The sequence below is a fragment of the Anas platyrhynchos genome, chromosome 1 (genome assembly GCF_047663525.1).
Source record: "Anas platyrhynchos isolate ZD024472 breed Pekin duck chromosome 1, IASCAAS_PekinDuck_T2T, whole genome shotgun sequence".
Classification (NCBI taxonomy): Eukaryota; Metazoa; Chordata; class Aves; order Anseriformes; family Anatidae; genus Anas; species Anas platyrhynchos.
Window position 1 is genome coordinate 22828391 of NC_092587.1, and position 144179 is coordinate 22972569.

At 36.8% G+C, this 144179-nt stretch overlaps 2 protein-coding genes across 3 annotated transcripts; both read left to right on the top strand.

The window, feature by feature from the left end:
- Positions 1 to 8074: 8074 nt before the first annotated feature.
- POT1 (protection of telomeres 1) lies at positions 8075 to 82621 on the top strand. 2 transcript variants are annotated; one of them, XM_027458175.3, is made up of 20 exons: positions 8075 to 8194; positions 17013 to 17146; positions 20533 to 20605; positions 22029 to 22114; positions 27409 to 27519; positions 28319 to 28363; positions 29537 to 29651; positions 41637 to 41767; positions 51912 to 52202; positions 56059 to 56214; positions 63161 to 63321; positions 64036 to 64124; positions 65202 to 65240; positions 65629 to 65785; positions 69965 to 70170; positions 72981 to 73116; positions 74816 to 74910; positions 76403 to 76494; positions 79875 to 79980; positions 80976 to 82621. In XM_027458175.3, exons 2-20 carry the CDS (start codon positions 17024 to 17026, stop codon positions 81086 to 81088), a joined length of 2325 nt encoding a protein of 774 aa, XP_027313976.3. In that variant the 5' UTR covers positions 8075 to 8194; positions 17013 to 17023; the 3' UTR covers positions 81089 to 82621. The 2 variants fall into 2 exon arrangements, with proteins under 2 accessions (XP_027313976.3, XP_071889291.1); XM_072033190.1 differs by lacking the exons at positions 79875 to 79980; positions 80976 to 82621 and adding an exon at positions 79420 to 79585.
- Positions 82622 to 126200: 43579 nt separating this feature from the next.
- On the top strand, positions 126201 to 140050 carry GPR37 (G protein-coupled receptor 37). The gene is made up of 2 exons (XM_027458166.3): positions 126201 to 127506; positions 138693 to 140050. The coding sequence occupies exons 1-2, from the start codon at positions 126853 to 126855 to the stop codon at positions 139509 to 139511; spliced, it is 1473 nt and encodes a 490-aa protein (XP_027313967.1). The 5' UTR covers positions 126201 to 126852; the 3' UTR covers positions 139512 to 140050.
- The last annotated feature ends 4129 nt before the right edge of the window (positions 140051 to 144179 follow it).

Consider the following 144179-nt stretch of genomic DNA (forward strand, 5'->3'; position numbering starts at 1 on the left):
AGGAAAAGAGTATTTATGTTGGCAAGGGTTGCAAGCCCCAAATTTAGTGTACTATTATGCTCCTTCAGGCTTGACTGCTTCCTTAAAGATGTAGAAATCAGTATCACCAACACTTGTCCATATTCAGTGCAAATGCAGCATCCAACTGTAATTTTTCAAAATAATTAGATGCTTGGTTGAGCACCTAGTTTTAGTCAATTCATATGAACACAGGTGTAATTATGATATATCAAAAACACTGTTTACAATAGTTATTTCTTTTTGCTACAAATTCAATTATCAAATAAATTTGAAAATTTATTTTTGAAACCACTTAGCATTTCTTTCTAGATTTTTATGGAATACAGAAAGACAACAATTAAACCAATAACATTTCACAAGCCGTGAAACTGAATGACACTGTCAATATACAAAAAAAGAACAAAGAACCAATGTGGCATGAAAATGTGGCAATGAACAATCATGCAAGATTGTGTTAAATAAAGCTAAATGACAGCTTTTAAACATTTATTAACCACATCCAAACAAATGCAATGAACACATACTAAGCCTCAACAGGCAACTAATTCTAAATATTTATTTCACAGTCTGCATAGGAAAAGACTTCTGACCTTTTCTTCTTTGGGTTCACGCAAACATCTTAGAATAAAGATATCTGAGAAAAATACAGATTTAAAAAGTGAATAAATTTCAAAAGTTTCATATCACATCTTAGAGAACCATAAAAAAGTAGAGTTGAAGTGACCTTAAGAAAATATCTTATCCATACATCTACTCTGAGACTGATCAGCTATTCAAACTAAGTATTTTATTAACCTGGTCCAAAAAAATCCATCATTAATGCAGATTTTGGGAAAACTATTCCATGCCTCAACACTTTTTTCTTTTTTTTTTGTCAGAAAGTCTACCCGACTATTTAATATAGATCATTCGTTTTGGAATTTAAACTAATTACTTCCTCTCCTATGTACCATGGATGCACAGAAACAATTATTTCTTCTGTTTCTATTTTTTGTATACCACATAACTCCACATGAGAAAAAAACGTTCCCTTGACTAAGCTGAGCAACCCCAGGTCTTTCCATCCATCTTTGGAGGTCATGTTTTCTAAGCCTTTCATCATTCTCGCTGGGGTCCTCTAAACTTTCTCCAACTGACCTATGTTTTTCTTGAAGTTTTATGACAGAAATTGAACACATTACTTCAGCTTATCAGAGGTCTGGAACAGAAAGGTTACTTTATGTCTCTTACAGGTTGTTTATGTCATTTGTTATTTTTCAGAACAGAATGACATGGCTGACTCACTCTCAGCTTGTGATTCATTCTTTTTTTTTTCTCTAAAGACCTGCCACTTAGCTGGCTGTTTACCCACATGTATTTATGCAGTTGACTATTTTTGCTTAAGTGCACTATCTTTTACTTGCCTCTGTTGACTGCATCTTATTTTTTCAAATCATTTTCTTCAATTTGACAAAATGCTTTTGTACTACAAGGAATCAACACCCTCAAGATATGATATTATTTGGGAGTCTTTCTTCAGCTTACCATGCTTCTCAGGTGTGTTGTATTTTGGAGAGCACAGCAACAACTCTATTGCCAAACCTGTCAGAACATACCAATGTGTTCTCAGAATTCTAGACATCCTGAATATCTGTCTGACACTGTTATGGAAATTGAGCTGATGCAGTACCTCTTAACCTTCAGTAGTCTGGTAAATAAGATCTTAACAACTGAAGAATATTTATTTCCACAAAATTCCAGGTAGATTTAAATCTTACTAAGTGCATAGTAAACACTGAGGACCACACAGGCTTACTTAAAAAAAATGTGGCCCGTAATGGATGAAATCACAAACACTCCTAAGTTAAGCAAACTCTGGAAGTACAGATGAGTGCAAGATTATCCCTAAACTGCTATATTATGTCTATGTTATCATAGAGGTCAGAAGTCCTTCCTGTACTTCTTTATTCCATTGTTGAGGAGCATTTTTTTCATTTCAATGAAAGTCAAAGACCACAAAGACCAAAAGGCCTCAGTTTGAATACTTTGGCTATTTCATAATATATTAAAAAATAATAATAATAAAAAAATGTCTTTACCATGTTTTGGAAAATGCTGTTTCTGTTTTTCAGTAACTCAGAAGCTTCAAAAATTAGCCTAAGAAAATAATATAATTTGAGAGATAAGACAACATCTTTAAAGTTACAAAAAATGTAAAATAAGGGCCATCATTCATCATAGAACAACTTCAGTTTTCCACAGAACACTGAAAATAAAAAGGTCACCAACACTGGATGCTCTAGTTTAAGGCTGCCCATAACCACTTAAGGCTGTTTGAGTTACATTGTCCACTTAATTAAGGATATCTTAGAAAGTATACCTAAGCAAAGGAGGTATATGTGACTAGTGATATTCTAAATTATTAAACAGATTAAACAGATATTCATTCTGTTTAAACTACAAAGATTTTTTCTCCTTTATTTACTTCATTTTGATTTTACTTTTACTTTTATTATTTTTCTTACTTAAAGCCAAAAAAAACAAATTTTTTAAAAACATGTATGCAAAGTCAAAGTAAGAATTAAACATGAAAAAAGTAGGAAAAAAAATGGGATATATATTTTGAATAATCCCAGTATAATCCATGAAGTTAGAAGATTCAGAATTGAGCCCCCAGAGCTAATGATTTTTGAAGAAAAGGTATCTTTTTGGACTTTTGGGTTATTTGATATATATGAGTTTTCTTAAATGACAATTCATTTATATTCAAGATTTTATATATATATATATATATATATTATATATATATATATATATATATTTTTTTTTTTTTCTAGGCTGGAGAATGTAGTTATGTCTAGAAAATCAGCACCAGCATCACACCTGTGAAAGCTAATCTACTTAATAGGAATAGGCTTCCCAGCAACATCTCTTGCTGTCTCCTCTTCCTTCCTGTTGTATAATTTCATTTTAAAATAAGTATCTCAATACATTATAAATTAACTCCAGTTCTAATGGTCTCATTTTATTTTGACAGTAAACCTATTGAGGTGGAGACTGGCTTTTTTGTTCTCTGTTGCATTGCTAAACACGAAAGTATTCTACTTCACAGATTTTCACAGTGAAGACAATGATGCCTGCATAATAACCATAGTTAGACATTCATTCCTGAAACTGAAGAACTTGGATTTAAAAAAAAAAAAAAAAAGTTCATAAAGAATTCTACTTCAGAAAATAATTCTCAGGGTTTAGTGTATATCATAGGAAAGCAATTGCATCAGTTAATGAAAATAACAGAGCAAGAAACACTTTACTATTTTACAGGCAATACTTAAATAGCTCTTGTAGAAATAATTCTATTTATCTGTGCTCACACAACTGCACCTTTTAATAAGCTCTTTTAATGACTTTCTTGAAAATATATGCCTAGGTTCCCATCTGCTGTTGTCTACATCTGAAGCACACTTAACAAAATTCACACACAATAAACGTACACAGAAAAAATGCTGTGATATTAAGTACAAGCATGTAAAAATTTTTAACACTTCAGTTATGCCATCTTCATTACCTTGTATGTACGAACATTGCATTTTTTGGTTTTATTCTGTTATACAGATATTCCTATCTTTATTCCTGCGTTTGTAATAAAAAAGATCCCATGCTTCTAAAATGTTGGGGTTTCCTTTCGTTATCTCAGTCCAAGGATATGTGTTATACTAATACATCAACTCAGTAGGAAAATATATAAGTTAAATTACTTTTGCAGTAGCCTTCTTAGCCAGCCTAAACCTTTAAGCATCAGTGAAGAACGCACAAACCTCTAGAGCTAGTCAGACAGGTGAGATGTTAAAATAAAAAATTCCAACATTCTTTGAGCTATGGAACATTTAATTTAAAATATAGAACAACTACTATGCAAAGAGATAACAAATATCCATTACTGTTCATTTCTACAGAAAGTTGCCTCATTAGAAAATAAAATCCTATTGCTAAGCAAATTAGCTAAGAACACAGCCACAGTGCAAACATACTTAATGAGTGTATTAAATTTAGAAAAGAAAAATGCGTAATTTCAAGGCAAGAAGCAGATTTAATACTGGCAAACAAAAGTCTAATTTGCAGTATCTCTAATGATTCAATGGATAGAAAAACTTTGAAATCAATAGAAAGGCTAACATTAACTTCAAACAGCTTTGGGTCAGGTTCCAAAATTTACACCAACTACAATAACTCTTCATATGCTATTACCGTCTGTCTTCTTAATGCTCAAAACCTCCTTAAGTTTTGAAGTAGCCAGGAGGCACAAGAACCATTCCTTTCTGAGAGAGTCCATATATCATATATCATATCAACACCTTCTTTACAGGAAAACTTGGAGATTTTCAGAGTTTTTTAGAATTGCTGAACCATGGAATTGCCACAAGCAGAGATGTCTCCAGAATCACAATAACGGAGGCCTTCCTCACGCCCCTGCTCATATTCAGTCTTTTGCTGTTTCCTGGATCATCTCCCATTTCTTTCTCCTACCCTGTCAATATAGGAGAAAACTGTCTCCTGCCCAGAATGAGTTTCTTCACCCACTACTTCATCAATGAGATATTTGAAGCTGGCTTCTTCAAGTCAGTTGTGATTCTGCACTGTGAGACAGCTGCTGAAATACCAGCTGTAATATCTGAAAGTGTTTCATTGCTATCTAATGACATATCAATCCCTACCCTATAGCATTTGGTTTAATAAAAGCAACTATCTTTTCTCTTCAAATCTTATTTCTTAAATTACCATAACATAACCATTAAATACCCATTATACGTATGTTTATTATTATTATTATTATTTCCACATAAAATACGTGAGCTTAAATTATACAGAACAGTAATATAATACAAAGAATGAAGAATTACTTATCTTAATACTTCTCATATACTTATTTCAACACACTCTCTAATTCTGGCCTTTGCATTTCAGGCTTGCCAGCAGTGATAATAAAAACTCATGGATCTGACTGGCCTTTAGACAAGGAAAATCATTAAAACACAGCACTTTGTAATGAGAATCATGATTCCTTATTGATTCATCGCACATGAACAATGTTTATAAAGACGCGATTAGTCAAAATGCTTTCTTGGAAATCACTAGAAATTATTAAATACTTATACAGTCATCAGCTTAGTCATTTTAATAAATCTGAATTTTTAACCTCTATTAGCCTATTAACTCTAACTTTTAACATATAATTTCAGATGTACTACAAATGATCTGTGGCCCATAACTGTCAGAATTTGGCTTATGTCCATAAAAATCTACTGCAAAATCAAGTGCTGCTGTCAAAAGCAAGAGTAAAAGGAGCAGAAACGGGCTCTAGCTATGGAAGCATATAGAAACAGTTTTGATTATTCTGCTCTTTTACAGTAGATCTCAAACAAAATGAAAGCTGACCCTTTTTGAGAGCTGCATTATTTATAATCTGAGTATATACTTCACATTTAACATTGTATCAGCAGCCTATGAAATGTCTCATGCTTAACTTCACAAACATACAGAAACCACTTCTATGATTGCGAGAGCCTGATTGTAGCACAATCTTCCTGCTATTGTATTACAAGACATTGGAACAAAGTAAAGTTGGACAGGTAGCATTTTCAATATTGCCTATGGACTTAACTATTATTGCAACAGACGTGTTTAAAAACACATTTGAAAACATTGCCCAGCATTTTCAACTGGCTCCAAAAATTTGAAAGAAAAAAAATAAAAAATAAAAATAATAATAAAAAAGCTTGAGGCCAGTTTTCTAAAGGAAAGGCGAAGTTCTGATCTTTCTGAATTGAATGGAAAGTTTTCATTATTTGTGGTTGGATTAGCATTTCAGTTGTTTTGGGGGCTTTCAAGAATTCCTGAACTTGTTATGAGCAAGGGCACCAGTTACCTGTAGATTCTTAGCAATCCTACCTTTCAATACATGAGATCAAGAATGATAAGGCTGCCATGCTGTTATTTATGAATTTTCATTTAATAGTGAAAGCTTTGAACATGATTTACTGAAAGTCATACCATGAGCAGAATTCTTACTTTACTTTTTCCTCTGCAGAGATATTTATTTGCTACTATGATACATATAAATTGAAGCACATTTCATGATTACCTCAAGTAACACAAGAACATACTGTATATACTTACTAGAACATTAAAATCACATTCTGATTTAATGTAATTAAATATAGTGTTCATCTAGCTTCTCAATTGACTGTAATATTCTACTGCAGAAACTGGATAATTTCTTGAAGACAAATGAGTAACTGAAGAGTAAGATGCTTATCACTGACAAAACAGTATTAGAAATCACATTTCAGGATAACCTTATGACAGACCCAGAAACTATTTTGTTGACACATACTGTTGGGATCTAACTTATTTCATCAAAATTCTGGTTATGTACAGCTTCATTTTTCTCCTTTGATTGTGTGCAGGACAGCACACACAAAACTCAGATTCTTCAGGTTTGAGGTGACAATTAAAAAAGTAATAGCAAATGTAGAAAAGGTAGCTAGGAACAGAAGCAGTAAAAGATGAAAGAATTAAAATAAGAAGATAAATAATGATTTAAATGACTCAGGAATACAACTCAATGCTTTCAAATTATTTTAGTTTATCTATAATATATACACTTTCGACTCTTTCACTTCACAAGGATTGTAATTGCAAAGCAGATCTTTAACAGACATGAAAACAGAAGCAACAGCAATGAGAAGCACAACAGCAGGTTAAAACAGAATTCCCTCACTTTGCATTTTCTGTTTCTAGATGTTTTTTTGTCTTACCAATAAGGAGCTTTAAAAATGTTCTATTCTTGATTGTATCCTTCAGTGCTTTAGCAAGTTTTTGGTTTTTTTTGTTAATGCATTTTTAATTATGATCAAAAGTGTTGTTTTGAATATGTAGATTTCAAAATAAACATTATAAGACATAAAATATTCCACCAGAAATGCTTGCTTGACAGAACTTAATAGTCTAAAGAACAGAGTTGATTTCTCCAAAACTTTTGATAGAAACAAGAGACTTGAGCAAGTGACACTAATTTCAGCCTATCAACTCTGCTGCGACTGGCTTTTCAGACAGCCAGATCATTTATCCTCCAGGCAATCGGTCATGCTTAAATTTCTGTCTCCACCTTAGCTCTGATTGCTTTCGCCACTGTTTGCAAGGTACCAGTTTAGTTCACCAGACAAAGAGATGGAAAACCTATTTTGTTTGCTTTGCACCAAAACACATATAAAAAAGTTGGGAGTTTTTGGCTGTCTGTAAGTGAATTGGCACATCAAAAGTTATTAAGGAAATTCTTCATTCAGTCAGCTCCAATATGCCATATGTAGTCAGCAGGAAGTGTTTTCATTTTAGAAGTAACTGGGTAAAATCAGAGGACTATAAGTAGCCAGGAAAGACTTAGCACCATTAAGTACACCATTCACTATTTTTTTCCATATAACAAAAATAATCAATGAAAATAATAAATCCTGTAATGGCAAGGTCCAAATAGTATTTTTGCTTATTACCAAGCGCATTATATTAATGTCCAGTGGAAGGTATAGGATTAAAATTTATGGAGAACAGTGATGACCTAAAGGAAAAATGTTTCAGAAAAGGTTGTCAGCAATAAAAATGAGTATGAAACATAAACATTAGTGAATCCCCCTGCAGAAATTATTGAATATGGATGGACTTAAGCTCCAATTTTTGAATCATCTTTTAAAGTGTAACTGTAATGCTTCAGGTGACTTGACTAACGCAGATCCAAAAGGTGAGGATGTTGTGGAGGAAAAGTTTCAAACGTATGGAGAGGATAAAATGGTTTATTGTGGGGCTTCCTGAGTCACTGCGTGAGGAGAAACAACCGAAGGACAGCGGGGGGACGCGCAGACCCGCCCGGTGCAGAGGCAGAAGGGAGGGAGCCGACTCAGCTCCCTCACCATGGAGAAAGACCAAACCCCCCGCCAGCCTTCCCGCCCTGCCCGCCCCCTCGCGGGCAGCAGCTGAGGGCAACGCCTTCACTCCTGCACACAGCGCATGCTCGCAGCGGTTCGCAGCGCTACCAGCGCGCATGCGTCATGCTCTAGGCATGCGCTCAGTGCGAGCAGGCGAGAAAGCCGGGCGGAAGTGTTGCTGGCGGCGGACGGTGGCGCGCCGCGCCGGCGGGCAGGTACGGGAGGGGCGCGGAGCGGGGCTCCGCGGGAGCAAGGGGAGGGCGGCGCCAGGAGGGCTCCGCGGGGGCTCCGCTGCCCGGTGCGGCACCGGCCGGCACCGTGCGCAGCTTCCCTCCCTGCATACCCGCTCCCTGTCTCTCCTGCGGGAATTCAGCCCCCGCTTTGGCAAACCTAATGCTTTAGGGCTTCACAGTGCGTATATATATATATATATATATGCATATACACACGTGTACTGTGTATACATATATATATATACACTGTTATATATATGCCCTATATACAGTAAATATACTCTGTTTTATCTTCTCCTAGTTCTACTTTAACTTCTTACACACAAAGTACATAGAAAACAAAGTTTTACTTCGTAACACATCTAATCTAACACTAAGTTCTTGCTTTTATACATCCTGGCTTCTTGCACTTGCTGGATCGCCTCTGGAATAGTTACAGGTCGCATCAGGAATGGGCCTGCTGCCCTGTTGTCTTAAGCTCTGTTCATATTGCAGCCGGTGGCTGCTTTCTAGAGCTGCAGTGTTTTTAGGTAAATGGCAGCATAACAATCCATTTTCCTCAGGTTGCATTTGTTCGTTGCTATTTTTAAACAATCTGATTGGTACTTTGTAATCTGAAGTGAATAAAGTAAAGGAGTTGGTGTTTATTTATTTTTAAGAACTCTAGTTGTGTGCTAGTGATGGCAAACACCAGCTCTGTTTGAGTAAAAATGGCCTAGGACTTATTTCCAGAGACTTGCACCTGAAAACCTGTACCAGCATCAGGCTGAAGTCTGATGGTCAAGGGGATAAAGCGTGTCACACTTCTGACTTGTTTTTCCTTTTGTTTTAGATAGCTGTTGTATTTTTTCCCTCAAGGAATGCTCAATGACATTACAAGTTACTAGACTGTGTTAAAGAATGTCCAAGCTACATATTTTTGTCTTCTTGAGTGCTTACAGCGGCATTTTAACTGACCACATCAATTAGATCCTGGTGTTCATGGTTGTTCATTCTTTATGACATTTTGGTGAGATTTCCTCCACAGATCTGCACAACCACGTGTTTATTCTCTGATTTGGAGAATGACTTCCAGTAGCTCACTGCAAGTAGCATCTGCTTTAATAAATAACAAATCTCCTCATGCCTTTGCTGCAGCTTCCTTATCCCAAAACTTATCTCTTTATCCCAAAATATATCTCTTTTTGGCATTTTCATATGTCAGTGAAATATTTCTTGGTTATAGAGAAAGAAATAATCTTTCTAAGTTACTTCTTGCTTCTTGGGATTTCTTTTTTTTTTTGCTCCAGAGCTGATCTCTTACTAGTTCTGGAAGAAAAATTGTGTACATAGGAACAATCCCTAAGTTGCAGCAGTTGCCAAAGTTAAGAGCCAGTAGTGCATATGTTTGGCTTGAACAAAGGTTAAATATTGGGTGTATCTGTGTAATCCAGGAAAAAAGTAATTGTGTTCTATCTGCTGCACTGGATTGATGTACTACTATGTATGGTAAAACAGATCCGGCTTCAATTTCCTCCCCCAAGAAAGTTAATTCTGGAGTCAAGGTGGAGAATACTAATGTATTTAATTTTCAGTCTTGTTCTTTTCAGGATTAATGACAACTGAATTATTAGACTTGCTGTGGTTAGAGTGTAGTTGTATCATCTCTAGTATGTCATTTTTATTATGAATTTTGTACTTGAGGTACTTGAAAGTATGCTAAGTAAGTTTGCAGGTGACACTAAATCGGGAGGAGCTGTTGACTCCAAAGTTGAAACTGAGCCATGAGTGTGCCCTGGCAGCCAGGAGGAACAGACATACCCTGGGGTGCATCAGGCCCAGCACTGCCAGCAGGGCAAGGGAAGGGCTTGTCCTGCTCTGCTCTGTGCTGGTGTGGGCTCACCTCCAGCACCGTGTGCAGTTCTGGGCACCTCAATATAAGAAGAACATAAAACTATTAGAGTGCCTAAAGTAGGGCTACAAAGATGGTGAAGGGTCAGGAGGGGAAGACGTATGAGGATCGGTTGAGGTCCCTGGGTTTGTTCAGCCCAGAGCAGAGCAGGCTGAGGGGAGGCCTCATGGCCGCCTGCAGCTCCCTCACGAGGGGAGCGGAGGGGCAGGCGCTGAGCTCTGCTCTCTGGGGACAGCGACAGGACCCGAGGGAACGGCATGGAGCTGGGACAGGGGAGGGTCAGGCTGGGGGTTAGGGAAAGGTTCTGCACTCAGAGGGTGGTCGGGCACTGGGACAGGCTCCCCAGGGCAGTGGTCATGGCACCGAGCTGCTGGAGTTCGAGAAACGTTTGGACAGTGCTCTCAGACACAGCTGGTCCTGTGTGGAGCCAGGAGTTGGACTCAGTGATCCTTGGAGGTCCCTTCCAGCTCAACATATTCTATGGTTTATGACTTGTCAGTATGAAGAAAAAGTGATAAAGATTGGCTTACATCATTTTATTTATAATTTAGGATCCTGTTAGGGGCTTAGTTTTTCTGTTTGTTTGTTCATTTTTAAGTTTGTGTTTTGATTCACTTTTTGGAGAGAATAACAGAATTGTGATATTTCAGAGAACTAGATATGAAAGACAAATATGTTGGACCAATTCAGCAAATAAATGCAATGGGGAGAAGTCTTGCTTTGTGATCACTTTGTCTTCTCTTCCAGGAAATGCTTGTTTCTCTTGATCTGGGGTGAAGAAAACAGGACATTAACTGTGACTGTCTTTGTGCTATTTTCTTTATATTACTTGTTACATTATGTGTTCCTTGTATTTACTTAGAGACATGAGGTCAGTGGGTCATCATTCCATTACTAGTGAACTGTTATTTCTGGCTTGTTATCATCTGTGAAAATTTAGTTGATCTTCATTGAATCCTAAGGATTCTCCTTGCTCAAAAAGAATTGTACAAAAGAATTCAGCAACTTGTATATCCAGAATGTACGTGGAATGATTCCTGCTTGTAACAGGTTGACTTGACCTGTCTGTCACTGCTAATAAGATGTCTTGCAGTGGTAGCATGTTCCCTGGGGCTTTCAACTATTAAGGCATGTTGGTACCTTTAATTTAACATTGACAGGGGATGAGAACATTTTTGTGTACTAAGCTTGTGACCTACAGCTTTTTGTGCTGAAAACTTGTAGCAACTTTCTACCCCTTTATTATCCTAATTATGGTCTAAAATTTGCTATTTCATATTGCTTAAAGAGGTGTGAAAGAAGGGGAGAAACAGTGATGAATTAACTTGATTGTAAGAACAATTTGCAGTTCTTATGTGCCTTTCTTAAAAAAAAAATCTTAATTTTCTGTTGTTTCTGTGTCTCACTCATGTTGTGCTGGCGTTCAGGTCAGCAGTTTTGTATTGTTGGTGGTTGTATGGTATTAACTACAATTGTAGCTGCAGCTTGTGGTGTTTTAATGATTTTCAACGCACATTAAGCAGTGATACAGCTAATTTGAGAGTTTTCAGTTCTGTTGCTGAATTCTTTTGTACAATTCTTTTTGAGCAAGGAGAGTCCCTAGGATTCAATGAAGATCAAGTAATTTATTTTTTTTTTAATTTTAAGCTTTTTTTGGGGGTGTGCTGCAACTAAAAGGAAAAACTAATTAATTTGATTTCTTACTGAACCTGACAGCTTTTGTTAGCTCCATAGTTCAGTTTTTTCAGCTCCAGTTTCTTAGCTCCGTAATTCAGGTTTTAGATCTTTACAGTCTTAGGTTGCAAGTGAGAAGAATGAGTTAAAGTCCTTCTTGATATTATTATTAATCATATTAAAATATAAGAATCACTTTCCCTTCTTTCTGGACCTCAGCATAAAGGCGTGCTGTGTTTGCAGTACTTTGGTGGAATATGCCCTCATTCCAGAAGAACAAATTTCTAGAATAACTGTTTATTTTTGTTGAAGGCTAACCTTTGTTCAAAGCTGCTTCTAGCAGGCAATTGTTTTCTGGTGTACCATGTTATTTTTTTTATGCTTTTGGAATACATGTTAATGTTCCCTAGATGATTAAGATGGAAGTAGTGGGCTGTAGTAGCAGAGTAGACTGCTCCCGTCAGAAATATAAAGTCTAGAAAATTAGTAGGTAGAAAATCAATTATAGAGCAGAGCAGCACGTGAATGTTGAACCCATAGCTATCTTCAGTTACTTTCCACTTGCTTAAAAAATGATAGATAGCACTTTTTCTGGGTTTGTTTACAAGGTGTAACCTTTTGTATAGCTCTCTGATTATTAAAATTATTAAGCTTTTCGGTCGCTCTATCTCTGTATTTTTGTCATTTATAGCTATCGGAATGCAATAGGTGTTTTCAGTTTGTGGGAATAGAAATGTTGTTTTTGCAGTTACCTTGTTTAGAGGAAAGCAATGTGGTATTGAGATATGCTTACAGTGATAAGAAAGTTTAGCAGGTGACCTTGTAAAATGCAGACCACCAGACTACTTAGAGCAATTGGGTGAAAATCATGGTGTCAAGTCAGATGAGTGAAGAAACATTATCACTTTAAACAGTAAAAATCTCAAGCGAAATTTGAAATTTTACAGGCCGGCAACTGAAGGCCATGCATTGTCTGTGAAGCATCAGATAGATTGTGAACCTGGATTACCCACTTAATGGGGAAACAGGGGAGGGTCCTGTCATCAAAAAGTATACAAACTGTGTTTTGGAACTAGTAGGCGTGCTCTCTTGCTTGCGGGGTGCCCACCGTTGCAATCACAAATTACTACTTCACTGAGATCCTTGCCTGAGCCTAAGTTATTGGCTACGGAGTGTTTCTCACAAGTTCACTGCCTGCTTTCCTGTGTGGGTATGTTTTGCAGCCATCCTGTTTTTCTGCTGTTCAAAGAGTGTCCCGTGATGCTGTCTACCTTTCTTACAGCCTCCTCGCCCCCTTCCTTATGAGAAGCTCTGTTTATGCCACTTACAGGATTCTTGAGCAGCAGATTCAAATTGGAGTGATTCTTGTCAGTGTTACGCAGACAGCCTTTTCAGAGCAACTGAGATACTCGACAGACTTATCTTCACTTAGCTGCTATTCACAACAGCTCTGAGTGCCAAGGACAACACTAAAGATATTTGCACCTAGATTTTGGAAGCCAGGGCTTGCATCACTTATGTTTTGAAAACTTGCTTTTGTAGCTCTTGGAGCTGCAGTGTGTGTGTACATACACACCCACGCCTTCATGTTTTAATTGCAGAGAACAAAAATCTGGGAACTTCGGTGTTTAGCCGTTAAAATACATGACCTTATTTTTATATGTATAGAAATTCAAGATCTGAAAAAAGGAAAAAACACTACTTGTTTTCTACTTGGATGTTATTTACATATATACTCCCACAATTAGGTAATTTGTTAAGTAGTGCAAATAATACGGGCATGTACCACTGCATCAACTTGCATATGTATCATTTTCAGAAATTTTCTTTTGTAATTTTGAAGACACGTCCAGAATATTCATTCCATTGAAATAAATGGTAAAGGATTTTTTTAAAGGAAATAAGGGGGCCATAGAATTTAAGGGAATTTAAATTTAGAATTTAAATTAAATTTAGAATTTAAATTTAAATTAGAATTTAAATTTAAATAGCCATCAGAGAGAGTCAAGTTTTTAAACCTGAATACCTTTCTTTATTTTGATTTAACAGCGGTCTTTGAATTATAACAAAATACATCTTGCTTTTATATGTCTCTGGGAAAACAACAACAGCAACAACACAGAAACATCTATGTAATTGTTCAAGTACCGTAACAGAGAGAAATTTAAGAAGTGTTAATTTGTTATGTTGTACGACTCCCTAGCTCATTCTGATGTTGCTTGATGAAGAGCAACATCGCTGATTAACTTTGAAGTTGACTGTTTCCAGATGAAATGGATCGGCCTCTCAGGCTGCTAGAACGTAGTGTGAAGTAGATACTTTTGACTGGAAAGCTTTTTAAGAGTTTTAGTTGCTGTTTTCACTAGAGGCTTGAAATCCTGGCCAGGTAATGATGACATTGTCTTGGTTCGTGTTTGAAAACACAGATAAAGGCATCAGAGGTGTTGCACAGGACATGTAAACCCTCGTAGCTCCGTAGTTAAAGCAGTCTACAGAGAGGGCAGAGCATGTGCATCTTTGCACCTGGGTTTTGCCCCTCCTTTAGCTCAAGTAGGAATTGAAACCTGAATCTGGTGCTGTACCTGGCAGCCTTGGAATGAGCACCTGTTGTCATCTTGAGTGATACAAAGCCTTCTTGCTTTGTGGGCACTGGGGAGGAAGCTACAGAGGAAGAAGTTGCTGGCTGACATTTGTTGCAAAGTAGGGGAATATATATTGTGTGCCAGGGAGATGCATGGCACTGTGGCCTTGTTACTCTCTTGTTACTGAGTCTCCTGATTTCAAGTGGATGCTTAGTTATCTGAAGCAGATGTGGGACTGGTTTTCAAAGTCTAAGCTACAAATTTAGATTAGACACTGAAGTCAGGCACTAGTGTTTTTCCCATGAGATACCATAGTTACCAGACTCTCTACGATGTCTTTTGTGTTTAAATGCATACTTGGTTTCCTAGATGCAATAGGAAAGCAGATGAAACCAGAGGCTGTTTTGTTATTATTGCTTTCTTAAATGTTAGCAGAAAAGCTGATGTTGCTAGTGGAGGGTTAACTGCTGTTTTACAAATTGTCTGTTAGACAAGAATAAGGCTGCTAGAGAGTTTCCGCAGGAAGAAGAATGGAGCGGTTCAGTAATAGAGAAATAGTACGTGGAATCAGGTAGCTTTGGGTACTGGCGTGACAGTAAGGTGAAGAACCTGTTTTTTGGTTGTTTGTTTGTTTTAAAAAATATCTATAGTATTTCTGAGTGTCTGCTCCTATTTTCATTGGCTTATGTTTATAATTTACCATCTACTGGTCTTTCCCCTCAGGAAATGTTAAGAATGGTTTGGGCAATGGCTTCCCATTTCCATTTCATTGTAAGGGAGCACTCTGTAAGAATTCAGTCTGCTTAGCATTGAATAAGCACTTCTGAACTGAAATGAGAATGTATTTTAAGCTTTTATTTAGTAGCACACCAGGTTTTGTGTTCCTTCCAGAGTAGAAAATACTTAATATTTTTTTTGTGTGTTTTTCACTGTCATATAGAGATTGCTAAAACTGTCTGAAATAAGGACTATGGCTATAATCTTGCCAAATGGGTTTTTTAGAAATAGAAAGTATTGTTACGTAGTTTATTAAAACTTATTGAAAATTGAAGATTGAAAGTGCTGTGACTTTTCTGCAGATAATACTTTAAACAGAAAATTCACAAGAGGAAAAAAACAACAACAACAAAACCAACAAATACACTAAGTCAAAAAGAATGAGATGACCAAATAATGAGCAATAAAAAGTAGCAAAAACTACTTACTGCTATATCATTTTTGTAAGTTTTTTTTATGTGTAACTTTGCTACAATAGACTCTTCTCCCTCTCTCCCGTTCTTATTATCATAACAATAACATCACCAATAATTTGCTTCATCGACTTCAGGCACAGTGAGGACAAACAATAGAAGCTGAAGTCATACGTTTCCCAGCTTTTTTTTTTTTTTTAGCGGTGCAGTGTTTAGCATTTGTAGAGGCCCATCTTATTTTCTTACTATTTTTTTCTTTAGAAAATGTTGTTCAATGTATCAAGTAAAGTCTACATAAGCGTATCACATTTACCTTAGGTTGAACAGATACCTCATTTTGAAGCAGTCAACGTGTATTATACAGAATGTAGTGACTGTTTAGCTACAACCTGTGCTGAGGAAAGGGTCTCTTTATAAAGAAGATTAATATATGATAAGCCACATACAAGGTAGAAGTTTTTAATGTGAGTCTTATTTCAGAAGGTGTGGAAGTTGGCTTACATGACTGCTTTGACTATATTCTTCCCTTAGGAAGTGTTATCCCACGTGTTGCTGGTGCCTTCCAAGAGCACCAGGTGTGATTTTGGAGACGTGAGGAGGCTGATACAATTAATGCCACTGATCATTGCTCCACGTGTTGGAGTCAGCGTAGGTAATAGCTGTCGAGGCAGCCTATCTGTGATTTAGGCAGCAACATAGATAGGAGCCATCCGCTCAGGGATCTGCTGTGTGTGTGGCTGTCATGAACAGCTCCCCATTTTTATAAGGACCTTTTGTTTCTTTTGGTGGTCTTCTGTGCTTACTATAAAGAGCTTGGTAAGCATAGTCAGTTAACATGCGATGACTTAGCTATTTTCTGATCTTAAATCTTCTGGGGTGTTTGTTCATTTGTTTGTTTTAATTTTGGGAGGGGGTTGAGGGACAAGGAAATCTTGCCAGTTGCACAAACTGCTTTGAAAATCAGTCATGCAAACATAATGCGTCTCCTGTGCATCTTCTTCTCCAAATTGCTGATGTACTGTTGCTGATCCAGCTGTAGTTGCACTTCTGCTTTTTACTTGGCAACAAGATTCTGCTTTGGTGTTGCCATTCAAACTCCATCTTTGTTTCCTAATGTGTATTTCTGTGCATAAAGCATTCATACTGTTTATCTTTTACATTCACCGGTTGTTTTTAATCATGTATAAAGTATTATTTTGTTGCCATTTCCAGCACAATGAAATGTTTTCCAAATAAAAAAGTTACAATGGAGGTCTATCACCAAGCAAATGTTATGTTCTTTCCTCCTGATGTTCATGGTACTGAGAGATGGGGCCGGTCCCTCTGAAGATTTTTAGTCTTGTACAATAAAACTCTTGTGTTATGAAATAGATTTTCCAATTCAGAATAAATTGCATCTTCTAGTAATTCGTAGTTTGAACAAGCTGAGTAGCTTCAGGAGTCTGTTTCTCATTTTTGTTTAGATAAAGCAACCATGCCTGTTCAGCTGCTGAAGATCATTAAAGGAAAATCTGAGCCTCCATTACCAAGCCACTTGCAGAGGGAGGATTTAAAACATTTGCACGCAGGCTTGGATTATACCAACAAATATTTCCAGGTAACTTACTGACAAACAAATTTTGCTTTGAAATAATTCCTGCTTTATTGACAAGGGGTCAACGTATTTTGACTCAGTTTGTGACTTACTGCTGTGATACGTTTATGTACATTTGTCGCATAGCTTTAAGTAACGTGGAATTATGACACTATTGGAGTTAGTTGCATTGTTGCTATTGAGTCCATTGGTCTACAGTTCTGCCCTTTCCTCTTGCATGGGCAGGTTTAAATTTTATAAGAGGTTTTCTTATATCAAAGAAATATATTTTTCATTTTTTATGTACCCATATAAAAATACTTTATGCAGAAGACTGTGCTGAAAATTAAAGGTTTGAGGAAGGTTGTTTATTTTTTAAATAGTAATAAGCACCACCATCCTGTTAAAGATCAGATTTCTCAGTGATGTATTTTGAAACATTTTTTTTTCTTGCATGAAGCAATTCAGTAGCCAGTTTTATGAAAAGAGATCTCTGGCAACTATATGCATCAAGATGTTCAGTTTTTTTAATCATTATCAACTGCACATTATATATTCTCCAGGACTCCCAAATATATTTCGGTATATATTCAAAATACAGTCCTAGTGTACTAGTGTAATGCAGCAATATATTTTTTAATTCCTAAACCACATATGCTCTGTAAAATACAGTGCCAATTCGTGAGGGTTTTCTTTTTTAACCTGTTTAATTTTTTGTGTGCATGGTGCTGAAAATCCTGTTTACCATCCCTGGCATTTAAGAGGCTAGGAATCGGTATCATCCCAGGCTTGTTTTCTGACTATTAAAAATAAAAGAAATTCTGGAGAAAACCTTAGGTGGCTTGCATCCTTAAAAAATGATGCAAATGTTTTAAAAGTATGAACAGAAGTGATTTCTACATCCAAGAAGAACATTTTGCTTCCCCACCTGTATATTCCCAGTTCCAGTGTTAGTGCTTATCTAACTCTGTGATGACTCAGTTGAGAGAAATAAACTGGCAGGAAACTATCTGTATTACCAGGGTAGTTTTCAGCTGCTCTTCTTCTCTCGACTGGTTCATTCTGGTGTCAAGGAGATGCCAGAAGTAAAGCAGAAAGGAGCAAATCTGCCCTTTTTGGAAGTAGACTGCTAGAGTGTGATAGGAGGTGATTTGATGACATAAATGAGGGAGAATGACCCCTTAGGTCTTGTAAATGAACAAATGGAATTATCAAAATCCAGTGGTGCTTATAAGCAGGGTTTTTATTCCTCAGGGTGTAGCTTTCTGTCCCATGCACCTGCAGGGCATATAGGCTTTTCTGCTTTTAAAGAGCTATTTCTGCAAGTACCCTCTGACACTGAAGAACAGGGATTCTTGTTCACAAAGGAAATGCTGAAGCAAACGGAAGCAGATTCTGAATTAGAAAAAGTTTCTGCCAGAGCAAATGTTTCCAGTAGGAAAGCAGGATGATTATTAACATACTATGATTTAAAGCATACATGTGGTTTTATAGCTAATTGCTGAAAAATAAAGTGTACAGAATCTTTCTCAGAATTTTGCCTTATATTAAGAAAACTTCATGTTGCCGCCAACATGGATTAGTAGGTGACTAAACCAGCTTGGCATAAAACCAGTACAACTGGAGAGCTGATAAAGCTTGTGCTAATGCACCATTAAATATGTTGGAGAATCCAGTTCCACAAACCAAGCTTGAAGGAAATGTTAGACTGCACTAATGTTAGGTTATCTTAGTGGTGGCATGCTGTTACTCCAGAGCTGCCAAAAGTCAGGCCATGCGTTGAGAAAGAAGACAGGGCACAGGATGGTTTTCTGAAGTGTTTTCCTTTCGTTCTTCTGAAAGTTCTTTTGTTTCTAGCATCCCTCTGAAGAATATAAAGTTTAATTTAAATTTATGTTCCCCATTAAATGTGGGAACACAGCACAACAAAAGTCCATGCATCCTCAGTCAGGCTGTGCCATGACAGAACCTGATGCCACCTCCTGTTATTTCGTTATGCTTCGGACTGTATTCATGTAGTCATAGATTTTTGACCTTTGTTTTAGTCTAAGTGAAGTTTTGCTGTTTTCTTGGAAGTGTAAAAAAAAAAAAAAAAAAAAGTAAATACTAAATACAATTCAACATAGTTTTTTGGTGTAATAAAATTAAATTATGCTTCAGGTTGGAAAAGGAGGATAGGAGGATTTATGGATGTTAAGTAATTCTTTATAAAACAATAAAATAAATTGTTCAATTTTATTTGTATTCCTTCTCAGTTAATATGTTGTTGTAGGACTAATTTTGCTCTGAAAAACATCTACAATAGCAGTTCAGTGCTGTATATTTTATCCTAATTTGGTTTAAGAGGTGTTTACTAACATTTAAATCAAGTTTCCTAAAGAACGTGTGTGTTATAACATCGCGGTGATTTACCCGACTGTCCTCTTAATGTTGCTTTTGTGCATTTATAGATGATTGCCCCTGCTGTGTCTTTAGAAGAGCCCTTTTATTTATTTATTTATTTATTTTTACTGCGCTGTTTTATAGTTCTCCTCTTAAGTGGCTCATAGACTCAGTTTTCAAATTCCTGTGTTTTTCTTTATTGAACCAATTTCTATGTTTTTATCCATGAAAATGACAGGTTTTTTTACCTGCCTTACTAGGTAGGAATACATTAGACTAACATTTTTGTTAACATTGAAGAAGCTTTACTGATGAGATGCCACATTTCTGAAAACAAGCAAATAAACAAAAATTGTTCCAAGGAGATGTCAACCTACGTAAAATTGCAGTGATTTTGTTTCAGTGTAACTTGGAACTTTATTATAATAATACACTAATATGTATCATACGTATAATAAAAGATATTTTATGTGTTTAATAGAAACTTAGACTCTTTTAGAGCATGCTATTGATGAATTTTTATATTGCTGCAGTTTCCAGGCTTTGTGATGCTGTTTTATAATCCCAGCTGTACATTTTTTATTTCCACAGATTATTTATCTTCATATGTGTCTTTTATCTCTCGACTATGTTTTTATATTTATGTTGTAAGTTTTGGCCAGTAATTTTTGAGGAATTGCTTTATCTTTTAAGATTTTGATTGTCCTACCCGTTTTAGCCTTTGTTGTGTTAGTGTGAGTAGTAAAAGATACCTCCATATCTATTATTTCATTGTGCAGTCTAAGCTTACCACCTAGTTTGTAGCAAGTAGTTTTGACATATACTATGTAATGCATGGAATTTCCTTTATACCCCAAGTTTTATTTATTTTTTTAAGAATTCAGATGGTATTTTGCTCTTATTTTCTTTCTACCTTTTCTTCTTTTAGCTCGTAGAGATTTCAGCTGTTATCAGTGTTTCAGTAACATATAGGTATATGGTCCTAGTTCATATATATCTGTGTATATACATTTATTTTTATTTTTTAGGGAGCTGTTATTCTTTCCTACCCACAAACAAAGCTTGGAGATGGGACAGACTTTTTCAAGATTGTTCTTCAAGGTACTTGTTTGCCTTTTTTTTTTTCCTGACCTTCTCAACACTTTTTTTGACATCATGCTATCACACCACTAGTACCTGCTTTGTGTTCAGAAAATGTTTAGACTTGAAATAATGTCTAGAAATGTTAATTCCCCTCACAAGTGGATTATTTTAAAATTATACCAGTTAAGTTATCTGTGAGCAATATGGTCTCTGTATTTTTCAGTAGACTTCTTGTTGCAGAATCTTTTAAAATACTGTTTTGGAAATTCATTAGCTATGTGTACAGCTTTAATAGAGTATTTTTAAGCTTCTTATCATAAAGAAGGACTAGGAAACATATACAATGACAGCGTACACTTAATATAGATCTGTATGTCGGTTAGCAGTAAGATATATGTATTGTGTTGTTTTAAACTAAGTGGTTCAAAGAAAGATTTTCTGCTCATTACTCAAATATCAGTAGACACATTGCTGTGTTGGAGGACTTAAGTTGTTCATCATGTAATAAATAGTAGTTTTAAAAAAAACTCTCCTTAAGTCCAAAGCTTATCTTTCCTTCCTATCAGGAAATAGAAGGATGTTATTAGTCAGGAGTCCAAATTAATGCTGGACTTCCCATTTCTTTTAACTTCCTTCTCAGCTCCTTCCTTACACTTGTTAGGGAATTATCACTTGTTGCTTTTGAACCTTCCTGATTCTACAAATTCTGTGATTATGACCAAAGTGCAGGTTAGGGGGCGCAGATCCTACCTGGTGGTGCTGCTTGTGATTAGTGTCACCAGAGGTGAATGAAGTTGATGGGACTGGAAGCATTTTCCCTGCTTCAGAGTTCCCAAGGATAGAAGGAAAATTTCATGAGTCTCGTTAATTTCAAATGACTGTTCAAGGAGGCTGAGAGCTTCTGCATGTTCTCCAGAGCATCAAAAAAATAAATTTGCACATCTAAATCATTAGTGTCAATTCTGTAACAATAACAGCTAGGAAAATCTTCTAAAATAACAACTTGATTTCTGCTTTGGTCCTCCTGGAAGACTATTTACTTGATATGCATATGTCCTGCAGAATCATCTCTATTTAATCTAGTTCTATAGTTCTGTGTTAATGCAAAAAAATCAAATGTGACTAGTTAATATTTCCTTTCTAATATTATGCACTGAATTGTTCAAGTGGAAATTTGTGTCATTTCTGCTTAATATACACTGATGCAGAATACGTACCCATGTAAAATAGTCATCTAATAAAGAATATTTTACTGATTTACCTATAGTTAGCACACAAAAACAGTTTAACAGCTATTTTAAATGATTTTCTGCTTGTAAATAAATTGGAATGGAGTGTTAGGCTCTGAAGATGAATTTATTTTGGAAACATCTTCCTGTTACAATTTTGCTTTGAAGAATTTATGGTAATTGGATTTTTTTTCTTTTTTTTTTCCCTATAGATAACTCATGTGCAAGGATCGACAGTATCAATATTCTAATATATGGAAAAATGGCAGATGATTGTGCAAAAGTTATACGTAATGGGGTAAAATGTATTTATTTTTTCTTATTTTAGGGGTTGTTTTCCACAGATCTATGTTGCTTTCTTATTTTCTCTTTGTATAGCTATCACCAAAATTAGAAATACTCTGTTTAGTCAGTTCAAATCTATAAATACAAACTAGAAAAAAGTATTTGCTTCTGTAAATTCCTTTGGACAATAACATTCAAATAAAGCAGTTTTTTGTTTTTTCAGTGTTGTTTCCTTTACTTAACAAGTAAAGGATCATGAATGTTGATGTTAGAGAAGCTATCTTTCTATGTTCATAAGTTAAAAGTCTATGGCAATTTGATAAGGTAGACCTTAAAATTATATTGATTTAACACAACTTTTAGTGTAATTATGTTTGTTGTTTTTTTTTTCAATAACTCAAAACGGCATAGTCTTTATTGTCTGTGTGCTGGCATCTTGCTTCATTAGAGATACATCTTGGTTTGATAGCTCCAGGGTAAAGGACATTGGCAAGTCAGCCTCTGAGTTTCAGTGAGAGTGCTGCAACTAAAGAGGGAAAACAAGCTGAAAACAATTACCTCAAGTTAATAATTTTGATTAGATTGCCTGTCAGTTTGCTGACATTTCAATATTAGCCAGATATCGACTTAAAGTATACAGTACATTATAAACTCGTGTTAGTGCTTTATTGTTTGTGATACAAATTCACACTGAAAATTGAGAATTATTTAGTGAAGAAAATTGAGCTTTCTTTTCAGATTTTTAGAAATATTTTTTATGAGCAAAATTTAAAGACCTTCTCAAATGTGGAAATAGAAATGGCTTAGTTAAAATATCTGTCTAGGCTTTTCAGATCATAGAATGATGATATCCTGAGTTGGAAGGGACCCACAAGGACTATCGAGTCCAACTCCTGACTTCATGCAGAATCACTCAAAAATCAGACTGTATGTCTGAGAGTGTTGTCCAGATGCTGCTCAAATGGCATACCTGGTGTCAAGACCACTTCCCTGGGCAGCCTGTTCTAGTGCCTGACCACCCTCTCCGTGCAGAGCTTTTTTCCTAATATCCAGTCAAGTATACCTGAATTCTGTTGATCTGTATGCCGAAACATAAAACATTCAGATGTTAGGTACCTACATCAAAATATCATTGAAAGTCCAAATTTATCGAATATTTTAATTTCAGTTCAGAGGAAAGCCTGCTCTTTTCATGTAAGTCTACCCAAAGATAAATAATGATTTTTGCTTGTTTCTCAGCTCTTTTTTTCTTTTTTCTTTTCTTTTTTTTGAGAAGGGAAGATCGATTTGTATTCCTTGGGAGTGATATTGCTGTTTCTGGATAGTAGCTTGCATTCTGAATTGTATTGGCTTCAAAGATGCATGTGTCAGCTCTGGAGACATATGGGACTGATGGTGCAAATTTCACGAACTACACCTATAATTAGAGCTGATGCGTTTATATACTATGTAGTGATCTATAGTATGTTTTTATTTCTATGATTAGATGCTTACACACTTTCAGACAGTGAAAACTTCTGAATCCTTGTTTTTTTCAGCTGTGTTAATCTAAATTAATATAGCTTAATAATAATAAGGATTTTTTTAGTTGTTTTCCTATAAATACATATAGTTCAGAGAGAAGGAACTAAGCATTTAGTTTTTGCTTAGATGACCCTCAAATATAGGCAGTTATACATTGACTACTTTTTCAAATATTAAAAAAAAAAAAAAAAACAAAAACACAAAAGTACCTTACCCAAGAAAAGATTTAATATCGCTCTTTTTTTCAAAAGAGTCTTTTTGAGACTTTTAAAACTTTTGATAAATGAGCTGAAGTCACTAAGGAGGTTTGGAAGTTACAGAATGTATAAGAGAGACTGACATAGTCTATGAAAAGGCTGGCCCCAAAAAATACTGGTATTATGAATGTTTAGTAAGTAGTTGTGAAATATAGGTGAAATGTTCCCATAGAAATGAAAGATGCTGGCATACATATTTTTCGATCCTTCTTTTTCTCTGTCATTCTGACCTTGTCATGTTTTCAGTCAAATAATGTGTGAGTTAAAATATTCAAAAATGCTTATTGTATTTTTAATGAATCTGTAAAATTCTTCAGAAGTTTTAATCAACAATGCAATTCCTTGCACTTCAAGGATTTTTTTCTGGCATAATTTACCATGTGGTTCCCATCAGCAGATAATTGATCTTGTCATGAACTGAATGGGATAAAGCTTTGTTTTTAAGAAATTGCTGAGTCTAAGAAAAGTTTTCCACCAAAAGGTGCTTGTTCTGACAGATAGCATGGTGGTAGGTCTTGGGAAGTACATGTCATCTGTACTTTGTAATCTATTAAATAGAAAGTCTGGAGAAAAGCAAATAATAAATACGTCTGCAGGACATCTTCCTCTGTTTGCAGCTAGTATCTCTCCAGTCAGGTTATATGAAGGAAAAGTCAGGAACACAGTGGTCATGGTCATGAATGAGAGATTTCACAAATAGAATTCTTTCAAATGAATTTAACAGTAAGGAATAAAAATTACCTAGATTCTTTTAGTGGAACCTGTACAGGTATTGTGCTATTAATTTGACCTTGAGATTGATGCATGGCCAATTTCAGACTTGTGTGAGTTTGAGGAAACAACACCGAAGGGCTTGGGTAATGTGTGCAGGTCAGAGAGCGTTCAATTCTAAATCAGATTCCACTGTGAATCAAAGCCTTGTTATACTGTTTGTCATATGCCATGCAGAAGAGAGAAATGTGCCTTGAATATCAGCACAATCAGTTCAGTTGCTTTGAGACAGAAAGTCCTTTTACAAATCTCGGATATGTATGAAATAAGAAGCATCAGTCTTTATACCAGTTTCTGGATTCCACAGAATTTTGGCTGTGATTCATAGATGAGAAGTTCTTGAATTAATTTGTTAAATATACAATCTGCAGAATGATTTTAAATATAAAGAACTAATGATTTTTATTGTCCTGATAAAAATACAAATCATGAGCAAAGCCTTGAGCAACAATTAGATCAGTCCCAGAGAGCTGAATAGGAAACCACAACCTACAAGCAGCAACCCTTAGAAAGCCAGCACTAAAATCAGTGTTCTTCCCCAATAACCTGAACCTTGGCGCTGCATACAGTCCTAAATTAAAAAACACTTTCAAAGCTTATGTAAATTTTGTTCATGTTTAGAAACTGCAACTCACAACCTGTCAAAGCTGACCAAGAATTAATGATAAATCTGAGAAAACATCTGTTCTTTTTATCTTTAAAACTAGATTTTGAGGATAGAGCTGTCTTACTACTTCTTTGAAATTACAGACCTTTCATAGGTATTTATTGAATGCCATGTTTTGCATTGCATGTTATGTAAGAGTTGCCATCACCAGTAATTAGTTATTCACAAAAAAAATAATCTATTATCAACCTGCGTAACCACTTGAGTCTGTGTAATTCTAAAGTTCCTTCTCAGAAGTACAAGACAAGTAAAGTCAGCTCTCCAGTCCTGACTCAGCACCTAAGTTCCCAAATCTGATGCAGCCTGTAATCTAATAAAATGCTGAAGCAGGAATAATGGATAGCTTTTTATTTGAAGGTTGATTCTACTGTTAAAGGAACACCATGAATAGCATCAGCAGTAGAGAGGGGAAAGACATGTACTGCACCTGTTTTCTGCAAAGTAGCCGAGTTGAAGGTTGTGTTTCTATGTTTTTATCTGTATCTGAAAAGAATGAAACAACTTTAATGTATGTTTGCAGGGTGGTATGTTTCAGGTGCAGGGAATATTAAGTCATCTAATTGTTTTGACCCATTTAGTTGGACCTGGTGCTTAGGGACATGGTTTAGTGGGTGACATTGGTAGTAAGGTGATGGTTGGACCAGGTGATCTTGAAGGTCTCATCCAAACTTAATGATTCTATGATTCTAAGCTATGAATACACATTACAGTTAGGTGACTTGCGTATTATCTTCTAGTCAAAATATACATTCTGTTCCCATTTATGACACTACAAAAAAATTACCATGCCTTATGTAGTTTTGCTATATATTAGCAAATTAGCTCTGTTCGAGCTTATTTTTCTTACATTTTTTTTCCAAATCCTTTAATAACTAAATATGTTAGTATCACTTAAACCAGCAGCCTTTATTTTTCTTGCACAAAATATTAATGCTTTGGATCTTAAATTGTTCAGAGTAGCATTATCAGACTGCTGAAATAGCAAAAAGAGACATCGTAGTGCAATATTTGGCAAAAACTGTCAGCTTTAATCAGAAAACTCTTTTATTTGTTATAATCAAATAAACACACAAAAGTCAATCATTAAAAACTGCTGAAAGTGCTTTTGGTAGAAGGTCAAATAGGAAAAGGGCTTCAGGTCTAATATGATTGTTCTCAGGTGTGTTTGCATGAGCGTGGAAGGATTTATGGGAATGGATCACATAACAGCAACCCTTCCATCCTGTTTTGGTACATAAGCAGCTGACTTTAAAAGAGCTTTACATTGTGTAAGAGTTCCCAGCACTGTATTTTTGCTTGCTTAACTACCTTTCTTAGCACGTCTACTTCCTAAATGTGTTTTATGTCATCCTCCTTCTCCCTTTTATTTTTTGGGGTGAAGTTACTACTAAAAGTAATCTGCTACAGGTGCTTAAATCCTCCCTGTTCTTCTTCACTTAGTGGTATCTAAGTTATTGTATACCCATGCAGCAGCAAATGGAACTGCTGCTTGTGCTAGAAGCTCAAGAGTGACACCAGAGCAGTTTGAGTCTCTTTTCCTACCAGAAATCTAGTGATTTACTTACTTAGTTAACCCTTAAGAAGTAAATTGGAAGATGTCAATTCAACCAAATTGAAATTATTTTTAAGGATAATCTCTTCAAAGTGTAGCTGTAATGCAGTAACAACAACCAAGAAAGGAATGCCTTACCAGTATTAGTCAGAAATGTGACTACTTTTTTAGTTTAGTTAATTTTGTACAAGGAGTCAGACTTCAGTATATTTAAAGGGTAACCATTTTCTTGCTTTACTCAATGTGACTTCCCCTCTAGGTTTTGCCAGTAATAGTAGCATGAACAATTCAAATATTTTAAAAGAATTAAAAAAAAAAAAAAAAAAAAAAAAAGCTGGCTGAGGTTGGTTAGAAATATGAATTTCATGGGTAAAAGAACAGAAGAACTTAATAGAGAAACATAAAGGCAGCATTTGGAATTTGTTTAAAGCTTATTATTGTAAGTCTTGAGACTTTAGAGTAAAATTAGATACCATATCCTCCTTTAAAAGAGGATGTACAGCACTTAACATCTGTTAATCACCCTGTCTCCATAGGACACCTGTATAGTTGCTGGATTTAAGTTGGCAAAATCACCTACAGCAAGAGAAGATGGTAGACATGGTTGCCACCTGGAGGTGTCAGAAGAAGCTGGTTCAGCCATTTATGTACGTGGGTGCCCATTTTTTTTATTTTTTAATAAATAGCTTCATTAGAATTTTGGTTTACAATAGAGAATTTGAGGTACTATTAGAATTTGAAGTACTGTAGATTATTGTAGTATGTCCATCAGGCACCAGTCAGGACACATCCATGTTTGCACAATTTTATAATACCTGACTCCACCCATTTTGTGAAAGTGGTGCAGCTGAAAAAAACACCTGTATTTATCTTGCTGATGTGTGGGGACGAGTGTTCTCCTTTCTGCCCAAGATTCTGAAAGGCCTTGATGAGAGTTGTGTCCCTCCTGATAATACTCTGCAGAACAGCCTGCAGTAGAGAAGAATGTTTTGCAGTAGATAACACTGAGATTACAGAATATGTCTGCGAAGTGCACTCTGTCAAAATATGATGCTGAAGTGATCCAGTGTGGTGCCAGACCCAAATCATCTCTGGCCTCTGAGGTAAAATACTACTTTTTGAGTGCAGAAATTTGTCCTTCTTAGAGCTGTTTAAACCATTCTTGCCCATAATAGAATTCAATGATGCACACAAGGTAAGGAGTGCAAGAATGGTTTCTACTTGAGAAACTGTGTGTATTATTTAAAGTAGGTGTTGTCTAAGTGTAATCAGAACAGATTTTTTTGTTTGTAGGATCAAAATTTGCTAGTTTCAGCAGTGATTCCAATAGGAAAAGCAGTTTTAGTATTGTTTTCTAAGTCTTTACTATAGCAATATCAAATCTTGTTAAAATATTTGTGCTCTCTTCACTTCTGTAATCAGTGAGTTTGCCACTTTTCTCCTCAGATTTATGCTCAGCCAAGCACAACTGCTTCAGAAACTGCATCTGTGGTGAGTTTATATTTGGGATTTTTTTTAACCCACGTAAGACAAACTGCATGTGGATAAGAATGTGTAGAATTATTTTTCTTTCCTGTTTTTTTGGCATCCATACTACTGTCCCATCAGTCATTTGTTTAGCATTAATTTTGCAAATATTATGCCTGGAAAAAGAGATCAAATATGATAAAGTAGTCTGCGGTATAGTTTCTATCTAGATCTAAAAATAGGCTGCATGTTGGCTTAGGAAATACGAGTTAGAAAGGTACCTTCCTTTCCAAAGCAGTTTGTATGCTGCTTTTTTTTTCCTTTTTTTTTTTTTTAAAGTATCTTCCTTTGCTTTAAAATCACACTTTGTGTTTTTAGCACTTATTTTTATTACTATTCGGAACAAGTCTTTGCCTATCTAAATTAAAATTCTTCAGAAAGTAGTATATTAAAGGCATGAATTTTGGTATGTGAAATCCAATTGTCCTTTACCATAAGGTTAAAGATTTAGTGCTGAAGATAACACAGCTTGGCTTTGTCTTAATTGTCTGAGAATTTTTTTCCACAATACAATGAATGAAAAACACAGTTTTCAGTCAGTTTGGGAGAATTTGTTTTTTAAATGAGGCTAATCATTGTATTCTGTAATCTTAAAATGAGAGGAGAGTTAAATAGTAAAAAGTAGTCCTTAATTTCTGTAATCCTCCAAGAAATGGGCTGTTAGAAACTTACGCAATTGCTGTGAGAGATGAGATCCCCAAATCAGTGATTCTGTGCAGAGACACTGCTACTAAAAATTAAAAAGAGATTTATGTGCATGCTTTAAAATGTCCTTTGGATGGATGCGTTAAGATCAATCAATAAAAATTGCTTTCCAAAGTTCTTTATTGTAATGACTTTCATTTACCTATTCACTTATTTCATATGTTGGAGCTTACTTGAACTGACTGACTGGCTAGTTTACTGTGAGAAAGATGCAATTGCAAAAGAAATGGAAATATAGGTCTTGTATGCTTCGTTGCCTGTGAATGAATAAATAAAATTTAGAAGGTCTAAATTGAGTAAGGTAGAAAAAAAACTTTATTAAGACAAGTTAAAAACATACCTAAGGCTAGATGGTGTTAGAAGACAGAATTCTGGGTGAATGTTTGAGTAATGTTTTTTCTTCTGTCCCTTAATTTTATCATGCCTTTCTAGTCTGTTGCACCAAAATATGTGTATACTCCTCTGAATCATCTTAAAGATGGAACTATAGTGAATTTGTATGGTGTTGTGAAATTCTTCAAGACTCCATATGTAAGCAAAGGAACAGGTATGTACTACATTCAAAAGACATAAAATCTCTTCCTTCAAACAGAACTGTTTTCTCATACAATAGTTATTTCTGTTAAAATGGAACTGGAACAACAAATTCTGGTGATCCTTTAATCAGGGTTCTTAGCTGACATTGAGGGAATGGAATAACAAATAGGTAAGGGTCAGTTTAGGCAGACTGGTGCGGATAGCAAATGAAGAAAATACTAATCAAGCTCATTGTAACAGTACAAAACAGTGAAAAGGACCTGAAAATACAAAAGCCTTGTACCTCTTTTTGTGCCAAAGGATTGTTGTGTAACTGTACAATTTTTCCTCTAGATTTTGATAGTTATGATATGCTATGAATATGTTGACACCATATTTGTTACTAGTAGAGGCTGTGCAACAAATGAATCATTATTCCTCTTTGCAAGGTGAACACTTAACTGATTGTTCTAGTAGATTGTACCATTTTGCTAGGTGCTCAGTAAATACAGAGCTAGGTGATATTGTTGTTGAATTTGATTAAGCAATGGAATTTGTTAATTGATTCAGAATGGATCTAATTGTTTTCCGCTTATTAAAATTTTACTATGCACTTTAAAGATTCTTTTTCTTCTAAATATTTCTAATTGAACAAAAAAGAGCTGTTTATGATCATGACTGTTCATTTTCATTGTCTTAATTTTGCATGCAAAATTTCTTGAATCATGTCAATAGCCTTGAATTTGGCTCCTAAATACAGAAATCTAAGAAGTAAGCAGAAAATCATAAACAAGAGTTGGTGGCCTGTCTGCAAAACCTTTTGCAAAGAGTGTGATCTTCCTTGCTCAATAACTGCCAGCAGCACTCAAGCTAAGGCACTAAATCCCTTTTTGGGATTACAATGCTATACCAGCAGTACCATGGCTTCCAGAATGAGGTTTGCTTACAGTTAGGTTGCTTGAAATGTAAATAATTACTGAAGGCTATGCAAGCATGGTCACACACGTAAAAAAACAAAAAAAAAAAAACAGGTCCAAGTCCAGCTGAGGTTCAACTAATGACCACACTTTTTGAAAGCTAAATAATTTGCAGCCTTTGGTTTGTTTTTCAGTGTATCAGTGGGAGTAATAACTGGGAGATCTGTGCCAGTGTATCTGCTGTTCTCAGTATGTTCAACTTATCTACACTGATAGTCTGTATTGTTGACTTGCTTAATTATTTCCATGTGGTGCATTTAGTATTCTTCTAAGTAAACATATACTGGTATGAATGACCCTATTGACAGGAAATTTGCACGCTCAGTGTGCTTGTAGCTGAAGCCCAATGCTTGCCCATAGAATGGATAGGAGATGTGTGTGCTGCTCTTTGGGCTGTCTTACAGAGTGTTGGCTGTATTAAAGGCAGCCACTGAACCAGTCAGCAGTCATAATTAAGTTATGCAGAGTAACACAGTTTTTCTTTTTTCTTTTTCTTTTTTTTTTTTCTTTTTTTTTTTTTTTGGTTTGAGAATATACTGGATTGTCTGGGTCTACAAGCTAATGAATGTTATTTGGGAATGGAGCTGCATTTTTACATTCCATTGACCATGTCAGGAGAAGCAATAACATTTGTAGCATTTGTCTCAAAGCTCTGGTATCTGCATAAGGGCAATGCTTTGCTTCGGATACATTTATTTTTTGAAATGTATTCCCATTGCTTGTTATAGCAGATGACAAGATTTACTCCTAGAAAACAGCTCTACTCGGCATTCTTACTAAATGTTAAGAAGGTACTAGTATTTCCCAAAATAACTGTGAAACAAACAAAAAATAAATCCAAAGAACATAGGGCAATCTAATTTAAACATTAACATTTAAAAATAGATGTAGTCATTAAGTTGGGAGCTGAACAAAAATGGTCCATCTGTTTTATAGCAAATATACTGCATGTATTTTTTTCCTCCTGAGACTGAATAAAAATGAAGATTATCATATTATACATAGTCATTGATACACTACAGTTAGTATACTAAGCAATGCATTGCAAATCTTTCAGATGAAAGTTGAGTTTTGATTTGTACAGGAAGAAGCAAATGCTTTCATGTTTTGCTATTTTATCACTTTTAAAATCATCCCTTGTAGTGCCTATGAGAAAAAATATTCTACCATGTTGTCTTCTGATGACTCTTTCTATTTCAACCGGGGGGGCGGGGAGGGTGGGGAGAGAAGTGGTATGTAGCAGGGAAGGAGGAAAGCATTTGGAGACTAATCTGTCAATTGTGGTTTGCACAACATTAAGGAGTATTAATGCAGATCTGTATAATTTTTTTTTTATATTATATATCTAGAAAACAGGAATCTCTGTTCAATCTAAACTATGTTTAAACATCTTAATGTTCATTTTGATTCAATGGTTACTTTTTCACATTTATGACCCCTATGTAGGTAGTTCTCATTTGCTGAGTGGTAGATGGGTGCAGCCTAACCTTACAAAATAGACTTTCCTTCTTGCCCCCCAGTCTGATTAAATTCAGCTGTTTGAACTGTGAGCTATGTGCTTGCACTGTTTGAGAAAGTGTTATGTACATCTTGGATTTTTTTCATAATTTTTTTTATTTACAGTATCATCTGTGGCAGGTTCCCTCCCCTCTTCTCTTAAACCTTCTAATTTTTCTTTTCTAATGTCTACATCAAAGTAATTGTTCAGCTCAGCAAACCAACTGCAAGGCCAGCTTTTTTTTTTTTTTTTTTTTTGTAGTATCTCTTAGTGGTTGCTGAACAAAATTATTGTGAAGCAGTGCCTCTGTAAAATGAGCACAGTAGATTTACTTAAAAACAGAGCTGAAATATTGTTTTACAGGGACTTTGTAGGACATTATGCTGTTCTTTGAAAGCATAGCTCTCTAAGGCGAATGAAATAAAATAGCCTGAATTTATTATTTGAAGTTGCTATCTTCCCACACAAAGGATCTCATGTTACTGATTTTGTTTTATATGTATACTTCAATTTGAGACGAATTATTGGGGCAGGAGGAATACACTTGTAGCATTGAAACCCAAACTGATTTTCCAAGTATATGTGAGCCAAAAGGGGAAAAGCCTGTGTGCTGTTGGGGGAAGTCCATTGTCTAGGAGCATTGTGTTCCAGCTTGCCCTTGAGGTGCTGGTTCCTGTTGTAGTCCATGAGAAATCTTCACCTTTTAAGTTACTCCATATTCAAGGTAAAAAGCAGTTGAAGCGTTCCACCCTGCTGTCAGAGATATCCGATCAGCTACTGGTAGTTGGGAGAATTAAAACAAGACTGTCAGTCTTCCTTTATGGAACAGAGAGCAATTACATTGCCTGTTTTGTCAAGAGGAAAACTTAGTTCAGTTATCACTGGAAAGTACATGGCTGTCTTTTTCCAGTGAACCTTTAACTATGCTTAGTGATTTGTTTGACAATAGAAAGATTCCTCCGAGGAATTGTTCCGTCAGACCACCTGGAAGGTGTGGGTGTTTTTGAAGTGCCGATACAGGGTTTTTAAATATGATTTAGTGATAGGTTAGATTCAAGGGATAAAACATACTTTGCTGTTGCTAAACTTCCAGAAACCAAGATAGAGAACTACCAAGAGAAAAAAAAATAGCTGATATATAGAGAGGCTGCTATATAAAATTATGAATTTTTCATAATCTTTCTGGAATACTTTCACATTCTCATAAAGTGTAGAAACTTAAATTCCATACCATCTGGGAATGGGTGTTACTGGGCAGTAAAAGCTAGGAGGAGAGGGGAATGGCATTGCACACAGTCTCACCAATAGTTACAACTATTGTTACAACTGTGGGGAAGGCGGACTTCAGGCTGCTCTGGGAACTAGTCAGCAAGGTCCCCTGGGAAGCTGCTCTTGAAGGCCTTGATGTCCACCAGTGCTGGTCATTCTTTAAGCGATGCCTCCTAGAAGCACAAGATCAGGCAATTCCTAAATATTGCAAGTCAGGCAGGCGCGGCAGGAGGCCGGCGTGGCTGACCAGGAACATTCTTATGGAGATTAGGCGGAAACAGAGAGTGTTTCGCTACTGGAAGGAGGGCCAGGTGACATGGAAAGAATACAGGGATGCTGTTCGTGTTTGTAGGAAGAAAATTTGTGTGGCTAAAGCACACCTAGAGTTGAAGCTGGCTGTGTCTGTGAGAGAAAATAAAAAGGGTTTTTTTAGATATGTGAATGGAAAAAGGAGAACCAAAGAATGCATAGGGCCGCTCCTTGATAGGGAAGGTCTCCTCACAGACGATGACATAGGCAAAGCAGAGACGCTTAACGCCTTCTTTGCCTCTGTCTTCAATGCCGATGATGGGCTTCGGGACCCAGGGTGCCCTGAGCTGGAGGACCGGGACGGTGGGGATGACAAACTCCCAACGGACCCTGAACGTGTGCGGGATTTGCTACTCCACCTGGATCCCTACAAGTCCATGGGTCCGGATGGGATTCATCCCCGGGTGCTGAAGGAGCTGGCGGACGTCATCGCGGAACCTCTCTCAATTATTTTTCAACGATCCTGGGAGTCTGGAGAGGTCCCGGTAGACTGGAAGCTGGCAAATGTTGTGCCGATTTTCAAGAAGGGTCAGAAAGAAGACCCTAGCAATTACAGGCCTGTCAGTCTCACATCAGTGCCTGGTAAAATCATGGAGAAGATGGTTCTCGAACGTATTGAGGCGCACCTGGGGGACAAAGCAGTCATTGGTCCCAGCCAGCATGGGTTTGTGAAGGGTAGGTCCTGCCTAACTAACCTGATTTCCTTTTATGATAAGATCACCCGTATGGTGGACCAAGGGAAACCAGCTGATGTGATTTTTTTTGGACTTCAGCAAGGCTTTTGACACGGTTTCCCATAGGATCCTGCTGGACAAAATGTCCACCATACAGCTAAATAAAAACATCATACGATGGGTGAGCAATTGGCTAACGGGCAGGGCCCAAAGGGTTATGGTGAATGGGGCTGCGTCAGGCTGGCGGGCGGTCACCAGTGGGGTCCCTCAAGGCTCCATTTTAGGGCCGGTACTTTTCAATATTTTTATAAACGATCTGGATGTAGGAATAGAAGGTATTTTGAGCAAGTTTGCCGATGACACCAAACTTGGAGGAGTTGTGGACTCGAATGAGGGTGGAAAGGCCTTGCAGAGGGATCTGGATAGGTTGGAGAGCTGGGCGATCGCCAACCGCATGAAGTTCAATGAGAGCAAGTGCCGGGTCCTGCACCTGGGACGGGGAAACCCTGGCTGCACGTACAGACTGGGCGATGAGACGCTGGAGAGCAGCCTAGAAGAGAGGGATCTGGGGGTCGTGGTAGACAGCAAGTTGAATATGAGCCAGCAGTGTGCCCTGGCAGCCAGGAGGGCCAACCGTGTCCTGGGGTGCATCAAGCACGGCATCGCTAGTAGGTCGAGGGAGGTGATCGTCCCGCTCTACTCTGCGCTGGTGCGACCCCACCTCGAGTACTGTGTGCAGTTCTGGGCACCACAGTATAAAAAGGACATGAAACTGCTGGAGAGTGTCCAGAGGAGAGCTACGAAGATGGTGAAAGGCCTGGAGGGGAAGACGTACGAGGAACGGCTGAGGGCACTGGGCCTGTTCAGCCTGGAGAAGAGGAGGCTGAGGGGAGACCTCATCGCAGTCTACAACTTCCTCGTAAGGGGGTGTCGAGAGGCAGGAGACCTTTTCTCCATTAACACCAGTGACAGGACCCACGGGAACGGGGTTAAGCTGAGGCAGGGGAAGTTTAGGCTGGACATCAGGAAGGGGTTCTTCACAGAGAGGGTGGTTGCACACTGGAACAGGCTCCCCAGGGAAGTGGTCACTGCACCGAGCCTGTCTGAATTTAAGAAGAGATTGGACTGTGCACTTAGTCACATGGTCTGAACTTGGGTAGACCTGTGCGGTGTCAAGAGTTGGACTTGATGATCCTTAAGGGTCCCTTCCAACTCAGGATATTCTATGATTCTATGATTCTATGATTCACTACTCAGCTAAGTATTTCATTTTTTTTTCTTTTTTTTTCTTTTTTTTTCTTTTTTACACAGCCCAGGGTTGTGCCTACTTGAGAGGGTACAGAATGCTTGATGATTACTCTGAGTTGCCAGGGCATGAAATGGCTCTCGTCAGAAAATTCTCTAGTTGCATTAGATCTGGCACAGTCCTGCACTAATACCTTCTATTTCTGACACAGTGTTAATGGAATTATATAGCTTTAAGCTGGTCCTGGCTGGAAGTATGGGTAGTGGAGCCACTGTGCTTTATTCATATGGATCTTTATTCACTACATAGATATTCCCCTAGATATGAGATATTTCTTTTTACATGTATTAAAGCCTAAGGCTGAAGCTTTGCTTTTTGTTCTTGTCATTTTATATGACTGTAATTAAATGTTCGTCATATTGATTGCTGTTATTGCAAACGAATTAGAGACTGTTATGGTATCTGATGGTCAATTTGTGGGGAAGGAGATTCAGAGTTAAATCTGCAATAATTTTGTTATTTAAAGTATTGTGGTGTTTGTTTTCCAAATCAATATTTTCAGGATGTATATATTTTTTTCAGAACAGAATGAAAACTGTTGTAAAGATAAATTAATTTCACTTTTGGAGTCCAAATTGAGAGTAATAGCCTTTTCCTTTCTGTTCACATCATTTTGTAAGCGTTTCTTTTTTAATAATCACTATTTCTTATCATCTGAAATTAAAAGTTAAAAAAAATAGTGGTAAAAATGAAGTGAAAAACTAAACAGTTGAAAAATAGTTAATAGAAAGAAATCTCAAGGTAGTTATTTTGATCTACAATTTGCAAATGCTGTCATTAAAGCATCTGCTTAGCCAGATGTATCTCATAGTTGCTAAATGTTTGTGAATAACCCTTAAGTGCATTGCCATGTTAGAAATAACAAGCTGCATTAGAACATCTTCGGTTTGATTATTATTATTATTCAGAGTTTGTTTGGACTTCTGTAATACCTGTGTGTGTGTATAGGTATACATTGTACACACACATGTACCTACACGAACAGTGTGTGTTACTTTCCTCCTTGTGTTTTGTTGAACATATTTGGTAAATTAGCTGGTTCAGCTACTTAGTTTTAGTAAAAAGACTTCTGTGTATTGATTGGCCTCAGTAATACTTGAAAACAGTATTAATGATTGGTGTACTTTTGAAGAGAGTAGTTTGCTACTAAAATCTTTAAGTATTGCAATGTAAGAAGCAGAAGGCAATCTCTGAAGTCCTTCCTTGCCAACAATTTTTTTTTTTATCTCTTTGTGGGAGGAAGTTATTGATCCAGGATAGTGGCTTTTTTTAACTTAAAAGATAGTGAATGCATATGTGATTGCCCAAGATGGGATTTGTAATTTAGTCAGTGCTTGCTGTGTTAAAAATTGTTTCTACAAGCATATTTGTTGTGAACTGCTGAAGTCCTAAATAAAACCAAAATAAGAGTATTTAATCAATAAGTACTGAATGCTTTCCTATCATGTAAGTAGCTATTAATCTGCAAAGCTTTTGCAGCAATTCTGGTTTTCTTATGATGACTGAAAAAACTGCAAGTGAAGCTTCATTTTTTTCTGATATGTATACTCTGTCCAGAGGTGCTGACTTTCTGAGCATTCTCATGACTAATGCAGCAGTCCACAGGAGAGTGCAAATGCTCAGGCATTTTCTAAAAAGAAAACTAGAATCTGAAGAGCGACCCTGAGTTGTCATTACAGTTGAGGAGATTTTGGCTTTTCAATGATTCTTATAATTGCAGAGAGAAAGCATTTATGTTTAATCCTATATAAAGTTGATGTATCTGATCTTAGGTATCTGTGGCTTTTTTTCATTAAGGACTTCAGTCAGAAATACCAGAATGTTTTGCTTTTATCATGAAACTCCAAGCCAGTTAGCACTTAATCATACTAAATAAATTAACTGAATTGTTCAATATTCCCTTTCATGCTTAAGAGAGTTCTTTGAGAACCCCAGAACGGCAGGGGTGGAAAGGGACCTCTGGAGTTTATCTTGTCCAACACAAGATAAAGCTCAAGCAGGACTACCTAAAGCTGATGGCCCAGGACCATCTCCGGATGGCTTTTAAATATCTCCAAATAGGGAGGTGTTTAATCAAGCAAGATAAAGCATTTTAAAGTGTAAAAACTTCCCTTTATAGTAGATAAATGCGCTGAACTTTACATCTATTGTGTCTGTAAGGGTATTTATAAGGAGTGTCTGCTTCTTTAAGGGTCTTTAGGGCCTTTTTGCAAAGCAGGAAGGGATAATAAGGAAAGGATGCAGTGCAGTTTGGTCAGTCACATTAATTTATGAAAGTATGTGAGAATACAGGAATATTTATTTATATTTATACTATATTCTGATTGAGGATTTCTAAGCTTGGACAAAACCACAGGAAACAAACATCCCAGTCACAGTAATTGGCGGCTTTACAAACTACAGGTGTCACTTCCAGGAAGGATGAACCTTGCAGCTGGTAAGATTGTGAACCAAGGAGCCCTGGACTGGGAGGGTGCAGAAACGTCAGAGCTCTGCAAAGCCATGGGGGAAAAAAGGGAAAGGGAGGGCAGAAGGAATAAAGAGGTGTGTGGGTAGGTAGAAAAGGGCTGGTATAAAAGGGTCTGTGCCAGTACTCAGGGATCCGCAAATGTGCGTGTGGTTGTGAATCTGCAGAGTGCTGTGTGTGAACCTTCACTAGTGAGCTTCTGTCTTTACCAGCTGGAGGGAAGGAAGGGGTCTCTGCTGTCTACGTCTGTTTTACGTGAGTCCTGTGTGGAGGTGGTGTTGAAGCGTGGATGGTCATGTCAGTGTCCTGTGTCTGTGTGCCTCTGGGATAGATGCTCAGTTTTGCTACAGGCCAGACCCTCAAAGGGGAAAGTAGTTGCTGTGGCTGGGCTGGGCCCAGCATTTGGACAGGATGATCCAGCTTGAGTGGCTGGAGGATGTTGCCATGCTCTTTGCTTTTCGCCTTCCTTAAGTGTCATGCTTTTAAACCAAATTATTATAAATAAAAGATTCTGATGGATAATTTCCCTCTTAAGAGAAATTATCAGAAGAGTGCATTTGCCTAATAAAAGAAAATTGTCCCCACTATGTAAACTTCCATTAACATTTTTTTGTAGTTTGGTAACTGAGGGATTTTTCTTCGTTAGAAGGTATATTGTAACGAGAAAAAAAAAAAAAAAGTTTAAAGAATGACATTTCTTATATTGTTTCCTCTGACACTGGGACGTGATTTAAATTCAGCAGTTCTGTTTCGAGTTTGACTTACCATTTGTGCAGAAAAGTGAATTCAATCACTGAACTATAATTCTGCTTTGGAAAGCAGAAAGTAATTTTCACCTTCCTCCTGGAAAAGGAAAGACAGGTGACTTTTTATTTTTTCACCTTCAAAAAGGACTTGCTGGATGAGGATTTCCTTCAAAGAAAATCTGTCTTATGCTTTGTTTTTGAAGACTTTTATTTTAATAAGGTTTATTGTAGAAGTGATGTTTTGAGGTCATAGTTAAGAATGGAATTGTGTAATCACAGAAGTAAGAGAGCCTGTACTGTGTAGAAGGTGTGAAGTATAATATTTTATAATACTTTGGGTAGGAGGAATATTGGTGTTTGAGTACGCGAATTGCACAGAATATACAAGTGTGTTGATTTTTTTCCTCCTTAAATTGGCAGCTGCACATGTATGAAGCTGACTAGATTATATAATCACAGCAGCAAAGAGCAACAATGATTTTAATGTGGTTTTAGGTTACTCCAAATTTCTATGTTGGGTTATATCAATGCACTGTAATGTGTTATCCCATGTCTTGGTGGAGTTGTAAATCTGTGAATGATATGTTTTTCTTCTTTATTTTGCCCCTGTCACTGTGTATCTGAACAGTTATTACCCAGAGAAATAAAACAATCCCTCTTTGGATTGCAGTAGTATATGCTTGCAGTTTCATGTCAGCTGTTTTCATATCTGCTTATCCTAGCACAGAATGTCAGATTAGGTGATACATGAAACTGACCTTGTGTCTTCTGTGGTAGTGTGAAAAAGAATGATGTTTAGCATCTTTGAAATGCAAGAGATTAGAATTTATCAAGTGTGTAATAATATTTCAGAGGATGAAACATTTTTTTGGAAATATTGCAGTTTTTATTTCTGTAGGAAAAATATTTTGTATTTTCTTAGTAACCCTTCACTGTATTTCTTTTTTTTTTTTTTTTTTGAACACTTCTGCCATTCAAATCATTAGAGAATTTAAGCTTTTAAGTTTAAATGGTAGTAAGATTTAGTGATATATTTGCTGGAAACAGCAGTATTTCTTTTAAAGGTGTAGTCAGTGTACATACAAGCATGTATTCTAATCTAGTCTAACACATCCATCATCTTCAGCTTTGGGGAATCTTTCACTGTGAGTTTACGTATGACAATTTTGCCTTGCTATACTTTTTAGATGATACAAATCTGTCAGTTTTAGTAGACTGATAGTATTCTCTTTCTCAAAGCTGTCTAGTAGCAATTATTTATGTTTCTGTGCTTGTACAAAGTGAAAAATTGAGATTTTATCAACTTTCTTTTAGTGTTACAACATCTTTGTTCAGTTCCTGAACAAGCAAACTCTGGTGTCATAATTGCTAACTGCCTTGTAGTATTATAGCTAAGGGGAGTTTGTTTGCCTTTTTTTCCCCGTTCTAGAGTTGTAGGCAAAACAAACTTCACTTGGGGAATTTAATTCATTAGCAATGAACATAAACATTTAATTATTAATTCAGGTGTTGAAGAAGAAAGAAGACAAGCGTTTAAGTGTTTATGGAAAACATCTCTCTTCCACCTTTCCCAGGCTCAATTTCACTCCAGACACATCTCCTTTTCCCTTCCTTTTCTCCACTCCCCTTTCATCTCAAAATTTAGAGTTCAAACTATAGAAGTTTTTGTAAATGACTGAGTAGTGTTAATTTAATGCCTAAAAATTGTGATTTTTACTTGAGTATCTGTGCTAACTTTCTTCAAGCCAAAATTATGTGTACCTAAATGTGTAGTTGTTAGTAGTTGATATCAAGTTAAAAAATAATAGGCTATGACGTCATTATTCTGTTTATCTGCTTAAAAAGTTGTGTTTTAGCTCTGAACTGTTAAGTTTCAGTAAATGCTAGTATAATAAGTATCCAAAAGAAAAACACACTGTTGTCTTGATTAACTATGACCAGATTTATACATGTTTGGGGTTCTGAACATACACCTGAGTTGATATTGGTTGTTCGAAAAGTTCTCAGGAAGATTAACCAGCTACTGTACCATGAAAAATCAATTGCACTCTCACTTCATTTTACATTTGTGAAATATCAAAACACACATGCTTCTGTAACCTGAAATGGAGTTTTGTTTTATGACACCTGCAAATTCTGACCTATTCTGGGCGGTTTTGCTCCAATATATTTTGTCATACCTTGTTTTGAATTTGATTTTTTAGATCATTAATAAAAGTTAAATTCTGTTACAAAAGTTTACATTTAAAAGGACACATTTCAGTTTCTTACTATACTTCCTAACAATCACTGTGTGACTGTATCCTTGGAGAATATATCTTGCTTGTGTATTTTGGGTGAAGTGAAAGATGAGTAACTTACACTTTAATTTCCTCTTAGAACTTGTAGAACTCATTGCCTCTTCAGAAGACAACGTGTATAAAAATCTTTAGAAAGGATTGGACAAGTAGGCATAACACGTCTTCCTTTTTCTAAAGAAGTTGAAATCTGAAAATATAGCATGTTTTTTGAAGACAGAGAAAAAGCTTTGTGTCTTCCTGGCCCCTGTCCTTAATCACCCATTTTATTTTCAGATATTTGAGCTAATTATTTGCAAGATGGGCCACACTTCAGTTGTTACACGGCTTTAACTGTATTGACTTCAGAACAGTTACACAGATTTTAGCAGAAAAAAAATTGTCCATATGTTTGCTCATCCCAACTTTAACAAGAGTGTACTAATAACTTCCATCATGTTTGTTACTCATTCAAACACTTCTGTATTTTACAGATTATTGCTCAGTGGTAACGCTTGTGGACCAATCAAATGCGAAGTTAACATGCACTCTTTTTAATGGAAATCTGGATTCTCTACCAAAAATCTACAAAATCGGAGATATTGTTCGATTTCATAGAATAAAGGTAGGTACTATTTTGTTTTGTTTTGTTTCTAATGTGCTTGTTTTTGGATAGTTATGGGGCTCCAGGGATATTTTAGTTCTTCATATACTGATATTCACATACGGAGATACTGGATGAAACAGTCAAATGGTAAAAACTGAGCTGTGGTTGTGGTAGGGACCAAAACTGGAAATCTGTCAAATTTTAGAACAACAGCAGCGACAAAGAAGCACTAATCTGGTATCCCTCTTTAAAAAAATAAAAATAAATGCGCTAGAGGTGGCTATGTGGTTATGTCAACTCCAAAATAATAATCTTTTTATTTGAATATTTGTTTAGCTAGTTTAGCTCCAGTACTTAGAGATGAACAGAATTTAACTGACATAAACATGTACAATTCACTTCTCTTCAAATTATGGAATTATTTGAGAGATTACTTCAGAGCTTCTGTCATGGACTGTCATGGAACAGTTTTTAGATCAGCTGTGGAGTTAAGTGTAATATAAGTGAGTGGGATGTAGTGTCCCGTTTCCAGCTGCTCCTTTGATGTTTGTTTGCTTTACCTAGTATTTAACTGTATCAATGTCCCTGAAGAAAACTGTGTCAATAGCCCTTGTACTTGCTTCTGATGGATATTTTTCTTATGTCTATAAAGAGGAACAGCAGTACAGAGACACTGACCGCTAATCTTGTAATGCTGGACCACATGTAGTAAAAAAAATTAAGAGGTTTTTTTTTTTTGCAAAGATAGCAAATTTTATCATGTTACATACTAAAGTACAAGATAACCATACATAATTATATTTTTTTGCTGTACTTAAAATAAATCTATCAGAAAGGAGTAAATGTCCTTAAAAAGATCTTTTTTTACAACAAACAAACAAAACATGTTCAAACACTCTAGAGGCAATTTAGGACTGTACAAAATAGTGATGAAGGGGATAAAGATCAATAGTACCTGTATGTGAGTTTTGATGTGCTGTAGCAGACCAAAGGAAAAAAAACATAGCAATAAACTTAAAAAGTGGCAAGGTTTATCCAGTGATAGAGATTTGTACCACTGAGATTATTAGAAAGACCTTGCTAAGTAACAGTCTTCAATTTTGAGACTTCGTTATTTAATGTATATCATAAATACTTACAATTGAGAGAGAAACTAGCTAACCCCTTCTGGCTTAGTATTAATCTTCCTTAAAGTCATGTTTGTATATAATTAGAGTGGAATTAAGCTATATTTAGATTTTGAACCTTGTGTTGCTTATCCAGTACTTGAGGTATGTTGCCAGTCTTGGAAGTTCATTGATTTTGACTTCAGACAGAAAAGTGTTACAGTTAATTTCAAATTCTTTCTGAATCTCATAGGATGAGCATTACAAAGACACGTTTCTACCTCCACCAGTACGTTTCTTGCTTCTGAAGCCAAGATACACTTATATATATATATTTATATATGTATTTATATTTATACATATGGAAAAAAGGAGAAAGTATAAAGGAGGCTGCTTAAAAGAATTGAAAAGTTGAACCTGTGTGCTAGGTTAATAATGGATTATTTTTGAGATGTGGGGACTACAGGTTAAAAGCTTCCACCTTCAGGGAAGTTATGAATGCATCTCTGTTATGGAAGGCTAATAGTGTCTCAGTTCCGCTATTTATCTTTCATGTAAGCTTGCTAATACAAGCTATTGATAAAGCAGATATAAGAGAGAGCCTCGCTGTTTACCTGATTCAGGAGCAAATTTTTGAGGATCATTCTAAAATGCTTCTAAACCTGTACTTCATCATTGTTCAAGACTGTTTTAGTATTTAAAGATATGTTCCAAAGTCAGTTAATGTTCCCCCTGCATTTCTTTTCCATTGTAGCTGAGATGTTTAAGTGATTTCCAGCCCTAACACTTCCAGCTGCCTACAATGTATATCCCCTCAGATGTGTAAGCTAACAGATTGTCTGACTACTTTCTAACTTAAAATGACCTTAATCAACAGTCACTTAGTTTAAATAGGTGTCTTTTTCTGGAGGGGGCTGACTACGCCAGCCTAACAAAGAGTTACTTTGCAAGTTCTGTTACCTGATCTGAGCAGATAAAAAGCTGGCGCAGAAGCTTGGTGCCTGGTGTTGGGAGTGAAGTGGAAGAGGTTAATGTAACTGGATGTGTGATTACTGTGCAACACAGTTTTCAATTAAAATAAATAAATAAATAAATTAACTCTAATTAGACCTCTAAGTACAATGTCTGCAATTCCTCATTCACTCTCTTCTCCATTTGTCTTCAAGCCTTATCACCCTCTCTTAGTTTGCTGAAAGAAAAGCAATCGAGGATACCAGAGGCCATAGCCTGTCAGAACTGTGCTTACCAGTGAGGACAGATACATATAATATATACACACACACATATATATAAGGAATATATACATATATATATGTTTATATATAGTCCTTACAGTGTGTGTTCACATTTCCGTGTCCCAGATATGCTTTGAGAGACTCCCAAGCAGTTGACATGGATAGCAAACACGTTTTATAAATGACTGCTCCCTGCTACACTCTCAGCTGCTAATGAATAACTTCTTTTCATAGTAACGCAGGTGTTGGCAAGGTCCTATGGTTCAGAGCTAATAATAACTTAAAGGAGAATATTCTGTTAGGATTATTGTGGTAAGAGTGGTTAGAGTCATTTTATTTGCTCGGTATTTGTTCCATACAATGAAAATTTTAAAGTGTCTTGGTAACAGGACTAATTTTCCAGTTTTAATTACATTTCTGTTAATATTTCTTGAAATGCATTTTTAAGACCTCTTACGATGATGTCTTGTGAATTGTAATACTTACTGAATTACAGTACTGTATTTGGGCCTTCAACCACAGTCAATGCTCTGCAGAGATGACAGTCCAGGGATTTCTTTTGCCATCTACCGTAAAACTGAGGCCTGTGAACTAATTGTCTAGTTCCTCTTTAATTTTTGGCAAGGAAGGAATTGTCTCAAGTGGATTTCTTTCTTTTTTTTTTTTTCTGTTTCACTATGGATGCTTTTAATACCTTAGACTTAATGCCTAATACTTAAGTTGTTAGAGGGAAGAGGCATCCAGCTGTTAACTGACTAAATCTGCAATATTTTATTTATCCTCACTTGACTTGGAGTTTTGGCTTGTGTTCTGCCTTCTCTGTGTTAGACAAACCCTGCCATGATGATAGAAGTGTTCATTTCCTCTTTGACTTTTCTCTAGTATTGCTTATTACCTCTGAGTGATTCTCAAATAAGAATTTATTTCCACACTCCGAGTGAAGTGAATTGATACTTTACCTCTAATTTAATGTTTGTGGATTGGACAAAAGTGAGATTGAAATGAAGCACACTCACACACACTTAGGTGTTCATCTTGTTCAGTTTGCTGTGCTTCAGTTGTCCCACGGAGTTGCTGTCTGGGATGTGTTCTGCTGACTCTTTCCAGAATACAGACCATTGTCGAGCACTTCACGTTTTCGAAATATCGTATTCATTGACATCTAATTCAGCAATCAGTGCACAGTGCTTCCACTACTCAGAGTCTGTGTGATTCAAGTTGAAAGCTTGGAAGACGAACACCAAACAAGTGACCTTTCATTATAAACTTTGCTTGTGACTTCCTTAGCATAATGCAATGACAAGGATCAAAGTCTCAATTCTCCACTTTTTGTCATAGTATTACTACTATTATCTTCCTTTACTTTAATTCCTTGGCTTGTTTTGTACTTAGGCTCCAGTTGGTGCAACAAATGAAGCAGGATTCTTAAGGATGGCAGCTTCTTCATTACACAGCACTAATTCATCACCACTGCACCTATCAAGTCATGCACTGCATAGGAAAATGTTCTATAAAAAAATAGGCTAACAGAATGTGGTATCACCATCCCTGCTGGTTCTGTCCTGTCTCTGTTATTTGCCCTGTTTTTTAAACCAGTCTGCCATTATTTCTAGGACCAGTCTTACCTCTGCGCTGAGCTAGAAGTTTCCATGTCTCAAAGCACTCCTTCCTTTAGTTTAAATCAGTTTGCCCCATTAAAGTTAGTTCTTTCTCTTGCTATCTGGTACAATATGGAAAGCACTGACAGAGGGGCACGGTTACATGCTTGCTCCTTGTTCCTAGATGGCTCTGGCCATAGCTGCCAGGTTGATAAGTGTAGTGATAGAGGGGAAAATCTGAAGCTATGTTAAACTCAGGGAGAATTTTGCTGCTAGACTCTTAATGCCTTCTGAGGAAATACTGTTCAAATATAGCAATTTTGACAAATGAGACTTTTTGCTAAAATGGATGTGTTAAAGAACATATTGTTTGAGACATTGACATCCAGGTATCAAATTCTTGCTCTGAGGAGTGGAAATAATTTAAATTTTTAATAAGCGATTGTGAATTTCTTTTTAATGCTGGAAAATGAATATTTTCTTGGAAATATCAGTATTATTCTTGCTTTTGGCTTCCTTTCAAAAATTATGTAATGCATTCAATTCACTTTGAAGTTTTGTTGAAGGTTAAATTAAAAAACAAGTATTTGTCCTATAGTAAGTAACATCAAGAAGTATTAACTGTAGACAGTGATAGAGTTCTTCAACAATTAGATGTCTTAGAATTTTGCATGTTTTCTAAATTTTTTTCAAGTTACCTAATCATATATTAAATATGTTGGAAAATTTCCAAAATAATTTAATTTATTGCTTTACCGGAGTTTTCTCAAATATGCTGTGCCACCTTCTCTGAGGAATATTTCTAAAGCAGTATCACAGTGCCTGCTGTTTTTTAAAGTGATTATCAAAACAGAAAATATTTCAGCTAGTATAAATATTTAATTTATTATTTGTGTATACAATTTTTGTTCACAAAAATTATTATGTGTACATGTGAAACGGTAAATGAAACACACAAAGTATTGTTAATTGTTTAATTTGTGTTTCGTTACTGCAGAAATTTCTGATAATCATATTTTGAGCACATGAGTTCTCTGGAACAGTAGAAGATAATTATATTTATATAATTAGGATATTAGGATTATAATTATGTATCTTCATTAAAATTTATTTTGCTTCCTTAGGACTTTCCTTACTTCTCATAAAATGGTGCCTGCAGTTTTTGTAACTCATTTTCTTGTTGTTATATTTAAACATGTTCAAGCTGGTTTAATTTAAATGAGCATACAGGTTATTTATTGAGTTATTTCAAATTGTTTCTGTTCTATTGCTACCTCTCTCTCAATACAACTGGAGGTACATGTGTACTAGAGTTACGTTATTAAATTATGAGAAAATGTAATCAACACACCATATTATCCAAACTTGCTTAGACTACACTTAATGTGAGAAAACCATTACAAACTTTAAGGAAATACTCAAAATTCACTTGGGTGCCTCTCTGACAGGACATGATTTTTCGTATAAATGGTATCAGTAACAACTTGAAAATTTTTATGAAGAAATTAACGTCTGGATCTGATTTGGTGTTAAGGTGCAGGTTCAGTTGTCTAGTATATTCTTGAGTAATAAGTTATTAAATTAGTAACAAGTTTAAGGAATTGTTATTTTTTTGGTTTTGTAGTACATGCCTATTTGCATGTTCCAGTGTGGGATTTATATATCATTCAAATGCTCAATCAGCAACTTCATTGGAGCTTGGATGTGTGTCTTCCATGGGTGTGCTCTTGTTCTTCCTACTCCATCCCATCCCATTGTTATGCACTGTATGAGTCTCAGAATGGAAAGCAAATATTTCATGCTTCCATGCTTTAAGCTTAAGTTTACAGATTAGTTTTAAAAATTGTAGGACTGAAGTCATTCTGATGTTCCCAAGTCTGAAGTAGGCTAGTGAGAAACATGTCCAAAGGTCATATGCTAAATTTTTAGACTCTTCTTGCCCTTTGCAATTCCTAATAAAGCTCAAAAATCTCATAAGTTTTAGAACAGGAACAAAGTGATGGGATTAGTTATCAATATCCTTGTAGGTGATGCTGGGCATACGATGTCCTGTACTCTGTGGTTACAGTCTCTGAGATTGACAGATCATAGATCTAAGACTTTGATTTTTGTCTAAGAAGTCCGTAGTACAAGGGAGTAACTCCCATTTAATAGAAAGCCAATTTTGGAATTAAATTGTTGAGGCTTTTCATACCCTAAAAGACTTTAAGAAAATTCTTTTGGGATTTCGAACTACAGATAAGATGATAACATTTAACAGGAGAAAGCAACCTTTGTTTATAACCCATCACTGGTCACCTGGGAAGCAGTACTCATTGGGTGAACTCTGTAGTTGAATTCAAACAGGTCTTGGGCTTTTCTCCCAAGCACCAAGTGATAAGATGAGGGCAAATGGCCTCAAGTTACATCAGGGGAGGTTTAGGTTGGGAATTGGGAGAAATTTCTTTACTGAAAGGGTTATGCAGCATTGCAGTAGGCTGCCCAGGGGAGTGGTTGAGTCATCATCTCTGGAGGCCTTCAAGAAATGTGTAAATTTGAAAGTTAGTAGCATGGTTTAGTGGTACACTTCAGTACTGGGTTAAAGGCTGCATTAGATGATCTTAGAGGTCTTTTCCAACCTGAGTTATTCTATAATTCTATAAATAGGCTAAATAAGTGGAATAACTTTTTTGTTGTGACACAATGGAAGCTATATATTTTTCTTGTTGCTTTTCCATCAAGTCTCTGCTCTAAACCATTTTTCGAGTTTAAGTGCAGTGATCTCAAACTTTATGTAAAGTGTTGAGTGGATGGGGGGAATTGAAGTGTCATCCATTTGGGACTTGGCACCTTCAGTACCTGGCATAAGGTAAAATAATTTGTATCCATGTCTAGCAACAAATCCTTTTTCATAGCCATCATTTATTAAGAACAAATCGTGACTTTGTGGTTCTCCTTGTGTACATATCCCAAGGTCCCGTCTTTCTTTTTTTTTTTTTGTATGGAGTTTCACTTGAAATGTAATTCATGTGCAGGTGTTTTTTCCCAAATTCCTACAGATCTTTTTTAACATTCAATACAGTCAAAATATATCATAATCCATGCTGGGAAACTTTACAGATCTTGAGTTGTCAAGTCCTAGGATGGCAAAGGGAGTGTTTTGAAGGATGATTGCTGACTAAAAGAGTGATCTAGGGAGGCCTAGGTGTCCTAGGGAGACTGTGGAATCTCCATGCCTGAAATTTTTCAAGACTCAATTAGCCAAATCCTGACTCAACACAGTGCTGAGAACGGTCTTGACCTGGGAAAAAGGTGGGACTTGACCTCCTGAGGTCCTTTCCAACCAAAATTTCTGTTTCTATGACTGGAGTGTACTTGCACGGTGTCTGTGGTCTTTTTAGTACAGCTGCCTGTAGTCCTGTCTAGACCTTCATAAAGCTTTTGCTGCTGAAGATTTGTGATTTGACTCTGAGAAGGTGTCATGTTTTCTTTTATCAGCACTTATTTGTGTAAGTTATCTTCCTTATATGTCAGCAGACTCCTGCTTGCATCACAGGATGGCATGTGCATATAAACGTGTTTAACTGAGGGCAATAAGTTGCTCACCACAGCAATGTAATTCTTGCAGGTATATTATGCATAGGTGACGTTGCTCACTTTCACTAGGATCTCATATAAACTGTGCAGCTGAGAGGAGATACGTATTTGACAGGGCTGTTTATAACCTGTATCAGCTCTGTTACTGTCTCAGAAGACACTTTGGTTTAGCAAACTTTATTTATTGCTGCCATCAATCTCATGGAATTTTTTAAGCGATATCTTTCTGCTCCATCCAATCTTTGAAAAAATAAAACAAATTCTAAAGGCCTCTAGAAATGACACAGTACCTACTGGGGGTGAGGGGGAGATTGTCATTTTATACAAAAGTCTCAGATTATTTCTGTTCCCTAAGTTATATTTTCCACACACAATTTTCAAACAAATTTAACTTATTAACAGTATCACTGTTTAACTTAATCTGAAATTTACTTGGGGTGCCATAATGAATCAATATTTGTCTATGAATTTTGTTCATCTGCACTCCAGTGATTTCTCCTCGCTTTCACAATGATTAATTTTTAAAGGACAAGTTCAGAGAATTTCTGTTGACAATCAACTGTACTATGGGTCTGACAATGTGCTAGCTTTGAAGTACTTTCTAACACATTTGACATTTACTTTTTTGTTTTTTTTTCTGTTGTTCACTAAGTAATGTTGTTGAATGCTCTTTATCTTTGAGGCCACTCAGTGGCTTCTCCATGTACACATACCTAAGTACATTTGGTTTTGCTTTAAATCATTGGTAATTTTCTCATTGTGGCACTTTGCGTTTGCCTTCTTAAATATTTTATTTCCTTTCTTGTTTTATAACTTCCTTAACATTACGGCTGATATCAAAGCCATTAAATGAAGGCACTAGGAGATATCAGTACGATATGTGCAAACACAGCCCCAGCAATGCTTAAAACATGAGCTAAAAGATTTGGAAAATGGGGAAAACGGTGTATGTAAAGTAGTATGGAAGCCAAGGGAGACTAAGTAGTTTCTTGAGCTGTTTTCCTGGAAGGTTGAGAACCTTCATAAATGTATAGGCTAGTGGTCCAGGACAGAATTTTTTCAAAGAAAAAAAGTCAAGATATTTTTATGATGACTGAAATGAATTAATGATGAAATTAAATAAATTAATGAAGTAGGTAAATTGGAAATAAAAACACTTTGAGAAACATTTGACATGTCAGACGAGATACTTAATGATATGCTTGAAGTATTGTTTGATAACGGATGAATGAGTAAAATTGATGAAAGAGAATTTTCTTCCCCTCTGGATATTACCTATTTTGAGAAGCTATGGAATATAATGCAGTGGCTGCAACTAAAGTAGATCTATGAATTTGCTACAGATAATGTCTTTGTGTTATAGTGGAACTTTTTTTTTTTTTTTCCAGATCTTGGGTAATTCCTTGAAAGGAACTGGTTATGAAACTATGTGCTTTCCTAATTTGTCCTGACTTCTGTCCTAATTCCTGATCTTTCTTGTATTTTCAGTATTTAAACCTAAAGGTTAAAAGACTAGTCTTTACAAAGTTACAGTTAAGGAGAAGCTATGAATTGATGTGCTCTATTGGTCAGGCCTGAGATTCTTAATGCATTTATGCCTCTAGATAGAGTTTAGGTCAAAGCAGCAGAGATTAGAGTTCCAGTTACCAAGCTTGAACTTCTTTCCTTATGGTTTCCCAATGTTTGTTTTCTTTGCATGTTTTTAAATCTCAGTGTGTTATAAAATTTAGTCTTAAATCATTGGCAGCGTTTAGAACTTTCGTTACCTTTCACATTCTGCATTTTTAAATTTGTAGGATTTTTCAAGCATTTGAAAATTGAGTGGTAGAGACAAAGTAGTTTGTCTCATAAAAGCTACATTTAAAAAAAAAACTTGCTGTTTTTTGTTCTTTTTTGTCAGCTAATTTTAATTAAAAAAGGGTGGGTTAAAACAGCTGGTTGAAAATCAAGGTTTGAGATTTCTTGATACTAAATCATGCAGTGCTGTGATATGTAGATTTTTTTAGTATATATTTATATTTTTTTAAGTGCAGGGAACAATAATACTGGACTAGATCCTTAAAGAAATGCTTCAGACTTTGAATGCCATGTTTTATATGGCAGCAGATACACAGTTAAATCAACAGGATACAAGAGACCTGCCACGTGCAAAGCAGTATACTTCAGAGCAACTGTGAAAGCTATACCCATAATTAAAGGGATGAAAACTGGTCTCTGTTGACTTCGTTTAAAAAAAAAAAAAAAAAAAAGCTTCTGGAACTGGGAAAAATATACCTATTTTTTAGTATCAGGAAACTGGATCTGTTGTGAGAGGCAGATTTCCCTGACTGTAAAAGCAATACTAATGTTTTCCTTACACAAGGATTTTGAGATTTATGAATAAAACACTTTGCACTGATGCTTTATATTTACAGGTAGAGGTATTAGTCTGTCTCTTAAAGAATTATTACTGTTAGATTTTATTTTTGGTTTATACGCTGTTTTCTTGTTAGTGTTTATTTGCTTTTTTGTTTTTATTTTAACTTCTTACTGGCATCAGGAACAAAAATGATCACTAATCTTTATACACATGATAAAATGTGAATAAGAATATTACATAAGAATATTGCGGTGAATTATGACCATTTTTTTCTTTGTTTTCTTCTAGATCAGAGAATACAATGGACAGATGCAGGGAATTACCAGTGCAGGATTTGCATCCTTGACGTTTGATGGAACTGTAGGAACACCAGTAGTTCCTCGAACCTCTAGTAAAGCGTACACTTTCATGGATGAAGAAGAAAAAACAATAGAAGAATTACGTATTTGGGCAGCCAGTAATCTTTCCATCTCTGGACCAGCAGCAAAACTGTCCGGTGTTCGACCAATGCTGTTCTTTGATCTCACTTGCCAGCTGGTGGGGAAGGCAAAAGTGGATGGATCTTCTTTTCTTCTAAAGGTAAATTTATTTTCCCAAATTTGTTATAATGTTATGTGGATAAATATGTAGAGGCTAACAAAATGTATGATCCTTTACCTTTCTATTTCTATAAAAACAAAACAGAAATCCCAGTTCTTTTTAAAGTTGCTCATAAAATTTATTTCTTTAGAGAGTGTTTTAATATGTATGGTAGTTTCCACAATCGTAGGTAAATATTGCAGGATTTCTTAAAGCTTAATAATATTGTTAGTTTTTAATCTGAACCTTGTTTCTATTCAGTAGCAATTATTGCTCGTTTTTCTAGGTCTACAGGATATAATTAATGTAGTATGTAGCATACCCTAGAGCTCTAGGTAACTTCTTTTAGTTATGCATAAGCACTTCGGGGATCAGAGCCTAATGAAAGTACAAAATGTTGAAATGCCACACAACCAGAAAGTACCTTCCATGGAGTGATCCTTAACATCAGCTAAATATAAACTAGATCTCCATATTTTTCCTGGTTTAGCTTCCTATGCATCAGCCTGATGTTATTCTGAAACACCTCTGTATTTCTTCTCAGTATTTTAAGTTGATTGTTAAAATGTGAGTGATGAATAGCCTGTTATAAAGTCATAAAATGGAAAATAACATTATTTCTTGGTACTGCTGTATTAAATGTTGCTACAATATTTTTAGAAACAGCACATTGCATTTTTCTTTTACCAAAGCAGGAAAGTTTTTTCTCATGCAGAGCAATGAATGCACTACACAGAAAGAAATATTAAGTGTCATCCTATAACATGTTTTGCAGCTGTTAAAAGTATTTCCATTTAACTGTCTCTTGTGAAATGGTTGTCATGACACTCAGTAAAATTTCAGAACTTTGTGAACTCATTGTCATTCATTAACAAGTATATATTCAGCAATGAAGGACCCTTTGCAAGGATAGAGGCAAGTGCTTTCTTAAGTTATTAATATTTATTTACCCTCTTTTGTGTGTTGTAAGCTCTAAAGTCTATTTTGTCAATTTTGTATAGTAATGAGAATAACTTGGGAGCTGGGGATTGTCTAGACAGGACAGTAAAAGCTTAATGAAATCCAATAGCACTAGTTCAATTTCTCTCATACTGATTCCTTGTCAGTGTGTTTTTATTTAGCACATGAAAATGTTAAATACTTAAATCTGCATTAAAATACATCACAAAAACGGAAGTAGATGAACACTGATATGCTATTGCTCCCCTCCCTTCAAGCAGGCCAGAGTCCTTTCCTTATGTGTCAAATGTTGGTCATGCTGTAAGAGAAGCCTTTTATAAAACTTGCAGACAGAAGTCTGGTTATTTTGTTGATTCACTAAACAAAGAAACAAAACACCACTGGCTCAAGTGGATTGATCATTAAATATTATTTACTATTAAATTTCTGTTCTTAGATTTTATAACTGATTTAAATTTGCAACATCATTCCAAGTCTATCACTTATTTTAGTGGTTGGTAATACAGTGAAGCGTAAGGAGGATTTTAATCATTGAGCTCAAGTAAGTAGTGTTCTATTGTTTCAAATGTAACTAAAATGACTTCCAGTGATTTTGTGCATCACCCATAGCATAACCTTTAATATTCCACTTGGTAAGTGACATAGTACAGCACCTCAGTCTTATGTAGCATGAAGACTGAGTAACTTAACTTACAAAGGTAGGAAGGAGTTGCTTACCTGTTTCTGAGAATTTTGTTTTCAAACCAATGGAGACCTCGTTCTGGAAATGCTGCTGTCATTTATACATTTTATAAGAGCTTTACTATTATGCTTTCCTTCTGTCTGCCAGTTGTCTGTGTTAAGCTAAGTCACACAATTAGCATATTCTGCTGAAGAAACTTAATGAATCAGGACAGCAGGCTTCATTGTGTGTCTCCGATTTCAGCATCTTGTATGGTGATCAAAGGTCATCACTAACTATTCTGTAATACTAGTCTGTTAATGGCTAGTAATGGAACTATGTGCTGTTTCTTATCCAGAATTCATTTGATTATTGTTGGAAAGAATGAAGGCACAGGGATAGCTGTTCATAACTGTGGCATTAGCAGATACAGAGAAATTAACAGGAAGTCATAGCTACTGTATTTTCATCCACAATTTAAATAGAGTGAAGCTGGTAAGCTCCTGATGTATCTGTGTTCTTATTCATGTAATTAAAAAGACAAAACCACATACCTATCTAAGGACTTTTTTTGTCAAGAGAGTCTACAGGCTTAGAAATTCTTCCAAAAAATGCCCTGACACCAGCCGCATTAGTTCCTCTTGCAAAGGGCTAAAACTAAATAAGTCGACCTTGGACCTGACGAGGCGCATTGAAGTTATTTCAATCATTTTGTAAGATCCCATCTGTTAAGTGTAGAAGGACAAGTAAGTCAAAGCCAGTTGAAAAATAATAGGAAACTTGACAAACTTAAAGTTCTTCATTCTGTCAAAGTGATTATTTTCATAAATACCAAATTTCATAAACACTAAATCTGTATTTCTATAGCTCAGCTCTAGGAAAGCTTGCCTAATTCAAGCAACGGGTAGCATCTCATTCAAAGGTGGTTTTAAATATTTCATGGTACAGGATCAGAAAATAATAGGCTTTTTTTTTCTCCCTTTTAAATCTGCTGCAGCATGTACCACCTCATTATCAGGGTCCTTCAGAATACACTCTTATTTCAGAACGTTAATTTGATGTTATGGGTCATTTTTGCTGTAAACAGTTTTTCCTTTTATCTCTTGATTTGGGATGAGTGTTTCAGCCATGAGTTATTCTCGGTGCGTTTACATATGGCTTTGCTGCTGCTTAGATCTTTTCCTGTGGGTCCTTTGATCCACAGAAGTTAAGCATTCAGAAAGGGGTAGAAACCCTTTAAAAATTAACCTTTGGTGTATTCCCCTTACCCCTCCTTCTCCGCCACAGTGCTTTTTTCATGATACCAAAGAGGTGGTATCATGAACTATCTTAAAATTAGCTTCTGTTGGACCAATATGCATGAGTACCTACAAAATGCATTTTGGTCTCTCAATCTCAAATGCTTCTAGATTATTTTTTTTTTTCTGTACTAATATTTCAGAACATTATTTCTGTTGTTGCCTTTGTATCTTTGTATTCGTAAAGAGTGTATCTTTACGAATTCCCAACTTGGTAAACTATAGCTTACAGAATATATCGTAAGGAGCCAGCACCCAAAGTTTAATGTTAGGTAGTACGATAATGGTTACGAGGTGCTAAGTCTGTTATTACCTGTTTGTTGGTAGTCTTTCTTTTTCATAATTTTGGTAGATCAAATATAATTCTATTGATATTTCACTAAAGTGTTTGTCATAAACATAGCTTTAGGGCACCAATTTTTAGAATCCTAGTTATTAAGTATAAACACTGATGCTTTTCTGATCTGTTCTGCATAACTAGCAGTGTAGACTGATGTAGGAAATCATTAGTAATTAATGGAGCATGTGCTGTGTACTGAGGTTTCACATTCTGGAGCTGGAGTGTTCAAAAAAACCCAGCAATGATTAAAATATTAAATATAGGCAGTTATGCATGCAGGAAATTCTAATGGTTGTATCTGCTGGATAAACAGTTGAGGTTTTGCTAACACTTTTTTTTTTTAATTTTACGAAAACCAGGTTTTTAACATTTGTGTTCTGTGTGGAGGTTATTTTATACTTTGTAAAGCAAAAAATAAGTCCCATAAAATTTAATTTCAGTCATTTAAGAACTTTAGAACATACACGCGAGTTAAGATTTCATATTGTTAGACTCTTTTTATTCAAACAACAGAGGAAAAAAAAAAAGTAAAACATCATTTTAAATGCTCAATCTAAAGTCTTCTGAGCATATTGAAATGGTTGACTTTCATTGCAGGTATGGGATGGCACAAAATGTCCCTACCCAACATGGAGGATACCTGTAGAAGCAAGAGACCTGGAAGGAGAAAAAATTCTTCTTCATCGGCTGCGAAATCTCACAGTGGATATTCTAGTTTATGACAACCACGTACATCTGGCAAAATCACTGGAGGTAATGTAGTTTGGTGTTTCTAGCTGTTGTTTTGTGGCCTATTTTCTGCTTAAACTCACTTCAGAGAATGTATCAATTCCGTTCTGCTCTAAATTAGTTTCAAATATTATTCTTTATCTTTCAGTGTATTTCCCATACCTTTGATTTGAATGCAAAATTCCTTCGTGTGTAAAATAGCCTCATTACCCTAAAATTTCCATGAAAAAAAAATCTCCCAATTAAGCAGTTCTTTATGGACATTGTAGTATCGTATATTATCCTGTGGACATAATGCATTCAGAAAATGTATTCTGTGCTTCAGAAGTATTTTTTGAATGATATAAAGTGGGGTTAAACTTGTAGTCCCATTAAAGGCCTGTAATTCTGAAGTCAATAAAGGATTTTATCTGTTCTATAAACTTCTGCAATTTGCAATGCTATCTTCATTTAGTGGGTCAGTAATGTTGATTATGCTTAGAGAAAACAACGTAATTAAACATTTGATCTTCAGCAATACTGCCATCTTGCTTCTAAATACAGTAAATTAGCAAAAATTACATCTTTCATCTAATGTCTTTACTTCTGTATCCAAGCATTGTTTTTAAGGTAGTGCTTACCAGAAAATAAATGCAAATGGTAGACATTTGTTGTCTGGAGCTATCAGCAGATATGACATCAATTTAATGCATAGTGCCCAGTCATAAGTAAATGACAGAAAGCAAAGTAACTTTCCTTCAAGTAAGAATTCATAACAGAACATACAGGATTATTTCATTACTTACAGGTTATCTTCCAGAATTTTTCTTTTGCTAATTGGGCTCATCTATCAATAAGCATAAATGCTGATGTTTCAATGAAGCATTATGTTTTTAAAATTAAGGGAGGTAAATGATGAATATTCATTAAAAATGATGAAATTAATTAAAAAATCATGAATCCCATATATATTCAGGAATTCCTGTTGAATATGTGCTACATGGGATGTCTTCATCAGTTCTTTCCATTTCTTTCCTTCCTGTATGCCCTTTCTTACTTACTGTAAAGCATCTGTGCATTTGTTGGATATTGTGTTGCATAGCAGAGGTTCTAATGTCAAAGGAAACTGTTTAGAAACCTGTCTTGACCTACCAAGCATCACAGGCTGTGTTTTTCTCCTTCTGGCTACGTTCAAAGTTGTGATACTTTTAGCCATGTAAACAGTAGAGGTTTTATTTTTTTTCTCTCTCTCTTTTTAGTGAATTGTCTTAGAGTTATTGAAGAAAAAATACTGATACCCTACCAATTAGACTTCAGAAAGATTTATTGAGTTTACATTTCGTTTTGTGCAATTAATTTTGTTTCACAGAAAAATCTAAAGTTAATTAGATTTTTAGGACTCCTTATAAAATTGAAGCTTTAATAAAAGGTTTATTTTTAAATACTAGTGGAGGTCATGTCACACTAAGAATTAATTAAAATACTGCTTATTAATCTGCGTATTTTTATTATTTCATACAGGGTCTTGTTATGCAAATATAAAAAAAAATCATTTATGTGGAAGTATTAAACTGGAGGGAATTGAGTGTGTATGCATGTGCACCTTCCTGAGCGTAAACACCATGAGAATGTGGACAAACTGTGTACTAAATGATCTGCCAGTTTATGGTTTCAGAAACAATAAAAGCACGCTGGTTTTGAGCCATCTCTTCTACATTTGAAAGGAGCTTGGAATTGCCTTTTTATTGTAAATTGTTGAGGAGCTGTTAGGTTACACTCCCACGTTGTCATGTATTATCTGCAGTGACAGTTGCAACTCTGAAATGATATTTTATGTAGGAACAATCTGCTTTATGCAGCCTTGATACCAAGAAAGGCAGACTTAAATCTTATTTTAAAATTGTGTTTTGTTTTTTTATTTATCCATAGGTAAATGGTCACACAGGGAAGCTCTGAGTAACCACTACACAGTCTAGAGAAACTGGGTGACTTATTACAGTCAATTGATAGCAAATCCTAGCCTGTGCTGCAGGCATTTGTTAAAAGCTTCTTGTTTGTGTTGTCTGTCTAGAGAATATTGAAGATGTGAGCATTTTATCCCTTTTCACCAGTCAAATAATATTTACAAATCTCTATGAAGAGAACTTAGTAATTTCAAAGGTATGCTGTAGCTGATAACTAACTGTAAGTAGACTTTTTGCAACCTATATTTGCTGGCCTTCTTTCCCTGGTAAAAACTGTGGCTTTTCAGCATTTGCTGCCTTAGCAGAAAACAGAATTTTCAGAAATCTCATTTCTGAAATAGATTATTTCCTGAGGCATAAAAACATAAACAGAAGTACAACTGAGCAGAGACAATGGTGTTCACTTCATTTTTTGCAGAATTTCCCTCTTCCTGTCACTACCCTTGGTGCATGAGGCTTTCCTGTTTTTGTAGCAACCCCAGCCTGCAGCTAGCTCTCCAGAGTACAGTTGCTCCCTGTAGGTTGCAGTTTGTTGTTATTCAGACTTTCTTCTAGATTTCCCAGAGGTTCTCAGGATTCATTAAAACCTTGCCATGCAACTCAAAAAAATAAAAAAAATAAATATTAAAAAAAAAAAAAAGGTCTGTGACATGGATTTCTTCATCTGGGGTATTTTGCTAGATGCTGAATGTCACAATGAGCATCACAGGTCCATCAGTGCACCGTAGGAGTCCAGCTGTCCACATCTGGTCAGAGATTTCCTTCATGTACAGTTATTCAGTGGGTATGTGGTACTGTGCATTCCCCTCATGGGTTAATATAATGTGTTGTTTTTTTTTTTACTGTGTATTTTCTAGTTAGTATAATCAAAATAGTTAACCCTGAGCATGCTCAAGGTCCTAGTCTTTAGTGTTTCAACGTTTACTATTCTTATATGTCTTCAGGTGCAAAATTTGAATATTTCCTTTTGTTCTTCCAGCTGTACACAATCTCAAGTCTTTTTTTGATGGCACTAATGTCTGTCTGAGTCATGTTTCTAACCTGTAACTTCAAGTTGCTTGGCTGTATTATCTAGTTTCATACTTTTCAGGCTGAGATGCAGGATTTCTTTGACCTGTGTATATTTTCTTCACTTGTATTAATTAAAAAGAACAAAAAACAAACCCTCCAAAAATCCCCCAACCTGTTAAATGGATTTATGTTGCACTTTTTTTTTATTCCTTGTGCAGCCCGAGGTCCTTGGGACCATACCTAAATACTGTGTAAATGCTTCTTGTCATTTGCAAGAAGTTGTGCACAATTTGCTTAGTAAAATTTGAGTGCTGATATGGAAATGACCACAAATAAATCACTTTGAATATTATCGCCAGACATAAAATAGGCATAAAAGTTAGCATAGACTGTTTTGGTTAAGTGATTCCTGTAGATAAAGGCAAGCTCTTGTCACAGGTGTCTTTGTGTCCAAACATAAATATTTAACTACCTTGACAGTGTATTAAATATGAATGCAACCCTCTATGTTTTGAAGTAATTATAAGAATTTGCTATACTAAAAAGTGTTGTTGTTTTTATTTTGAAGTTGTCAAATTACAGGAAACTGTGACATCTTAAAAGAAACTGTGACATCTTAAAATTTTCTTTGGTTTTGTTATCTGTTTTTAAAATAGGCATATTTGAATTGTACTGCAATTAGGATGTTAGTGTATTTTAAGGTGTTGCCAGAAATGTGTCGTTATTGTTTTAATTTCATTTTAAATAAATTTACTTTGAATGAGGCAGGTAGGTAGTTCATAAATAAAATTCTGTCAGGAGTTGCTTTTGTACTAAATTTGAATAATGGCTCTGTAAATCATGTTGTTGTTGTTTTTTTTTTTTTTGCTTTAATGTAGATTTTAATTTTGTCTCAGTCAAGTATATAATGTATATACTTGATCTGCAGGCATTCAGTAAACAACAGAAATACAGTAGCATATTTAGCCTTAACACCCACAGCGGTTAGTTCAGCATTGTAAAGAGTAAGCAATGCTGCCTCCCAAAGGAATTTATGGAAATTGCAAGTCTGTCTTGCACAGTCAGATCTGTTATGTTGACATTTATACCTTCCTGACGTTTTCAGTATATGGCAATGCTGATTATAATGCATCTCTGTATTACAGTTATGAGTGATATTAAAATATATAAAAATAATAACGTTTTCAGAAGTGATCTAATAAAATGCATATGGAGAAAGCAATGTTTTTGTAGTGATCGTAAATTTGGGGAAGTTGAGCGTTGCACTAAAACATGTAATTCATTGGACTTTTTGCATGAATTTCAGCACACAATTTTAGAAGGCAAAATCAACATTTTACATTCTTGCCTTCTTGGCTCTCCTCTACCACGTGTTAGCAACATTAAATACTTATTTTTTTCACACAGTGTTTTTGAAAGAAAAAAAAAAACACTTCTAATGGAATTTTTCCTGCTCATTGCTCTTGGAAAAAAAAAAAAAGTAGGTTGACAATAATATATTGACATAAGGTTATTTGATAGGCAGAACATAGTTAAGAACTTAAAAGGCTGTTTGTCCAAAAGCACTTGTCATAGTTATGTTTAGTTTTATAATGTCTGTCCCTTGCATTTTTGTTTATTCAACATACTTAATTGAAATTTAGCATCTGAAAAGAGAATAAATAAATACATAAATAAAAATGCTACAGTTTAGCCTCTTAACCACCATCTAAGTGTGCAAGTTGACCTGTTGATATCAGTGGGCCTTCTTGCATGCTTTGTTGGAGATGGGCAATAGAAAGGAAAGGAGGACCCAAAAAATTCAAGGAATTTTTCCTAAAGTTCCATTTTGGCATATAGACAGAGATGCTGTACGTTATTGTATTGATAAAGCTGTAAGGAATGCTCCTCTTCTGGGGGTGGGGGAAAAAAAAGCTGCAAAGGATGTTCATTATCATAACTGAGTCATATTCCAGAAAGCATTTTGTTGCTGTGAATTTATGGTTAGATATGGATTCAGTTAATGCAAGTGGTGATACTATGATATATACATATTATCCAGTATCATATATATGTTATGTTCTTAAATGGATTTAGAGCAGATGAGTGGATCTCCTTAAGGGGGATTATCTCTTTCCAGATCTAAAAAGTGAATTATCTCTTATAGAAGGTAAAGATGGGAAGACCAACGTAACCAGGTACGGTAAGTTGTGTAAAATGAGTGAGATGCTTTCAATGGACAAAATGAGCAGCCCCTAACATACAGATAATTAAAACTCTGGTAGGAGCTATTTGGCAGAAGCAAAATAGGCGCTGGCTGAAGTGCAACTTTATGTCCCAAGTGCCTGAATTTGAAAATATGCTGCCTTTTTCATACATTATTATTGTTTAAAGAAGCAGTTTGATACCAGCATTATATAATCATAGGCTGTTCCTTGATACAGATTCCAGAAGGATTCCATGCTGCTCTGTGTCCTTTTGTGCATCCAGGTGTTTATCTACATATAGTCTTAAGACCTGGCCAATCCAGTCTAATACATACACTTTCTTTACACGGGCAGGTAGTGATAAGGACAAAGGAGAAAGGTTTTAAACTAAAAGATAGGAGATGTAGATTAGATATTAGGAGGAAATTCTTCACACAGAGGGTGGTGAGGCACTGGCACAGGTTGCCCAGAGAAGCTGTGGATGCCCCATCCCTGGAGGTGTTCAAGGCCAGGTTAGATGGGGCTTTGAGCAACCTGGTACACTGGGAGGTGTCCTTGCTTATGGTAGGGGGATTGGAGCTAGATGGTCTAAGGTCCCTTCCAACAGAAGCGATTCTGTGATTTTTTGGGTTTCTACAGTTTAAAGTTACTGTGTCACTGGCTATTAGTATATCTAAAATTAGAGCTAAAGCTGAAATAAGTCTTAACAGACTGGCTGCTGTAATATTAATGTTAATGGAATTCCATTTAAAATAATTTATCATTTATATAGTGCTATTTAAAAGATACTTACGGTGAATATAAATCCAGGTTATTGAATATATGTAGCATACCATCTATCAGCTGAATCTTAGGTTAGACTTTAAAAAAATTATTTAGGTGCTAGTAAATTTGATTCAAAGGCTTTTAAGACACATCATAGGGAAATTAACAATATAATGAAGTCTCCAGATTATCTACCTCTAGAACATTGGTTTGGGGTTTTTTGGACAGAGTTTGTGATAGAGAGGGATAAAGGGAGTGAAATTCAGAAATAAAAACAAGGTTGTAAATATATGTTCAGTGGTCACCACTCTTTAACTTCTTTCTGAATAGGGACTTGTGTAAGTCCATTTGTGTAACTTGACCAAACCTTCAGAGAACACAAAATAAGCAAAACAGGAAGTACACACTCCATGTACTCCCTGGAAATCTGTGAGACTAGAATCCATGTCTCAAAATCTTTGAATTTCTAATGCGTTTCCTTTTGTTCTGGCATAGAAAAAATGTTACCTAATGTAAAAGTGAGATACAGTAGAGAAGTCTGTGTAAGCAGATGTATTTGTATACATAAAGAGATAACATGTCATGCTGGACATGATGGACATGATGTGAATTGCTGAGGATGATCATACATGCCAAAGTTGCATCACGTTAGTCTCTTGAGGGTTGCATAGAGAATATAGAAGACAAACTGTGCCCTCGGGAAAGGAATACATTGGCTCCCTTGATCTGTATTCTTAAGACTGCTTGAGAATCAGATTTTGTAAGAAGACTTATGCTTGTTCTGAATGTAGCCTTTGCTGTAAAAGGCAAACACACAGGTCACTTCAAGAGGTTTTGAAGTATCCGTCTTGGAAAATATTCAAAACTCAGCTGTACAAGGCCCTGAGCAATCTGCTCTGCTTTGAGGAGGGTGGTTGGTGAGACGATGTCCAGAGGTCCCTGCCAAGCTTATAGCTATTCTGTGATTCTCTAAAAACAGGAAGCGAGCTTTATGAGGCCTAAATTTTTCCAAGTAAATAGCTAACTTTGTGTTACAAAGTCTTTTTTTTTTTTTTTTAAAAAAAGATTGGAAGTTTTCTGAGAATTTACAGTATTCATACAAAACAAGCAAGTGCTGAAAATGAAGATGTTCCACATGTAGAATTCCATCTTCATGGTGGCACCTGTTACGGTCGAGGAATAGGAGTGTTACCAGAAAATCACCCAGATGTTAAAGAACTAAAAACGTAAGTTCTACTTTTTTTTTTCCTAGATGATTCTGGAAAACAGCATTCCAACTGTACCAGTTTAGAATTGTAAATGGATGTAAGAACCAGAAACTCGGGAACAGAATATGCCTTTAGTACTGCTAATGTGAAGAATAGGTAATAGGTATTTGGGAGGATAAGTAAATGAAAGGTAATTTTTTTTTCAACTGGAAAATTAAGATTTCTATTTTATAGTGCTATAATGAATCGGTAACTCTAACATACTTACTCTGCTTTATAGTGACATTTTTTTGGAGATAAAAGCCATGGTTAAGCAACTGGCTTTAGTATGCTAAGCATATACATATATGTTAGTTGCAAATAGTGAGTCTTAAAAGATGTTTAAAATGAAGCATGTAATATAAAACTTTTCTGAACCATGTTTATACACAAGGAAAAGGTAAGTCCCTGCTCCTTTATCAGGAATATAGACTTTCTTTTGGCATTATGTGTTTAAAGTTCCAGAAGTGCTTTGGAAAGGAGTGTCACTTGCATCATTAATATGCAGTCCTGCAATTTATGATTCAATTGAGTTTTATATCTCTGCTGGAGAACTTATGTCTGAACATTATACCTGTGTATTGATAAACAGTAAATTTCATATATATAGTCTCTCATTCATACATCTATATCAATATATATATACACATGAAAGACTATTAGATTATAATATATGTAGCCATCTATTTTTAGATTCTTAGGATCTGTGGAACTGGCAGACAGTCAGAGTATGGATAGCATGTCTTCGCTGGAATTAGATAGCACTTATAACAGTATTGCAGGTAAGAATAATTGAAAACTGATTTCCTCTTTCTTCTAATATATATATATGTGATCAAGATAAGGTTACAGTTATTGCTTCTCTAAATGTGTGATATTACTTTCACATACAAAGTGTTAGAGAATTCTTTTGATTTATTAGACTGAAAATTGACCTTACGCTGTCCTATCTCATAGTAGAAGCTTTTCACATACATTGAAGAATATTTTCATAGAAGGTAGTGAATAAATTATTAAATGCAGACTGTGTTAGGTAATACTCATACTATGTTAGGTCATAAAGTTGAGTGTCATAATAAATCCCTCTCTCTAATGGAAGGTTTGTTAAAGACAGACACTGGAAATGCCACTACACAGCTGCTTGCTGAGGAGACTTTCCAAATCCATCGTGTGGAAAAGTTGTATTAGTGGGAGAGTTGTAAAGTATGGTGCCATGGAAAAGTAGTATCTTATGTTCTCCAGATCCTATGTTAATACTTTTAATGGTATTTTTATCTTAGAATAAAAATAACTAAATTAATCTCTAAAGCTGGTTGGACACAGTCTGCATCTTTGCTTCTGGCTTTTAAAATCCTCCATTACTTAGCCATCAGTACAATACTTAGAAAGAATTTTGAACAGATTTACTGCACTGTGTACGTGTAGTAGAGGCTGTTCAGAGGAGGGACCAGGCAGTCCATATATTTTTTTAGAATAATGTCTGGATTTTTGTCCAGAAAGATTGCAGAGGGATAAAGACAGTTTATATGAGCAGTTATCATTCATCTTATACACTATGAAAAATCAGAAAGAGTTCATTTTAATGAGCATTGCTGTTTAATATATACACTATATACATATATATATATATACAATATATACACTAATTTCTGCTCAAATGTGCTAGGTTTTGACATCTAATATTTGTCTCCCATTTGCTCTTCTTTGGTTTTGTTATATTGTTTTCCTAGGTTATTAGGATTTCCATTTTCCTGTGTTCAACTTTTTGTTGTGTGTTTGTCTATCTATCTGGTTTTGTATGTCCACATGGTAAAAAAGAAAAGGAAGGAAAATAATTAGGAAATTTTTCCTGATTTCAGATCTTGAATCACAGAGATGTCAGCAATTATCTGTTACAGGTAAGGAACATTTTGATGATAAAATAAAATTCATTTCTACTAAAGAACAAGAACTGTTTTTGAGACATCAGCTCAAATGTTGAAGTAACATCCATTACATATTACAGTAAGAATTATTATAAGATTCTAAGTTTATGAATTGTATTTATTTATAAAGGAATACAACATGTAGGTATCTTATTTCCAAATGTTATGTTTCTACACCGTGGTCCCACAGCCTTTTCTTAAAGGCTGTAGTAGCATGTTGTATTAATAAAACTGAGGCTGCAACTTTGAGGGGTAGGAGAAGGAGAGAATTAAGAGAAAATGCATACTTGCAGTGGCTGTTCTGCATATTCCAAATATGTTGTTTAATAGGTATGTGTGGCTTTTTTTTGTTGTTTTGCAGTATTGACAGATCATCAGGATTTGAGTAACACAGAACTGAAAACTATTCGGAACAGCAGAGCTCCTCAACAATATCGCATTAGAGCAAAGCTGAGAACTTTTAAACCCCAGAAGCTCTATCAATCTGTTAAACTTCATTGTTCCAAATGCAATTCTTTGTAAGTGCTTTACGCAGTAAAAGTAATTTAGAAATTGTTCCATGTGTTTTAGGATGTCTAAATTTTCAGTGTATTTTTATCTTCTTTTTGTGTAAAATGAGCTGAAGTTAAATGTATTTCATTTTGAGCAAAGATTTGAAGCTCACTGGTAATAAGAAAATTTGAAATCATCAGATGGATTGCAGTTACAGGATCCTTTTTGCACTTTCAAAACAATTTTTCTTTATGTTCAAGTTTGACAGTGAGCATTCCTTACACTGACATTGTATTTAAGTACTTGGTTCTGTCTTGCGGATTTAAAACAGGATGTGCAAAAGGGTGTGATAGTCATAGAATCATAGTCTCTAAATTATGGTCAGCATTATTATGTCTTTGGATAAGAAGTGAATCTTCCAGAGGAGGCATCTTTTCTTGATCCAAAAATACCAGGGAAATAACATTCATCTCACTATTTTTGTCTTTTTTCTGACTCGAGTCAGTTTGCTCACCAATTTTATGGTTGTTGTTTCCCTTGTAATGTGGTTTCTCATTGTATCAATAATGTTTGATTAAATGATCTCACCTAAAAACAGCCATTTCTACTGTAATCTCTCCAAAATGGGGGAAAGTTTGTTTGACACAGTCTATTTTCAATTAAAATATAAAGTGACATGCATTTTAGTGCTATTCATGATCATCCAAATCCTGTATCACTTTTTTTGTGTGTGTAGGTTAGCCTCACATCAGTCCTGAGCAAACAGCTTTATATTAAACTGGTGTAAACTATTGCCTTCTTTAAGTGATGGCATGTTAGCATTCTCCTACCCTTTTGGATTTTTTTGTATAATCAAAATTTATTACAAATGAAAGTCACTGAGACAAGAAAATGCCCATACTAGCTTTTCCTGGTGCTTTTGGGTACAAAGTAATACGCTTGCTCCTTTAACGGTATTTCTTGTCAGATGTTGTTTTAACATTATCTTGGTTGCTAATGTAAGAAGTAGTGCTTCATCATCTTCAAAACATAGAAGTACTTGATCTTTATTACCAAGTATAAAAAGGAAATAATTACCAACTCTCTGCTACTTTTTTATATATACTTGCCAACTCTGTATAAGCCTGTAGAATTGGTAGGATTTTGTTTGTTCCTTTTGAGCTTTATCCTTATCCCACAATTTTACTTGACTTTTATATAAATTCTTGACTTGTTAGATTCTCCATTCCTGTTCGAGTCTCCTGCTGTTTCACGTATTGCTGCCATCTTTTTGCCTTATAATTAGGGCAGACTTTCAACCAGAAAGATTTGCAAGGCTTCAGTTAGAGTATTTCTTACTGCTGCTACTGCTACCATCCTGCAGCAGTGATGAGACTACTTGCAGTGATTTTCCAGAAATTTAGCTTCTCTGTTCTCAACGTTGTGTGTCAGGTGAAAGGAATCAGTGAAATGTAATACTGCAGCTTGAGTTCATAAGTTAAAAGGCCAGAGAAGGAAATGTGATTCTTATATATTCTGTTGTGGCAAAGAAGTCGTTTCCTGTTTTTGGCATATACTAGAGAGCTTGACTGAACAAAGTTCAATGTGAGTTTAAACCTTTAACTTTCTGCAGTAAGATGCTTATAATTCTTCATACATAAAGCCCTTGTGAGAGGTGTGGTTTTTGTTTTTTTTTTTCAGACTTCAAAAGATTGCCTCTAAATAGCAAAATATTCTCAGAATGATTGAGATTGGAAGGATCTTGTGGAGGTCATCTGGTCCAACCTCCCTGCTCAGGCATGACCACCTAGACTATGTCCATGTGGCTTGTGAATATTTCCAAGGAGACTCTGTAGGGAAGGGAGGGAGACTCTGCAGCCTTTCTAGGCAACCTGTTCCATCACTCAGCCACCAAAGTGTTTCGTGATGTTCAGACAGAACCTATTGTGTTTCAGTTTGAGCGCTTTACCTCTTGTCCTGCTGCTGGACACCACTGAAGAGAGTCTGGCTTTGTCCCCTCTGCCCCTTATATGAATTGATTAGATCTCCCCTGAGCCTTCTGTTCTCCAGGATAAACAACAAACAAAAAAAACCTCTCTCAGCCTTTCCTGTAAGAGAGATACTCCAGTCCCTTAATCATTTTTGTGGTCCTTTGTTGGACTATGTTATGTACAAGTCTTTCTGATTTACTGGGGAGCCCAGAACTGGACACGGTATTCCAGCTCTGGCCTCACCACTTCAGAGTAGACGGTAAGGATCACTTCCCTTGACCTGCTGGCAATACTTTGCCTAATGCAGCCCAGGCTGCTATTAGTCCTCTTTATGGTGAGGGTGCACTGCTGACTTATTTTCAGCTTAGTGACCACTGGGACCCCCAGATCCTTTTCTGCAGAGTTGCTTTTGAGCTGGGTAGTCCCCAGCATGTACTGGTGCATGGGTTTATTCTTCCCCCTGTGCAAGGCTTTATACTTCCCCAAGGTCCCGGTGAACTTCCCTGTCAGACCATTTCTCTAGCCTGTTGAGGTTCTCTTGGATGGCAGTATGACCCTCTGGTGTATCTTCCACCCCCTCCAGTCATCAGCAAACTTGCTGGGGCTGCACTTATCATTCAGATAACTAATGGAGGTGTTAAACAGGACTGGATCCTGTATTGACCCCTGGGGTACTCGGCTAGTTACTGGCCTCCAGTTACACTTTGCACTGTGTGCACCACAATCACCATCCTCTGGGCCCAGCTCTTTCCAAGTCACTTCACTGTCTGCCCATTCAGCCTACTCATCAACAGCTTGTCTATGAAGATATTACGGGACTTATTGTCAAAAGCATTACTAAAGTTCAGGTGGACAACGTCTGCATCTCTCCCCTCATCTACCAGACTGCTCATTTCATCATAGAAACTTACAAAGTAGGTCAAGCATGGTTTCCCCTTGGTGAATCCCTGCTGACTACCAGTGATGATTTTCTTGACCTTCATGTACCTGGAAATGGTTTCTGGGATTATCTGCTCCATCTTCTTCCCAGGGACAGAGATGAGGCAGCACAGCCTTTAGTTCCCCATGTCCTCCTTGCCCTTTTTTGTAGATGGGAGTAATATTTGCTTTTCTCTGTTATTGATATAAATGGAAATAGTTTTATTTGTATATACACACTAAAGAGATTACAACCCTCAGGTTTTATTTTGCTGAAAACCAATTTGTTCCATTCCTGCCTGTGCAGGAAATCTACAGGCTGTAGAGGCCAGAAGTTTAACTTTTCCATTTAAAATAGTTATCCAGGAACACAAATGGAAAGAGTTCACATGAACAGCAGCAGTGTGCTCATGAAATGAAAGTTCAGGTTCAACAAGACTTTTGTGTATCAATTTTATAGCAGAAGAATATCAAAGTTTGGGCTTTATAGGCACGAATAGTTCTATTCACTGGTTAAAGCTAGCTGCTCTTGGGTTTGAAAGATAAATCATCAAAGTAAACTGTAGGATTTGTTGGTATATTCTCTTTAACTCTACTCTGAAGATTGCTATCTACTTTCTTCCAGTATTTTATGAAATAGCCCATGCGCTGCCCAGGCAGGTCTGTCTTGCTTAGGAAAAAACATCCTAATGTGTTTTTTTTTTCTTTCTGTACCACCTGTTGGCTCTTTTCCTGTTGGCAATGCTGTTAAAATTTGAATTCCTTGCATTATTTCCCTGTGGGTGACAACTGGAAATGTATGAATGGTGCTCTAATACAAAAAAAAAAAAGTCTGTGATGCAGAGTTGCAGATTTTGCTTTTACAGTGCATATGTGAAGCAATTCTTCTTTTGCATTTTTTTTTTTCTTTCTCCAAAATACATAAAGTAAAATAGGCTGGAGCATAAAACTGGAATTTGTATGAGCTTGCAAAGTCTTTTAATTCCTCTAAAGCAGTATGCAATTGTGTGGCTTTTTTAAGGCCTAACTGAAATCTCTTAAATCTCTTATTTGTTTTTCCATGGATTTACATGTGTGAACAAAGCCACTAGGCTGCCTTTGCTCATAGGTAAACTTACATTACTCCATACATTTGTTAAAATGGAATTGATTTTTCTTAATATAATTTGCTATATAGCTCTTAATGTCTAAATTGATGTAAAAATATATATTTTTTTCCTTTATATACTTTGTCTTATGACTTAATATTTATTCAGAGTTCTGTCTTCCTTGTTGCTAGATTTAGCATTTACATATTAATTTTGGAAATGGTTTTAGGCAAGAAGTTCCAAATGGAGATGCCTTTGACTTAATTTTGCAAGAGTGTGCAGTTATTCCTTCAAACCCAGAATTACACAGTACGTCCTGGTATGAATCTGTAACGTGGACTACACAAGACCAGAAACAAAGGAAAATAACTATTCATTTTGTAAAGCACGATGAAATGCTTCTATACCCTGAAGATACCTTGCTTATGATAGAAGGTAAGATAAATAAAATACAAATACATCACTTCTTATGGCACAGTGTCCACTCTGGGTGTGTATATATATAAATAATTAAACAAAGTTAAGATATGTTCAATTTACATTCAGTGTAAATAGTAATAATCATAAAGGCATTTCCTTAAAAAAGGAAAACTCAGCTGGAACTTTGTTAATGTTGTAGACATGGATGAAAATGTAATCTTTGAAGGCTCATAAGATTGGTCAGGTTCTTCTTCTACCTATCTTAAGCTATCTTAAGCTAAGTGGTTCTCCTGAAATTAACATCTGGCTATGTTTTTTTCCAGCTGTGCTTACTGTTTTTTGGTTCACATTTGAAGTCTGGTTGAGCCTTCTAAAAATAATTTTTAGTCTTAATACTGTAAAGGTTTGGAAGTCATATGAGTCAAACTTACATTTAACTTTGTCAGCCTCTGGATGTCAGTGTTGTTTCAGACAAATAGAGCTTCTCGCAGCATGTTTCTTTTTTAAAATCAGATTTGCTTCAGGGGAGAGAAATATCCACTAAAGTTAAAATAAAGTAATTTAGCAAGAATCCAAATAAGGAAGATTTTTGATAGAATAAGAGTAATAAATTCTCAGTACAAAACAAAGTCCTTAATTGTGCTGAAATATTGGTGTGAATAAGTAAATGTGAGTCAGGTGGTCTTTTGCATTGGGGTCAATAGCAAACCACTTCTGTTTCCTGTTATCTTTTATGTTTGATTAGTTCTAATAGCAGGCTTATGCCTCTGACATGTTCGAAAAGGGGTTTGTGTGTGTAATCCAACCGTATCTTTGCGGGGAAAAAAAAGAAATAAGAAAATATTTCTAATGTGTTCTTTTAAAATAATTAAAACATAACTTGTTCTTTTTCAGATACTAAAATGCCAGCAACTAAGTATCTGTGCATATGGAAATATGTGCTTCATGTTGGAGCATAATCAGTGTTTTAGCTCCTTTTTTTCCCAGGACATTGATCATGAACCCTTTCCAAGCCACATGCAAGCCACTTCCATTTTACAAGTTTTTGGAGATTAAGATTTTGAAGTCTCCCTAGAAATCTTCCTAGTACTTTTCCAAATATAGACCAAACTCCAAGGCCAAATGCATTATGACAATTAATAGGCACGGTCAAGTTTCTGTTTGCTTGTTAAACACAAGCAAATTTCTCTTGTCTAACGTGAGACTCTATTCTTCCATACGATCATTATACTGAAGCAAGAACTTCTTGCCTTGTGTTTGGCACCTATTGCACTGGAATTGAGGAAATAGTTGGATAATGGACAGAACTTTTAGGTGAGCCTTCATAGGGAGTGAGGGAAATCTATAACCATTGGTGCAGATCAGTTGAACTGAAGAGTGAAGTGTTAGTTAACACATAGATTATTGCTGCTTGCATATTCTCGTTATTTCTAATGATATGAATCACAGTGATTTCACATAACCCCTGGTAATTCTGTATGTTTTATGCTAGTCTCTTAGGAGCCAGAACACATTCACTTGATGCAACTTCATATTAGAGCAAAGTTGAAAGTCTAGAGGACTTTTAGCAATGCCATAGTTAAAACTACCCTGAATTCTGTATATTTATTCCTTTGATGAGAGTTAGACAGCATATGAGAGTCTTTAACTACATCACTAGACTTGGAGGACCTTTGGAGAAGCTATTTCAAATATATCTGTCTGTTTTCCTTAAACTTTTTTGATCAGATGTTCACTGAGGATGTTTTATGTTATTGTGCATTTTTGTATCACCAGTGAACCTTTATTGATATACGCCTGTATTGATTTCTTCTCTAGTTACATCTGCAATACAAGTTACAAATATATACATTAAATATTTTGCATTCCAGTGCCATAATTGCTTGTAATGAAATCTTTGAAAGGTCTTAATTATAGTTAGTGATAAACAATAGTTGTAGAAAACATTTATTTTGTTTACTTTTTTATTATGTGTTGTTCATTAGTTGATTAAATAATATATTTTTATTGAACTACTATTTCCAGATAAATAAGGAGGAACTGCTGACTGCCTCAAGTGTAGAGAGGCCTCGCAGAGAGATCTTGACAGACTAGAGGGCTGGGCAGTCACCAACCAAATGAAGTTTAAAAAGAGCAAGTGTTAGATTCTGCACCTGGGGTGGAGGAGTCTTGACAATGTCTTTACACAGACTGGGGCAGAAGAGGCTGGAGAAATCCCTTTCTTAGATTCCACGGATACAGATCTAGGGTTTTTGGTTGACAACAAGTAAGCTAGCAGCATGCCCTGGCAGCCAAAAGGGCCAACCATACCCTGGGGTGCATCAGGCATGGCATTGCTAGCCAGTCAAAGGAAGGGTTTGTCACTGTTCCGTGCTGGTCAGGCCTCCTGTCAAATGTGATGCGTTTAAATTGGTACTTTTTCATAACCTAATGATTGAAAATTAATAGATTTTTGCGACTTAGAAGCTGGAAAAGCAGTTACTAAGATGAAGTTGCACACTTTATTTATTTTTTTTAAGACAATTGCTAGTAAAATCATAGTAGAAATTATAGGGAAGTGATTTTAACTAAATAGAGCTTCATGGTTAGCATGATAACTCTAAGGAAGATATTAAGACATCTGCTCTAATAAATTTCCATCTTTGATTTTTCTTTAATTGAGTTTGATGTTGAGGTAGTGAGAAGACCTTTTTTCCTTTTTTTCCCATAATGGATTTCAGTTTTTAGTGAAAGTCCTGAAATGAGCATCCAGTCAGCCAAGCAACACAACTTGTTCAATTTATGCTTGATTACAGTTTAAGAAAACATTTTTCTGTTTTTAATAGGTGGAACATCAAAAGAAATCTGGAAACTTACAAGAAGATTTAAATGTGTTATTCCTGTGAGATCTACAAAGAATGATCTTGAATTATTAGATCTTTCAGCTCCTTTTCTTTTACAAGGAAAAGTAAAATATTATGGGTAGGTTAAAGGTATTTATTAATATTTAAAGAGTTTCAATATTAAACAGAGATCATTTACTTCATTAATTCAAATGACAGCGATCAAGGAATAATGTGTCCAAAGAATCTTTGATACAAAGGATGTATAAAAGCATCCTTTTGACTGAACTGTAGTTGGGTATCTTGCTCACTTGCAGTATAAAATAAACACCTTTAATTACACAGCAAACCAGCTTCAGTCTTGCCTTTGGTCTGTGTTTACAGCATTAACTACATAGACAAATGTGCATATGAGCCTCTTCAGGCTGCAGAATGCCTAAATCTTCATTTTGAGTCCAAATCTCCTATTTTCTGGACAGTCAAATACCATTTTCTGGTCTTAGTCAGTAGACTAAGATCAAAACATATGTTGCTTTAAAATTGTAAGCTGTTTTTTTTTCCCACATAGATAACGCAGACCCCAGAAAATGAATTCAGGCTGTCGATCCAAGTCTTGTTCTCTCTCTAATTCCTAGTGTTGGGAAAGCCTGATTTTGGACAACCTTTTCTCACCATTTGTTGTATATTGAGATCCACAACACTGCAAAATACCTTGCCTGTTTGTGGATGCCAGTAGCTGTAGGAACATCTTCAACAGATGTCTGAATTCCACAGTTCCCAGAGCTGTGGAATGTAGTACGCTCATCTAGGTCTGCCGTCAGTGCTGTGACTTGGAATACTTTTTTCCTGTTCAATGAATGCTAGCAGCAGTATGTTTTCCCAGTACTGCACAGCAGCATACAGGTCAGAAAACTCAAATACCAGTTTACCTCATGCAAGCTACTAAGTCCTCCTTCTTGGCAGTCCTAATAACTTCAAGCAGAGCTCTCTAGTGTGTTGCACTACTTCAGGCCTGTAGGCAGTAATAAATAAATAAAATCTATGCAGAAATACTGCGTATTTTATGTGAACCCGAGTGCCCTCCCGTAAGAGCCTGATAAAATGAATACAAATGCCATTTACTGTATATTGTTTTGACCTTTCCAAATGTGGCTGTTCACAACTTTCTGAAATAAATAAAATTAACTTCATTGAGCTTGGCTTCATATACCTTGGATGGAATTAGGCCTGTTGACTTTTGACACGTAGCTCAAATAGATAGAAACCAAATTAAACATGTACTAACTGTAATATGCTAGCACAGAAGCTTAATTTGGAAAAAATAGCTGTTCTGTTATTTTGCTTCTTGAGGAAAATGAGAACAACTTCAGAAATTTTTCAATATTTTCATCCACTTGCAGCATTTACGTACTATGTCACACTGTGTCAAATTCATAATTATATGTAAATATGTCAGCAGTAAAAGAATTAATAGCTTTAATAGCTCAATTAATGTTTAAACATGGGTAAAGCCAAATTTCTCTTCTAAACCTGTTGTGTTTTTAGAAGATGCTGTAAGTTCTGTTTAATTCTTGCTATTACAAAATAAGATGTTGTTTGTATTGCTGAATAACTCAGTGGTGATATTTCTTCTCGGGGATGACTCAAAACCAGCAGTAAGGATTTTGCTATAGTCTAAAGCCTGCATGTCCAGTGAAATAGTTGTTTAAAGCATCAATAGAAATACTTTATGCTCCCATTGAGTAAGGAAATTTGAATGATTTATTTTCTGTGCAGAAAGCCTCTAGTATTAACCTTTCTGTGTTTGGTTGGTCTTACAATCTTGTTTTAAATGCTAGGTGCAAGCAGTGTTCAACTCCAAAGCCTATTAAGCATCTAAGTTCCTTGGCAGCAGAACCACGACCATCATGGGAACCAACCGAAATAGCACAAGGTCAGCTGATGTGATACTGTCCTAAAAGTATTTTGTGTTCTGATTCTTAAGTGTGTATACAAAACAGCTTGGTTTGCGGGTTGCAGTCTTGTAAATTGTGGCTACCTTTGAGTACAAAGCTGTAAAATTTATTCACCTTATACAAACTGAAATTAAATATTTACTTTTTTTCATAGTATGAATTAAATATCCTATACGTTGAATAGTTTATTCTACCATAGGTGTCACTAGTAAAGCTTGTCATAGTACAGATGTAATTAATCTTTGTTTGCATCAGTTCAGATGTCTTTTTTGAGCTGTGTACATGCTTGCAGTATTAGAAATTAGTAATGCTTTTCCTTTTGAACATGCAGTTTTTATGACCTGACTAAAGCAAGTCTTATTTAATGATTAATGAAGTTAAACTTTTCATCTGCAAGCCATATCATGCTAAGCATATTGCAGAGTCTGAAAGAATTACAAGATAAGAGGAAATATACAATAATCTGTGTGTTCTTGCTGTGTGTTTTCCCTCTGTTACTTCATGTAGTCAACACACTAAAATGGTGGAGGGAAAACGGAGCTTAAAACTTCATAACATGTGAAGGAAAAATAAAAGCATGTTTTCATGCTTATTAATTCATGTTCTTATATATTAAGTTGGAATGTCTAGCAATATCTAAGCTTGATAAAGATTTCATAAAAGAAAAAAGTATTTGAGCAATACAGTGGTTATATGAAATTGACATTCTGTTAAGTAAATGTAAATACATATCTGTGTTGCAGCAGCTATGACTGACATGTAATCCTCAAAATGAAAGCATTGTTAATTAAATGCTTTTCAGCATTTACATTATTTTATGTATATTATTCTTTCATCATCTGTATTTTCAGATTAAATGATAACCAACAAGTATATCAGATAAAACATAAAATGGCTAGCCAATTATGTGCCCAGAAGAGATTGATGCTGACTTGCAGTAACTTTGTAAGTTTAAGATGTTTGCAGGATAATGGTTGCTGTTACCAGCGAGATAATGAATATAGTCACCTATAATGGATTATTTTCAGAACTGCCAGTAAAATTCTTCTGAGTAAGGGTTTACCTGGTAGCTTTTATTACGTCATATTGAAAAAAAGTGTTTTCTTCAGAAGATATGTTTTCAGGTGGAATACTGTTTTACCACTGAATTAAGAGCAAGTCTCTTTAACTTCTATGAGTAAGAGTAGGAGGACCCTACCAAAAGATAGGATCCCCGATCTAAGCAAATATTATCTTTTCTTTTACTGAGGTAAGAATATTCTAAAATGTCTCTGTATTTGTAGAGCTTCACTTGTTAAAGTGTTTCCAGGCAAAGTGCAATGTGCTCTCAAAGTATGAACAGAGAGCCTGACTTATGCTTTTAATTACAGTATTCAAAGTAAGTTACCAGTAAAGGAGGGATAGTGTCAGTTTCAGTTGTTATGGTCTTGTGTATTCACTACATAAAAACAAGTCCATTTTTTTCTTCAGTTTTAGGTATTGAACCACTTCAGTATGTTTTTATTATGAAGTTTACACTGGTTGATGGAACAGGAGCACTAAATGCATACCTTTTTGATTATGTAAGTAAACCTTGGTAAAGGCAGACTATATGGATTCTGTTCATTTGGAGTTTATTTGTTACTAGAATAGCAATTGCGTATATGTAGAAGTATTTGTTCTAAGTTACCTGCATTGTTTTATGGTGACCACTACAAGTGTTATAATGTTATTGGTACTGTGCGTCAGTGAAGATGCACAGAAAGTGATTTTTATTAATTTTTCAATAAAATATCAGAGTATAGAATATCAAAGAATAACGTCAAAGCTGAAGCTAATAGATAATTTTATCTTTCCATAGACTTTTATACATGGTGTAATTTCACTTTTTTGGCAGTGTTATATTCTGGAGCCTGAAAGCTGTGTTAATGAGTTTAAAGATTTACGCAGGTAGCTTCTCAGTTAGTTCAAAATCTCATGACTGCTTTTTTTAACTCCTAGCAGAATCTTAGTTGTCCATTTAGTAATTCCTGGTTTGTTTTTCCATATGAAGTAGAAGAGGCCTTGCTTCCCTGGATCCCAGGCTGTAGCTATAGCCAGACAGATTAGTCTTTGATTCCTGAAGCAGTTTATTCCACTGCTCTGCTAACCTTAGGTAACCTTTGCTAACTTAATTAATCTTTCAGTCTTCTCTGAAGCAACCAAAGGCCACTGAGACACTGAAGAACACATACTTTTCCTGTCACTACACACTGAATGAGTTTTCCTTCTGAAGACTGAAAAAAGTATATGATAGTATTATGTACATATAAAACACAACCGTATAAGAGTTTTTATCTTTTTTTTCCATATCAAACAATATTTCCATATTAAACATATTTACAAAGAGTTCTTTATAAACTCTGATCATTCTCAGTGTTGTTCTGGGTTCTTTTCAGCTGGCCCACATTTTCCTTGAAGTGCTAACCCAGTACCCTAGCATGAGTTATTGCCAGATAATGCTTCTGTCCGTAACTATAATGGTGATCATTGAATTTCTTGCTTCCTGATTCATGCTTGATATAATCCCTTCATTTCTGAGCAGAACCTCAGCTTTAAGAAATTATTTTACATTCTTTGTGCAAAAAGTGATGCAAAGTGACTTTGTGCAAAGTTGATTTGACTTGCTGAAATCCATTATTTTATATAAGTATGTAGTGGAAAGTGTTTTTGTTGTTGTTTTGTTTGTTTCTGTCTTAATGCCCTTCCAGTTTGTGAAAAAGTAATTTTATTCTTCCCTCCTGTATACTTGCAGTTCCCTCAGCTTTGTTTTGCTTGTAAACATAGTGTACGTATTTGTTATTCCATAAAGCATGTCACATGAAAAATCCTCAAAAGCACCAGATTTAGGACAGCCTACTGCATAATCCACCTCGGATGATCTCACATTTTGACAGTAAACTTCTAATAACTACTCTTCAGGATTTTTTTTGTTGTTGCTCTCCTTTTTACTCTAATTCATAAGCTTTATTATTAGATTACCAGTTTGATGCACAAAGATGGTTTGAGGAAGAATTTTCTGTAGAACTGAAGGTGAATGATTTCTGACTGAAAAGAGATTGTCATTGCTTCTTACATCTCCAGTCCAGGGCAGAAGATGATATTAGTCTAGCTATCTGCCTTAGTGAGCTTGCTCCTTCAAATATATTGTTCTGTGCAATAAAAATATGTGTCATTCTATACTTTTTTTAAAACATATGCATGCACACACTTTTAGGTATTGGCATAGATTTTGAGATGGTAGATTGACCATTTTGAAAGGGGAAAGCAATCAAAAAAGTGAGAAGAACTTGGTATTAAATTGTAACTTTGTCTTTATATAAGTTCGTCTATGTGTTTTCTTATTCCAGTAATTCATAGCTGGGAATATTAGGATCTCAGAATAAACTACTGGAGTAATACATCTGCCCAAGTGGAAATGAGTCAGCATAGTGGCACTTAGGACTTATAATTTTCTTCAAATTGTGTCAGAGAAACAATTTTGTGGGATTTTTTTCCCTGCAATAATACACTTTAATACATAGTACTATTAAATGCTATTAAATATCAATCGTACTATATTTATATATTGTTTTACTAAACAATGTTGAATGTGACTTTGAAAAGAATGATTTTCCTTGTCTAATTTCAAGACTAAGTAAAAATAATAATGGAGAAAAATGTGTTTTCTTAAATACCACAGTGTATTAGCAGCAAAGGATGTCAAAGACTGCAAACCTTATTTGAACTAGTAGTCTTCTTCTACTGTCTGTTGTCACTTTGTGTAAAGAAATTAAACTGCAAAAGGGAGATGGGGAAAAAGATTTTAAACCACCTCTTGATTCAGAATTCCAGAAATCTTTAATTCAGAGTAGCCTGGATTCTTATCAGATATTGCTCAGTACTGTAGCTCAGCTGCAGGAAAAAGAAACAACAGTTCTTTCTGAAGTGCCAGCTGCCATTCCTGCTAGTGGTAACTTCAAAGGCAACCAAGCCCGAACTCTGGTCCTTTAGCATCACCTGAGATGGAACTGAGCTACTTTGAAGTACAACTTTCCTATAAAAGTGTGACTGGAAGCTGGTGTAATGCTCTCAGTTCTTTTCTTTCTTTATGTAATCATTGAAGGAAAATATCGAAAAGGTGAATAGTCAGAAGAACTTGGAGTGAGAGGAAAAAGTAGTTCTGTGTGTCAGTTTTGCTACAAGATTACCTGCTATCAATTAGTTCTGTTAAATGTCTTATACACAAAAAGTAGATTATTCTGTGTTTATTTTTTTAAAAAGGAGCAGTTGCCATCAAAAATTTGAACTCACTTTGGAAGCTATAAGGTGAATAGCCCTGAGAGATACAAGATTGGGTAACAAGCTTGGAAAGAATAAATGGGAGTTTTGTCAGCGATGTTACTGTATACAGTTTAAAAAAAAATAATACAAAGAAGAGGTTTATCTAACATTTCCTTGCTCCATTTGTGTTTTATTCTTCCATGCAGAAATGCATCCTGCATCATGAGCCCTTCTCCATTGTTTTTAAACTTTCAAAAAGTGGAACTCAAAGGAATTCCACTTGAACTCCCTTTAAAGTGTGAAAGTATGAAGCCAAATTGCAGTGCCCCCTTGTTTTCAAAGGGCTGACTGTCCTCTCTCACCTTAACATTGTCTCGTAATGGAGATTTATGAGAAATACTTGCCAATTGCATGTACACACTTATGTATGCAGGTGAGTTAGTAATATATAGAGAGTTGGGTGGCTGTAGTCCCTAAATACTAAGGAATACTGAAATACAGGCTACTGTTTTTTTCTGACAGTTTGTTGTCTTCCTGTTAAAAATCATATTTTTCTTCTGTTAACTCTGGATAATTTAAGTTCTTTAAAAGGACAGTCAGGATTCTGGCTAATGATTTCTTACCCTTCTTCCAACACTTTATGCTTTCTGTTCTCTTTCAGGAGAAGTTCTTCCAAATTCCCGCCTCTGAAATCTTAAGTAATAATTTTCTTCAGCAAAAGATGCAGATGACCATGAATACGCTTTGTCCTCCAGGAAGAAAATTAGGTTAGATTGATGTTATTTTAAAGGGGGTGAGAAGGGAAGGGGTCTTTTTGTCTGTTGTTACATATGCAAAGTCTTAAAATTGAACTTATGTATGGGTAAAACACAGAATTAATAAATTCAGGGAGTCCAAGCATTCCAATTAATATGCTTTTATGTATTTCTTCTATATAACTCTATATAAAGGGATCTAGAAGACCCTTTTGAGAAAGAAAAGTAATGGTTCAGTAAATCTTCGTGTGGCATGCAGGGGTGTTTGAATACAGTTATGTTTAGGTAGGCACTAACATGTTGATTGTATTCATACAGAAGTTTCCCAGAACTGTACTGAATGTACATATTAGGGTAAACTGAAAGGGAATTCAGTGTATTGCTCATGCTGCGGGTGAGATTCTTCTTCTGAATGCACATACTGATTTAGAGCATCCCGTGCTACAGGAAACATCCGTGGAAATAAAGCAAAAAAGCTTCAGTCCAAATTCATTCAAAGAGAGTTACATACAGTATTTCTGCTATGGCAGAAATTATCTATGCCCAAACCACACACATCCAAGGTAGCCACAGCTCCAACCACAGGAGCATATTCCACAAAGTACATGGATATAGATGACAACCATACCAGAGTCTTTACTTTTAAAAATTAACCCTGGTGTAAAAGATTCCATTTGAGACCAATTTCATTAGTCTTAGTATCACTGAGATGAGTTTTTATTATTAAGAGGTCTTCATGCTACACTGTTGTATAACTACAACCAAGTGGTGTGGGGGCGGGACTGGTCTGGGAGGCTGATTGTCACTGAATACCATGTCAGATGGTGCAGGAAATTTTAACATACGAAACGGAATACTAGTTATGAATTTTAATTTCAAATTAGTAATTCATTTTTATTCTCTTTAAATATTTTACATATTGAGATCCTAGTTAAGATCCTGCTCAAGTTCTACTTCTACAAAAGTTAGAAATTAATATTAAATCATAATTTGGTTTTGATTTGTAGATGACTTGCCATGGCTGGAATGCTTCATCAAGTCCTATAACATCACAGATGGGAATAAACAGCAAGTTTATTACCAAATTTTTGACACTACAGTTGCTGAAGATGTTGTATAGTAATGCGTTACTAGTAGAAAGTAGAAAGTAATTCAGTAAGAATCTTTTTTTTTTTTTTGGGGGGGGGGATTGGAGACTGTATAATAAAACCTATGTTCCTTTCTTAGGAATTCAGTCTGTGTGCATTAAGTTTTAGTTTCTGTATTGAGTTAAAGATAATGGGAATGTTGATTTGATGTATTTACTACATTCCTGGCACACAGCCTTGTGATCTGAGTGCAGTCAGAGGTGGTAAGCAATTAGGTGTCTGATGGAAGCAATCTAGTATCCTGCTATCCTTCAAAAAGGCAGTGATGAGGTTACTTTAAACTGGTGAATTTTACTTAGAAAATGCAGTCAGAATGATGCTGCATTTATATATTAAAATAAGCATTGTCAGAGATATGGAAAAGGAGCTGTTCAGTAAACTTCAAAACTTTTCTGCAAGCATTTTGATGGTGTAAAAATATGACCATGTAATGATTATTACTATTTGGCCCTGTTGGAGACCAAAGTTGTTATCATGTTTATTGTATTGTTGTATCATGTATATTGTTTATATGTTATCATGTTTATTACCTGACTGTGTTTTCAAAGGCTCGCACATAGTGGGGTAAACTTTGTCAGATCACACTGCCCGTGTCTGCTTCTATCTTTCATAATTAGATAGTATGACTAAATTTAGAGAAGCCAAACCAATGTAGTGATGTCATGGCTTGAAAATACTGCTCCACTAGGAAAATTACTTTATGGTATTACTTTGCATTCAGAAGTATATAGGACAAATTCAGGACATATTTGTCCAGTGATAATTAATGTAGAAATCCCTGTCGAATCAAATGCTTCCCATCAGAGAAAAATCACTTAATATTTACAACAGCTGTTTTTTAAGAGAGTTCAGAAGCAAGATGCAATACTTGTAGGTAGATTATTATTTTGATAGTAGATGACACTTTTTTAATTTTTATGGGATGCTTACTAGACTATACAATTTGTCAATTTAAAATTTAATCTACATATTTTCTGATACTTCTGATACTCTAAAAATTTATAGTGAGTTTACGTGCCATAAAACTGGAGAACGTGTTCTTTATTGATCAGTGTATGGGGAGAACGAATATTAAAGGGTGGTTATTGCATATTTACTTTAAAAGCTAGGGAGAAACTCAAGTTTGGAATGGGGCTAGCAGTTTACCAAAGAGCAGTACTGACTTATCAAACATTGCCCGAGTCTGTGAACAGACACATAAAAAGAAAAAATAATTATAAAGGATATTATAAAAGTTCAGATACTGGCAGGATCCCAGTGATTTGAGAAGTTAGGATTTAAATTGAAGGCAATATTTTTTACTTGTATATAGTGCATGAAAACTTTTGAAGATACTTTGATTTTTAGTTTTTTCTTAACAACTGATAACAGATATTGATATTGTACATTTTATTGTAAATAAGTCTTTTCATCACATCCTGTTGTCTGAGATGCCTGTCAGAAAAGTGGCACTTTTCTGCTGTTGAATATTGTATTAAAACGTTTATTAAAGATTTTTCCAAATACTGTGTCTTTTGTATTCAAATTCTAGTTCCTAGTTCATAAGACAGTGAAAACTTAAATCATGAATAGCCTTCCTCCAACAAAATGCATCAAATGAGTGTTTATATAGTTGATGGAAACATGCACATTTAATTCTCTTTCCAAATATAATTTGTAGAAATAATTTTAATTAGTAGTGAAACATTGTGTTTTACAATACTAGAGATCATTGTATAGAAAAAGGAATACTGTATAGAAAAAGGAATCCGTGCACGGAGTTGAAAATATTTTGTTTCATTGGTAGCCTTTATATGGAGCAATGGAAGCCATTGAGATGGGACACTGACCTTTGATTTACTTGTTCTCATCACCTGTGAATGGCTGAATGATGGTTGAAAATCTTCAGATTGCTGTATCCTGGACCTCAACAGAGGGAGGTTTCTGGAAGCTGTGTATTTCAGAGAGCAGCTACTGTTAGCCATTATTAGCAACCTTCTATAACAGAAGTAAAAGTCACATTTCCCATGGTTGATTTCTTAACTGTGTATGTGATTTAAGTTTCTAAAACATTACTAAAATACCATATGTCTCTTTTTAATGGTTTCTGACCTGTTTCAATGTTCTTTTTATATATATATATTCAAAAACACTCCAGAATTGAAACAACAGACATCAGGAAGATGTTGTCTGGACATTAGGAAGGGGTTCTTCACCGAGAGGGTGGTTGCACACTGGAACAGGCTCCCCAGGGACGTAGTCACTGCACCAAGCCTGTCTGAATTTAAGAAGTGATTGGATTGTGCACTTAGTCACATGGTCTAAACTTTTGGGCAGACCTGTGCAGTGCCAGGAGATGGACTTGATGATCCTTATGGGTCCCTTCCAACTCGGGATATTCTATGATTCTATGACTGACAGATCAGGTTAGTGTCTGTGCAGTCAGAACCACTGAAACAGTCCGGGCTTATCTTTCTCATGTCTCATCTTCCTTCATCCATACACATCACAGCATACAGGGTAACTGCATCAAAACATTAGTTTTTCTTGCCACAAGTGTGGAGTAAATGGCAAGTATGCATGGAAAGTAAAGTATACATCACATAGCAACATCACCACTGGGAAGTGCAAAGAATGTCTTTGGAGGAAGTATGAAGCAAATTAAAAAAAAAAAAAAAAAAGCACTAAGGAAACATAAACTCATCACCCCTCACCATCACCAATTGCACAGGTAAGTGTGTAGAAATGATAAAATTGCAATTAAAGAGAGATTTCAGGAGAAAAAAAAAAAGCAAGAAAGCATGTGGAACAGTTTTTTCAGGGATTCCCATATGCTTGACTTCTGAAAGCCTTGTTTTAAGGTCGTTTAAACACATGGTTGGAAGTCTTTCCAGTCAGTTCAATTTAATTAATTTAGTTAATTTTGAAACTCCAACTAAAAAGGATGTACAATAGCAACATACATTACAGAAAGAAGAAGGCATTTCTGGTAAAGTGATCCTGCTGCTCAGTGGTGATTGAACTTTCTCCTCAGCTTCTGCTGCTATGGGATACAGAGATTCACAGACAAGACTTTGAAATGCCTTGCTTAATGCTAATCCTTTGGCTACAGAGCAGCAGGAAGTGGGATTGAAAAAAAAACAACAAACAAAGGCAGTGGAGCCGAAGCTAAGAGCCTTAGGTTTGCAACAGAAGGAAGAGAGTTTGTTTTAGTAGAGATGAGTGTTTAGCTCTTCAGTGAACCACAGTGGTTTACATTACAGTAGATTTATCGTGTTAAAATATGTGAGGCCAGCATGAACTGTGATACTTCAACAAGGAGCATAGAGTAGTACAATAAAAACGTATTTTTTAAAATATGTTTAAGTTTAGGTCAAGGTAGAATGGGAGGAGCATTGAAGTTAATGCTTGCTTGAAATTTTCTTCAAATAAGCATTGTTGCTAGTGTACTGAACAGTAAATTGGAAATATTATAAGGATTGGAAACATTCAGCAGCAATGGGGAAGAAATAGTTTCACAGGACAGCAGCAAAGGCAAGAAGCAATGGTAAGGAGGCTTTATGAGACTGATTGCTACAGACCCTGTTCACATCATTTCTTACATATGGAATCTCCAGAAACAAATGCAGTTTGTGGAAACATCCACCTGATGAAGGATTACCAGGTCTTAAGTGCTTTATAAAAGTAGGGCAGAATTATGTTATAATTAACAAGCCTATCTACAGCAAAGACATGATTGGAATACAGAACTTCCTGCATCCCAGAAAGACAATGTATTTTTCCTTTTTTTCCTGATACAACTTCAATATATAGCAATTCCATAACACTGCTGCCCTGTCTGCAGTTGTCTGCATAAACCCAGCAAAGTGAAAGTCTAGGAATAAATCTCTATTTAGTAGGTAGTTGCTTTAATTTGCATTTTTCGTAGTAAACTAGGGGGGAAATATGGTTAATATGGAAATAGACACATGGGGGGGGGGGGGGGGGAATATTTTATCTCATAACTGTTATATTAGATATGCAAAGTTTTGAGCAGAAATTTGTTCCATACCTTCTGTGCGTGTACAGCACCTGAACTACCACTGATTAAAATACAGTTTTGTGAGGCACCAGCTACATCTTCACAATTCAGTCCACATTTCTGAAGACTGGCTTGAAGACTAGCAGGTAGACTTGAATTATGGAGTTATGAATCTGAATTATGGTGTTACTTCACTGAAATGAATTCTCTAAACGACAGCAGGTTAGAAATGTTGCTTGAGTTTTGTAACTAGAAGAGCAGCAGAAATGAACAATAAAATCTGCTGATTAAACAGACATACATACAGTCTTTATTTCTTCCTTCTCTCTGCAAATGCCCCCTTAAGCAACTCAGAGCCCCTCTGAATCAAAGTTTCAAATGACAAATGTGATTAGTCACAGGCAGGATGTGTGTTAGTTGGGGGGGGGGAGTATTGCTTTTGATAGGGAGGGATAAAGGGTACACACCAGGGAGCAGCATCTAGTGCTATTACCCTGGCATAACTGTACGTTAATATGATACCCCATCTGGAAGGAAACTTCTGTCAACATTTACTGTGCTAAAGGTGCAAAACCCCATAAAAAGTTGGAGGAGTTGCAGTGATTGAGTTTGACATAAGTGCACAACTTAAAGAGATGTCAAAGATCATCTTGACATGCTGCCTGTGGTCTCACTGTGCTCAGGCGCCCTAGCACATACGTGTAGTGATGTGCTTAAGGTCATGCTGCTCATAAAGCTACAGTTGTCTTAAAGGTAAGGCGTTTGGCTTCAATTACTCTTCCCCTGTGTGCTGTGTTTTGTCAAGGTGGGCAACAGAAGGTTGCCCACCAACTAGTGATACGCAAGTAAAGGAGAAGGCTGCAGCATGATTTTCCACTAGGGTCATTCATTTATTAGCATTGTGCTGCTGCTTGGGCCCTTGCTTGGGAAAATAAATAAATAAATAAATAAGGAATCTTGAAACGTTTTGTTTGAGGGTGCGGGAAAAGTCAGCTGTTGCGTGTGAAAAAACCTTGAAGGACAGTTAAGATCAAGGAGTGTCCATTAATTATCTAATAATGCACTTAAATATATGCACTTAAAAAATACTGCAACTTGAAAATCTTGATGCAGCTGTTGCCTGCCATGAGCTTTATGATTTTGGTAACGATTAACTTTTGGATTATTATTCCAATCTGCATGCAAGTGATTAACTAGACTACTATTTCACTGTCTTATTTGCAAACTTGTTCAATGCCTCTGGATCCAGTTCCTGGAAATTGTTTTTATTTGACCCAGGAGAGATCAGTGTGTTTTTCTTTTAAAAAACGAATGGGAGAAAAAATCTTGCAAAAATACCATATCCGTTATTAACTAGATACATTCTTGTACTTCTCCAAGCGCAGGGGCCTGCTCAAATCCTGACAATTACACAATGGGGCCTGGCAATTACACAATGATACCTCACAAAGTGTACCTTGTCACAGCAAGCTTACCAAAGCATTGTAAAAATAGCAATAGTTTTCAAAGCTCATTTATCTGTTCTTTAAGACCTGGAAAAACGGGAATGTCTTTGGCCTACTTTTCAATTTGGGTAAAGAGGTGGCTGATCTGATGTGATAGGGCAGGGAATTCTTAAGTCATTTCTTAGTGGCTACAGCAAAACTACTCATAACCTCATTTTAAATAGAGGTCATTGGCTAATATGTGTCAGGAAAGCATAGAGCTGTACCTAATACTCCTGTCAAGAGCAAATGCAGCAGAGCAAATCAGAATTGGAAATCAATTCCAATTGAAACTGACACAAGGAAAACTAAAGCAGAGGGAGATGTGACAGTGATATATTCTGCTTTCAGTAATTCGGCTTTGGTAGAGAATTCTGGTCTGAAACTTAAACCAAATAATAAATAAAAATTCACTATGACAAAGCATAATGAAACTACTTAGATTAGAGAGTCCACAAGAGACACTGCACTGGAAATTGCTGTTTTCTTATTGAAAATTGACTTGTCTTCCCTGAGTGTTTCATTCTTTAGGCATTTCTTCTGGCAGTCAGTTTATTTAGGTTCCCAATCCAGTCAAACCAACCTTTGGATTTTCCAGCTTAGTCTATCCAGCAAGGCTGACAGCTGATTATTTTATAGGAACTGAAGTCTAGCTATCTGTATCAGCAAGGAACTGGACACTGTGATCACTTTGGGATTCTGACCAAATCAGATGATAAGAAAAGCCACCAATGTTCATTAACAACTACTCCATGCAGTTTTTCCTGTCTGTAGTGATGCAGCTGGAAGACTGTTGTACAAGGAGTTAATGATATGGGAGCATATCATTATGCTGAAGGGAGCATGCTTGCTCCCTTCCCATGTATGTAGGTGCACCCCAAATAGCCTGTGAGTGCTTATCAGCAGTGTGATCCATGATTACTCTGGTGTATGGATGCCTTGCAACTTGCTCTATACAACAGTATTAATCAGGGTATGCTTAATCAATGCATAAGTAACCAAGTTGCATGTACTCAGTAGGTATCCAATAAATGCATGTGTAGTGCATTGCCTTGTGTACTTCGTTTGGGAACTATGCCTTTACTGGTCTTTGCCCAGAACTGCCCAAAGGGGATGTCTTCCATCAGGAATATTTTCAGGCCAGGGTGCTGAACCAGGGGGTCATCCAGTTCCATGCCTTGGTCCTATGCCACTGTCTGTTTGATTTTCATGCATGGGTCCGACGCTGACATCTGGTTTATGGCCATTACTGAGTCCTGCACTGTGTCCCAGGCTATAGGCACACCTCTGCTCCGTGCAGCTTTCTGCCTGATGCTCCCGCCTTTGCCCCACATCTCCATTGCTCCTATGGTAAGGCCCAGGCCCCCTATTACTGGGTGTTTGAGGGGCTAGCCTGTTCCCCATGTCATTGCGGTGCCAATGGTGCCGCCTGTATCTGTCTGTGGGCTGGGCGGCAGAGGTCCCTCGGGCATTGGTGTCTCTTGTGCCACCAGCGCTATCCCTCCGCCCATGACATCTCCTTCTGGTCAGGTGCATTCCTTCACTGGACTGCATCACTGTCCTCACACACCAAGGAAGCCTGCCTCTCCCCTTGCTCTCCTAGTCTTCTTCCTGCCACACAAGCTGGCAGTCACAGGGCCTAGATGCTCAGCGAATCGTGGGCCAGCTGCAGGGGGCCTGTTTTATAGGGCCTGGGGCCATGGTGGTCGCTGTGACCTCAGCAAACCTCTGTGATAGGGTGGCACACACATGGCCAAAGGTGGTTGTGTTGGGAGCAGCCTGGAAGATGCCCTCATGTGGACAAGGAGGAGGGTTGGAGGGCTGAGGGCCCCTTTTCTAGGTCTGGCTTCCCTGGGTCATTTGTCTTGCCAGAAAGAAAGGCTGCCCCTCGGCCACAGGGACTGCTTTGCACTTCCCATTCTGTGCCCTGGGTTTATTTTTAACACTGTTTTTAGGTAATTTCATTCTATTCGTTATGGAAAAGAACAGAGCAAGCTGCATCTTGTGAGCAAGACTGAAGAACAGCTGATGAACCTCACCAAGGACACGATCTCTGCAGCATGCCATGGTCCACGAGGAGGGGCTTGTCTGATTCTGTAGTTCTGGGCTTGCCAGTTTCAGGAGGGACTTCAGATTGCTGTAATCTTTTCTGTAATTTCCATTCTTATATCAACAAACCATCTATCCAGCTTTGAGTGTTGGTGCCTTTCTTACTGAGATCCTGAAAGCAGTGGCACTTCCTTGGTGCAAAACACCATTGCTCTTAGAACATACCAGTATTTCTCTGTTTTTCCTTAAATCCATTCATCAAGGTGAAATATTAGAAAAAAAAAATGCAACTGTTGGTCAGGATCTAAAGAAGAGCACTTGAAAAGTTCAAAATAAAGGCAGCATATTGAACCTTGGTTTACAATAGCAGTCTCTGCACAGTTCCAAAACATGCATTGGCAAATATGCATAATGCCCGGTGGTAATGTGGCAATATAGCCCCCTAAGCTCTTCCTTTATGATTTGTGCTTAGCTCCAGGAATTAATTCGATTGTAAAATAAATTTATTCTGAGTTAAATAAAAACAAAAAAAAAATCTTGATTTAAAAATTGTATTTCTGATCTTTGCATAGGGAGTAGAGGAAAACAATTGCCACTTGGCACTGTTTGAGTGTAAATAAGCTAATTTTTTTTAGACAACAGTAGAGAATGAGGTGCTGTAATGGATGGGATCAAAGATAGTAGAATTACTTTCCAGAAGCATACCCAGTATCCCATTTTATTTCATTGCAGACTACAGCAGGGGGACAGTGTATATGCAGGAGAGGAGGTATATCCTCACCGAGGAGCCTGGCAGCCCACTGCCAGCACCTGGGCACACACACACAGCACAGCATGCTGTCTGAACTCTGTAGCCATAGGAGCAAGCTCACAGGCAGTCTGTGAAGCCTATTTACTCATCCTTAGGGATGCAGGTGACCAAGGGTATTAAAGGCTGATGGATGTAATTTTCTTTTTCATCCATATGTTCCCTTCTGTACCTCTGGCAGTGTAGAAAGGGTTTGATACAGGCAGAGCCCAGACTCCCAAGCTGATAAGATACTGACATCTTGCTGTTGCTGGCTCAGATGTTCTGATTTTAGTTAAAGAGGACTGCATGAAAACTGACAGTGTAATAAATAATGTTAGAAAGCTGTTAATTCAAAAATTCTAGTCTGTTCACTGATGGAGCAGAGCCAGACTCTTAACGAGAAGTGAGGTTTCAGTAAACAGAAATATATTTGGTCATGATCCATAAAGGGCTTGATTTCTCAAATTAAGAGTAGAAATAACATGGGACAGAAATGTGCAATTTTCTACCCTGTTCTTTTTTATCAGCTGAAAAACACATTATTAAATACTTAAAAGTTTATTCTTCCCTGTAATAGATGCATACAACTTAAATGGTAGTTGGCAATGAAGGACTTGGACATTTTAATCAAGAGAAGAACTTAACACTTAAGGCCTAATTGTGCAAATAACCCATCTGTCTTGTACACTGCAGAATCAGAGTGATATTTTTAAGGCTAAATCAAGCCCTTAGAAATTAGACAATCTGTTGCCACTTCTACCCAGCTGTACTTTGCACAGTGGCACTATTATCTGCTAACTCATCTACTACTAGGCAACGTGCTAGTGGAAGGAAAGGGCTTCAAATAATTGAGCAAATGATTATCACATTTCTTTTAGTGGTACTGAAACTATCACAGCCCCAAAGGTATACATACTCACTGAAATAAAATATTACATTTATAAATGTACTAAAGAATTCATTAGAAATGTCTCCACAGCTTTATCTTAACCTGGATTTTGTCATTATTTGCAGATATTATGTAATAAGTGCTTTTCTTGTAAGATCTTCATGACAAACCCTCTAGCATGAGCCTTCGGCTCTTCCCTTTATTCTGCAATGGGGATCTCTCTGTCAAATATCTGCAGGATATTTAAACTTTTCTTGTTTACCTTTGTTGTTCAAGTCGTATAAAGATGTTTTCAAAGGGAAACATACTTTAAAAATAGATACACCAGTGAAGGGTGATGACTGAAAATTAGTTCAAGTGAAAAGAAGAGACATAGATACCAGTAAGACTTCATGGAATTCTTCTGCGTAATCGTCCAACAAGACTACAACATATATTTTAAGTTTTGCCATAGGCTCATTCATTTGGTTAGCCATCTGTCCACCGAGGTAAAATCCAAAGTCAAAACCTATATTTCTTGAGGCAGTGTCTAACATCTGGACAGTCCAGTCCTTTTTATTTAGTTATTATCTTTTGCAGCCACTTGAGATAGAGCTTTGTGAACCAGTGAGCTTAGCTTCAAGATGTATCAGTAAATTCAGATATTTGTTTAGAACAGATGAAATAAATGAGCGGTCAGGTTTCAGATACTGTTTCTCAGTATCTGAAGAAATTGCTAATATCTGAAATAGACATTCACAGCTGTTTGTTTGTTTTTGTTTTGTTTTGTTTTGTTTTTACTAGCATCACAGTGATAGAAGAGCACTTTAATTCACCATGTTCATACTTCAGACTTAGCTGAGAAGATCACACACAGAATAATAATAAAAAAATAAATTCTGACTCAACGAGCTGTGAGGGATCAAGGCTTGGTCATAAAAATCCCCTTTAAACAATAAGTACATATTTCATTGTAATTTACTTAAAAGAATAAGACGTCAGCCTAAACAATCATTTTGTCTTGTTAGAAGTGCATCTGAAATATTTGCTATCTGATCACCGTGGACAGAAAACATCTAATACACATTATTTTTTAAGGCAGTCAAGCCAGGGACCACAGCCACAGTTGTGAATCCTTTGTGTTATGCCCCTCACAGACAGCCATATGGAGACGATCCTTGTCATAGATTGTGCGTGTTTATGATGAGATGCAACACATAAATGAAACAGATGAAAGGGAGGGATGTGAAAGAAAGGATGTCAAGATAACAGTATAATTAACAAACTTGCATTGCTACAGGCCAGCTCACTGTGCTCGTTTTCCCTGAAGGGGCAGCGTTCCAAGTCCACTGACTGCAAGAGATCTGTTTTCTGTTCTTAGTATTGCTAAAGGTAGATAGTCAAGATTTCAAATATTGCTCATCTGCCACTTAAGAAAGTAACTATATTCTTGAAGCACTTTTTGGAGAGCTGCTCAGCTTGTCTTCTGGAAAGCTGGCTAGGGTGTTGCGTCATTAATTTTTTGAAGCTTTCATTCAGCACTCCAAAGCATTACTGTGTTATTCCTTTTCCTAAGAAAACAGGCTCAAAGCAATGGGCCATCATACACACCATATGAAATAGATCTTTCCGTTGTGTTAAAACTATAACAGGAAAGCTCATGTGTGTGGAGAAAAACAAGTCTAATTTATGTTCATTACTTTACACTTCTGAGAGAAATTGAAAAAAATCATGGCTATGACATATGTTAAATATAATTTTAAAAACACTATATGTACATACTTTTTAATTTCAAAAACATTTCCAAATTGTGTTAAGCTACTAGATATTGCTTTAAGTTTGCACTAGGTAGCTTTTTGCATGAGAATTACCCTGTAATACTTATGCAAAAATGCAATGTAAAAAATGCAGTGTTAAAATACATAATAAAAAAAGATGTGTTGATTTAAAACTCCATATATAAGTACATAAAAAGGTGGTCACCTTTGGATTTAACAAAGTCAGACATCGGACCTAGTTCAAGAAAGACGTTAAGCATATTCTTTCTTTTCTGAGTCAAATTGATTTTGCTTACCTTGAAGAATCAAGCTTTTATTGCTTATGTCCGAGTGCCACACAAATTTGAGTTTTATGGGATCAGATACAACAGCAATGTATACTAAGTCTTGCATGCTATTATTGGGCTAAGTCTATTAAGATGGCAGGTGGTATACAAATGTTAACAATCTGTTTAACCTCAGCACTTAAGCTTCTGAAGATAAACCACTGCAGGTCTTTCTCCTGGCTTTTTTTTTTTTCTTTTTTTTTTTTTTCTTCCTGCTTGTTTGTTTAAATGTATGTGAATATGTACTTGCGTCTTTGGTGTTACTGCAATTCATGGATTCAAGTAACTATACATATGCACTTAATACCTATAAGGATCCAGATTTCTGAATATGATACATTGTGCTTCTGTCAGAATTTGTTCAAATTCAGGAAAAATATTACTGTTCAACAAATTCAGCACACTGACTCAAACTATCATGAATAGTGTGTTGCTGGTAGCTGCTGTGAGAAACATCTCAAATAATTTTCTTTAGACAGGATCTTCTGTGAAGCTATTTTATTCGTGATTGCAATGGCGGGCATCCTGTCAATCAGGAGTGCATTTTAGTAAACAAATCATAACCTTTTATTCCCTATTACCCAACGCCTGATCACCTTCTCTGTTTCCTCATTGGCTGAGTACTACAGGTTCACAAGCTACTCGACACTGCTCTATACCATATATGTACATTTTTTCATTTTTTTCAGCACTTTAATTTATCCTTTCTTATGTTTTGAGAACTTGGGATCTTTTTTTTACTGTTCTCACACTGCTCATCCTGCTTTTCTCAAGCTTCTACCTTATTTTGGAACAGTGAGACCTTCTACTGTCCACTTATCCACTTAACATTTCTCCTTGTTATGACTACACAACTACCTTTGAATACAGAAAATTATTTCTCTACTGCAAAAACACAACTTTGTTTCTCACAATTCCCCCCTCTTCTTTTCTTACTCCTATTGTTGGTTTTGCAGCTCTTCACATACTGCTTTTTTGAGTTTTTCCAACATTAATGTGCAATAATCATCTTTGGATGTCACGGGGAATGACAGATATTCAATATCATTATTACAATACCAACAAATAGTTGTTTGAGCCAATTCTATTCAAGTTATCATGAAATTAGTTTCTTACAAATGTTTCTAAATCCCCAGGAAGTGTCATCTTGAGCTACTTTATGTAGGATCTTGTGTTTTGTTTTTTTGTTTTTCCAGAATATTTTTTTTAGATCAGTCAAATTCATCCCATTTGATCTACATATGTACAGCAACTAGTATTAATTACAGTGCACACTCCTCCTTATAAGGTTATTAATAAATCTAATACTATTTGATTCTAGAGTACTATTTTTGCAAACATCAAATTTATTTTCTAGTTCTTCAATATATTTACAAGAACTTTTTCTAATTCACTCACCCTTAACCAAGGTAAAAATCACCTTGCAAAACTGTTAAAAAGCTAGAGAATTTTACTAAAGGATTATCTGGAGTCCACTTAATTCTGCGTGTGGTCTCAAGGGGGCTTTGGCTTTGTGGGTTTTCAGTAATAGTTACATTTGGAATTATTGCCTCCAGGGTGCAAGCTCCCTTCCATCCTAGGGGCAACACCTTCCTGGATTTATTGCCACATAACCAGTACCACTCCTTGCCATTCAGGACAGGCCATCTGGTTACAGGATTCTCATGTTGTATCTGGTGTGCATTATGTATATTAACATTCCCGTGGCTACCATATTCAGTACAGTATAGATTATTCCCTATTTCATGGATATTTCCACACCCAGGGTCAGTACTATTGCCCCCTGAGTTTTCTATCAATGTTGTTTAAAAGACACCTTTGATAACACAGTAAGTTGTAGCCAGGATTATGTGTAGGGAACTCAACTTCAAAATCTATTCTTTCCTGGGACTGTGTATGATCCATCATTTTTAGAAATCTAGAGAATCCAGACACAGTTGCTGCTGGAAATAGCAATCGGGGACAAGGCCTCTTCAGTCTTTCTAGGCATGTGGGTGCAAATCCAACAATTATTTCGAGCTTGAACTCAAGAGATGTTCCGGATTAATTGGAAATTCTGATTTTCCCTCCATCCTATCACTAACCCATTGAGAATAGGCATTACTAAAATAAACTTAAAATACATAATTTCTATGTATATATACACACCCCTCTAATCATTAAGAAATAATAATTAAGATAAACAATAAAAATCACGAACAAATAAGGATTCTTCTAGTGGGGATTGAATACCCTCCTTTCTTTTTCTCCCACTTCCAGAGAGCATTCCCTGGAAACACTCCAATTCTGTTTAATTCAATCCCCTTTTACTCATTAATTTGTTAAGCATTCTTCTAAGGAGAAGTTAAAGGTTTACAATAGATAATTTTAACAGTTTTAACCATAAAAGTCTATGTTAATGCAGTCTCTCTGGTATCAGGGTTAACTGAAGGTTTTACCCACGTATGAGTCCACCTTTTTTCAGATGCTCTTACTGTTGTCTCAGTACTCAGGAGCACATGGAACAATCTATCCCACTAAGGTTGTAGTTTCAGTTCTCTCCATGTTTGCATCAGATTCCAATCTCTTACTCGGAATGGATGGATCAAGACTTCCAAGGGAGGGGTTTGAGTTAACAGTCTATGGGTCCTGAGAGATGACAAAGACGACAGCCCGAGTATATAGTTCTTAAGAAAAGCATCTTTTGTCTCAAACTGAGGTAATTCATTCCCTTTGTCTGTGTACAGCAATCCAAATAATATTTCATATGGTGAAACTCCCACATCTTTTCTTGGTGCAGTTTGAATTTGGAAAAGTGCCAAATGTAAGCACTTTGTCTGGGGAAGATGAGTTTCCAGAACTTTAGTCAATTGCCGCTTATTGTCTGATCCTCTCCACCCTTCCAGAAGAGGAAGGATGCCAAGGAGTGTGAAATTTCCACTTACTTTCTAGAGTCCACATTAGCCCTTGCAATATTTCTGGCATAAAGTGATTTCTTTGATCAGAGTTAATATTTTCAACAATTCCATACCTGAGAGTTATTTGTTCTAGAATTACTTCAGTTACTATGTTCGCAGTAGCAGATACTGAAGGGAAAGATTCCACTCACCCTGACAAAAGATCCACTAAGACTAATAAGTATTTAAATCTACCTACTCTAAGGAGTTCTGAAAAATCTACCTGTACATTTTGGAAGTGTTGAATTTCTGGTTCTTTGCCCCTTTGGGCTAACTGATGATAATTTTACTATTTACCTTTTGACATACTACACAACTCCTGTGTACTTGTTCAGCTAGAGTATGTATTCCTACAGATACATATTTCCATAGCACAGCGTCACATGTTGCTTGAATTCCCCAATGACCTTCTTGGTGTAAAACAGTTAATATTTGCCTCATTAGTACTTTATTCAGCATTTCTCTCCCATCAGGGAGTATCTGTTTTCCTTTGGACTACATGACTCCTAATTCCTTAAAAACCTCTTTCTATTAAAACTTTTAAGTTCTTTTTAGCTTTGGGTAGGGGTAGCTCAAGAGTTCCCTGAATCCTCTCTGGATTTATTCTTCATTCCCCCTCAGACATTAGATGCCCTAAATATTTGACTTCTCTGTCTACGAATTTTAATTTATTTTCCAATAATTTCAAGCCCTGTTTTCCCAGAAATTTGAATAGCTTGTTAGTGGCTTCCTTCACAGCTGTTTTCTCCTGTCCTAACAATAAAAGATCATCCACATATTGTAACAGTAACACCCCCTTTGGAGGTTGGAATTACTCCAAAATTTGTTCTAGAACTTGCCCAAATAAATTGGTGGCCCTGTAAACCACTGAGGTAAAATTATCCATCTGTATTGCTGCTTCTGCCCCATTTCAGGGTCTTTCCACTCAAAGGCAAATATGTCTTTGCTCTTAGGGTCTGAGAGCACCCCATTAATAATACTGTTATTCCAGCCTAACAATTTACTATTTGAATGCCCAATTTCATTATCAAACCCTTTCCCAACAAGTTAGTCCCTGCTTTGGGTACATACAAATTCAGCACACTGACTCAAACTATCATGAATAGTGTATTGGTGTAGCTGCTATCTGTGATCACCTTTTACATTGACATGATCATATGAATACATTACTCTGAGACCTTAGCCTATTATCTAATAAGAAAATGTAACATAAACTCACTACCTGCAGTCTTCTGACTTTCTTAGACATTGAAGGTGATCCTTGAGCTCTTTTGTTCTGGGGTTATATACTAGAGCCTTGATATTGTGCATAATGCTCTCTAGGTTTGAAAAATAACTAAGAACTGAATTTTTACAACTTTCTGATCGTGCTTTGTGTACATCCAAGTCAAGCAGGAATCAATTTTTGGAAGTTTCCCCAAGGTTTCCAGTGCTGTTCTTCATTTTCAAGCAAGATAAAGACGATTTTATGCCAGCACTCATAGAGTTCGAGTTGAGATTGACATAGCCCTTCTTTGAATCCTGATGAATGATCACTGTCTTGAACATTTTATCTCTGAAAATACAGAAATCAGACTTCTTGTTGCTTCTTAAAACTCAATGGACCTTATTCATCCCCTGTAGAATTATGATGATTACAAAGCAATTAGGTCAAAGCAAAACAAATAGGTCATATAACTCATGAATAAGTTCACCATGTATGGCTCTTTCTATATAGTAGAATGAAGACTTAAAACTATTGCACTTAATAGTGAAGATTTAGTGTTGACTTCGGAATGTTCTAGACGATTGCTGATTAGACATTTGTCCTTAGCAACAAAATTTCTTGTGAACACAGAGAAAAACTCGAATGATTATGATATTAATATTTTTAGAGTGTCACAGTCACCAAAACCATCATGGGAATGCAAGTAAGGATATTATGTGAGTACAGACAAAATACCTTTCAAACTTGTTTAATGGGCAAGAGGCTAGAGCTCAGTTCTTTCCAGTATGGAAAAGCAATTTTTATATATTGAACTCAAATTTATTGTGCATTGGTTTGGTACACAGGAAAGAATTCCTCTAAATCCTCTTCCAGACTTTACCCTTAGCACATAAGCTATCCATTACATTCTACCTTTTTGGGAAAAAGGTGTTTGTGTATATAGTTTTAATAGGTTTAGTGCTCCTCCTGAAATTCATTTGAAATTGCTTCATCTGTACCAAAGAACGTAGATGGAATTGGTGCACCTGAATGCAAGGGGAGCTGACAACTCTAGTTTGATACTAAGTTCTGTGGAGCTGCCTCTGTTTATCTCACTGCATTCTGAAATGCTGCCCTACCCTGAGAACTGATTTTGTGGAAGTGTAGCAGACTTCCTGGTCTGTGAAGTGGGTTCAAGGATCCCACACATACAGTGCTTAGTTGATGCTTAGTGTTAGATGGTAGCTGCTCCAAATTTCCTCTGGGTTCTGTGAACCCAGTTTGCTTCTGTGCTCACTGCTCATATCACTGCTGATATCCTGAATTGTCATCACTAGACCCTAAAAGCAGTTGATGCTCTCTCTAACCCCTCCCTGGAAGGCATAGGCATTAGGCTTTGCACAGATACAATTCTTTTTAAAGGTGCAATTTCATAAATCATTTAAGCCCAAGGAAGTTCATGCTGCCACCAAAATCAGTCCTGGTCATAAGTTCCCAAGCCCTCTGTCATGTTGGTAGCTGTAGTGTTGCATGATCTGGCTGACCAGCTCCCTGATGTAGCTCAGAAATAAGCTTTGTAGATTATTTCTTGCTTCCAGAAGCCAAGTGCCCTACAGTTCTTACTTGCTGTCCTGTTCTGCGAATTCTTTTTGATTTTTAAGAATTTGCCCATTAAAAGAAAAAAACTGATAAAAAGAGAGTTTAAGTGCAATATTTCAATTTTTAAATTTCAGTGGATTGCTATGTGTGTGGGGGGGAAACAACCCTCTCTCCACACAAAAAGATATTTCTGTGGCAGAAAATTCACTTCCATAGTTATGTTTGTACCCCGCTGTGTTCCTCTACATTCCCTCTCAAAAAAATTGTCTCTTCTGGTTTTGATCATGATTATTCTTAAAAAAATAAAATTAAATTAAAAAAGCTTGGCTTAAAACAAAATTTCCTTAAAAAGAAATAAAATGTGATCACTTTAGTCTGTGTTCCCACAAATGCAGCTGTGGGAACAGTCACACAAAACATTGCTTTACCAGGACTAAGAAGGAGTAACAGGAATAAATAACTGGTGGAAATGGTGGAGGCCACCTCTTAAACGGGATTCACTGATGAACATGTAGTGACAGTTAGCCATGGCTAGAAAAACCAAATAGGCAGAGCAAGCCTTGGATAAGGTACCACAAATATTTGTACTTTCTGTTTCAACTCATGACTAGTTCTTCAAATCAAACAGCTTTTTACAATGCTTCACAGGCTGTATACCACCTATTCTCTGAGTGGAACAAAAGATTCAGGACTATGTTAGCACAATGAATCACCATACCAAGCAAGCCCCAAACTGTACTGATCACACTAACATGGATGTTCAGCACTGAACGCTAGCAGGACAAGCTTACCTTTTCCTATGAAACAACCCCAGTGAAAGACTGATTCCTCTGCTGAGTAGTTGCAGCACCTAGTGCAGAGAGTTTCATCCTTTTAAAGATGTGAGTAGCCCTTTGCCCTGTGAAAAGACCCTTGTTATACTTACCGTATGCTGAAGAAGGCAGAGTGAGATTTCACCCAGATGAGTCCCTGATGAGGGAGGAAAGAAAAGCAACTTTCTTAAGAAGCATTAAGAAGTGCACTAGAATAATCCAATAGGATTGCATTGACTAATCCTCAGTGAAGCTCACTGAAAGTTGTCCACAATAGAGAAATGAGAGGAGATGGAAGAAAAGAGAACAACATGTGGATACAACTTGCTTGTGCTTCAGCTTCCAAAATAGCCAATGAGTTAAGATTGGCTATGTCCTTTCATATATGTATCTGAATTAATATATCTGTATTTGTCTCCAGAGCAACTTAAAACTTTTTCTACATCACAAATTTTAGCCCTGTCTGAACTGTTAAGCCCTCACAATTACAAGTTTATTTTTAGTTGATGGATAGGAAAATAAATGTGCCTACTTCCTAACAGAGTTGGATGACTTCTGAACATGGAAGAGCACAGGTGAGGCGAGTTCCAGTCTAAACTGTTCAGATGGTTCCAAAAACAAGTGTAGTGGCTTCAAAAACCCATATGGCAAAGCCATTACTCAAAGGGCACCTTTGGCTATTTCTGAAACACACAGACACATCTAACAACTAGAGGCTAGAGCAGCATGTTACAGGGAGCCCCACACTCCCACAGAGACAGAGAAATGGGCAGAAGAAATGCTGCTGTGGACTGTTGACCCAGTACAAAAAATGGGCTCTGATGTGGCAAGGGCAGGCTAAAAATTCCTTAGTGAAATGAAAATGCCAATTATATCTAAGCACAAATATTTTGCAGAAACTCATGCCATTGAAGGCTGCCTGCTGGAGCGCAGACAGTGTTCAGCTGGAGACTTGCCAGCTGGCTGTAGTACCAGATGCTGAAGTGCCTTAGGTTTCAGGGTTTAAAGCTCTAGGGCTGCATCACCATGTGGGTGGCTCTGGGCCTCCAGGGCTCCCAGGTTATCTGCTTCCCATCATGGAGTCTGGAAATAAAGAGATCACCGACGATGAATGTCTCAGGACTTGGCTTCCCACTCCTTATCAAGAAGTCCTCCACCCATGACATCTGCATTAGGGATGCAATGTTTCTTTTTTGTAAGTAACAATTTTGAAATTTTCAGCACCTCTGAAAAGTTTAATTTGCTTACAATAAATAAATGGCTACTTTGAATCCAATGGCAAATCAGATTTTAAAAGGCCATCTAGTCCTTCTCCTACCCCAGGCAGGACCAGCCGACACTATATCTAGACCATTCATAAAATGTTTGTTTAGACTGCCTATAAATGACCTTAGTGCCCATGGCAAGGTTAAGAAAAGGATTTAGACACTGAATACTATGAGGTTAAGTTATGCAGAATAATGGTAATTATCATGTACACATTGTTGTGGAAGGCACAGCATTCATAGTTTCTTTCATTCATAAAGTCTGTACGACTTCATAGCCAGGATCACCTACAGCTAATCAATACAATTTCACTATTTCTGTCAGGAAACACTGTGAGAGCCACTTCACAATGCTTTTATGTCCATGAAATCTGCAACTCTGATTTAAGTTCATAATTGAGATAATCCATGCTGAATTTTGTGTAAACAATAAGTACTAATTAGCTAATTAAAGAAGTCAGAAGGATGAGGGGAACAAGACAGAGGGAAGCACATTATAAAAAAAAAAAAAAATGATATGATGAAGAGTATTTTAATAATCAGTGCATATTCCATGACTTGCATGTCTTATTTTTTCTTCCTTTTTTTTTCTTTCCTAATTAATCAAGAGGAATTTATATATATAAGTAGATTTCATTCACATGTTATAAAACTTGGCCTATTAAAAGAAGTTGCTTAGAAAAAAAGAAAAAAAAAGAAAAAAAGAAAAAAAAGTAAAAAAAGAAAAAAAAAGCAGCCTTATTATCTCTTCCAAACTGTCACTAATGAAAAAAGCTAAATCACTAAACAAACAAATATTTTGCTTGGGGAAATTTTCTCTCTGTCTAACCAACAGCATTGCTGATTGCCTCACATTTTAATTATTTGACACATTCTTTGTGAGACTAAAACTATGCATCTGGAAGTTAAAATAAGAAAAATATGTTTGCTAACTATTTTCAAAAATCCTGATTTCAGATGAGAAAGTACAAATTTGTCATGTAAAAAAAAAAAAACAAAACAGATTGAAGCAGATAGTTTGGGGAAATAGTAAAAATCAGAAACATGAACAGCTAAACACTTACCAAGAATTTGTATTTACTTTAATTGTGTCAAACCTTTAGTCAAGTTAGTAATAAGCATCCAGGTCATTAAACAGCTTAATTGAATATGAGTGACATCTGCTTTTGAACAATTAGATGGCATAGCATATTTTCATAATGAAAGAATTGACTTAATTTCCCTCTTCTCTCACTGAAAGTTTATTAAGTGGTTCAGCCATTAAAGTGCTTATTTATTAGTGAAGCCCAGATGGCCAACCACCATAAGCATAAAGAATAGCTGAGCGATGTCAGGCCTTAATTAAGTGATTGCAAATTAGAGGAACATCAGTCAGAGCACAGAGGCTGAAATTATACCCTTTTCTACTATTATAAATCCATAATGCTTTTTGGAAAGAAAAAAAAAAAATAAATGAGACTCATTCAGAAAGTAAATGTTACCACAACAGTGTAAGGAAAATGTGATTCACCTTTATCCAAATCCTGTCACTGCTTCTGTTGAACACACAACTCCTGAATATTTCTTTAGATGCATGTCTGAGGAGATTTTAATCCTGTTTTGTGTGCCTTCAGTGGGAATTTGAGGTACTCAGAAGCTGAAGGATTAGGTGAGAAGTCTGCCACACATAGTTATATCTATTTTTCCTCACTCTGAAAGGAAGTAAGCATATAGTAACCAAGCACATTTTTTCCTAAACATAAGTGTTATGGGAGTGCTATCCAGGGTGACACAGACACCTTTCTTCTCTGGTTTGACTGATGTTTTAATACGTGGGTCTGTTTTCTTGCATGAAAATTTCTTCCATAGCCCTCCCAGGCTTCATCTGAGCAAATTTTTTGTCCCCAAATATTTTCTGTACAAAGGATGGAGAATGGTGTTGTGATTTAGACTGTAGTGGATTTGCATTTCCTGATGGGCCTCAGTTTAGGTTAGTTTCCAGGCTGTTTTGTGTAAAGCTAGTGGAAAAGGCAACCAAAGACCAGGTTTATTAACAGAAGATGACGACAAGTTTAAGCTCTTTATGAACAAGGATTTAGGTTCCTATTAGAAGTGGTTATCAGCAATGGATTTCTCTATGGTTCAGCCTCTGTTTTTCTCTCTTGTTTCTAAGCTGGGTATGCAGGCAAAACTACCACAGCTTAAACAACAAAAGTGAATTTTCTTGGATGTTTGCAGTTCCCCAGTAATTTTATCTCTCAGAAGTGCAAGAAGAGTTTCCATCACAAAACATAATTCTAAACAAAGATGGGAACTGTTACAACCCATGAATAACATTCAATATTGTTATTTAAGTAATTGCAGATACTAATTAGGCCCACTATCCAGGCTAGTGCTCAAACACCAAAAATCAATTTAAGCTTAATGTTGCACATAACTCTTTCTAGTGTAAAGACTGCAAATCTATAACATATTTCCCTTTAAACATTTAGAGATATTCTGGATGTTGTCATCAACAAAACAACTAAAATATGACTTTTAGTTGAATGTGGTCATGATATAAGCCCACTAGTCCTTCTATTCCCAGCACAGGGTCCTTAGTTTTCAGTGTCACTGAGAAGGATTTATCAAGCAGTGCACCAGAGGTGTATTGTTCACCCTGTTGCTTTTGGTTTTGACATTTTTCATTTCCAAAGACCACAAGGAATGAAAGTTGCTTTGCAGCCAAGACTGGTGTTATCTCACTGCAATCACCCCACTTCACTACAGGAAACACTAGACAGATCAAACCATGGTTGTAAGCCATCAGATGAAACTCTTAACATTTTGCTCTTCTGAATTGAAACAGCCTCTTTTCACATCTCTTTCTATCATGAAATGGGAAGCAAGCTTCATAGTGAATACATTCAGGATGAAAAAAGCAACAGATCAGGGAAAAAATGGTTGATGAACTGGTGAAATGATACAGTGAACACATTCCTGCACCTGCTGAAATCAAGAGGTATGTTTTGCTATTAATTTCAAGAAGTGTTGGATTTCACTAAAAGTTTGCCTGTGCTTCACTCCTGGTGGGATTTATGCCTACAGTAACTTGCTTAGCAGTTTCTACTTCCAGGCTATTCTTGACAAATTGTAAATATGAACTCTCCGGCACAGGACCACTAAGGAACATCAAATGAGATTTTTCATCACTGCTGTTTCTTATACTCCTCAGCTTTCATCAGATGGAAGAGACAAGGCTATATCTGGAGGAAAACTTAAAAAAAAAAAAAAAAAAGAAAATACTATTTAAAATTCCCTTTGAAATTTGTGATGACTGAACAAAATATTATTTTAGCTCACATTGCTTACAATGTCTCCACTTATACCATTAGTTTACTAATGGGGTCTTATAATACAAAAGAAGATAATATTCTTAAGACATTATCTAATTGTTTTACAAGACCGTATTCATCTATTAATTACCCAAATGGTCATACATCTTTTCTATCTTCCTAATAAATCCTGCCTTTGTATTATAAAATGGGTTTGGTTTCTTGTATCAATAGCTATTCTCATTATTTTGTTTTGCTAAAGGAGTATATCTGAAAAATCAGATATGCAGCACTGGAAGCTATACATATACCTTGTGCCCTCAGTCAGTTCATCATCTGAAAGAAAATGAGACAGCATAGTCAGTCTCAGTAAGGCTACACCCCTTATTGTGGCTGACAGTTTAGACTCCATAAATATGATGTGCAACCCACCAGTTGTACAAGGACACCAAAAAGTAATTAAAATATTTGCTGGATGAAAAAAGAAAAGGGAAGGAAGAAAAGTGCATCAACAATTCCATGTTACTAATTCTGCCATTAGAATTGGCAGAGGAAAGGGTACGTCTCTTATGGCAGTGACAATTTGGTAATGATTGTAGCCAGATCTTAACTTCTGGTGCCTTTTTTTCATCTGGAAAAGTTCTTTGGAAAGCAAAGAGAAGTATCAGCAAATATTATGTACCAGCAGTGAGAGATGGAGACCTAAACTGCTTTATATCTTGCGCCCTGCCTAGTGTCCATTTCTCAGGAAAATGATAATAGAGATGAAACTTGTTCATCATCAACATTTTATATTTTTTGTTTGGTTGGTTGGTTTTCATTTTTTTCCTGCCAACTTCTTCAGAAATTCATAAACTTTACTAATTGCAAGGGTGAAGATTTTCTAGTCTTGGGCCATAAATCATGGTTGAAACCAAGAAGCTTAGCAGTGTGCTTTTTCTATAAACATGCCTTGGTATCTTGCAAATCAGATGCTGGAAAATGATTGACATTCACTTTTGTCAGACAGATTTAATAGCTTCTTATTAAAACAGCATATGTCTGGATTTACTTTTTTGGTACTAGTGGATTGCTCATTTATATTAAGCATATGTTGAGAATGATGTGTATAAACATTATGAAGATTCACTTTGGAAAATCAAGCAAAAGGGTCTGAAACTGGCATTTATTAACTGTTTCCAATAAAGCAGACTCAATTCCCATTTGTATAACTCCAGGGAGGATGTTTTGAGAACCAGTGTTTAAATTTCTAAGGGTAAGAAAATGCTCCTTTGCAATCACACTGTCAATTTCAAAAGAAACATAATGGGAATAAAAATAATGGACGCTTTAGTAGGTACTATACAACAAGGTATAGTCTATTCTACAAATGTGGGCTGGTGAAATGCATAGAATCAAGCAAACTAATATAATTTAATTTTAACCGAGGTTAACATATAAACTTTTTTGGTCAGTTTTAAAATCTGAGTGTCTCACTCATTCTACTCACCCTGCAGCAGAAGGGAAGCATTTCGATTCTCAGGTGAACAAATTTGCCTGCCACACAGATGGACCTGCCCTTTTACAGCAAAGCTCTGGTTGTTTGGAATCTAATCCTGGTGTTATTTGAAGTTAATGGCAAAACTTCCCTAGATATCAGTGGAGTGTGTTCAAAATTACAGACTTCTGGTTTAATTCCTAATTCTGGGAAGGTCTCTGATATGAGGGACTAAGCTTGGATGCAGAAAACAACTGGAACAGAATGGTTTCAGTTAAGTGGTATGCTAGTACCTCAAAAACTTGTTCTTGGCCACCCCAGACAGAATGCTGAGACCTGAACTTAGCTGTGGGCTACTTAGCACTTGTGGGAGGAGAAATGGGCTCTGAATGCTATGCCTGTTAACATCTGCAGCAGTCCAAAATCAGATATGCCTTAAAAGAACAGATGTTGAAATATGTTGTGACCTATGGGACAGAAAAAGAACTGCTAGGTCCTGTAGATCATAACTTTGATAAGAACCTCCTCTCAGCTGTTGGTCTTAGCCTGCCTTGGCACCATTTGCTGAACATTAAAATACCTTTATAAGTCTGCCAGATAACAATAGAGTTTATTATTGTAGTTATTATTTTAATTTATTTGAAATACATTCCAGTGTTTCTCATAGTTTCATACTTATAATCTTAACACTAGGGGGGAAGGGAGACTTTGGTCAATGCTCACATTATATTTATTATTTGTATTGCAGGGATCTCAATATCTTTGGCTATTTCCAAACACCAGTTGAGCAAATGCAAACAGAAAATAATCTCTAAAATACTTTTTCTCATCTTTGGTGAATGAATTAATTATTTTACTTCTTAGGAAACACCACAGGACATACCTCTTACAGAGGGAGCATAAACTGTTAAATTACTTCATATGTATTCTTCCAAAAACATGAAGTGTTAGAATTCATCAAAATTAATTCTAAAATATCAAGCCCTGATCTTACAGGGAAGTGGGCCTTTTAGGAAAAGATCTCTCTCTGAATACACTGGTCTTACACTGCTCTCGAAGCACTGAACATCAAATACTTCTTGAGACAAGATATTTTGTGATAGGTGGACTGACCCAACATATGCAGTTCTTGTACATTTTGTATTCTTACACCATTGTTCTCTCTACATGCAGACTATGAAATAGATACTTATATTGTCTCCTTTTTATTGAAAAAAACATATCAGCCCTCCAAACAGAGAAGTCTAAGAGACAAAATGTTTGTTTTTTCTTAGAGAAGAATTTCCTTAATGAGCTCTTTTTATTGTACATCTTAAATACTCTACTATACTTGTAAATGAAGTTACAGCCTAGATGTCTGACTATAATTACATGCCATTAACATAGGAAATACAGTACAAATGGATCAGCAAGTGCAGTTTGTCACTGTAGACCAGGTCCTGTTTTTTGTTTGTTTGTTTTTGTTTTGTTTTGTTTTTCCATTTAACACTTAAGGAATAGGTAGTAGATTAGTTCTCTCTGGCTTGCAGTAATGCCTCCTATTTTTCAGGGGAGGGAGCTATTCCCTACATGTTTTCAGATGTGGATGTGTGAAAGCATTTAGTGTGCTAAAGAGAACCACACAGCAAGTGCAGGGCAGGCTAGGGATACTTATGAAACATATGTATTTTTCTGCCTTCAAGATTAAAATGGAAAAATTGAGATGATAAGAACAGAGGAAATGGTCTTTCCCGCAGATTTTCAGCCTAACAGCATATTCCAACCACTCTTTGCCTCTACATCCCTACTTCATCTACTGAGACACGAATGAATATTCAGCTGAGCCTTCCAGATTGTTTATAGATAAATTTGTCTGTATACATATGATAGTGGTAATGCCACAAACTTCTGCCAATACAAATGAAATGCAATGTAATTAATGAAATAAATGTAATTCTTCTACCAAATCATCACTATTTGTTGGCATCTGGTTAAAGGTTTCCATCCCAGATTTTTGTCCTGTTAGCAGTGAATCCCCACAGGAGAATGTACTAGGGACCCTTAAACTATGAGTTGGAGAGTCACAAAGCGGTGAAGAAGTTGTCTGTGTTATTGGTAGTGTCTTCATCTGTAGGACCTGTAGCACATGACTCTTTGGTCAGGGCAGACAGCACATGCCTTCTGTGCAGGTCAGAAAGTGGGCAATGCTGGCTGAGCATTGACTGTCTCCATCAGTCTGTCTGCTTGTACTGTACCCAGAGAAGCAACATCTGAGTCAAAAAATGGCTTCCTCTTTTATCCATATGTAGCCCAAAACTAGCACTTAAAATGTGAGAAGTATGCATATAAATAAATAAATAAATAAATAAATATGCAAATATTGATATTGACAGCTGAAATCATCTCTTCCCCCTTTCATTTAGTTTCCAATTCAAATTTATTTGCAGCTTCTATTTATGCTGTATAACAGCAATGCAAGCTGATGGGATTTCAATACAGCCTAAACCACACAGATGAAACATGTGGAAACATATTCACTACATTAACTAGCAACATGAGTCAATCATTTGCACTGTAAATTGAAAACCACAATAGGATAGATTGCATTGGCTGAACATCGTAAAAAGCACAGAACACTCTCTGGATGGGAGTCAAGGGAATGGAAACAAATTCTTAAATTTAGAGCATCCTTCACACCCTTGCTTTCCCTTCCCAAGATTGTGTTCATTAGTCTAAGATTTTCATAGGGACTGATTATTCCCTCTCACCTGCCTCTTCATACAAAAGGTCAAGCAAAAAATCCAGCATGACTGAAGTTTATAGAACCTCTGCAATTTCAAATCAGGAAAACATTGCTGAAATTGGCAGGGCTGAAAGGTAGCTTCCCCTGTTCTCTCTCTCTCTCTCTTTCTTTCTCTCTTTTTTTTTTTTTTTTTTTCTCTGTAACATTCATGTAATTTAATTTATTTTTATTTTTTTCCTTTTTGAAGGGGAAATATAAGTGGCAGAAGCCCACCAATTTACCTCAACAAACCAACATGGACACAAAATAGATCAAAATAATTGTAATAAAGAAGACAATTCACTTCCATACCAACTGATGGTTGTTAGAGAAAACAGAGAAGGAACAATTTTTACAGTGATTGTCGTCTATTTGAATGGCATCTTCCTCTTCTTTATGTTTATTTCTCTCCTGGGCAATTGTATTTGTGAATGTTAATAGACTTTATTTCTGTTCAAATTCTTCTGCAAAAACCAACTACAGTATAAATCATCTGCAAAATCCTCTTTTAGGCTCAATTTGTGTCTATAGCAAACACATTGATGTTAGAGAAAAACATGAGAATTGTGTTCATTATTACACAGAGAGGATCTTCAGGCTAGAAAAATAGCTGTCCTTTGCTCTTGTCTAGGAAACTAAAGTTATTAACCATCTAAAACTATTTATTACTTATATACAAACATTTTTGATATAGCCTTGCATTTAAGGGCTTTCCTAAGTTAAAAAAAAAAAAAAAAAAGTGTTTTAGTCTTATAAAAGAGATTCATGGTAAATATTTGCATTTTAAAAGTGATATTTATGTGCCATTCGTGACATAGTATGCTTTCTTCTATATTGCAATAACTTATTCATTTTTATGACAAATACACTATAACAAACTTTTTTTGCATTTTACTTTTGTGTTGTGATTTTTACTGACCAAGAGAAAAGGAGCTTCAGGAGCTTCAAAGCTATCCAATACATATGTCTGGGCCCTTTTTGTTTGATCTTGGTATGAAGTTCTGTTTATTCCTCCTGTCAGTCAAAGCAATATGATACATAATCATATGCATACATCAGTCTGGGAGTTCCAGAAGATGGACAAGTAATTAAATATGATGGCAAAAAAACATCCTGTTGGCTAAATTTGAACAGCTTGATTTTGATTTTATTCACAGTTATTTCCCTGAGTGAAAACAGGGAAAATAGCCTGGAGGCAATGAAAAATAGTATCAACAACAAGTGTCAGATCAAGTATCTGATCAGTCAGATGCTTTTCTTATTTCTGGTGTTCTGTTGTTGTTGTTGTTGTTTGCTTGTTTGTTTGTTTTCTGGCTCCTTTCATTTAGAGTGAAAAGGTACTGGACTGAGCTCAAGTCAAAACCAAATACCTTAATCTTTGAACAGAGCCCTCAAGCCAGAATTGCAGCTCCACATTCTGGGGTGCAGCTTCTAAAGCATCTCATATGCTCTGTCACAAATAATTTTCCTTTTCCACCCACATAAAGATTCCTATTGCAAATTATGCTCAAAAGGCACTTCATCCTGCTAAAGGATGGATGGGCAGCAAGCTGCTCAAGTGCTGCTCAGTTCCCAGCAGGCCTCTACAGCACAGGCTGCTCAGGATTATTTCTTAGTGATTGGGCAACACAGTGTGAAAAAATTCCCTGGGGAGCACAGAAGGTGTCTGTGCCTGTTTGCTTCCCAGGTGAGTCCTTGCCCTAGGATAAGGCATAGATGTCTGAGAGACTCTGGAGGGAACAGTATGAGGGTTGTTATTTCCTAGTGGAAAGTACTTGGCCCTAACCAGTTAAGGAAAAGCTGACCATCTAAGCTCTCAGTTCTGGAGCTGCTCTTTTCTTCCTTTGTTTTGTGCCTGTAACTCCTACATTCCTGACTACAAGGAGGAAGAAAAAAGATGCACTGGACTGAGGACAGTCATCTTTCTGGGCAAGCACTTTAGCTGTTAGAATATAACAGGAAAATTGGCTGCTATGGATACAGTATCATCAAGTTCAATGGTTTTGGATCAGACATTTAATGCTTTACTACCTGTCAGCTTCAGAGCTACTACAATCTCTTGTTTCTTCAGTAATTATCTATCTTTGCTGCTTCAGTTCTTCTGCCGTCTATTATGCCCTCCCCAGCATTCACACTGCATGCTTCTTACTAATCTCTCTCATACTTATTGTTGCATTCTCTGTTAGTTACAGCTGTGAACTGCTAAACTGCAACATATTTGAATAGTTCACTAGATATATTATTGTTAAATACTTAAGTTGCAGCTCATCAGTTTAATTTTTATGCTGCTACAGCAGGACTGCTGAGTGTTCAATATAATAACAGTAACATCCTTAGATGCTATTCAGAGATGGTTATTCCTAATGGTACTCCAACTTCATCAATCTCACAATGAGGTGAGTATTTTTTTTAGACCTGCCAAAGTATCTCATGAAACATCATTTCTCTTTTTAAAGTACATCTCAGCAGAAATGGCTAAAAAATTTCACTCTTCTTCTGACTAAGCTGTTGAGGGATTTATAAAACTCTGTGAATTAACTGCAGTGATCCCAGGAAAAGAGAAGAATGTGTTGCCCTCCTTTCCCTTTTTAATAGTCATTTTACGTCAGACTTTTATTTTACTTATTTTTTTCAGCCATACCTAATCATATGAGGTAGAAAATTTAGCAGAATGATCAGCAAGTGGGAGCATCTTGCAACAGCCTTTGAACATCCTTGGTTGCTTGCTAAGAGAGTGACCACATCTCCTTCCAACTTATTGTAGCCTCAGAAAAAAATGCACTTAAAGTAGAAAGAATTTTCGGCAGGCACATTATCTTGCCTCAGGACTGCTCTCCTTACTTGGTCTTTATCTTCAAGCCATCCAGCACAGGTTCCTTTTACTTACTAATATAAAACAAAAATCCTGTGTTGTCTGAGGTTGCTCCCACACAGGCTGGGGATCTTTGCTGAAGAATTTTAGAAATGAGCTACACAAGTGTCTAGTGGACACAACAAATATTTATCTCACCTCATTGCTGGAGAATGAATTAGCGGTTTTCTGAAGGTCTTTCTCCAGCTCTAGAGAAGAAGATGCTACACTGGTATCCCAACATGGCAACTTAGGACAAGACTTTTTTTCTACTCTTACTATCTATATGATAAGATATCAGAAACAGAAATACCCCAGTAACAAGATAAAAAGGGCACTCCTTCTTGTGATTATATACCGCAGGGGAAAGCAGCAAGAAAAACTAGGAACTTGGTGTCTCAATTATACAGAGCTATGTACCAGCACCCATGAGTGACACAAAATGTTCCAGTTGCAGAAATATGATTGACATATTTCTACAGGGGCAATGCAGCATTCATATTTGTGTGTGTGTGTGTGTGTGTGTGTGTGTGTGTGTGTATTTGTGTGTAGTCACACACATTGTCCTTAAAAATAAAACACTAGAGCACATGTTAATGAAATTACATTACCATTCCTCAAAGTCCTGCCACACTGAGCTGGGTCATCCAACTTGACAGTGACTCTGCAGGATAACAAATTACTGCAGACCACAAACAGTTGGTACCAAGATGCATCACCAAATATATTTTTAGAAATTTGCTGTCAAGCACAAGTATTTTGAAAAGTATGAATTCAAATTTAATCAGTAATATCGTCAGCTGAAACTCTTTGTGAAGTGAAGGTACAGTGCATTTGCCCCCTGGCTCCTTTGTGAATATACAATTACTATAATAGTGAGCATTCTCACATTAATAGGCACCAATAATTTTCTCAGTTGTTGTCTGCTTGCTCGGATAATCTACCAAGCTATTAGTCTATGTCAGTCTGATATAAAAGGCATTCTAGAACATGTGGATGGAAATATATCAAAAAGAGGTGCTCAGACACAATAATGAATTAGATTGATAAGGTGGCCACTCATTTTACAGGCTAGTGTCTAAAATAACAGCAGGCCCCCCAGTATTTTATCCGACAAATCACCCCATGGAGGGGCTGCAGGAGATGTTAGCACTCAGATTTTTAACCAGCTCTCACTGCTGCCAAGGTCCTGCTGTTTCTCCTTCATGCTGACACTCCCCCCTCTTTCTCCCTGTGAATACCAATCAGAGAGACAGAAGAAAAAAATCTTTAGCAATGTATATTGAAAAGATGGAAGGGCATTTTGCTTAGAAGGAGCAAGATCTCACATTTCAATGGCTCACAAGCCACTTTGGTGTGTATTTGCTGTATGCAGCAGGCACGGGGTTAGAGAGCTGCCAGTCCTTCGGGGGAAGCCACTAATCAAGCCTTCACAGTCCTGCCCTAAATTTGATGATGGATATTTTTTGCTGTTGCTACCAGCAGACATACAGTGTAATTTCCCAACAGGGTACATCACAGACAGGTTGCCCAAGACAGTGTGTGTCTGTGTCTGGGTGCATGTCTATGTGCACAAGGGGAGGACTCCAAATGCAGCCCTGCCAGGAGGAGCCTGCAGTGCCTCAAGGCCCTTACGCCAGCAAGAGAGAAGAGCCCAGGCTTCCTTTGCAGTACACGCATGGCTCTAATGAGAGTGGACCCTCAGCATTGCTGTGGCCCTTCAGGGTTAGTTGGTGTTCTGAGACAGCAGCCAGCTCTTCCTGGGGGCAGGGGAGTTGCTGCTTTCAGCAGATGTTAGCAGCCCAAAAAGTCTCAGGACAAGAACTCTTCCTGATCCTCTCATCCCTGATGTGCAGTAGAAACCTGGACCAGGCTTTCACCATGGACACATTGATGGTTCCAGTGCAGGGGGTTGGAATGAAGTGATCTTTAAGGTCCTTCCCAGCCTAAACCATCCTATGATGCTATGATATATAATGCAAAATAAGAGGACACTCGCATCTGGAATACTGTGTTTGTGCAGGGCTACAAATGATATTTCTGGCTGAAGTATTTCTAAATGCAGCATGTTTTGTGTGAACCTTTCTAACATAAATTATTGGAACTTTCTTGTGTAATTCATAGAGCTGACTGAAGATAGAGGATACAGAGTCGCCACATAGGTACAAGGATGGGTTAAGGCTTAGAAGTGCCTCTTTGTCCCTTGTAGCTTGGTATAAGTTTTGCATAGGACTGTAGCAGATCTTCTTTTTTATTATTATTATTATTTTATTATTATTATTATTTTCTTTCTATTTTTACTTCTCTATTCCTGGTGTCCCATCTGCCTTCTAATGTGTGGTTGGGGACTGAGAAGTGACAACTAGGCCCCACTTCTTTGCCGTCATCTGATGATTTCCCTGTCTGTGAGTGGCAAGTGATGAATTACAGCAACATACCTTCCTCCTGAACATATTGCCATTCAGCATAGGTGTGTGCACCTCTCCACTTCACTTTGCATTTGAGCTGCACCATACCCTGTATGTTGTAATGATTTTTCTTGTTAACTGCGACAGGTGGCTTTTGTTTAAGCTTGTCACCTGTATTGCTCAGAACTCTCTCTAAGCTCCCTTGGGGCTTCTGTTGTGCACACTCTGTCTCACAGAGAGTCTGGAAAGCTGAAGAAAAATCAGTTGAACAGGTTTTGATTTAAGCAAGTCTGAAAACTTATGATCCCAGCAATTCCTGATCAGAAATCTCACAAATAGCAATACTATGTGAGTGCTATAAATTGGCCCCATATCCAAAGTGGGACATCTCTTAGAAAGGTCAGGATGCCTCTTCAGAGCTCCAGAAATGACATACCATAAGAAAATGGGCTGTTGGAATGTATGGCTGGGTAAACCCATGGATGGATAGTCGTCATTTAGGTAGTTAGGTCTTACATGTAGTTGTGCACTCAATTTGGAAATAAATAATCTTATCAAGTCTATAGCTTCAAGAGTTTAAGAAATGCAGAAGGCTGCTGGCAAAATAAACCAGGTTAGTTTTACTCTGTGCTCTGTAAATACATTAAGCAGCTCAATAATTCACAAGCTGTAGGTGGTTAAGAGTGAGCAAGTAGCCTTCATTCAGATATTTTCTAAGCATGTGACTTATACATTCTCTGAATACTATCCACAATATTTCTGAGACTAAAATGCTCAGAGAGGGGAAGGTGAATTCCCCTGACAGACCCTTGACTGGAGATAATAGTGCTCCTGGCACAGTTCTCTGGCTTTGAAGTAGTAGCAGAAAGCCATTATTGTCCATAACGCTTTCCAGTTAAAAGGGTGTTTGAGGGCAACATTTTGGACAGCAAAAAGCTGCTGAGATTCAGGATTTCTGAGCTCTGCTCCAGACCCTAGGAGCCTCTGCTCAGTCTCTTCCCAGTCTTCCTCCATTTTTCTACACCCCCTCTTTTCTGTGTCAGATCCCATTCTTCCACCCCATGTCCCCCTTTTCCAGACTCATGAGTTGTCATGTTCTCAACTTTATCCTTATTCCTGTCCCCTTCCACTCAGTTCCCCCACTTCTAGGTTAGTTATCTTCAAAAGTCCTGCACTCCCAACTTTTCTGATGGTGTTCACTCAGGTTCAATGCACAAATACCGGTGCCAGCACATTCATGGCTTGTTCGGAGTGCTGGAGCATCTGCAGTGAAAACAAGATGTTTACCAGGCATCTTACAGAGATAAAACACAGCTTGAGTGGAATAGCATCTTGGGGGAAAAATAGAAAGGGACCTCCTCTTTTCCTGCCTTTCTTCAGTGTGTTTCAAGCTTCTGCTTGAAAGCTTCCAAAGGAAACAGGTGTCAGCAGTTCATAATGATCAAAACAATAGATTGTTTACTTACTCTACCTATAAATTTTCTAAGAAAACAGCCTAAAAATCAGCCTGAAGCTGAATCCCAACTGGCCAATTTCTAGAAACATGAAAAACTCTAGTGAAAGTTAAAGGCAACATTATTTTCAGATGACATTACCTGTGTTGTCCCCAGAAAAAATTTAATATTGCTTTGATTTGGCTGGAACTTTAAAAATAAATAATATTTCTAACTAATAATATTTCATTTTAGTAACCAGAGGAAATTGCTGGTATTTCCAAAGCTGTTCTCCAGTGGCCTCACTGTTTGTTATGTGCAGTTTAGTAATGCACAAAGGCCCAAATAACATTGGAACATCAAGTGTTTGACACTTTATAGGTGTTTTGATGAAGCCAACTAACAACCCAAAGAGCCTAGAAATATCAAGCCAATTAGAAGACCAGAAACAGTGATCTGTCAGTAAGGGGTACTGAAGAGTGGCCAGTTGAAGCATTTGCTCAAGGGCACACTAAAATGTTTTGTCAGAACTAGTTACTGAGCTTGTATCTCCCAAGGCCTTACCCACAAGATCATCCTTTTCTAGCTGTCTAAAAAAAAAAAGGGGTGGATAACTGGCTTTTCTGGGTAATTATGTGTCAGGGTAAGAGAATTTAAAATGTGGCACCTTTCAAGGCTCTCTTTCTTTGCTATTTCTCATGCTTAAAATACGAAATCTCTTAGTGAGATTATTATTATACACAGGATGGAAAATCATCATTATGCTGATGAAGCAGGATGTATTTTTTCTGGCCTTGTAGATGCAGGGATTGCTCTATGGGAAATTTTGAAAGATACTGCTAACTGAATGAATCAGCAGTTATACATCCCCAAAATGTGAGCAGACCCATGCTCTTGGCAGAGGACATCTACCTTGAAAGGATACTAAAAAATCCTAGCCTATCACCATGCTGCATATGCTAACAGAGCCTATTTTATTATTTTTATTCAGTTTCATTATTCTAAGACCCTATCACAGGACTCTTCATAGGGCAGTTGACGTCATTGCAGCTGTACATTATCTCAATGTGATGGGCTATTGTGACACATTATGTCCAGCCAGCATTTTATTTATTTATTTTTTTCATCAGCTGCTGCTTATTATTTCTAAATCTTCCACCAGGCTTTACTTTGGCTATATTTAAGAACTACTTGCTGAGCTCTAAACTGGTGTGCCTCTGTGCTCATACACCACCCACTGTTCAAAGTTTCTACCATTGAATATGAAGTCAGCTGGAGAGCTTAATACTGTTATGACAGTTTTCCAGAATAAAATTCCTTCTACATCACATCTGTTCCCATTTATCCATTTCTGGAGTTATAAATTTAGAGGGAAAATATGACTACTTACTTGGTTTTAATAGTAATATACAACACAAAATAAAAAGTGTGATAAATATACTTTAGTAAATGTATGGTTTAACATGTGTTTGTGTAGAACAGTATGTGTACATACATGTATTTACAACATATATTATTATACAAATAAAATGAATATTAAATTGGACTACGCAATCTGTAAAAGAGAAAATCTATAACTAGATTTCAGGATGTTAGTGTTATGCATTTTTATATTCCCATAATATTTTTATAACCACACTATGAAATACTCTGTAACATTTATATTTGCTCTTCTATGTGCACAATTGCATTCCAAATGCTGTTTAATATCATACTGTCTTCTACTATACAGCTGTCCCAGAATATGTAAATATTTTATTATGAAATGCACATACTGTGACTTGTGCCCCGGAGGGTATCCCCTAATTTATAAGTGCTTGATGAAGATGTTTAGATTTTACTTTATATTATTTATTTTTGATAGCATAGCAGGAAAGCTAGTGTGCAGGAAATAATCTTGATGGATTTGCTGTGACAGATCTGGTGTTTTATAAAATTTTCTACCCCAAAGATGTCCATTCTCCTGGAGTGATGGCTTGTGGGAAACTCAGATCACTGTCATTAACAACCATACATTGTAACGTTACTGTATGCAGATGTTGGAAACCCGTTTTAGCTCAAAATTTATACAGTGAACATAAAGAAAGCACTGCGTTTTTGGATGGACTCAGAGTAGCTGCTGTGCATTACGTCCCCACACAGACATCTGCAATATTTATATTCTTCCTTCCATTTTGCCAGCCTCCCTTCACAGCTGCTCCGTTGCTGCTTTGCATTTTTCAGGGAATAAAACTCTTCTTGCCACCAAGAACACTCCAGGGCCCTCCAAAGAGAACCCCTCTCCCCCAAACATGCCTAAGAGTCTCACATCTGTCTGTCTGAAGTCATTAATACAAAGCCTTCAATGAAGGCAAGATCCTCCTGCTAACAAGCTGGCATTTTGGGTTGTGCTCTGCTTCCTGGCTCCAGCTAAAGCCTTCCCTGCCAGTGGTTAAGAAAGAACAACCCCTTGTTTTAAGCAATGTTCAAGTGGGTTAAGCAATGCTCAAGTGGGTTAAGCAATGCTTGAGCTAACCTATGAAGCTCAAAAAAAAAAACCAAAACATCAGAATCCTCAAACACAAATGCACAGCCCTTGCCAGTCTAAAATATTCATTAAATATATCTTTAAAGTTCTTCACATAAACCACCCCTGATGTCCATTACTTTTGTAATGTCAGAGGGGACAAGACAGAAATCTTCACTCACAGTAAAGTAAAAGCCAACCAGGCTGAAGACATATGATGCATGTATGCATATGCATATGTGTTTGACTCTGCAGCAAGCTAGTTCTCCTTTGCCCTTTTTTTTTTTTTTTTTTTTTTTTTTTTGCCAGCACCCAAATTAAATACAGTTTGACAGTGGCTGCTAAGAGCAAAAAATGAGCATATCAACAGATAACATTAGTTTCATAAATTAAACTAAAGTAATTCTTAATTTACACCCTGCAAGTAAAACTAGAAATAAATATAAATGCTACTAGCTTTTTGAATCATAGTTATATATATATGTACACATATAAAAGGGATTCTAGATTATTTGATGGCTTTTGACTTATAATGTTTAAGGCAATTTTAAACATTTCTTCCAGCCAGTAATATATGTTCCTTCTGGAAGACCTATAGCTTCCTCTGTTCTTCATGCTCCAATGGAATTAAGTTATTTGGGAGGTCAATAATGCATTTCTAATGCTCTTTATAGCCACCAAACCAGATCTTTGTCCTTGTTTTCCTGGTCCCTTTATGCCATGAAGTACATATTAAAAAGCAGATAAAACAAGACAAGTGAGACTTTCTTGATTTAAGAAAATTGCTGATTGCCAAACACTATTTAGGATGGCTGTGTGACACCCCCGAGGAGGAAAGCGGGCTGCAGATACCAGTACACAGCACGCTTGTGTGAGTATCCCTGAATCAAAAAGCAGAATTTAAAAGCTCTAGAATCAAAGCAGTTAAAAGGTACATTGCTTTTACTCCATCCCTGTGTCTTTGGCTTAATTAGCATAGAACAGCTACAGTTAAAAATTTGGCCCATTTTACTGGTCATTCACTCAAGTGAAGATATTTCTGGTATGGAGAATGACAGCACTCTCTATGTGAAGATATCCTGTCTTGTAAAAAAGCATCCTGCAATCTACTAATGGGCATGGGTAACAGGTGCCTTCTGATTATACTTCATTTGACAGAGATGGTGTGTCCTTAAAGTAGGGTATTCACTGACAATTTTAAGGGAAGAATATTTTAGCCCGTGCAGCAGGCTGAGGTTTCCACCTAAGCAGAAATAGTGCTGATGTTATTTAGGTAGAAAAAAGCACAGCTTAATATAACATGAGCACAAGCAGCATTTACCAATGCTCTCAGAAGCCTTGTGTGGTCCAGGACATCTGTGATTCATGAGACCAGTGACAGAAGAGCTGGCGTCCCTGACAGCCTCTTCTCCTCAATGACCTTCTGACATTACAAGTAGCTTTGTACTATGTCCTCATTAACAGATACTGGGAAATTGGAACAATGCTATAAAAGGCAAGAATTTCAGCCTGTAAAACAAAAACAGAAAATTATGCAAATACAGAAAATCAAGCTACATCTGAAAGAGGTAATAGTCCCTCATAAGGGAAAAACATGAAAATTCACTAAAAATAACATTCCAGCTGCTGAGATGCACTTAGTAGATACGTAGTAGTAATTGTAAACCTTCAGAAGATATCAATTTACAATGGGATATAAAAGCAGAAGAGTAAGGAAGAAAAAAAAAAAAAAAAAAAAGAGAGAGAGAGAAATGAAAAGAATAGAAAAGAGGACACCAAACTAAAAAAAAAAAAAAAAAAAGATTTGACAACTAAGGGCCTGCAAATTCATTGCAGTGTTTAAGAATAATCTCTCTGACTTTAACACACTTTGGATCTGTGTGTAATTTGAACAAAAGTGACACAAAAGGGAGAATGTGTATGAAATCTATCACAGAGTTTTAAATAACTCTTCTCCCCAAGGCAGAGTATTTACTTATAAAGAAGAAAGTAAACAAAATATACAGAGTAGGCTGGTATTCAGGAAAAGAAGAACTGGAGAAGAGAATTCATATGAGCAAAGCATAAAATCTCATGTTGAACGCAGATCTATAAATATCCCCAAAGAGTCATTCCCAAAGAATCATTCATTGGGAATATTTTTCATCATTCAAAGTCAAATGTTTTTGGTGATGGAAAGTAAATACATTCTTACACATTTTTTTAGACTTATAAAATAAATGCAAACATAGTCTGAAAGTAGGGCTGATTTGGTAGGAGAGAGGCAAACAAAACTCACAATTCCCAGATACATGTACTTATTATTTGTCCTTACTGAAAGCATAAGTTTTGATAGAAAATCAGTAATAAAAAAAAAATGCTAGAAGTAGCACAGAAGTAAGGAAAACAGTAACATCTTGCCAAATAGCCTAGGTTAAAGGTGCCCCTGAGTACACACTGAAAATACTAAGCCCTTGAAAATTATTTCTAAAAAGTTAAATAGCATAGCAAGTATAGCCTCAAACATCAATAAAGGAAAGAGTGGTTTATTAAACAAGGAGTCTAATTTCAAGTATATTCTGTTATGCGAAAGAACAGAACAAGTGCTGAGGGGAAAAAGAAAATAAAGAAAACAAAACAAAACAAAAAAAAAACACTTCACTAAACATTCAAAGGATAATGGAACAATAAGCAATAAGCAGCATGGGTTCATAAGGAACATGTCGTGCCAAGGAAACGTGATTGCTTTTTTGATAGAACTGCAGAAATCCTGGATGAAAGATACACAGCATGATTTTAATAAAGGATTTAATACAGTGTCTCACTAAATCTCCCAAAATGAATTCAAATTGCTTTGGACATAAGCACTGTCATGTAAATTGAAAACAGGTTGAAGGATCACAAACACAGGCTGATGAGAAAGGGTGGTAGATTGCACTAAATTGTGGGGAGGTAGGCAGTGGGTCTCCTGCAAGGTATAAAGTTGTTTCTTGTTCTAATAACTTCATTAAAAAGCTGGAAGAAAAGATAAATAATGTGTAAATGATTTGTGCAGATGAAACTACAGTTGGAGCAACTCTAAACTGCCCCCCCCCAAAAAAAAAAAATCAAAAAATCACAGGCAGAAAGTAACAAACTGAGGTCTTCAGTTTGTTAAAAAAATAAAAATAAATAAATAAAATAAATAAATAAAAAAGACAGCATCAAGCTACTAAGCTGCTGCATTAGTGAAAGGACAGCCCACAACAGAAAACCAAATATCTTGTATAGGCAAAACAACGACCTAAACTCACCTTTAGGAAAGAAAGGCAACATACATATGAGGGTTTGGAGTGCACTTTGTTAGACACAAAACCTAATGTATGCTTGGGCTACATATTTAGTAGCCTTATGTGCAACAGGAAGGAAGAAAACCCTTGATACATGGAGCAAATATAATGTTTTAAATGTTTATAATCAAATATATCTTAGCATTTCAAACTTGAGAAAAAGCTCAAGGGCCTCAAGGGAGGGAGAGAAGACCACAGCACTGGAAGATAACAACATTGTCTCCTCCATGCTCTCCAGTGTTGAGGTTGCTTCTACACCTCTGAAGGCCCTTCTGCTCCATTTTATTCCTTAAACTGCCTTTCTTTTCTTCATATTCTCTCCAGAGAATTACTTCTTCCTCACTGATGATGATGATTTTATTTTTTCTTTCCTGAGCCTTTTTGACTCCTGTACTCCTTCCCCTCACTTTCTTCATTTCTTTGTATAGCTGTACTGGCTGTTCAAAGCCAACACATTGATGTAATTCAACTGCCTCTGCCCCTCTGCCACCCTGAGACATACATACTCCTTGACCCCACCACCAACTGCCACACGCACACTGCCTATCATGCCTCCTTTTCTCTTACTCCAACCTGCATTCACACTGTACAATTCCTTACCCATTCTTTCTCTCTCTCTTCTCACTCTCTTGCTAATTAGCTAATGCAATCACTGCTACATTGGGAGCCATCAGAAGAATGGTCTCTGTGAAATGCACTGAAGACAAGAAAAAAAATGAGGAAAATGATTTCACATGCTTGATAATAATGTGTCATCTCTTCTTTACTACACATAGGTAATGAAAAAGATAACCACTACTACCACCATTTGGGCTGGAATGCACGTGGTGGTAGAAGAAATGCTGGGTCATCTGGGCCATCCCAAGGGCAGCAGTGCTTCCAAAACCTTTTGGGCCTATGAAGTACTCCTTCCTTGAAGTTTCAGGCTTGACTGGAAATGGTGGAGCTTTCATTCTTCCATTGGATTTCCCAGACCAGCTCTGAAACATTTATTAAGGCTTCACATCTCTTTTTTTTTTTTTAATTTATGTAGCACAGCTTAGAAGTTCATAAAGTTCATGACTTTTAATTTCCTTTGAACTTCATATTTATATTAAATAATAAACCAATGCAAATAGCGACTAACCAGAGTGATGTTCCTGATCTGTATCACAAGGGCAGAGTGACTTGAAAACATGAATACCAGGTTGTGGTTTTGAGGACTTATGATTCCAATCCAAAGGATTTGAAATATTCAGACTTGGAGACCAAGAAAGTGAGGAGGACCATGGCCATTTTTCTGCATAAGGAAAGCAAAAAGACTGGAAAGAATAGGAAAAATCATTTTATATAAAGCAACTAGCAAAACAAGCAAAAACTTCCATGAATTTTCTAGAATACCATAATCAAAAGAATTTCAGTATGGTGGATATTGTAGAAAATCAGCTACATTGAAAGCTGACACCAGCTACTATTTTAAAAAAATAATAAAAAAATCCATAAGGGTTCAGCCTGTACTCATATGACTTCTATCGCCTCTCTACATCTTTTGTCAATTGCAGAACAGAAATCTTGAATAAACTCTAAAAAAGGAGTTTTTTTTCTGAAAAGAATTTGAATTTCATAGCTAGGCAAAGAAAAAAAAAGTCTTCACATCTCACCTCTAGTACTGTAGATTACTGATCTTTTATCTGTTTGAATGCACAGAAACTTGTGAAGATGATCACAGGTAAAAGAGATGACACTAAACATGAAAGCCTGAAACAGAATGATTAGATGCGGATGGACACGACTCATGGTTTCACCCTCATGGTCTATCAAGGATATTCACCACTAATAGATATTCTTTTCCCCTGACTTCAGATTATATAAATATAACCTATTCTCCAAGTAATTCACCTTTAAAAAAGTATTGACTTCATCTGTCTCCAACAATGAATGTTGTTAGATATTCTGTATGTCGTTCTGTTGTTTGAATAAAATAGAACCGAAAAGCAGTAATTCAAGTACCGATCACACTTTAGTTTTCCATATAGATCACTTGTCTTTTTATTGCTAACAATTGCTAACAATAACAGAAAAGTTGCTGGTAATCATGTCTTAAAACAAGAATAACCTTAAAAGTAAATCTATTTGGCCTATGTGATATGAGCATCTGATGCTTAACTTTTAAAACAAAATTCAAACTTCGGAGGAAGAGAGAGGTTAAAAGGAAGAGTATTATAATTTAAAATGTGGAACTAGAAATGAATAGCAATCTATACCCAAGAGTCATCATAAATTTTCCTAAAGGACCTCAATAAATAAAGAATCACACTAGTCATTACAAGAAATACCCAATATTATCATTAAATTTGAGTTCCTTTTTGTATTTCAACTTCAAAGTTTTCAACATTTATTCACTGTCACTGAGTCTGGTTTGGCCATATAAGCAACTGAGTTCAACAACAAAAACCTTTCATTGATTAGGGGATTTTGGTCTGTCTGAAAAAAAAAAGTCCCAATGATACTGAATCAGAGAAATAACTTATCTCTGAATACTGATGTTTCTGACAAAGTGATACAAAATCAAAACCCAGTGAGATGTAAGAGGACAGTGTCATCAGATCAATTTATCAAAAGCAAGGAAAAAAGTTATTTACACTACATTTGCCTAAATCACGAAGAGTTTAGTATAAGGCATCTGAGCATATTGTAGTTTAAAATGAAAGAACACAAACTATTTTTGGTAATTTGCTCTTTGCCTTCTTCATTGATGAACTGTTGAATATGAATCCTGAGGAGGGCTAGAAAGATCAACACTAATCCCTTCTTACTGCAGCTCAGTAACATATTCAGGCAAGGAGTATAACTCATTTTGTTAATGAGAACTGGAAGTGTCAAACAAACAAACAAACAAACAAACAAACAAAACCCACACTGCAAGCATTGAAGGCATATTTATTTCTTTATCATAGCTGAAATGTTGTAGAACACCAACAAAGAAGAATGAATGCTTGGAAACCTGTCAAATTCCTTTTTTTTTTTTTTTTTTTTTTATGTAGAAACATGTTTATCAGATTTCTTATTATAGCTTTTGGCTGCAAAAACATCTCCAAATTTTAGTTTTATTTCCCTCACTTAGCAAAGAAAAAAATGTTGTTGTTGTTTTTTTTTAATGTTATAAATGCAATTGTCTCCTTGTGGTTCATGAGACTATTTCTAGGCTGATGCATGAATTGGTAGAAAGATTGTCAAAACATGTATAACTGCTTCAGAAGAAGAGCACACTACGAGTCATGAAAGCCTGACTGAACTGGAGGCAGCACCACAATATGACAGAGCAGGAGCTTTATCCTAAAGGAATATCTTATCATAAGAAATAACTAATTGATTTGAAAGACACAGGACAAATGCAAAACAAACAAACAAAAATGCAAGCAAACAAACCAGAAACTATGCAGGTTGCAGCAAATTTTTAATTAAATATTTGAGATCAAAGAAACTGGGAAAGCCAAACCTTCATATGCTTACTTTCAGTGTCTTACAGGGCAGCAATAGTAAGCAGGGGATTATCATAACAGCAAAGTAATTCTTCTTAAAGCCATCAAAAGAGGACCTTTCTAGACTGGCAGAATTAAGTAATTATGGTAAGGTGCAGAGACAGTATGTCAATCCTAACTCTACACAAAACTATGCCTCAATGAGATAAGAAACCTCTAGGGAATATCATTCCCGTGACTCCCTTTTATGTAAATGTTTTAACAAGACAAAAGCCCAGAAGAACACTTCCATCACTTCTACATAAATACAAGATCCTCCTCCATTTCAGGCAGGGTTATATGGCTACAGGCTACAAAACCCAAATCTTTTTTTGCATGTGCTGTTCTTTGTAACAATTCAAATACTTAATGAAGTAAGAGAAATGTGACAAAATAGTAAGCAGAGAACAAGAATTTATGAGGCCTTTTTTGTATTTAGAAATCAATTTTCTGCAATAAAGCAGATAGAATGCTGACACTGGAAAACCTATGCAGGACTCAATTCTTATCTCACCATTAAAGGATCAGTGACGTAAACCAAACACTGCTTAACCTTCTTCTTCAGGATCCATATTTCTTCCAGGAGTATGCAGAAGGGCAATATGTCTGCTAACTGCTGTCTGCTCCTTCCATATAAAAGCCAGAAGCAATATTCCTCAGTATCCTTTAAGAACAAGCAGTGAATTTATCATATCTGTTTGTAATGCCCTTTGGGACTCTTCAGGAAGAAAGGCACAGTAAATGTAAGCTCATTATCATCATTAACTCCTTTTATACACCAGCTGAGCTCCAAAGAATCAAATGGGAGGAAAAAATAAGGAAAAAAAAAAAAAAAAGAGTAACATTTACCATTCTCACCATTCTCTTATTTTCCTGCTTTTTTTTTTTTTTCCTTATTCATAGATATTTCTGTTAGATGAAAAATATTATTTATTAGGAAGCCTGAAAATTAGCTTGACTATTTAACTGCATGAGACAACACTTACATTGCTAAGGAAGAACAAGAATAAAATTGCTTAACTTACATTAAGGTACATTCAGCATGGCAGTGCCAAATTTATTACACTTGTTCTTGTACACTTAGAAACACCCTAAACTTCCCACAATTATACCAGTTCCATGTGTGAGAGAACAGCTTCAGGAATAGGAAGACCTTTGTGTCCCGAGTGTTTTGTGCAACTGTCATACCCCCATGGAATGGCATGACACCTGGGTTTGAGTGGACAGGACTCACTAATTTTAGACACGGAAAGGTCCATTTTTCCAACCAAAATAATTTTCCATTCTAGGTTTGACAGTGCACGAGTGGCAACTCTAGCCATCAATTTATACCACATGTGCTTGACATTACTGAGGGATAAAGGATCTCAGGATGACACTTTTCTCTCTCTGCTGATGGCAAGGTCAGCCTCGGGAGTACTCTACCCAAAGCCTACCTTTCTGCCAGTTAGGTGACTTTGTGCAGGTGTGTCTGTACAAACAAGAACAAACAATTCATACAAAAGGATCCTTTTGACACTACAGTTCAACTCTACCCCACTGAGAAAAAGTGGCAGCAGTCTTGTCTCTTTTATTGTATCTGACAGGTTGGCTTCAGTGTGTACATGAAGTGTATTTTCTACTACTGCAGATTCATGTGGTTTTCTTCGTTGATCATCAACACAAAAAATCAGAGCACTAACCTGCAAGCACATCCCACATGTTTGGGATCTAAAGACTTTAAAGAGCGGCCCACAAGAGAAGAGTTTAGAGGACAATTATACCCACAGTCCTGATTTCAGGTCCTGAAACTCAGAGCTCTGGCAGCTTTGACTAACTTTGTGATTTCTAAATGGCTTAAGCTGGGGAAAAAAATTGTGATAATAATAATAAAAATGAATGTTTCTCCAACTGCTTTATGGGGAAAGTTTTAAACTTTTAAACCTGTTGGGAATAAGCTACACAAAGCCTCCTTAAATAGAAACTAGAGTGACAGAGGATCCTTAAGGCTACTTACAACAAAATGTTTTGTGCATTCAAATTTGTTAAACTATGAAGTCACAGGAATTAAACAAAAATCAGAGCAGCAAGAAGAAAGTGCTGCAAAGTTTACCAGACAATACAAAGCTAAGAAACGAAACCATTTAAAAACTCGTGGAACAGGAAAGAGACGCAGAGCATCCTCTCCAGGCACTGAAAATACCCGGGGCCGCTTTTGATGTCGTTCAGCCGCGGGGGTGATGTTTCCAGCACCGTCTCCATCAGTGGCAGCCCCTGAGCTCGGTTCCCCGGAGGGAACACCGCCCTCATTCCCCCAACAAGATGTTCTCAGGGTGTCAGGAGCCTTCTGCCTTCCCAAAGGTTCCCCTCCTCGCCCCACTTGGGTCCCATTGTCCCCCCGCGGCCGGACCGGAGCCGCAGCACCGCCGGGCGGCGCTTGAGCACTGCAGGATCGCCGCGCCCGCATCCCCGGCAGCCGAGCCGGGCTGAACCGAGCTGAACCGAGCCGGGCAGAGCCGAACTGAGCCGGGCAGAGCTTGGCCAGACGGGAGCTGCTGCCGGGTGGGAGCATCCCAAAGGGTCCCTCCCCGGGCTGTGCCCCCCAGGAGCCCGGCACCACCGACAGCAACTTCGCCGCCGTGCGAGTGTTTGCGTGATTTATCCCGGCCGGAGTTTTGCAAAGCCGCTGAACAGCCCGAGCCCCGTGCAGCAACCTGTTCCCCCCCCTCCCCGCCCCGAGGCTGCCGGAGGAGGAGGAATTAGCGCTGGCGATTACCCGGGGAGAGGGGAGGTGTCTCGCAACAGGGACCTCTCCTCGCCAATGGAGCCGGCGGCTGCCCGCAGCGGCGGCAGGCTGTGAAGAGGCGGCACGGGGCGAGGAGGCAGCGGTCCCGGGAAAGGGCGGAGCGCCGGGGGGGGTCCTCCCGGCTCCGCAGCCGCTACATTATTAACTCGGCGCGGCGGAGACGGCGCCACAACTTTCCGGCTCTGCCCCGGGAGGCGGCGAGCAGAGAGCATCCCGCAGCCGGGCGGCCATGCGGGCTGCCCCCAGCCCCGCTCAGCGGGGGGGGCGCCTCCTCTGAAAGGCGAACGGGCCGGCCACCCCCCCTCCCCTCCTTTCCCGGCCATGCGGCCCCTCGGCGCTCCCCTCGCCCTGCTGCTGTGCCAGGTGCTGGGCTCATGGGCCGCCTGCGCCCTGCTCCCCGCTACGGGCTCCGGGCTGCAAGAAAACCCTCCTCGCCCCTCGTCTCCGCCGGCCACGGCGCCCCCCGGCCCTGGAAGCCGGGCTGCCGCTGCTCTCCGCGGGCGCGGAGCCCCCCCGGCGGGGCCCGGGGGCACCTGCGGGGCTGCGGGGCCCGGGCGGAGGCGGGCGCGGAGCAGCGGGGCCGGCCTGGGGGCTGCGGGGGGCCCCCGGTGGCTGCCCCTGAACGGCTCGGGCCGAGGAGGAGAGGGGGGCGCGGGGGGTCGAGGTAACGGCACCGGGCGCCGCGCCCGGCTCCGCAACCCCTTCTACCCGCTGACCGAGGAGTCGTACGGAGCCTACGCCGTGATGTGCCTCTCCGTGGTGATCTTCGGCATCGGCATCATGGGCAACATGGCAGTGATGTGCATCGTCTGCCACAACTACTACATGCGGAGCATCTCCAACTCCCTGCTGGCCAACCTGGCCTTCTGGGACTTCCTCATCGTCTTCTTCTGCCTGCCGCTGGTCATCTTCCAGGAGCTCACCAAGAAGTGGCTCCTAGAGGACTTCTCCTGCAAAATCGTCCCGTACATCGAGGTAATGGCAGTGGGTGGTTGTGCGTGGGGCCTGCCTGCCTCTGCGAAGCCCCCCGGGTACCCCTTTCTGTGCCTCCCTCATTGCTCCCTGCCCGGTTTGGGTTTCCCCGGCACTGCTGATGGAGAGCCCCACAGGGACTCTGCCAGCTTCAGGCCGACTCTGGTCCAGCAGCACCGGGCTTCCCACAGCATCAAACCGAGAACACCTAGCTCTTCCACTCATGAGAGTTCTGCTGAAGTTTCACTCCTCCCAGTCATCCCAAAAGGCAAAGAATCCTCTCAAAATTTGATTTTGAGTGTGTTGTTTTTTTCTTTTTTTCCTTTTCTCTAAAGAGAAGCAATTCAGAAAAGCAGGAGGGGAGACTCGGGATAGGTTGTAAGCAGGTGATTGCAAAAATGAGCATCAATATGATATATGTGCTTTTAATTTACAATTCAGCATTCAAATCTCACAGTTATTTATTTGGTTTATCTTTAAAAAAATGACCCCAGTTCAATTTAAATCACAGCTTCTTGGCAATTGTTCAGAGACTGTCAAAGAAGCTGTCAGCCAGCTGGCTGGAGTCCTGCCGGCAGCGTTCAGGTTGTCCGCTTTATTTATTTACTGGAACTGAACGGAGAGGCTTGGTGGTGGAGTGGTAGCCCGTAATGCTGGCTGGCTCTGCTACGTTCCCAAAGCCTTCTGCTCAGCTTTATTCTGTAACTGAAAGCTGAGGAAATAACTGTTGATTCTCTTGTCCTAAGAATTAGATACTGGGGGTGGAGGGGTGGGATATTATCTTGTTGTTAATACACAGAATACCAGTTTTCATAGCACATCAATACAAATGCCAACCAACATTTTCAATAAGGTCTTTAGAAATATGTGTGAGGTGTGTAGTCACTACCTTACCATTACTTCTTTCATGTGTGATACACTTTATTACTGGTGGTATTGGACAAAGGGTGGAGCTGTGCTACACTAACAAGAATTCAGGACCAATAGTATAACACTTTTCATGATTTGAAAAACTCAGAGTATACTTAATTTGTGCTTGGAAGGAAATAAAAGAAGAAATATGTATTTGTTGAGAATACTTACTGATAATAGCCTTGGATAGATGCTTTTAAATTTTCTGAATTCAGGTCTGACGATACTATATTATCCAACAAAATAAGTAGTTAGTGTTTCAGTTAAAGGGTAACCATTTCAATGGACACATCTAGTATGGTTTAAGTATTTCAGGATTTTCCTCTAGTGAGATTTCACACTTCCTAACCTTTTTTGGTGCATCCAGCTACAAAATAGGAGTAATTCTTCATAATAATGATTTGCATGGCCATACCATTTTTTCAAAATTAGTTCCTTATGCTGCTCAGCTTTGGGCAATAAAGAGTTTGCCACTTCATGACTGGAAGAAAAATGTACAGAGCTTCATATTATAATGAAGTTAGTAATAACTTAAATGTGTAAGAAACAGATATAATCTTCTAGAATCACATAAACATGTTTTATTTTCATGTTGCTAGTCTGGAAATATTTTAGCCTTGTCAAAAAGGGGCATGTTGTCAGGACTGCCCAATATACACACACTCTGGATTTTACACTTTCATCAGTGAATTAAACTGAAAGAAGCTGAGCTGATATGTAGTAGCCAAAATTCAAAACTGTAATCCTGAAAACATTCAGCTGGTGCTACCCCCCGTTTATACTTTAAAGACACCTTATTTTTTCACTTTAAAGTTCGTCAGATACCTACAGTTGAACCTTTTTTTCAAGAACTGGCACCAATCCAATCACAATCACAAAATCTAACTATGGAATAGTGCCTGTCTCATCTTGAATTATCATTGGGGTCTAAAAGTAAAGAATTCTCTTATTTCCTGGGGAAATTTAATTGATTTGTGTCTGAGGTACACATCTGAAGGGAGATAGCCTTGGGGGATACCATGTTGCTCCCAGAATTGTATACTTTTCACTCAATAGGTATTAAACATAATACTCATGAATGTACAGTGTATAAATCACCTATTAACTACCCTACTCATGAATGTAAAGTATATTCATCACCTGGGGAGCAGTAAATTAAAGGCTGGATTTTCCCCTTCTTGTAAGGGCGGTAGGCATGAGTGACACATATTGAGCACCAATACTGAATTGTGCCTCCCAGCTTGCCTTGAGCTTGGTGAGAAGGGTTTCTCTCCTGGAAATCAGAATTTGACCCTACTGAGAGAGAGGAGGGAATTAGAGCAAAAGTTTGCCACTTTCTGAGTGTAGTGTTAATCATACGGGCATTATCCAGGGACGCTGACACCACCAGGAACACTGAGGATATGGAGCATGTCATGAAATCTGCCCCATGAACAGCCAATGCTCTGTGCTCTTGCAAGGGTTATTCACAGCAGTGAGTAGAGTGCTCATCTAACAGCTGAATGACACTGCCTCCTCCCTTGTAATTCACCTGAGCAGCTCATGCCCTTCTCATGCAAGAGAGAAGAATGAGGTCTTCTTAGCTCCTTGAGAAGTTGTGGATAGCTACCATCAGGAGAGGTTTCCCGACCTTCATGGAATAGAAATAGAAGCATTTTCCTGAAGAATTTTACCTGTTAAAATTTTTACCTGTTCTCACCGTTTCCTATAAGTTTGCCACATGTTTTGTTCTTCAGGTCTTCAGGGCTGTCTCCCACTCTGCACTGTTTTCTTACATGCCAACTCTCCTCATATGCTGTTTAGGGACCTGCATGTCTCGCTCAGAGCTATAGATCCAGATATATCATCTCACTTTCAAGCACCAAGGAGCATCATTGGACTGAGCTCTCTTGTCATACTAGCCTGTACTCTGGGAATTGCACAGGACTAGGGAATGGGGGACATCTGAGTATCCAGAGGAACTGGTGTAGTAATCACATCATTTTAACATAACTCAAGCCTGCTCTGTTTTATGCTCAAAGGTTTTAAGTAATCCAAATAAAGAACCTTGAGCTTTCTTCCTTTAGCCTCCTGTGGCCAATTGTTTTTTATTTGTGCTGTTTAATGGGTATTGTGCAGAATTTCAACAAAGCATCTGTTGCCAGTGATAACACATATGCACACACTCTGGGGAAAATGTTTTATGATACCTTCAAGTACATTTGAGTAGGTAAATGTTGAGCTTCCAGTAGTGGAAATTCTTTACAACATTTATTTAAAGGGTAGTTTTCCCATATCTAATAAAGATATTCTGTGACCAAGTATATTAAGCAGACATTTCAGTCACATATTGTATCACAGTTTGGTCGCTTGTACCTACCTTGTAAAACTGTCATTGTTCCACTTGCATATGGAATGCTGTACACATGACGAAGGAAGAAACTGAGTAAATTCATTCTCCTGTGGATTAAATTATCTCCACCAAGAACTTCGCTAGACTATGATGATGGCACTATCCTGGTAGGGTAGATTTGAGTCCACTCACTGGGAAGGGAATTACTGGGGCAACTACTTACCCATAAGGATGTGTGGGGATGTTCTTCTCCTTTGCAATTTTAGTCCTCTGCTCAGTTCTTCAGATTTTGCCACTTTTCTGAAGATGGTTTGGAAGTTGAGCTTTAGGCAACCATGTCTGAAGTGTTTATCTGCATGCCGTGTCTGTGTCTATGTTGCCTTCCATATACTTTTGTCAGCATTGCTCAGGATCAAGAGATACATGGTAAACAACAATTAAAAAAAAACAATGGCTTTGGCTAATTCTCTTTCCAGACTGCTAACACATTGCAGCTCCTTGTTTAAGCATACCCAATCTTTTCAGAAAAAGAACTAGGAAAAAAAAATACCAAAAAAAAAAGAAAAAAAATAGAAAAAAAGAATAGGACAATATAGTTTCTGTTCACCTACTTATAGATTTATAGTTTGCATTTTTCTCAACTCTAAATTATGCCTGAATAGAAAGTGTGGATATAGACAAATAGCTTTACTATGCTTCTAAGTATTTCACAGGCATTAAACATAACAGTCCTGTGAAGTAGCTTTTTATTTATTTATTTGTTTGTTTGTTTATATGTTTATTTATTTTAATGCTGGAAGCCAATAGTGAAGAGGTTAAGTAAGTTGTTTAAAACTTAAAGCAGCTTGCTAAGATGACAAATGGATTGTGTCTACTGGGAATACAAACTGTCTTTCAGGCTTTAAAAAGAAGCTTGTTTGAATTGTGTGCATTCTGCTCTTAGAGGTTACACTAGGAACTTGATGAGTTTGGGGGCAGCAGTTGGAAGTAGACATCACTTTCTATGTTGGCAGACTGTGAGCGAATAAAGATTTAGAACTGGGAAAGGGTTTGGAAAAAGGGTTTGCAGAGGTTAATTTATGGTCTCCTGCAGTCCAGCACAGAGCAGAAAATTTCCAAGTCCAGTCATGGTATTCAGCTATGCATTCAGAGTTAATTATTGTGAGGGAGAGAGAAAGTGTGAGATGCCTTCATCTAGACCATATTGTGCTTAAGAGACTGGCCTGACTGGAGCAAGCTGACTGTGGAAGTCTTTGAAATCTGCCGCCTAGTTATGCTTTTAGCAGTCAATTTGTGGCATTACCCTGGTCTGGTAGGTGGTCTGGTAGGTAACGTCCATCTCAGGAAACCTATCACAATTAGTGTATTAGAATTCCTAGTGGAAAGTGTCTGGAATTTTTGGTCTGGAATATGAATTACTTTTTTTTTTTTTTTTTTTTTTTTCTTGGAGCTGACCTTCCAGGGCATTTTTTAGGTAAGTCTGTTTCCCCTTTCTCTCTTTTACTTGGTAGAGGCAAGTCATCAGTGCAATGGAAGTGGCTATTCTTTTCCTGTTTCAAAGCTGTCAGAAGATATCCTTAATTTAAGTTTCACTTTAGCAAAGGAAATACATATTTTTATGGGACTTTTTAAAAACTATTATCTGTCTTGTCTGAGTCATTTGTTGTGCTCTATCTTCTTTATGTCTCTTCTTTAATGCTAGTCAGAGTTTGCCTCCTGAACCTCAGAAAATTAAACAATTGTAAAGATTCATACTGGAAATTTTCTAGGGCAATGGCTGCATGTGTCTTTTACTGAGCAAAATACTTATCACACTTATCACACAACAGATATATATATATTAAAAAAAAAAACAAAACAGAAGTACAGAAGTGCTAATATGTCTCTGCCCTTTAGGTATTAACAGCATGGTGATAGTAGCTGCCATGTTTGCTGCTCTGTCAATCTTTCTTTCCTCTGCAAACCCTTGGGGGGCTATAAATTGTCCATAAAAAAAATTGCTTTTGGCTTAAACTTTGGCATTTCAGCATGGAAATGAATTTGTGTCAGACTTGGTTTAAAATTAGGTCAGTAATATTTAAGTTACATATGTGAAGAGAGAATAAAGCAACATCTGCCATCCCAGCACCATTGAATCTAGTATGAGCACAGGGCTGTCATTTCTCCATATGACCAGATTTTTCCAACAAAGAAGGAAGAGACAGATTTTTAGCAATAGTTCCATGTTAATATTAAGAGTTACTGCAGGATTCTCTTTTGTAGAGTGATGAGACCGTGATCCTTAGTGGAGAACAGTGCTCATTTTTTTCTTAAAGAAAAGAAAAAAAAAAAAAAAGTAAGTTTAATTTACTTGTAAGGTGGCAAGATAGATTTCAAATTGGAAAAAGGAAAAAAAATAAAGCCTTGGTGTTCTGTGATTTTCCACTTTTCTGAACAAACGTCTTGTACTATAATAAGTAGTTCCAGTGCCCTGATAATCTGGTTGGCTTTTGCTTCAAACAGAATTCAAGAACTGCTCTTAGAAGTTAATTCTGAACATTCTTACTCTTACAATATATAGAAGGATAGGAAACACGCAGAGCATACATTCTTCATATCTCCTTGATGTGAATGTTAAAATTACTGCAAAGGAAACAGCTGTATTGTACTCATTGTTCCATGTGTGTGGAACATCTCCACGATAGTAGTTTCCTGAATTATCATCTAGCTTTTCAGGTAGTTATGTCACCTTAACTATCTTTAGGTATCTTTTCCTCCAGGATGCTTAAGCTAAATGCTAATGTCAGAGAGGTATCCCAGCCCCAGTATTCCTTAGCTCCTGGATTACTTCTGCCACACCACATCTGTATTTTAACTAGTTGAGTGACCCTTCCCTATTTTTAAAACAAAAAGCCATGAATATTTCATAGAACTTCATGTAAGAAATATAAAGAGATTATATTTATACATTTTTATTCTTTTGTAGTAATGATTGTCATTCTCGGTGTTATTTGTGTGTGTCTGATTGTTTTTGCTTGTTTGTTTGTTTGTTTTTGTTTTGTTTTTCCTAATTGAAGAAACAAAACCCAGAAATCTAGATTATATTAAACAATTAAATATCTGATTGCAATAGGATGGCCTTTTATTTTTTGTTAGTCCAATCTTATTACTGGACATTCTACTGTAAGTGTAGAGTAGCACAAAACAAATATTTAAGTATGTACTAGCTTTGTTTATCTTATGTAAAACTGAAAAGTTTGCAAGAGTTACTGTGGTTTGTTGCATTAACATGTCCTAAAGCTATGAAATTTGGTGTGGATATAGAACAGTAATTATTATTTATATATAAGACCATAGACTGTAATGATTCAGGGAAAAAATAATAATAAAAAAAGTACATGGTATGACAGAAATGGGTAGAAAGAGTTTAGGAGGTTGTCACTGAGAGCTCAGAGACATTTGGGTTAGTGGTAGTCATCAATCTTTTCTGTAGTTTAGCTTTCCTCTTTCCTACAGGGAAACGTTTAGATACACTTCCTGCCTTTTAATAAAGAAAATCCAGTTTCAGCTGGATTCAGAAGCAGCCACTTCTTTACACCTCTTTTTATTTTAACTTTTGCTATATAAACAGACTATGTTTTTCCCCTCACTTTTCCATCAAAAGGTGTGTTCCACAACATTATGCTTTGGATGACTAATGGTACATCTCATTTCCTCAAGTTGCTCATGGCTGGTTGATATATTCTGCTATATTCATTGTCCTTCAGCTTAAGCAACATTACATCTCAACATAGACAGCAGCATTATCATTTCTTGGTCTTTGTCTTGCTGGACTGAGTGACCCAACCTCATTTTTTCATTAACTCACAGAATTGGTTTTTCATTGACCTTTTCACCTGTCACCTTTTGCTGATCTTTCTTTTGTTGTTGTTGGTGGTGGTGTTTTGTTTTGTTGTTTTCATTCCCTTGATCTTGCCAAACAGGTATTAGTGAGAGAGAATTCAGAGTCTAATTTGCACTTCTGTTGCTTACCATACTAAACCTGCACTGCTTCCCTGGCCAGCTGGAGACTCTGCTCCTAGAGGCTGGGGCCAAGCACTGTGGGATCACAGCCAGGAGGAGAAGTAGGACAGGCCAGGGAAAGCCTGGGAATATTTTGGTAATTGTTAAAGCTCATGAAAGGGGAATGGATATGTTGGAGGGATGGAGAGGAGAACTGATGCAATTAAGGTGAGCAGTTCATGAGTTACTGTTGCCTTCAGTAGCCTTAGTTCCCCAAATAAGTTTTGACACAGTTGACTAACAGCTGATGAGCTAATGCTGAAGGTTTACATAGTGTCATGAAGGAACACCACTGTTCCCGGTAACGTCTCTGTTAATTCTTTTAAAGGAGCAACAGTATTAAGAGACTCTCTTGTAATAACAATGCCTTCTTTTGTATGTGTATGTAGGTAATCCCTTACATAGCTGTTCTCTGTCCAGCTCAGTTGAGGTTACTTCCCCCCTTCCTGCTCCAAGTAGATTAATGGTCTTTCAGTTAGATACATGTATGTGTCTTTCTAATATCATCTAGTAAAAGAAAAATAAACCAGTGTCACCCCAATGTTTAGAGGCTGAAGGAGACTCTTCATAGGGAATATATGGAAACACATCAGACAACTAAGTGATCATCAAAAACTACTAAGCCTTATTCACCCTTGCCTTGCCTCATTTCTCACTAGGTTGTTGGAAAATTGAGTGCAACTGTGTATCGGAAACTCTGCTGTTACAACAAGAAGAACACCATTAAACTACATGCAGGTTCACGCTACTTCAAGATGTGATAATTTGTCCTTTATCTACTCACAGTCATTCTGTGCTTATACCAGAGCAATGAAACAGATAAAACAGGGAAACTTCTCTGCCTTCTTTCAAATTTTCGTCTTAACCCTAATTCTTACCAGGACTGGTACGAAGAAACACCTATAAACTAGAATTGTATGTACATGCAGAATGCATGTCCCAGTTCCTGCCCACATAGTTTATGAGTGGCACCCATTGATTTTGTGGGCTATTACTCATACTCTACAATGTGGGGAAAACAAAGGAGGGCAAATAGTCATACCCTTGAATTGCTACCCTGCCTTTAAACAAGTCAGCAGGAATGAATCCCTGTTCATCTGCTTGGAATTGTTTTTCTGTTTGGTAGCTTTTTTTGTAAGCTTTTCCATGGCATCACTAACTTCATTAATCTACAGAAAATAGGAAACCATTGCCAGTTCCAGAGAAGCACTAGCTTTTTTTTATCTTTCTTGATCAGTGAGTCCATGGGAGAATTTTCAAAGCTGACTTCCACTGTTCTTAGTTGTTTCCTCTTGCTCTATTTCACTGTCTCAAGCCTCCAAGTTGCTGGTCAATTAATGTGACAGAAGCCCCGTAGGTTACGTTTGTTCATGGTAGACATGTCTTCTTTCATTAGACCAGCCTTAACAGCTGCAGAGTTTTAATGTCTTAGCTACTGTATAACAGCCTGTTTGTAATGGAGTGCTAAAACAATAAAAGTGTGTGTGTGCTGGGGAGCAGGGGGGAGATGCTCACATTGCCTCATTAGAACAAGAGCTGAGAAGGAAAACATTAATGTAAAAAAACCTCAGATTTTCTGCTGTTCTGTTGACTTTTATTTCAATCCCTATTCAATTCTGAGTCTCAATGATTTCCCTGTCTCCTGTAATTGTAGAGAACTCAGTCCCAACCCTTTTGTTATTCAAGCTGGATGTTCTGGCTAAAGGTTTTGCTGTCACTCCAAGGAATTTGAAGACTGCACACACACACTGAAAGGTTTTGCAAGCAAAGTCACTGGTCTTAGATTTGAAAATTTGACTCTCAGCAGTGATACATGGAAATGATCTTTCATTTGCTATTACTATCACTGTTCATTAAGGTTTGCCTATAACTGTAATCTCTTTTTAGCTTTTTTTATGTTTTACTGGTATTTACCAAGCTTTCTTTGAATGTTGTCCAACATTTTAACTCCCTAAATCAATAGGTTTGCCTATAAAAGTGTTTATAGTACTGCTTTGTCACCATTAATTATTCTTGCCATTGCAGGTTAATTAATAAATATTGCATTCCATCTTTTAAGAAGCTGTTTCAAAAAATTACCCAACTAAGGCAATGCCTGACAGTTGTAATCCCAAATGCCTAATATTGTTCAGTGACATTCAATTTTAGCGATCTGATATGGCCATTAAATATAGAAGGCCAAAGTTAATGATAAGTTTATATATTTGTGCATAATTGTACTCTCTATCTTTGTAGAACTTTATATAACAGATGCATAAACAGGAATAATTCAAAATTATGTTGGAAATTGGAGTTCATTTTGAAGTGTACCAATATGAAATGTAAGTAAGCATCAAATTTAAGTAAGCAAAAATTATAGCAAACTGCCTAATGTTACCCAAGATTTCCCAATTAATTGCACAGATGTGTGGCTTACTCATGATAAAAGTAAGCATTCTTTAAATTTATTAGGAATATTATTTAACAGTTTCTTGTCTTTTGCTTCAACACATTTCCAGCATAACAGAAGCATACAAACCCAGGAAAATAAATGAATTAGAATGCAACAGAGCACCTAATCTTTCTCTGATTGAAGTTAATGGGAGTTCTGCTTTGAATTTGAACTGAAGTTGAATTTAATGGAAATAGGATTAGGCCAAAATGTATATAGTCTTCTTGCAAATTTGTTTTTAGGAAATTTAATTATAAACAGGATAAAATGATAGGAAATTATATTTCATGACAGTACAAGACTTCTATTCATGCATAGAATTATGTTTATTAAAGCTAGAAGACACATGCATTGTTCTGTACTTGCTCCTTACAGTATATAATTGAGTGGTCTGTCCAATCCATCTTTAAATCATATAAACATCAGAAATTCTGCCATTTCTCCTGGCCTGTGATATATTCTTGCATAGAATGTCTACTTTGAAATTTGGCCTAGATTTTCCTGAAAATTTTTCTTGGTGAAATGTTGAAGATAAATTATTAATGCCCAACTACTGTAGACAAGATTGGTTTTGAACAGGTTTTGGAAGTCTGAAGATTTCAAATATCATCTTTTAGAACTCAGATCCCAGGATGGCTTTATGTACCTATACCCGATCAAAATTTCACTTAAGAGCCCAAGTCCACAACAGCAGGAGGCCCTCTTCCATTCAGTGGATGCTTAATCCACACTGTTCCTAAACTTTGGAAATATTTAAGCTTTTGACATTATGATCCCCTGTATACTTGACAAACATGTGATAGAGGCATAACTTTGAAATTCTGCTAAAGTAAGATACCAACTTTCCCATTTTGACTTTCATTTCAATCTCTGTGGTGGGTTCTTTCTGAAAAACACCCCTCAGAAAAATGGAGGGAGGTTTAGTTTTGCATAATGGTCGGTTCTCCAATTTTTCTTTCACTCAGAGTTGCACAGATGTTGGCATGAGCTTCCATGAGAGCACAACACTAAGCTGAAGTGATATTTGTAGAGAGAACAACAGAAGGATGTAATATTCTGGGATGCATGTGGCATGGTAACTCAGCAAACACTGGAAGCTAAGTCCTACCTGTGATGCTTGTTTTGAGAGCTAAACTTAATTGGTAGTTGGCATTATAAATTGAGCTCTCTTTATGAAAGAGTATAACCTTCTTTCAGGAAATAAATGGTAAGAGCCTTCATCCAATGTACAGGGAGTGAATTCCCTCTTTTGCCTGAGCAAGTTCAGGCCTTCATCTTCCACCTCCAAGACTGCCATTGGTGGTAGATTTAAGGTAGGGTTTGAAGGAGCTGAAGTTTTTTCACTTTCTAAGAAATAATGGGCTGTAGCCTTGTAGCTGTCCTTTTTCTTTCTCATTGTTTTTGTTTGTTTGTATGTTTGTTTGTTTCCAGGCAGCACCTGCATTAAATTGCATTCCCTTTTCTCCTTTGCAGGTAGCTTCTCTTGGAGTCACCACCTTCACACTGTGTGCCCTCTGCATTGATCGGTTCCGTGCTGCCACCAATGTACAGATGTACTACGAGATGATTGAGAACTGCACCTCGACGACTGCGAAGCTCGCTGTCATATGGGTTGGGGCACTGCTGCTGGCACTGCCAGAGGTTGTGCTGCGTCAGCTGACGAAGGAGGACCCTGAATACAGTGGCAGCCCACCAGGGGAGCGGTGCGTGGTGAAGATATCCACTACCCTACCCGACACCATTTACGTGTTAGCTCTTACATACGATGGGGCAAGACTCTGGTGGTACTTTGGCTGCTATTTTTGTTTGCCTACCCTTTTCACTATTACCTGCTCCCTGGTAACAGCAAGGAAAATCAGGAGGGCGGAAAAGGCTTGCACAAGAGGGAACAAGCGACAAATTCAGCTAGAAAGTCAGATGAACTGCACAGTTGTGGCTTTGACCATTTTATATGGGTTTTGCATCATTCCTGAAAACATCTGCAACATTGTGACTGCCTACATGTCCACAGGGGTCTCTCGGCAGACTATGGATCTCCTCCATCTCATTAGCCAGTTCCTTTTGTTCTTTAAGTCCTGTGTTACGCCAGTCCTCCTTTTCTGTCTTTGTAAACCTTTCAGCCGGGCCTTTATGGAGTGTTGCTGTTGCTGCTGTGATGAATGCATCCAGAAATCTTCAACAGTGACAAGTGATGACAATGACAATGAGTACACCACAGAACTGGAGCTCTCCCCTTTCAGCACCATCCGTCGTGAAATGTCTACCTTTGCCTCTGTGGGGACTCATTGTTAATTGACCTTAGGACTTTATTTCCTGTATCTTTTTCTTTTTTCTTTCTTTCTTTTTTATTTTTCTTTTTTATTGTTTTTTTTTTTTTTTTTTTTTTTTTTTTTTTTTTTAACTTCATATTTTCCTTCTGGAAGAAAAGTGTTAGAAAAAGAATTGATTATTGAAAACTACTCAGAATCCAATCTGCATATTAACAGTCATGCTTTGGAAAATAATTTCTGTTTGGTTATTAAAATGAAAGAAAAGGAGAGGAGAGACAGTACTCAGTTTTAAATCATGATATTTTGTATGGTGCTAGGATATTATTGCTTAGGAAGGAGAATTCATATCAGTCCACTTTTATTTAATTTCATGATTTTTTTATAATCACTGTAATATGATTATATAGACATTGTGGGTTTTGCAGGATGTTAAATGTCAAAGATGTGGTGGAAAGTTTTTGAAGGTAGTTTTAATCCAATTACTGTACACTATTGTGAGAACTCTTGGACTTTGGAAAATTTATAAAGTAGCATAAAAATAAATGAAGTTTTATTCTTTAACATCCTTGTCAATCTGCATTTAACAAGGATCGCTTCTAAGTAGGATTAAAATCCTTTAATAAGTAAAAAAATCTTTACTTTGCATAAAATAATTTAAATAGCCACATTCGTGTACTTAGCCTTGGAGACTATAACAGGGTGTTTAAGGAAGATAGTAATAATGACATTAGATTTACACGAGTGGATTTTAAATATATATTATGAAGATCCAATGTGCCTCATTGAAACTTTCCTTCTTGACCTACAGTTATACAAAACCTGAGTTATTTTGTACTTCTTAAGAAGAAAGATTTACTTTCTCACTAAAATTTGTCTTGTGTGGTTTCAAAATCAAGTTTCTTTCCAATTTGTTAATGGTTTTACATTGGGGTTATGTCCTCAGTCTCTGTGTATATAACTTCTGCTGGCTTTGGTGGGAGTCCTGTTGCAGCAGAGGAAGGCTTTCTTTCACCAGAAGTTTGCCAACAATAAACGTGAGGGGCTGCAAAATGTGGAGAGTGAATTCCTTTTTTTTTTTTTTTTTTTTTTTTTTAAGCTGTAAACACACTTGGACACTTGGGGCTTGACCCAGAGCTCATTGCAGCCATTGGAAAGATTTCCATCAATTTCAGAGGGCTTTGGATCAGACTCACATCTATTTATTCTGGGATATGTAGCATGAATATTAATCACAGGTTCTCTGTATGTTGACTATAAATCATGTTGCTCCCACAGAGACTGCTATTCACTAGCAGCTCACAGCTCTGAAGCTGTTCTTGAGATCCACAGAGTGTTTTGCTGATGGTATCTTGCTGTCCACAGACTCATTAAAATGAGGGTATGTCAACACTGCAAGCAACAGTGCGGTGTAGTAAAATCTAAGGTTGTTATAAGCAAGCAGAGACTGGAAAGCGCTTATCCGTACCAGCATGGTTTATTTGCCCCACTTCTTGGCTGAAATAGACAGACTGTTCTTGGCAAGCAAGTTGGCTCATATTTACGCTGGGCAGCAGGCTGAAGAGTAGACACACTAAGGAACAGAACACATTATAATAATCTTATATTTTAATACTAACTAACTAAATAATAAAACTGCATTAGTACTTGCAATAGTAAAATCACAGGTATTTGTTCTCTGAAATTAACAGTAAATGATAGTCTTACTTCCCAGTACCTGCCGCTAAATATGTTAAAGAACTTGCTGTAACTTCTGGAAAATAGCCTATTTTATTTTTATTTCTAGATTTTGAAATGTTTGATCTTTGTATCTGCTTGGGTAAGCAGTATTTCCTCTTTTTCATTGCGATTTTAACCTATATCAAATTCAACTGAAAAGCAGCATACTCTGAATCTGAATATAAATGCACTTGAGCTTCTGGTTTTTGAATTAAGCTCTACCAGAAGCAGTCTGCCTAAATTTACATATGTGATTCTACTTAGGTCTTGCTAAAATACTTGCTAAAACATTTGAAAATCATTTTGTAAGATTTTCAACCACTTTTGAAGTCATGGAAACTGTCCCTTATAAACATTTCATTGACTTAACCTTGCTTGGTAACATTCAATAAACTGTAAAATGTATTAAAAAGAAAAGATAAAGCCCAAATCTCCACACTGTGGTGCCCATCTCTCCTCAAATGCATATTCTCAACTCTGCATTTTGATTTGTAATATTCTTTTTTAGGTGCCCAAATTCATAACAACTGGGGCCAAAAACCAAAGAAACAAACAAACAAAAACCTCTTTGTTTATCATGTTTCTTGCTCAGTTGTTACTGTTGTCTGTCATTTCAGTCCTGGCTTGAACAGTGGTTCAAAGACTTGATAAAAGAACTGCAGAATGGGAGGAAGCACATTTTTTTACATAAGGAAAGATAGAAATTACTCTGGAATATTGAATGGTGATATTTTGCTAGGCTGCACTGGAACAGGAAAGGTGCCCAGTTGCCTCAGGCATTAGGTACCTCCATCTCTGCACTTTTCAGTGGGTATGTGTAAGCCTACTTACACATTACCTGGGGTGTTTGCTCCCAAATAAAACACTCTGTATCCCTCAGTGGTGCAGTGCTTCTCCATTTCCACAATATGTGTATGCCAATCCTATTGGGTGAAAATAATATTAATAATAAAGAATCATCAGGAAAATAAGAAAAAAAAAAAAGAGAGAGAGAGAGAGATTTTAAATGTCACTGGAGAAGGTAGAACCTGGAACTAATAATTCTGTGGTTGCAAAAACACCTTCCTGCTTGTGTAGTGGAGCATTCTCCAGGCTTGTATTCAGTGAGGCTTCTTTGTATCCAAAGTAATTTTGCCTTTTCTGGTGCTGAAAGAGCATTTTTGACAGCTGTGTCTCACTCTTGCCTTAGACCTCTCATGATCTCTTAGACAACTGTTCTAATTTGTTTCCTAAAGCTGGTAAACTAATACCACAGTAGCAGGTTTGCATTGTTGCAGCCTGAGACAGTGGTTCTAATACAGGCATGACTTGTTAATGTATTTAAATGTCATGATAAATTATTCCTTTTGTTAAAGAAGGAGTATTGCATTGTTTTTCTTCCTACTTTGGGGATTGATGCTCCAAACTCTCACATGTTCCTGATGTTTGCTTTTCTTATTTATTTATTATTTTTTTTTAATATTCTTAGGAGCTATTTCTCTCTGTTTTGAATCTATTTCTGTAAGGCATTTGTCTACTAACATGAAGACACTTAATGGACTGATGAATGAAGATTTAGAAATGTTTATGGCAAGAATTTAGTTCTTTTATGTTAAGCAGAGAATAGTGGGGGATGGTGATCGGCATAAAAGAAGCATGATAGAATGGAAAATCAGATTGTGAGATAAAAAGGTCTTGTACTTCTCAGATACTGATGGGTTAACACCTATCACTTCAGCCCTGTTCCCATAAAGAAATAAAATAACATACAGCTCTATTATGAGCTCCAGTATCTTCAACAAGATTAGGTTTCATGACCTGCATCAAAAATACGATCTTTGTGAATACCAACATACAGATGGTAAATTATTGAAAAATATTGCTCAGTTGGAAGAAAACTTTTATTTTACTCGTTCCAATATAAATTCCTGCACCTATCCTTAAATAGCTTTTACCTTTAAGTGGCTTATGTCTTTTCCAGCTCCTGTTCTGTCACTGGGATCCACGTGTAAGCTTCCATAGCTGCTGTTCCAGAAGCTCTGAGAATTACTCCTAAGGACAATGTGGCAGTTTCCAAGCATGTTGTCCTACATCTTTTCATAAGGAATTGCATGAAGTTAGACTGCATGATACAACTGTCATCCTGTGCTAGTAGCTCTGAGAGGCAAACTAGATTCTATGAATTTATGAATTGCTATTGAAACTGAGTAGCTTTCCCAAACTCAGTAAATACGGTACTCATAAATATTCAGTACAATAGTACTCACAACTCTCTTTGGTTCTGTGAACTATTGTGTTAGGTGCAGTAAAAACACATGCAACCTGTCCTAGGGGTGCCCAGATACTTCTGCTGGTCTCAAAGACATCAGTGAGCTGTTTTCTGGGCTTATTTATTTATTTATTTATTTTCTGGCAGACATTAAAAAACACCTAAAGCTCTCACATCCACCCCTTGTTACAGTGTTGGAATTAAGACAGAAGGCAAAAACTGCTCAAAACCAGTCTGTCTCCGTAGCTGGGCCCAGTCTTGTGAATGTATGTAGAGCACATCTAAAATTTCTTCAGAATGCCAATAGATACAGGCTTACCCCAGTAATATTAGCATATATATGCTTGTGCATGTACTGATGTGACAAAAATTTCGCTGTTGTTTCTAGGGTGGAAGAGCTGGATTCAAATTCCTGCTCTGCTTAATTTATATATTTGATGGTTCCACATCCCTTCAGAAAGGCCTAAGCTTTATGGTAACTGGGATGTTGGTGAAATCCTCTTCTGTTGGGGTTGTTCCAACAATAATCATCAATTAAGTATTGAAGTAGAGCCTTGAGCCTCAGTATCACAAACCACTGACCAAAGCCATTATGCTGTGTAAACTCTTCTGTTCATTCTCTGGTCCAGGAGATGTTTCTAAGAAAGAGGAACAGCTACTGCCAGAGAAGTGGAGAAACCATGACTCAAGAGTAGCCATCAGTTAGGCTGGTAAGGTGCTCAGGTG

Bases quoted from the DNA above. Each gene is read 5' to 3' on its own strand.
- GPR37 (XM_027458166.3), top strand. From the start codon at position 126,853: ATGCGGCCCCTCGGCGCTCCCCTCGCCCTGCTGCTGTGCCAGGTGCTG. The intron at 127,507-138,692 runs GTAATGGCAGTG...TCTCCTTTGCAG, and splicing joins AAATCGTCCCGTACATCGAG to GTAGCTTCTCTTGGAGTCAC.
- POT1 (XM_027458175.3), top strand. From the start codon at position 17,024: ATGCCTGTTCAGCTGCTGAAGATCATTAAAGGAAAATCTGAGCCTCCA. The intron at 27,520-28,318 runs GTACGTGGGTGC...TTTTCTCCTCAG, and splicing joins AAGCTGGTTCAGCCATTTAT to ATTTATGCTCAGCCAAGCAC. The intron at 70,171-72,980 runs GTAAGATAAATA...TGTTTTTAATAG, and splicing joins TACCTTGCTTATGATAGAAG to GTGGAACATCAAAAGAAATC.